The following is a 110,435-nucleotide window of genomic DNA, read 5'->3' as shown; positions in this document are numbered from 1 at the left end:
CAGAGATGGGCAACTAAAATGATGAGGGGTATGAAACAGGAGGAGAGATTAAAGTGACTGGGAATTTTCAGCTTCGAAAAGAGATAACTAATGGGGATATGATAGAGGTCTACAAAATCTTGACTGGTGCGAAGAAAATGAATAAGGAAATTTTATTTAATCCTTCACATAACACAAGAACTAGCAGTCATCCAATGAAATTAATAGGCAACAGATTTAAAAAAAACAAAAGGAAGTATTTCTTCACACAATATAAAGTCAACCCAGGGAACTCTTTGCCAGGGGATGCTGTGAAGACCAAAACTATAACAGGATTTTAAAAAGAACTAGATAAATTCCTGGAGAACAGGTCCATCTGTGGCTATTAGCTAGGATGAGAGGGATGCAACGCCATGCTCTGAGTGTCCCTAGCCTGTTTGCCAGAAGCTGGGAATGGGCAACAGGGGATGGATCACTTGATGATTCCCTGTTCTATTCATTCCCTCTGAAGCACCTGGCCTTGACCACTGTTGTAAGACAGGGTACTGGGCTATATGGACCATGGGTCTGACCCAGTATGACCATTCTTATGTAAAAATTAATTATAATAAAAATGTTTAGTACAGAAACTCCCCAACATAATGACCTCCCAAGATAGCAACAATGTGAGATAACAACCTTGGCAAATACTGCATTTTAAAAAACTTGGCCTACTGGGAAACATATTTATATAAGTTTCCATTCCCAGTCACAAATCTAGCATTCTGGAGCAAAGTGACTAAAATATAGTCCAACAAACAAATGTTTATTTAACATGCCCCTCACTTTTCCCTCCACTGCACTCCGCTCACTGGTGTTGTCCTTAGTCAGTGGAGAGTAGACTCAGAGTTCAGAGGTGCTTTCACGTGAGTACACCTTCCAGGTGGGGGACAAAAAGGCACAGTTTGCTCTGGCCACGGCTGTTCGTTGTGCCACCGTTCACTCCACCACTCTGTTGCCAATGACCCTGCACAGTCACCTTCTGCTGTCACCTACCACTGTGACCTCTGCGAGTTGGTCTCTTGAGATTCCACCAGCTCTCAGTGATTTCAGCTGAGCTCTCAGTGCAGGAACCTCGCTGCTAGTGCAGTCTGGGCTGTCTCTTACACAAAAACACTGTACCCACAGGAACACTGTCCCCACAACAGGACTAAGCACTTAGACCTGATTGTCAGTGATTTCGGCTGCAGTGGTCACTTAACAGAACAAAAGACTATCTATGGAGCCTAATCAGCTCTGTCTTTAAATAGTGGAGAGGGACAGGTCCCCACCCTCTCTCTTGATGCCTTCAAATCATCACAGACTAAGTACAGTTCTACTGCCCTTTACTCACACAATAAGAACAACATTTCATCACCCCTTCCCCCACATTCAAGTGGTTTGTAACCCAACCCCAGCCAAAATCTATCACTTGGACAACACAGCTCTGTTTGCTGGATACCTGGGTAGATTAGGTGTGAATGTAAATATAATCTGGCCCTGAAGCCTTAGCCCCCAGCTCATCACTAGCTGTCAGGGAGAACTCATTTAGACTTTGCTTACAAATTATCATTTGAAATTATTAGGTTGGCCAACATCACCGAAATGAATGCACTGACATCATAAAAAACAGCTGCATAAGGAAGCTAGTCTATGTTCATACTTTTCAAATCTATTATACTTTTTCAGATACACATATTTTATCATACACTGTATAAGCTTTTAAAGTGTGTATTAATGTTTCAGTTTAAATTCAGATTTCCAAACAGTCACTAAATTGGTATGTAACTAGCTCACAAAACTGGGCAGGAGGGTGTTGGGAAAAATCAAGGGGGGGTGTAGGGAAATCACTGTGACTGATGGTGATTCTACCACTTGTCAGAGGTCCTCAGCCAGGGGCGCTGTTGGCTCTCCAGCTAGAGTGAAACAATCAGAGGGCAGCAGGGCCCCAAAGAGGCTGTCGCCCATCTCCCTCTGGCTAGGGGGCTGGAGCCACTTCTTGTAGGTGTGGCCCTGGTTCCTCTGACCTGCATCACAGTCACGCCATTAGTTTGGCACAACGCGCTCTGAAGGGGCTGCTCTTCACGAGCACTTAGCGCGGGGAAGCTGAGGCTGACATCACAATGCACAGGGGCACCACTACCAGGTCGGGAGAGTCCCAGCTGCTCCCTTCGGCCCGCCCAAGGCAGCCTCCTTTCGCTCCGTTCCATAGACCAATCCCACCTACCGTACACACATCAATCACTTCCGCCTCGCTGCGGCGTGCTGACGTCAGAGGGTGCGCGTGACATGCTGTTCTCTCCGTCTCCTCCTTTTCCGCTAGTCTCCGCCCAGCGCGACGCCCCTACAGTTTCGTCGCTCTCTGCAGTCCTCCCGCGTACACTCTGCTCCCTCGGGCTCCCAGCAGCCCCCGCGCGGTGCCGCTCCTCCCGCCCCCGCCCCTCGTGAAAGCCGATCGGGGGCGGCCGGGCGGCCATTTTGTTCCCTGGACCCTGGGTTGCTGGAATCGGCGGCGGCGGCGGCGGCCGTGTGGCTGGCGGGACCCGGGGAGCCGCCGCAGCGCTGGCCGCTTTTTAAAGAGTTTTAATCTGTCTCAGGGGGCCGCTGCTCGGCCCTGTTTTAACCCGCCATGTCCGCAGAGGGAGCCGCTGGCGACCAGGTGAGCGGGAGCTCCGAGGCCGGTCCCCTAGGGGCAGCGGCCTGGGGTGGGCAGCGCGGTACGGGGGCGGCGGCGGCGAAGCGAGTTCCCGGGCCCGCGTAGGCCTTGGATGAGCGGCTTGGCTGAGCCTCCTCTGTGGCGGGGGGTGGTCGAGCCGCAGGGCTCCGCTGGGCGTGTGCACGGGAGCAGCGGGGAGGTGGGTGGGAGGCGCGGAGCACAGGCCTTTTTTTTTTCCCCTTTAGACTTAGGGCTCCCTCGACCAACTGCAGAGCCTTACCGTAGGACGGTGGCACAATCAAAAAATGGGCCCGTTCTCGCCTCCCCCCAACACACATTGTACGAAACCTCAGACTTCCATATTTAACCAGATACAGTTAGTTGGGAAACGCCTTGCATGCCCCACGGTGGGTGCTGGCCTTTTAGACTAGTTAAACCGAAGGCATTTTTAAAAATTCGCTTTCCCTGTCCATGTTGGCAAGCACGTTTTCTTTCGAGTCAACTTGGACAATAGGAAGTGTAATCGGTTTCAGTTTCTGGATACCATTCACTACTAGTACTATCTCGGTTTCAGACTCCAGAGGATAGTTGAAACCCAATTAAGCTGTTTATATACAAATATTTTATTCGCCTTTGTAAAATAAATTTAAGCTTTGAGCTTATACTAAGAGATTGTGTCCCTTTAAACAAACTCTTCTGAAATTTAGAAAAATTACTAGAGTAATGTACTTTAAAATGTTTTAATCAACACATTTAACAATTAAAATATTAAAACGTACTTGTTCAACAGAGGTGGTTGTTTTTCCCCTGAACAGATTTGTAATGGAGGGAATCTCTTCCCTGTTACTTTTTGTGCGGCAAATACCTCATTTTAATTACTTTTACATCAACTTCATTGGGTGTTTAATATGCTGTTGTGGGAAAATAACCTTTCATTAACTTGTTTTTGTTTATTTTATAGGCAGATACAATCTGGTGTTGTACATCATCCCCCTTAGAACTGGTGTTACTATGAAATGCTTCCTCTATTTACCAGCTTTCTTTCTTTCTTTCTTTCTTTCTTTCTTTCTTTCTTTCTTTCTACTTTTGGGTATTGAAGAGCCTGCTCTGCCACTCAGAGCTATATTTTAAGTCCATTCTCACTTTGTGGGAAAACCCAAAGCTTCTGAAGCAGGGAGGAGTGATGGAAACAAGCTCAGAGGAGATGGAGACCACATATATACAGTGCTTATACAAGTTGATGGTTCTGCTCTTCCCTTCTTAGTGAACTTATTTTTTAATGGAGGTGTGAGTTAAGAGAAGTTTCCCTGTAAGCACTATCACCCCCACTTCTCGCCCCAGGCTTTAGTAGTGGGGGAAGTGAGTGTCTAGGTTCTAGGGAAACACTTCAAAGGAACACCGGTTCTTGGGGGGGAAATGGGAATCTCATTATTTATTTTAACATAAAGCTTTCAAATCTTGTCTGCCTGTAAAGTAAAAGAAATTAAAACAAGCTAAATGAAAATAGACTTCACAAAAATATATAGCAAAATTGAGCTAATAAATATTCAAAATTCAGTGCTTTTCCCATTCAAACCAATATGGAATGTTTCTTAATCACAGTTACTCTGTTTACTTCTTGGCAGCCATCTTCCTTGTAAAGTTCACAGCAACAGGAATTCTGATGCTCCCATACTTATCTAATTTGATGTAAAATTGTGGTAATCAAAAAAGCTAACAATGTTGGGAATCATTAAGAAAGGAGCAAAGAGTTCTTTGGCACCATATAGACTAACAAACGAATTGGAGCATGAGTTTTCGTGGGTGAATACCCACTTCGTCGGATGCATGCCACTACATGCGTCTGACGAAGTGGGTATTCACCCACGAAAGCTCATGTTCCAATACATTTGTTAGTCTGTAAGGTGCCACAGAACTCTTTGCCGCCTTTACAGATCCAGACTAACATGGCTACCCCTCTGATATTAAGAAAAGAGTAGATAATAAGACAGAAAATATCATATTGCCTCTATCTAAATCCATGATAGCCCACATCTTGAATACTGCGTGAAGATGTGATCACCCCATCTCAAAAAAGATATATTAGAATTGGAAAAGGGGAAAAATGGTTTGAGGTATGGAACATTGTATGAGGCAAGATTAAGAAGATTTGAACTTTTCAGCTTGGAAAAGAGACAACTAAGGGGGGATATAATAGAGGTCTATAAAATCATGACTGGTGTGGAGTAAGTAAATATGAGGAGTAAATAATGCGTCCTTAACACACTAACTAGGGATCACCAAATGAAATTAATACGCAGCAGGTTTAAAACAAACAAAAGGAAGTATTTCTTCACACAACGCATACCCAACCTGTGGAACTTTTTGCCAGAGGATGTTGTAAAGGCCAAGACTATAACAGCGTTTTTATTTTAAAAAAAGAAAGAAAAAACAAAAAAAGGAACTAGATAAGTTTATGGAGACTAGGTCCATCAGTTGCTATTAGCCAGAATGGGCTAGGATGGTGTCCCTAGCCTCTGTTTGCCAGAAGCTCGGAATGGGCAACGGGGGATGGATCACTTGATGATTACCTGTTCTGTTTATTCCCTCTGAATAACCTGGGATTGGCCACTGTAGGAAGACAGGTTACTGGGCTAGATGGATTTTTGGTCTGACCCAATATGGCCGTTCTTATGCTCTAAATATTTTAAAATATGCAACATTACATAGGAAAATCTTAGTGTTCCTCTTTAAAAATTGAATGGAATTGTACTGATAATCCTTTGGCCAATTTAAAGTTGTTTAATGAAGTGTTACCTCTTGGAAATAACTTTTAGTATAGTTTCTTGGAAATTTCAACAAGACAGAATTACTGTATTCCTCTTACATCACTGCAAAAACTATTAGAAAGTCATTTATGAAAAATTAAAAATAAATTATGTTCTGTCCACAGTAAGCGTAAAACCATTCGAAAAGTTTGCTTCCTGGTATTATAATTCTTGTGTAGCCATGCGTTTGAGGATTTCCATAGTCAAAGGACTTTCAGGACTCCTTGTTCATGGATGTGCAGCATGAGAGTGGAAGGTGGTGGTGAGGTTATCAATTTTAATAATGTTTACATGTGAGTAAATTTTGTATAAAGGGAAAAATATTTCAGTTTAGCACCTTAGGGCCAAGTCCCGAAAGGCATCCTGAACTCCAATACTGTCTGCAGTACGGAAATGTAGGGAAAAATGTCCATAAGCTACTTTCCATTGGTACAGCTGCTGTTAGTAAGATTAATCTGTGTGATGGTAAAAGTGCTAGATCCCACTGTACTGTTGTCAGTAGTAGATCTCCCACCAGTTATCACTGGTATTACCATTTAATTACTACTTTAATTACCTAGTGTATACAAGGCTATGCTGTTTTCCAATGAGAGTTGAGGGTGTTGAGAACCTCAGAGATCAGGCCCTTAAGCATATGCAGTTTGAGAGTTCTTTATAGTCTGTCTAAAGCATGTAATTTCACATAACGTTTTGAAGCTTGTGTGGTTTATATTGAAGGTTGCTAATATTTTCCTCCCTGCACTAACTCAGTTTCTTACTGATCCCATGATCCTTTAACTGTATCCATGCTGGTGAACTCCCACCCAGTTTACTTCAGTGGGGCTCAGTGCAGACACAGGGTTTTGACCATGTGGGTCTAATCTGAGGATCAGGACACAGCTGCTTCAACGTACTGGGTAAAATTTCCAGTAATCTAAGTGACTGAGACGTCCAGATCTCTTTAGTGCTTTTGAACATTTTAACTACACCTAAAGTATCTGTAACAGAATGAAATTTAGAAATGCCTGTTAAGGATCGTATACTATCTGGGTACTAGTATTTTGAGTTTCTAAAAAATATGTCACTGGGCAGTTGGTAAAGAATTTTACCAGGATGCAAGTGTAATTGGATTCAGTTTTGTTCCCTAGATCAATGTAAAATGTCTGAGATTCCCATTTCAATGATAACAGAATACACTTTAATATTAAAAGGTTTTCAAGGTAAAAATGAAACCACAGAGAATAACATGATTAAATAAATCCTCCAACTCACTCCCCTCCTCCATTACACTGAAACTACTTTTACCAAGATATTTCACAACCTCTTTCTGGCCAGATCTCAAGGTCTCTTTATTTCATTCACATTCTCCTTGACCTCTTTGGTTCTGCTGATACAGTTACACGTCCTTTTTGAACTCGCTTGGCTTCAGCGATACTGTCCTTGCCTTGTTTTCCCGTGTCTTTTATTTCTACCGTGGCTGTTTTCAGGATGCTCCCTCCTTTCTTTGTCCTGGATGTCTCACTGATAACTTAAACTTAGTGGACTCAATATCCTCTGCTGCACCCAGTCACCACTGAGCGCAACAAAGGTGGTGTGACAACTCTCTGATTACGGGGCTATCTAGGTGCCAGCTTGCCTCCCTCCAGGATGCCACTTCAAGATAGTTTAGAGCAGTTTAAGTACTGCTTTAAGCTATGCCCTAGCTTTAGATGCCTCTGAAGGCCAACTACCAGCTAGGGATTTCTGGAGTGCATGCAGGTCTGCCTCTACTTGTTCCCCTATACAGATGGCTGCGCAGGAGATGGTACAGCTGGCTACACAACTGGAATCCCCATCTATCCACCCAAGTCCATATACAGCTGGGAGGGTCTGTAATGGGTTCAAGGACTGAATACAGCATTGTCTACCAGAGAGCTCCTTACTTTTTCCCCACAAAGCTCATCCTAATCTGTCCATTCTTTTGTTAACCTCTGGGTCACTCAGGCTACTCAGCTTGAGGTCATCTCTGAATTCTTCCTACACTTTGCCCCACACATCCAGCCTCTGTCTAAATCCTGTTGCTTTTTTCTCCACATCCCTCAGATCTGAACCTTCCTCTTTATCCAGACATCAGAAACTCTCATCCAGGTACTCAATGTCTCCTGTTTTGATTACTGCAACTCTAATCTGCGTGACATATTATTTTCCTCCATTTCATACGAAATACAGTGTATCCAAGGTCATATTTGCCTGAAAACCTGATCATTTACCTGCATTGTTCTCTCCTTAATCTTTGCATTAACTCCCCATTTTTCCCCCTCACTTTTTGTGACCTTCAAACCACAGCATATCTGCCTTTCTGTGCTTGTCATCTTTTGCTTCTATCCCTGCCTCTTATCTGCTTTATCGATAGTGCTAGCCTCGGAACATCCATTTGTCCATTTTTCCCACAAATATCTCTTCCTTCCACACTGCCTTTACATAAGCAATGCTAATCTAATTGCTAATCTAATCTGTAAAGCCACTACCCAAGGGTGGATTATTTTGATAATGATTTAAATCACCAAGCTGGAAACATTGATTTAAATACTTGATTTTAGTCTTGTTTTGTATTTGTACTTTTCAGTTCTTTTCCTAAAGAGAGGTTGATTCTCATTGGTTGGTAACCATCAAAACATGTTTTGCAACAAACTATGGCCTTTACATATACTTGGTGCTTTATCCCTCGGGTTAGCATATACTGTGTCTGTACACATTTAAGCAGTTATGTAGCATAAATATATTTATTCTGTTGCTTAATTTTTCTTTTTTTGTTTTTAGAAAATGGTGACTAACACATTGATTTTTATTTTTTTATTTTGCCTGTGGTGTTTCAGACTGTTTGGTTGGAAATTGGAATTCAATTTAAAAATGCACAAAAAAAGCATTTTAAAATTTTTTAGTTAAATAAAACATCCTTAAAAGTGCTATAGATGCATAAGAAGAAAATGTATCAAAATGTGTTGCATTTAAAACTAACTGATTACTTAAACAGAAAGTATCATTCGTAGTTAGTGAAATGAATTGATTGTTTCTGGTTTCCAAGATTTCAGAAGTAGTAGATCACGTCCTCTTTAGTCATAGATCTGAAGAGGAAAACAAGTTTTTCTGTTTTTAACTCCCAATCTGTTTCTTTATTTTTAACTGAACTAGATGAATAAACTGAAATGAAGAAAATATGCCCCCTTCATCATCATAAGAGGCAACTGCTGTCAAAAACTGATTTAGCACTTCAACAAAATCTGGTTCCAGGTGCTTAGCCACGCACTTCCTCTGGTTCAGTGGTCTGACTTGACTTAAAACTTTGGCAGCAAATATGTATGGGTTGAATATTTATTCAATTTCAATGATTTTAGTAGGTTATTGTAAGTTTAGGCCTTGGGATAGAACATAAGAACAGCCATACTGTGTCAGACCAAAGGTCCTTCTAGCTCAGTATCCTGTCTTCTGACAGTGGCCAATGCCCCAGAGGGAATGAACAGAAGAGGTAATCAACAAGTGATCCATCCCTTGTCGCCCATTCCCAGCTTCTGGCAAACAGAGGCTAGAGACATTATCCCTGCCCATCCCGGCTAATAGCCATTGATGGACCTAGCCTCCATAAACTTATCTAGTTCTTTTTTTTTTAACGCAGTTATAGTGTTGGCGTTCACAACATCCTCTGGCAAGGAGTTCCGCAGGTTAACTCTGTGTTGTGTGGAAAAAATACTTCCTTTAGTTTGTTTTAAATGTGCTGCCTGTTCATTTCATTTGGTGACTGCTAGTTTGTGTTATGAAAAGGAGTAAATACTTCCTCATTTACTTTCTCCACACCAGTCATGATTTTATAGACCTCTATCAGATCCCTCCTTAGTTGCCTCTTTCCAAAGATGAAAAGTCCCAATCTTATTAATCTCTCCTCATATGGAAGGTGTTCTATACCCCTAATAATTTCCAATTCTAGTATATCTTTTTTGAGATGCGTTGACCACATCTGCACGCAGTATTCAAGATATGGGCATACAAGGGGTTTATATAGACAATATATATTTTGTCTTATTATGTATCCCTTTCTTAATGATTCACAACATTCTGTTCACTTTTTTGACTGCTGCTGCACATTGAGTAGATGTTTTCAGAAAACATCCACAATTACTCCAAAACCTCTTGAATGGTAATAGCTAATTTAGACACCATCATTTTATATGTATAGTTGAGTTTATGGTTTTCAATGTGTATCACTTTACGTTTATCAACATTGAATTTCATCTGCCATTTTGTTGCCCAGTCCAGTTTTGTGAGATCCTTTTATAGTTCTTCGCAGTCTGCTTGGGACTTAACTATTTTGAGAAGTTTTGTATCATCTGCAAATTTTGCCACCTCGCTGTTTTACTCCTTTTTCCAGTTATGAATATATTGAATAGGACTGGTCCCGGTACAACTCCTGGGGGACACCACTATTTACCTCTCTCCATTCTGAAAACTGACCATTTATTCCTACCTATTGTTTCCTATCTTTTAACCAGTTATCAGTCCATGAGAGGACCTTCCCTCTTATCCCATGACAGCTTACTTTGCTTAAGAGCCTTTGGTGAGGGACCTTGTCAAAGGGTTTCTGAAAATCTAAATACATTATATCCACTGCATCCCCCTTGTCCACATGCTTGCTGATCTCCCCCCCGCCCCCCAAGAATTCTAGTAGATTGGTGAGGCATGAGTTCCCTTTACAAAAAACATGTTGACTTTTCCCCAACAAATTATGTTCTTCTATGTGTCTGACAATTTTGTTCTTTATTATAGTTTCAACCAGTTTGCCTGGTACAGTACAGACCCTTTTTACGTGCGACCTGTTTACACATGAATCCGCTTAACACACGGTAGCACCATGCCTCTCAGTGCTACCTATTTAACATGCGAGACTCGTTAACATGCGGTACAGGAACTTGCTATGTAGTGCTACAGATCTGCTCACTAACTCACTGACAGAAATCGACAGGAAGTGCGGAGCAGAAATGTGTTGTACGTCTTTACTGATATTGATAAAGATGTATCACGCACACTTAGTCATTGTCACGCTAGAGATATATAATATATACAGTAGTACTGTAGTTATATAGTAATATATATACTACTTTAGAAAATTTTAACTGTAGGCCTAATATAATGGCAGAGGGCAAGCATCAGCGTTCCTACACTGTAGAAGAAAAGCTAGCTGCAATAGATCGAGTAAATAGTGGAGAAACCCAGGCCAAATTTTCAAAAGATATTGGGAGTGCCAAATCTACTTTACGAGGATGGTTAAAAAACGAATCTAAACTGAATGTCTTTGCACAAAATATCGATTCTGCTGTGGGGCTTAAGTGAAAATGTGTGCGCTATTCAGCAAAACACACAATAGACAAAGCCATGTGCACGTGGTTTGCTCAGGAAAGACTGAAAGGAATGCTGCTAAGTGGGCCAATTCTTCAAGCCCAAGCGACGAAATTTAGAAATTAAACGGGGGATGAATCATTCCAAGCCAGCTAGGGTTTTATAAGTCGTTTAAAAAAGGGTCATGGCATAGCGCAGGTATCAATTTCTGGAGAAAGCTGATGGATGAATCGGCTGTGAATGCGTTTCTCTCTGAGTTAAAATCTATTTTACAAAATGAAGACTACCACGAAGAACAACTTTATAATTATGATGAAACTGCTATCTGATCAGTTTTTAGCCTTTTTAATTACAAGACACAGAAAACAGCTGGATTTAAAAAGAGAAAAGATTGTGTGACTCTTCTTGTTTGAAGTAATAAGACAGGCAGCCATACGCTTACCCCTCTTCTCGTTGGCCGCTTGCTTTAATTACCTCAGTAGAGCCAAACTGCCAGTAATATACGCTAACAGCAAAAATGCTTGGATGACAAGACACATTTTCGATGACTGGTTCCACAACAGCTTTGTTCCATCTGTTCGTAAGCATCTGCGATCGAAGAAACTCAAAGCCAAAGCACTTTTACTACTTGACAATTGTCCAGCCCATCCTCCAGCTGAATCACTGGTATCGAGCAATGGAAAAATTCGAGTGCTGTACCTACCATTCAACACAACATCAAAAATTCAACCTTTTAGACCAGGGCATTATTCAGAATTTTAAAAACAGTTATTGACAGGAGCTGACTTCAGTGATCATGTCATGCACATCTTCAGGCATTTCCGAATTCCTGAGACAGTTAAACACGAAGGAAATTATTTATTTAGTTAAAAAAGCTTGGGATGGAGTAAAACAAAAGTCCATTGAAAACTGCTGGATGAAGTCTCTTGGTGATGCCTGTTCTGTCAAAGATGGCTCAGACTCGGAAAACTCAGCAATGGCACTGATTCAGAGCCAGACTTTGAAGGATTTTTGGAAAAAGACGTCCTACAAACAAGCACGGAGACAAGAGGATAAAGGTAAACTTCTCTTTCAAATGATAAAAGATTTTAGTTTGGATACGTTGCTGGAAATCCTTACCAAGTGGCTTGAGATGAATGAAGACTGCCCGACTTCAGAATTTCTGTCTGAGGAAGAAATATTAACGGGCTGCGAGGCTACGTCAGACCAGCAAAGTGATGGTGAGAATTCTAATAACGCAGGCCTAAATGACAATGATGAGGACGATGAGAATGTCGTTGAAAAAGTCAAAATTTCACTCGCAGAAGCCCCTAGTGCTGTAGAAACTGTTGTAAGTTTTATGGAGGAGCAAAAATGCAGAAAATATCAAAATCATTAATCTGCAGTGAATGACAGACTTCATAAAAAAGGGTGGAAAAATGCGAGTATGAAAGAGCAGAAAATAACAGCGTTTTTTTCTAAGTGAATCATAGACACTTTTTTCAGCATGGCCCTCTTAACCCGTGGTCTGTTAACACGTGGTCATGATGGCTTGACTCCCGACATCTGTGTGTAAATGGGTATGTACTGTACTTAAGTCAGGCTTACCGGCCTGTAATTGTCGGAATCACTTCTAGAGCCCCTTTTTAAAATTGGTGTCACATTAGCTATTCTCCAGTCATTTGGTACAGAAGCTGATTGAAATGATAGGTTACAGACTACAGTTAGTAGTTCTGCAGTTTCACATCTGAGTTCCTTCAGAACTCTTGGGTGAATACCATCTGGTCCTGGTGACTTATTTCTGTTTAGTTTATCAGTGTGTTCCAAAATCTCCTCTATCGACACCTCAATCTGGGACAGTTCCTCAGATTTGTCACCTAAAAACAGTGGTTCAGTTTTGGGAATCTCTCTCAGATCCTCAGCCATGAAGTCCGATGCAAATAATTCATTTAGTTTCTCCTTGATGGCCTTATCATCCTTGAGTGCTCCTTTAACATCTCGATCATCCAGTGGCCCCACTAGTTGTTTAGCAGGCTTCCTGCTTCTGATGTACTTAACATTTTTTTTGCTATTACTTTGAGTCTTTGGCTAGTTTGTTCTTCAAATTCTTTTTTGGTCTTCCTAATTATATTTTTACGCTTCACTTGCCAGAGTTTATGCTCCGTTCTGTTTTCCTCTTTAGGATTTAATTTCAACTTTTTAAAGGATGCCTTTTTGAGTCTCAATGCTTCTTTTACTTTGTTTAGCCACGGTGGCACTTTTTTTTGTTCTCTTACTATGTTTTTTAATTTGGAGTCAACATTTAAGTTGAGCCACTATTATGGTTTCTTTAAAATGTTTCCATGCATCTTGCAGATATTTTCACTTTTTGGCACTGTACCTTTTAATTTCTGTTAACTAACTTCCTCATTTTTGTTGTCATAATTTCAAATACATTTATCTTTTTTAAAAAATAAACCTATTTAACTTAAATAAATGATTTTTATCCACCCTGTTCTGCTTTCACTTCATTCATTTGCCTCCTTGAGACCTTCTTCTGCTAAATAAATAGGATAACTCCATTAATTTATTTTTATCTCCTAGAACTGGAAGGGACCTTGAAAGGTCATTGAGTCCAGCCCCCTGCCTCCACTAGCAAGACCAAGTACAGATCCCTAGGTGGTCCCCTCAAGGATTGAACTCACAATCCTGGGTTTAGTAGGCCAATGCTCAAACCACTGAGCTATCCCTCCCCCCTGTGACACCTATGAGCAGTTGGCTTACTAATGATGGCTAACTTCATGGGCAGTTGGGTATATCTGATATTATGGAAAGGTTTTTTTAAATTTAAACATTACCAAGTTGTACAGTAGTTAGCCTACATAACTGATTCCTATTGTGTGATTCTTACTACTGTTACACTCCTACTGCTACCCCCTTCATCCTTTTGTTTCACACTTTTAATTGCTTTTGTGAACTCTTTGGAGAGGGACTTTCTTGCTGTGTATTGTACAGCCTACCCCATTGGAGCCCAAAGAGGAAGAATCGCCTTAGAGTTAAGACACTGATTGACTTGAGGATCTGGGTTCTGTTCCCAGCTCAGCCGCAAACTAACTATGTGAGCCTGGGCAAGTAATTTGTTCGCTTCATGGTTACTTCCCCATTTTGAGGGTGAATGTGAGATGCTCAGATACAATGGCATTGAGAACCGTAGAAAAGCTTATTAAGAAATCATGACTGACCTTTCAGCTCCACTGAAATGCAGAGATATTTTTCTGCCATTTTTTGTTAAAGAATTAGATCCCTTTCAAATATACAGTCAGGTTTATACATTAGCTGATTTATTTTGGATACAAAAGTCAGTGGACAGAGCCCTAGTAAATGTACTACAGCAGGGATTAATCTGCTTCTTTATATTGTCTCTTCCATTTCCAGATTCTATATGCAGTGTTAAATAAAATCTTATTTTGCATAAGTGCAATTTAAAAAATGTGTGGTAACAGTTAAATTACAGAAAGCTGTCTAGTCTTGAGTGATGTAGCATGGGAAGTGAAATTTAACTTTGTAGTGTTAAAAGTGATCAGAAGGCAGAGCAGGTAGAAGTGTAGAGGTATTTGGAAGGTAAACACCAAAGGGGAAAATATTTAGGATGGCACAAAGGGCTTGTTAACACTTTATATATAAAGTGGGGATCTTGGTTACAGTATGGCTAAAACCGTGGATTATTGAAGTTTTTGGCCTGGTTATACAGACAGTTATTTCCAGTCCCCATGTAACCGTTTGTAAACAATTCCCTGGTTTGGTTGCATTTATCAATAAGCCCTTGGCGTACTGGGAAGAAATTAAGGAGAAAAAGTGGTCCAAACGCTGAGATTTGTGGAATAGCCTCAAAAGCTGTGGAGGGTGGGAGTGGGGATGAGGTGTAAGCCTTATTTGCTTCTTTACAATTAAGTTTCTTCAAGCTTTCAAAAAAAGTGGACTCCAAACATACTTGTACAGTTAGAGGTTGGAGTAGATGGTCAGCTTAACTGCATTGCTCATGTGTGCGGATTTTTCACATCCCTGAGCGACATAGCTGGGCTGACAACTTTTGAGTGTAGACTTCATAGACTTTACGGTCAGAAGGGACCATTATGATCATCTAGTCTGACCTCCTGCACAACGCAGGCCACAGAATCTCACCTACCCAGTCCTGTAACAAACCCCTAACCTATGTCTGAGTTATTGAAGTCGTCAAATCATGGTTTGAAGACCTCAAGGTGCAGAGAATCCTCTAGCAAGTGACCCATGCCCCACACTGCAGAGGAAGGCGAAAAACCTCCAGGGCCTCTGCCAATCTTCCCTGGAGGAAAATTCCTTCCTGACCCCAAATATGACAATTAGTTAAACCCTGAGCATGTGGGCAAGACTCACCAGCCAGCACCCAGGAAAGAATTCTCTGTAGTAACTCAGATCCCACCTCATCTAACATCCCATCACAGACCATTGGGCATATTTACCTGCTAATAATTAAAGATCAATTAATTGCCAAAATTAGGCTATCCCATCATACCATCCCTCCATAAACTTATCAAGCTTAGTCTTAAAGCCAGACCTAACCTTATTCACAGTAGTTACTTAAGTGGTTTTTAAAAAAGCTCAAATCAGCTGTTGTGAATGACTGTTTAAACTGATGTCCTGTCCATGTGAACCAGTTTAACCATATTTAAACCACATGAACAGGAGGAGGTTTTAAACTGCCTGCCAAACAGCTTTGAGTAAATGCAAATTGAGCTCAAATGTTGAATGAGTTGTTTGAGTTTTGATTTTGTTACGCACTTTGATGTTTGCTATGTCATTGGATCAGGGAATTGAGAGTCAAACTGTTGAGTGTGCTCTTGATGGCAATGGAGAAATGCATATAAATGAATTTTTCCTTGAAATGACTTGCCAAAGTAAAGTTTAGCCCTGAAATATGTCTTGTTTTGCCCCACGTGAACCAGACTCAGAGGAGCATTTGACCCCTGTTTTGGGGTGAACTCAATTTTGAATTAACATGTTAGATCATCTTTTGAAAGGGTCCTCATGAACTTCAAATTGAGTCATCTGAAAACTAAAATTAGTTTTAGGTACAACTGTTTCTATCAGTGTGTTTGGCTTTGCAGGATTTCCCCCCCCCCCTCCCTTTTTTTTTTTTTTTAATTCACCTTCACACAAATAAAAGGAGAAACTGATTAATTTAAGCTCTTACTGCAAGCAGTTATGTTTATGGTTAACTTTTCACACTGCAGTAATTCCATTGTTTATGTGGAATTACTTGTGTGTAAAGTGTGTAAAATGTGTAACTGATTGTGACGTAGGGGCTTCATTGACTATACAGGAGAAAATGACTGTACACAAGTGCTGCCAAACACACGAAGTTAAACTAAAAATACTTTTCAGGCATCTAGTGATCTTTAAATTGAAGTTTCTTTAATCACCTTTACCTAATGATATAAAAATACAATAGATCTGTGACCATTTGGACCTCTACTTGCACCGGAGCTGGTATAATAAAGAGGAACAAATCAATTAATGGACTTCAGTTTTGCAGGATTAGTGTATGGGCTTTAATTTGCCTCTAACCTTACTCACTGAAATGGGCAGCTCTTACCCAAGAATGCCTTTCCTGGGAACTGCTTACTCAGCTTGCCTCTCAGGGTAGATGGTGGTGTCTTACTTCCAATTTTTAGATCAAACAGCATCAAACTGAGCTCTGGCAGAATCCATGCACTGGTAATGGGGAAGTCTTCTCTGCTTGAGGGAAGGATTTATTTTTTTTGCACCACTAGTGCTTCCAGTTTCCATTCTGCCACAGTATCAGATAGGAAATAGATTTCAATTTAAGAGCACTCCTTCAGTAAAAATATATTTAGAAATGTTACAAAGCTGAGAATTAGTTTCAGTTCTGAATAGGGAATAGAAGAATTTTTACCTTTAAAATATAACTTAATTTAAAAATTGTAAAATGGGCAGGGTCTTACATATTTGCAGTTAGTAGAGACCAATTTGCCTCCTTTGTTGCCTTTTATAGCTAAATAGGGAGCTAGTGTAGCAGCTGCTACTCTGAGTGAATGTTTGCCATTTTGAGAGGTCAAATTGACATAATTTTTTTTATAGGGTTAAAATATCAGGAGAACAATGAAGCGTGTCTTTTTTCTTCTTGCCCCCAAATTTCACAGTGATCCTGCACCATCCTATTTGAGTTGCATAAGTCTATTGGGTCATTGTTAGGATGTACAACTGTGATACAGCCCATCCTCTAACCTAAAAAGCGCCCTGTTTCTCTACAGACAGGTTTAAAGAGACTTCCTCATAAAATAGCACGTTGTTTTTGTGCTTGTATAGTATAGTCAGACTAACAAGTTTTACTTGTTTTAAGTTAACAGTACTGTCATCTAAGCAAACAATACTTGCCAGGAGCAAAATTGTATTCCCATCATGTTGTTTCATAACTTCACTAAGGCAAAAAACAGGTGTCTGTGAACTAAGCTTTGAAGTTTGTGACTTCATTGTAAATTCCAAATAAACAAACTTTGTCTATTTTCCCAAAAGGAGTCCATTTGGAAGTGCTGTAAAATTGAACTTTTAAATTTAAAGCAAAAAGCAAGCTAATTACGTGGTGACCTTTCATAGAAACTTTGTGATTCCCAGTAAATACGCAGCACTGTAAGTCAGAACTTTGAAAGGGTAGGGATGTGACAAATTAGATTTATAAAACACCTGCTGTTTTCCATCACCTGTAGTCAAATAATTTTTAAAAATTATCTACTAAAATGGGTATTGTTTCATGACATTAACTGTTTTAGGTATGTTTTGATTCTGTTTTGGGCTCTCATGGTGTTTGTGTCCCAGAATGAATTGCTGTGAATTTTGGGGGGGGGGGGGGAGGGGGCTTAATGTTGGGGAAGACTCACATTAAAGATATGTATGTAAAGCTGGTAGTGCTACCTACCACGGACTTCTCTCTCCTCTACTGTCCATTCTTCTCTCCTCCCCCTCCTCCCTCCCCGCCCCTTCCTGGTGTCAGTATGTCTTCCTTGACATTTTCTTTGTTTATTTTTGGTACTCCATAAGTATGTCATAGAGTTTAATGAAAATCAAATTTTGCTCATATAGTTAAAGAATTTCAGACATTATATATTGTTAGTATGTAAGTTGCATTTTGAAACTTGGTACCACTGAATGAATAGAAACATTTTAAAATACATCTTTTTGAAGCGATCAGGTGGTCCTGGGAACCTTAGTATATGTATGAAATGCACAGTAAAAAAAAAAAAATAATAAAAATAATAATGAAAATGAAAATGAAAAAGCTAAGGTTCCTGCACTGGCATTAACTCAGCCTTGTTGCATATATAAATTATGTTTTGTTTTTGGATTTCTAATTAAAACACATTTTTGGTGGATTTTGTATTTCATTGAGGTTTTTAAGATCTCATGCAAATTATCATAACAGTAGTTCTTGTTCCTTTCCAGGCCTGAGAATGTAGTCTTCTAAGGGGGTCCATTATTTCACTGGATTTATATTCTTGGAATAATGAGACTTCGGTGGGGTAATGCATTCTTAAGGGGGTATGATTTCTAAAGCACACTAACATGTTGTCAAGTATCAGAGAGGTAGCCGTGTTAGTCTGGATCTGTAAAAAGCGACAGAGTCCTGCGGCACCTTGTAGCCTAACAGAGGCATTGGAGCATAAGCTTGTGCATGACTCTGACGAAGTGGGTATTCACCCACGAAAGTTTATGTTCCAATACTTTTGTTAGGTTGCCTAACCCTGTTATAGACTATGATATGGGTGCCGAAGGTGGCACACGAGCTGATTTTCAGTGGCACTCAGACTGCTTGGGTCCTGGCTACCGGTCTGTGGGGCTCTGCATTTTAATTTAATTTTAAATGAAGCTTCTTAAACATTTTAAAAACCTTATTTACCTTACATACAACAGTAGTTTAGTTATATATTGTAGACTTATAGAAAGAGACCTTCTAAAAATGTTAAAATGTATTACCGGCACGCGAAACCTTAAATTAGAGTGAATAAATGAAGATTCGGCACACCACTTCTGAAAGGTTGCCGATCCCTGGTCTATAAGGTGCCACAGGACTCTTTGTCACTAACATGTTGTGCATTAATTGGTTCATGCAGACCCTGCTGGTGTGCTGTTTGAAATGATTCTAACGTTAAAATGCACTAAAAAACCTTTGGTGCACACCAGCGAGGTCTATGCAGACCAATCAGTGTGGTAGAGTGTAGTGTGCTTTAGAAATCACACTCCCATAGAAAACATTTCCCATGATGTAGACAAGCTCTGTGACGGGGATGGATATTGGCTGGCTTACACTAAAACAACATTTAGTGTTCAATGTATTGTCAGTATTTGTTGTGGTTCTTAGCTGCTTTGTCATCTTCTGCTTTAGTAAGTGTGAATGATGGTATGAAGTGCTGATAGCTGCTGTTCTTCCAGAACCAAGTGTTATGTCTGCTGCCTGTCTTCCTTTCACTGTAATCCTAGGTTGTGCAGGTCTGGTTTGTTTTTTTTAAACCATCTAATGCCAAGTAAACTTCAGAATGGAAATCCCCATTTGTTCTTTAAAGTTTTTCTAGCGCTAGTGTCCCTAGTATGGTGTACTTGAGGCTGTAAAATATGTAGTTAGACTTAAATTTTGAAAAGAAATAGCACAACAGAATACCAAGTTTTAATAATAGTTATGATTGAAAAACAGTTTATCATAACCCCTTTTTTTCAGACATAACTTACTGAAACATCCACTGCTTAGGCTGAAAGTTTCCATATTTTGTTTCTGACTGAAATTGAACTGTTTTTGGAAAATGTGAGCAAATCACTTCATCTAATTTGAGTTACTGAAGAGTGGTGCTGGTGAGAACCTTACCTACTGTTAAAAGAAATAACTTCTGAACACACTTGTTTGAACAAAGTAGTCTCAAAATCAGCTGAATTTGTAGTTTAACATAACAATGGTCCTCACAGAAGTTGGTTTGTTTACTGGCTTTGACTTAAAATAGGTATGACAATTTGAAAGTTTGTTACTGAACTTGCTAAGAGGGAAAATTGCAGGATGTGCAGTATGACCATGTATTTTTTGCAAGGTTAACGTGATTAACTGTATTTTTTGGTACTTAAGTTGTATTGTAAAAATTATAAATCTTCAAATTCATGTTCTTTTGCATTTTAAGAACCATAATAAATCAGTTAAATAGAATTACAAATACAGAACACTTGTTAGCAAGCTTACATGTAAGATGTTTCTTATGGACTTAGGCTATGTCTACATTGCCACTTTTGTCACTCAGGAGTGTGAAAAAACAGCCCTCTGAATGACAAAAGTTTTAACAACGAAAAGCAGAGCTGTGCTCCCAGCAGCAAAGCTACCGCCCCTCTTTGGAGGTGGTACCTCTTAGTGATAGAGTGGCTACACAGCACACCTTACAATGGCACGGCTGCGGCAGCACAGCTGTGCTGTTGTAAGGTGCGCAGTGTAGACATAGCCTTACACTATCATATTATTTGTTTAACTTATTTCTTCTAGTTTGGGCAATGAGCCACCACATTTTGAATGTTTTCTGTTGGGAAATACATTTTAATGTTTCTGTAGGAAAACTTGCTTTACATTAAAATCATTGTACTTCAGTTGTTTCGGTGTAATAGCTAAGATCAGAAATTCCAAGATGTGAAATGCTATATTTTCAAAAGACATTAAACTTATACTATAGGTAGTATTGGACTCCTCTGACTCTGCTTATAGGCACTTACGCTTCTACTTGGCTTTTTTCTAGGCTCCTGAATATGTTCCAGAAAAAGTGAAGAAGGCTGAAAAGAAATTAGAAGAGAATCCATATGACCTTGACGCTTGGAGCATTCTCATTCGAGAGGCACAGGTTTAGTGACATAGGATTACATTTCCTTATCTATGGGTCCACTCACACTATTTGGTTCTGGAAGTCAATATAAACATTTACATAAATCATAATATTGTAAATGCTGTTTGTTGGTTTTCAATTTTTTAGAATCAACCTATAGACAAAGCACGGAAGACCTATGAACGCCTTGTTGCCCAGTTCCCCAGTTCTGGCAGATTCTGGAAACTGTACATTGAAGCAGAGGTTAATATTTTAACATTCTTTCTTATATAACAATAGGAATTTACGTTTACATTCTATGATAAACAAAACTGAAGTTAGGCACATAAACAAATCCAGGTAAAGGAGGATTTTAAACATATCTTGCCTTTATTTTGTAAAATAGGTGCAAAAGAGTAATTAAAATGAATTCTCAAGCGTTTGGGTCTTTTTATGAGCTGATGATTGTTGCATTATGGAATTGCAACAACATTAAAACAGTTTCAATGGTATTGGAGTGCTTTAGCCTTTATTTACTTGTCGTGTCAATTTATTGCCTCCTGTGTCATTTATTTAGAGCTCATTTTTTGCTCATATTTACAAACTAATTTGATTTACTTTATACGAATGTTTGAATCTTTAATATTTTTGCTTCCTAGGATATTTTGAGTGTCTCTGAAAGTCTTTTCCAGGGAGGGTGTGGGAAGAAGATTTTCTGATGTGAAGTGTCTTGAAAATGCATAGTTTACGCATAAATATTGACTAAACCATCAAAAGTCCAACTAACTTACATAACTATTTTTATATGTATAAATAGTAGCTGTTTTTTGTTCCAGTTGGCTATGCCCAAAGACCAATCTAAACAGTCTTTATTTCATGCCATGCCATGAAATTATTTGTATGGGTATTTTGATTATATATTTTTTTTAACTTTTTGTATGTAATTGATAGGTTATCCTGGTACACATGCTTTTCACTGGCATTATTAGGCTATAAATTTTGATAAATATAGACCAGTCTTTTATTAGTTAAACTCCTCAAATGCAGGGGATTTCTGTTCCTCAGATGATAAATGACCTAGTTTAACCTCAAAATAAATAAATATCTGCAGATTGGTGAGTAGGAATCTGAGTGGCAAACCACGTTGCTTAATCCTTACTATATCATATAAGTTGTGTCCAAATTAGTTCTGACACTAGATAAGTTTTAAAGGTAATGCAAAGAACTAGGGAGTCCGTTGTAACTGAAAATCTTCCATACTGTACTTGAATTACTGCTTATACTTAAGTGTAAAATATGCAACATAAATTCAAATATTCACTCTGCTTACATATCCTATAATTGGCACTGTTTCGTTTCCCATCATATGTAGAAGTTAGTGCGGTATCAGCTGATAGGACGTGTGGGTGTGTGTACTCTAATACATTCATGTGTGGGTCTCTGCTATCCAATCTTAAGGTTAGATCTTGCAACTAAGTCTATCCTCTGCCTCCTGCACACATACAGATCTAAGTTGCAGGATCAAGACCCTAGCCTCAGGACTTCATCATCAAAACTCTCTCTGGGATCATTAGTGCTTATTTAGAACTGTTATCATTCACTGGAGATGCCCTTAACTTAAGAGGTGAATGAGAGCTGACCTGCGCTGTATTTTGGGTCACCAGGAGTCATTCTTGTATTAAAGCAAGAATTCTCAAGCCACTTCTGTATTGGATCTTTTGAAGAAGGCCTGACAGAAGTACTCTTTTTTGTCATTTATTTAATGCCATACCTTCTAACTAATGAACAAGTTAGTAGTGTATATATAAGCACAAATAGTATTGAAGCGTAAACAGTTTAGGATACAGCTACCCCTCAGGTGATATTTCAGTAACATAATAACTTGGGAGGGAATGAGTCTGCATTGAGTTAACTATAGGCACGAATATAGTGGGTTTAATTACTCTTGACCTGTAGGGATAAATGGAGGATAGAATTAAATATTTAAAAAAGATTAAGAAAAACAAATGTGGTTCAGTATTTTGACAGAGGTGTCTTGAGCATGTTACATTTTAAGCTTCATTTCTCTTAAATCAAAGTTAATTTTTTTAAACCAAAATTTTGATTTTAAATTTGAACTTAATCCCTTCTAGTAACTTTCTCTGTAGTAACCTATACAGTTAGTGGTATAAATGGAAAACCTGCATTGTTCATTTCTACCTTAACAATTCTATCTGGTAACATGTAGACTTCAGTGTAAGAAGTTAATTTGCTGCTGCTTTTTTTCCCTTCTGACTTCACTGACAAGAATGAACACACAAATTGGATTACTTGACAATACTGCCTAAATGTTGCTTTCAAATGCATCATGTATGCTTTGAACAGACAGCTTCAAAGTAACTGCAGAATTATACATGTTTATAACAATGTAGTTGAACCTAAATTAATACTGATACAAACTCATTTTAAAGGTGACCTGAGATAGGGGCTAGACGAATTGGTTTGTGGATTCTTTTATTGTTGCTTTATATTGTACAAAGAAAACCCTTTCTGCTTGTTTATTACTTTAGACATATCAGAAATATCAAATTTAGTCTTCTTACCTTGGTCGAGGCTTTTCTTTGATGGTCCAGAAATGTGAATAAGGAATTTCACAATGCTGAACAGGAGTGGGTGGGCATGTTGAAACTTCATCAAGAGGCGTTCTTAGTGAGCTTCATTCCCGCGGTATTTTAAACCTACACCTACTAGTTGTTCAGTCATCCATAGTCTACACTTTTTTTGGAAGACCAGACCTCAATTTCTAATGTGAAAACAGATTTTTTTCCTCTCAAAGAAAAACACAGTTTTCATAGTTATCTTTTATACATCACAGAGAAGCAAAGAGGGTAACAAATCATTGTTTCTCTTGCTTTCTCACATTTAGCGGTAGTGAAAGTCTTTCTCTTAAGAGTTTGACAGAATGACATAGGAAAAAACTTAGGAACCAAATATTTAAGTGTTGTGTATTGCATAGGGAAATAAGTTAGGGTGAAGATAATACCCTCTGGGATCTGTTAGCGTTAATGTGGAATAGCTGCATTCAGCTATTTTCTTTATGAAAATTCAAGTGTTTTAAATATTAAGAATTTTTAAATCTCCCTTTAGCGGATTTCAGGAATTGACCTTTTTTGAGTCACTTTTTATACCTTTTAGTAGAAAGCAATTCAAATTAGTCTTCAGCATTGATATTTTAGCCTGTGATATAGACAAATCCTTTTCTCACGTACTTTATTTTTCTCTCATAATTTTTGGAGAAAGTTATAAACCCTACTAAAATATTTACCTTTATTAACTTCAGAATTACATATTTTTGCAGCGCTGTCTCGTCTTTTTGCTGTTCGAGTGTGTTCCTGGTGGACTATAGTAGCATATTATATAAAGCAGTTTTCATCACTTACCTGTGATAACATTTATTGCCAGCAAATTTGAAAATAAGTATGTGCTGCAGTAAATTGGATACTTTACAATGCCATTTTTTGGTATGCTGAATGATGCTGTGGGTACACTCAAGGTTTTTTATGAAAACTACTGACTTTGTAGTGTGTGAATGAATCTGAACATAGATTTGCACTTCATCTGACTTGAGAACACTTCCTCTCTGACTCCCTTCACTGATGGGAGACAAAACTACTACACAAAAATATAAACCTGTAGCAGTGAAGACAGCCTGCTTTCCACCTTGGTTTCTATTTCTACAATGACTTCAAGAAACAGTTGGGGGAGGGACTGAAGGGGAGGGGCAGTTATTAGCAATAGAAGAAATAACTCCATCTGCAAAAACACTTTATCATGCTGCGGTGTTGAACCACTTACAATCTGTGACCATACGCTTTTGTTTAGTGGTTTTATGTAGGCTATCCTCTACAACCTGTTTTGTAGCAAGTTGAGAAACAAGTCACTTGCTAATATATACTGCATCTTTTTTGAAAATTATTTATATGGCACAGTAATAGTCACTGTAGTGTTGTGTAATTTTATCTTTTTCCCGTTGCTTAACATTAAAATAGTTGGTTATTCCCTTGATGCCTTTTTTCAGCAAAGGCCACTCCCACCAACCTGCTTGCATAAATCCACAAAAATGCCTCTGTTTACAGTTTTAATGGAACACGTTACAAGTCTCAAACATCCACATATGCTATACATGCTAAATTAATAGTTCAATGATCTGGATTCCATTTCTGCCCAGCTGACTTGGTGTGCCATCTTGGGTAAGTTATTTAAACTCTTTCCTGCCAGTAAGATGGGGATAGTACTTACCTACCTCACAGGGTTGTTGTGAGGCTTGTTTATAGAACAACGAGGTGCTATGGAAGTACAAAATATGTATATTCTGATGAAGTACACCATGTGGGCCCATGAAACCAGATGCATAATGTATATCCATGATCTGATTTTGATCGAGACTGCTAGATGACCCACTTATTTTTAGATATTTATTTTTAGAATTGGTTTAATTATCTTTTTGATGCACTTGAAGAATTTACATGGTTGGCAGTATCATAAATGATTGAACAGTTCAGCCGTGAACACTTGTATGAAACTTGTAGTTAACTTTTTAATTTCAGGAATTTCCCTGCATTCCTAGTTTCCCGTGGAAAAATGGATCCGCAGAAAATCCTTTTAATCAATTTGTTACAAATAATCTATACTTACAGTATTCTTGAGCAGTAGTATTACTCTCATTCCAATCTTGACATTTGAAATGGTATCTTTGAAAACTTTTAGGATCCCATGCTATAGTCCTTGGATGCGCTGGGCAAGCTTATACCATGCTAACTTCATTCTTTCATGGGCTTATTTCAGTATCTCCTGGTTCATTCTTTCTGCTGTTGGGAGAGTTCAAAAAGTTTGCTATAACAAGGATATTTAAAAATCACAACCACAATACAGTTCTGACAAACACATAAAAAAACCAGAAACTAATAAATGCAAAGCTAGTCCATGTGCCTGTAAGGTATTTGAGCTGTTCATATGTATTTTCACTTTTATACATTTCTCAAGTTTTGAATTGTGTGTAATTGCTTGCACTACAGAAAAAAAAGCTTTATAAATAGAATAGAAATATTTGTAATTTTAATATGAACATAGTTTATTTTAAATGTAGTTTAATAGCAAGAGATGTGGTACAAGAATTCTTTTTATGGGACTATGGGAGAAGGAAGAGGGCTTGAACTATATAACCAAAGGCTAGGATTGATGGCTTTTGCATTTCAACATAAACATATACATGAGTATCTTTAACTCATGTAATTCAAATTGGTGTGAACACTAGCCAGAATGTATCATTTCAATATATTTGTACATTAAAAAATGTAACTTTAATAAAATCATTTAGAAAAATGATTGGTTTTGTTTAAAATGTTTTTTCTGCTTGACAGTATTTTCTTACTTCTTATACTGTGATTTGGGGCTGGAGAGGGAAATTGTGAATACATACTTTCAAAATTAGTGTTCTCTTTGGAAAATTGAACTCATTTCTGTCAGGATGAAGCTGATGTGACCTAAAGTCAAAGTAGACTTCTCCATTGCTGATATTCCTTTATTGGCAACACCTTAACTGAATTAGAAATAACTACTGTTTGCTAAATTTATGTAAACATTCTTATAGTAATTGAAAAATATACCCATATAAAAGTTGCTGCTCCAGTTACATAAGCATTTTTCTTGGTCAACTTTTGTTGCTGAGAGAGTATGTTGTACAGAGTTTCTGCACATCCTAAACATTGGAAACTTCTGTCCAAACTTTTAATCTTTACAACTGTACTACTTATAATCTTTTCTTATTCTTATGGACTTGTTCCTTTCTTGTTAATAAATGTTGTTCTATGTCTGTGTGATTATTGTAGACTTGTACTAGAATCAAATGCAATTTGTCCGTCTCCTGTCCCTTCTGCCCAATATGTAACTATAAGGGTGTGCAAAGTGAACAGAACATGTTTTTAGTTGTGTAGTATTAGAAATACTTTTCTACACAACCACAACTGATAATGTTTGACTTAAAATAGATCCACAATATTGAAGTGGAAGACTGTATATTTATCTGCCTTCCATATATATCAATTAATACATAACTGTTCATTAATTTTAATCATGAAAAAGGGGATAGACAATATTTCTAATATTAATGGTGAAAGGACAAGATATGATCAAAGAATCACTGTGATTTCTTTTGTAGTATGTTGTCATTTTTCGCATGAAGAAATGGGTTGTTCGCTATTCTGCCTTAACAGTATTCTTTCTACTTGGTGTGGCAATGGAAACATTCACTTCATGAGGGTTGGCTAGCTGAACATTGTTCCTAAAGATATCTACGTTCTAGATCAGTTAGAGAGCACCAAACATACTACAGTAGAAACCTTTGGCCTCCATTAGCTTCATCTTTTTATTCTGATTTTAATAGGAAAAACACAAGCATTTAGCTTTCCTAACTGGGTACAATTTTCAAAAGCTTCTAAGACCCACTTACAGAATTTGTGTAGACAGTGAAAACTTTAGCCGCTATACTATATCTCTTTTTTTTTTTTTTTTTTTTTTTTGGTACATCAATGTGCTAATACTACTTCTGACTTTTCTTTCCTATAGTTAGGTATAAGTTAAGCCTCTTTCTGCTCCCATTGGCAACAGACTTTCAGTATAGAGTAGAGCTTTCTCTGGCCTGCAGTGTTTATGGGTGGGTCACTTGAACCTGGACCAAAGGGGCCACTATAGCCAATTTCTTCTTACCTTGTCTTTGCCCTCATTTTTGTACCTCACTCCAGTTATCAGCTGGTCAAATATCTATTCATACTCCTTGGACTACTTCAAAGACTTACTGTATATCGTTACTATTTCTTTGCACACCTGTTGTGCTAAAAGTATGTCGGTAATAGCCCCATTGCATACTAGAATAGTGAATGTTTTCTTACATCTCAAATCCTTTTGCAGACTGTGAATTACCTGTTGAAGGGAACACAGTGGCTTCTCTGTGACAGTAACTTATGACCAGTCATGTGATTTACTGTATTCCGTTGTGGCATTCATTGTAGGATATGAATACATGTTTGTTTAAAATTGGACATTAGCATCTTTTCCCTAGCTACAGTAGGCTTTGCCAATTTTTGTGCCACATGATGTCCCATGTCCAGTGACAGCCAGCTTGTAAAAAGTTTGCAGTGAAGTATCAGGTAGATGATAATAAAAATTTTGTTATACTATTATGAGATAAAAATGTAATGTTTGTCAGACTTTTTTTATATACATGTATATTGTAGGCAACTCCTACATGAGAAGAAGTAGCAATGTATGCGTGCAGTGAACGTGTGCATGTTTATATACAGAAGGCAAGCAAATGTCTTTATATGTATCAACATAGTTTGTGTTTATGTAAGAGCTGATTATATTTTATAAATTTCTTGCGAAATACAGTGATCTCAATCTATTCATAAATATTTACATTATGGTAATTGGATTGGGGCTTTATAGTACTTTTGTTTGTGTCTGGTCAAACTAGCTAACTTTTGTAAGTATGGACACACTTTGAGTGTAGTACGGCTGCTTGTGACATCAGAAATTTGTTTGGTCAAGTGTATTGTCAACAAACTTATACTGGAGCATGTGCAAGCCATCTGCATTAGGCTGACAGTTTTATTGTGAATAATCCAAAACTGATCCTCTGAATAAATTACACATCTTCTTAAGTGTCGTGACTTGAAGAGCTGCATTTTTTTGTTTCCCATTTGACGTAGATTCCAAGTAGCTTAAATAAGCAGTATCTGTTCGCACAATTAACTTCCTAATTCGGTGCAATTCAGTCTCTCATCAGTTCCCTCATATCTCCTATTAGTTCATGAGATGGAAAACGGAAATTTTAATGTGGAAATCTAGTTTATTACAGGAACACATTTAGCTTCACTTAAAGAAAATTCCATTCATTGGGGTGGGGAGTAACTTCAGTTACAAAATGCTGTTAAATAAGGTTCTCACTTAAACCCTTTATTGAACAAAATACATACTAAAAGACAGTCTGAGACTTTGGCAGCAGTTCATCTGTTGTAATATATAGATATATATGAAAAGTAATTTAAGATACATTAGTGTGAAGGGTTAATTTGTTAGGTTTATGTGAAAGGCTTCATGTTGCTAACTGGTTTTGTAGTTCCTCTGTTGCTTGGTTACCCACACTTTTATGTTTTGGACAACTTTACTCATATCTCTTCTCGAAGTACAGGATTTCAAACTCGTAAAGTTCTGTCACATTCTTCTCTTGTTACTGTAGAAAATCAACAGTTCGGTAAAATGAGACTGGCTCATTAATGGTTCCTAAAAATAGTTGGAAGATGTGTATAAGGATGTAATCTTGCCAGTACATAAATGTGTGCTTACCTTTATGCAGATAAATAATCTCATTGAGCTCAATAGGACTACTTACATGCATAAAGTTAAGCATGTGCTTAAGTATTTGTAGGATTGGGCCCTTACTTGCTTGAAAGGGACACTTTCAGTGACTCTCAAAATAAAACTTAGATTTTTCTTTAATACTCTTTGGTTTGGAGGAAACTAACCTTTCCCTGTTTTACCAAAGGCAAGGCACAAACACAGCTTCCTTTCTGTTTCTCCCATCTCCTTGCACATCTTCCCCTTACCTTCCTCCCAAACCAACGGACTTGTTGTGTATAAGCATTACATGGGTAGTAATCTGCCACAGTCAGTGGGGTGCAGGGAATGAATTATCCTCAGTTGTGAGAGTTAAGCTTCTCCTATACAGTTGACTGAATCTAGAGCAGCAGTGAAAACCATGTGATTTACTTTCTTCTACACTAGGAACATGATGGTAGAAGTTTTTGAGAGAACTAAATTTAAAGATGATTTGGAAAAAGTAGGGTTATGCCTTAATTTGATTTTATTTTTCAAAAACAAAATTTTGTTTAATTTTTTAATAGAAAAATTAGATCTTACCTACACTGTCCATTTTGGAATGCACAATGGGTGCCCGGAGAGCATATGTTGGTCAGAGAAATTGTGCAAGTGCAATCTGCAAGAGGACGTGACTTTTATTCAGGCATCTAAACTTTTATTTTGTAAACATCTATTTAACTCGAACTGCTTTTAGAATAGTTCTTTGTTGTTAAAGATTCAGCATCCCTGTCCTTTCAGTTAAGGGCTGAGATCACTGTGTTTCTGCTCAACTGTCTTAAATAGTTAAGAATTGACATTTCTAATACTCCTAAGGTAAACACAGTCCTCCCCATATTTCCTGAGTAGAGGTGGGGATGGGGATTAAGGTTGTCCTTATACATAAAGAAGCCAATAGGAGTTGAACTATTTTTTCCACTTTTTGTACTTACCCAAAATGTAGTTCAGTTTCTGGTTATTAAATTTTGTGTGTGAGTGTGCATTTGCTGTGGGTATGTATGTTTAAAAAAAATAAAAAGCTTCCATTGGCCCCTATCCTGCAAAAAGAAGAGCTACCTCTGTGGAGTCTTAAGGAATCTTTTTGGATTTCTGTGTCGGTAAATCCATTTACTGGTTATGGAGACATAGTGTGGTTCATATATGGATTTAAATGGACAAAATAAAAGTTTAATCCTGATTATTCTGATAACTCATCTAGATTTTTTTTGTTACTCTTACTTGGATCTTACAAATGATTTGAAACAAAAGTGTGAAAACATACCATGATTTCAGTCCTCAACCTTTTATATAGGTTTTTATGAGAACTTTCAGCCAGACCTGTAACCTTAAATAGTTCAACAGATTAGTTCCAATTGTGTGTGTTTTTGGAGTGGTGGCTAAACCAAATATATCTAATCATGGTCTCTCTGGGGTAAAGTTTGTATATGCACTATGCCATCTAGGTGGTTTTACACGTAATAAGCTTATAAAAAAGTTCAGTGATACTTTTTACATTCCATTTTCTTTTATATACCCCAGTGGTTAAAATTAATAATCTATTAACATTATATACAACTCAAGCGCATGTAGGGAAACAGCTGAATACAAAGCAAGAAACGACTGAACTAGATTGTCCTACTTTGTCATCCAGTCTTGACTGCATTCTTGTAAAATGTGAATTTTCATATTTTACATGGTCACGGGCAGAGTTTGAAAAATGTTACAAGCAACCTATGAACAACTTTTGGTCATTTGAAGGGATAGGCCCTAGTGTACCTGAAGAACAACACCCTCACGTTGCCTATCCCCTACCATTAGCTGCTGAGAAAGGGGAAGGTGCTAGGATTCCTAGCCAGGGTATGGTCCTTGGACTGTACCGCAGGATTGTGAGTTGAGAGCCAGTGATGGCACCTGAGATGCATGCCATATATTAGGATTAATTTCATTTTCATTTAAAAAATAGTTCCTTGCCATTTCCTTTAGGAAGAGATCTTCAAATCTAACGTATAGCCGGCACTGGAAAATTTATTTGATTTTTTTTTTCCTGTTTTCCACCCCTGTAAAGATCATGGGCTATTCAGTGTTTCCCTTTCACCATCTTACAGTTGCTCTAGCCTGGCCTTCAGTCACGGGTTTGTCAGACCTACAGGTCAATTCATGGTTTTTGTAGGGAGTAGAAGGGGTATTGTCTTGTGGCTACTACTGTTGCTACAGCTATTGCAAGTTACCTCCTTGCTGGGTGCCTCTATTGGATCTGCATCCTATGCTGACCAGACAATGTCATCTTTGACCGCAAGAAGGTGTAAGTAAATAGCATGAAGCAACCTGGTATAGAAGACCAAATATGGAACTAAGACCACAGAACTCCTGTGTTGTGATCCTGGCTCTGAGTTGTGATCCTGAATCCTTTGTGGCTTCTATCAAGTTACTTAACCTTTCCATCTTAGCTGCTGTCTGTAAAATGGGGCTACATTATAGAGATGTAACAGAATAGTTAATGCTAGTAAATTTGTATAAAATACTAAAATTAACTCGAATGGGCACACAGCATTTAGTGAGGGAGTGACTTGTCCAGTTCCTTGTAAGTCTTGTAAACATTTGCAGCTGTGCATAGGCACCTGGGATTCACTTCTGCAGAGATGATTATTTTGGTGGCCCACACTAAAATACAGATGGCTGTTTGATTTAGGCAAGCATACAAAAACTTCCTCCTACTAATTTTTTAACTAAAATAGCATAGAAGCTAGCCAGATTGTAGAAGGAAGATGTTAGTAATTTTAAAATTAGAGGTTTAAAGTTGCATTTTTGTATGGACATAGTATACAACTTTCCATGTGTTCTAGTCACTATACAGCATAAATGTGCTTCTTAGAATTGAGTAGATAAGGAAAAACTGTTCCCATTTCTGTAACTGTGCATTTGTAAAAAGGTGATGCCTGCAGGTTTAAAATCTTGTGCAAACACCTATTACAAGATCACTCGCTGTTGGCGGCAGATATTTTGTGAAAAAGCAGAATTGGAGAAATTTGTAAGAAGCGTCTCGGTAAGCATGAATGCAACTGATCTAACTCTGGAGTTCATGTTTCTCCCAGATTGATTTGATAAGTGGAGATTTTGCATTTAAACAGGGTTGGAAGGCAGCATCTGTTACCAGTTCTCCTTTTGGGCAAAGAGTATCCTTGATATTTCATATGTCTGTAACCCTGTGTTCTCTGAGCACCAACGAAAAAGTCATCTAGCAGTAGAGGCTGCATTTCTTAACTCAATTTTTTTTTCCTCTGAATTTTCCTGTATATTTTTTTTAGTTAATAATGCAGTGCCAAGGCTTGAAATTGAAATGCAATAACTCTTTGCCCCAACCCCAAGAATCAAATGTTAAAGTTCTTACACCAGTGTTAACACAGTTCTATTTAACATACTGTTCATTTATATCTATGCAACTTCATAGATGCCGGTGAGATTGTAGTGGTATTAGTGATGGTAGAAGTAGGCCTACTACATATATAGGAAGATACATATTTAGCAGTATAAACAGCAGTCTAATAATGTGCAATGTGGCCCATTAACCGCTCCATAGCACATTTTGAAATTTTAGAGTTTTGGAATTAAATTTGCTTTTACAATCTGAAGTTAGTTCTACTGTACAATCACCAGTACCTTTCATACTTTCTGAAAGAAGCATCTGTAATTCTGAAATGATAAATTGGCAGTTCTCTTTAATATGCCATGGGGATCTTGGGATATAAGAAGTCCAATGGTTTCATTGACTCTTCTGAAGAAACCAGGTAACTAATGTCTTTTTGTTCTGTTTGTACAGTGCCTAGCACAATGGGGTTCTAGTCCATGACTAGAGCTCCTAGGTGCTAGAGTAATTAAAATAAATGGATTTCTATCCAATTGAAAGTGCTGTGCACTCCTAGTAGCTTGTTAATATGCTTTAAAACAGCACTACCATGAATGAATATGTATAGAGACAATTACTGTATTGATGCATTATATAAGTGGGAGTTCCGCATACAACTTTCCTGCTCTTGGATGTATGTTGATTGCTTTTCTTGAATTTTGCATAGGTGGTTCAGCAATATCATTGTTTGAAAATGGGCAAAATACTTTCACAAGTATGTATACTTTGAGAATATTGACAGTGTTACATATTCAAAAAGGAAAACGAGTTCATAGTTTAGATTGAGACATGGTCTTAGGCCAGGAGCGGGAATTTCAGAGTTCTAACATCACTTAATCTCTGTCTTCCCATTTGTAAAATAGGGCTAAAAATATTTATCGGGGTATTATGGCCATTATTGGGAGACTGCTTTAAAGAACATACATTAATATTATAGTCAAAACCAGAAAAGTTCATATAATCTGGCCTTTAACTGATGGGAATCTAGAGTCAAGTGTTCAGTTATTTAGGCATCTATAGGTACAAATAGTGCCTAGTGGGACTTTGAAAAGTGCCTAAGCAGGTTAGATGCTTAACTCCCATGTTAGGCACCTAAGTAGGTTAGGGGCTTTTGAAAAATCTCACTGAGTACCTACCTGGATCTTTCAATGCCTAAATACCTTTGAAAATTAATCCTTAGTCTTGCTGAACATTGGACAATGTCAGAACTATTTTAAGAAGGAAAAAAAGTAATCATATGCTGAAAGGGGCAATCTCATATTTCTTTGAGTCCGCTTCAGAATTCAGCCTGATGATATTAAATCTGGAGTATGTAAGTGGATTGATGGAGAGGGTTGACTGAAAATATTCCTGAATGTCTACAAGAAGAGCAGTTATCAATGGAAAACAATCATTACATTAATATAGGAATACAACTAAACAGAATGTGCTACTTACATTAGAATGTAAAACTTCATTAATGTTTTCTGACATAAAATGTCTTTGAATCTGAACACAGAATTTGACTGTAGAAGGCTATAAATTATAATTGATATGTTATGGCAATATGCCACTTTTTTTTCAAGTCTGATCTAGCTCACTTGCTGATTAAAGATGAAACAGTCTTTACAATTCTAAATGTAGTGCATGCAATTTTTATTCTGCACAAATATTTTTGCTGTGGTGTTGGTAGATCCAGGTAAGTGAATCTTCCATAACAACCCAATCCCTCTGCTCTTTCTTTCCTGTGCTGAGGAAAGCACAGAAGACTACAGTGCATGTAAGAGAGATCTCATTGTTTGAAAATAGCTTTTTGATTAATAACATCTGGTCATGTATTAATACTAATTCAGTGTTTTTTTTACTGATGATCTTTGATTTCTACACTTGAAAACGAAAGCGTTTCATGTGTGTTTGGAGAAATTTTAGACTTTCCTACTTTTCCCACTTAGAAATAAATTTGTCTTCATTTGCTCTTATGTAGATAAGTTGAGTCATCTCTTCCTGTTGATGGGTATTGCTCTGATCAATTAAACAGTGGTCATTAATCTACCAATTGCTCTTCTCTTATACAGTTAATGGTTGAGTAGAAGGTCAGTCTACCTGCTGGTGTTCACTGTTAGGTCTGTGACTGCTGTAGCGCTTTGCTGTAACACTTTCTCATTGCTCTTGGAAAAGCCTGTTTGTATTGATTCACTGGGTAAGAATCTTGTTTGAGCCATAAAAAGAAATCTGATTACTTGGTTTCATAATTATGTCATCTATATGTCCATCTTCTCCTAGATGGTTGGAGATGCTAGAAATAAAAGCTTGTCAAGACACAATTTTCTGTGGTGGTGAAGCCTCTGAGTTAGTGCTATCCACTTCAGTGCAGGTCCTATCAAAGGTGTGTTGAGAACATTTGTGAATGCCTGCGATGGTGCTTAATGCTGCTTAAAGTTTGGAGACGACATTTCTCTCAAAGGGCAGGCTAAGTTCTGAGTGAGGGGAGATTAATTTGCTCTATCCTTTCAGCTAGTCTGCCTTTGCTGTTGACTTGGATTTTATGAGTTTGAATACTTTGGGCACTGATAGACCAGACTCATGTTCTAGCTGCAGTTCGATCCTTTTTGTTTGATCAAAATGTTTGTCGTGCCCTGATAGATGTACCACATCTTCTGGCAAAGTGAGCTATTGAGCTAATTGAAGAACCTCTTTGGAGATTAAAGGGCTTGGATGTCCTGTGATCAGTTCATTGATATAACACCTGCTGTGATAAACCTACCATCTGTCTTACCTTAGGAACCGGAACCTACTAAATGGGACACTAGGGATGACTACACCACAGTGTTACCTAGAGGAGCCTGAGCCTCTGACACACCCTACATCTGTAGGCAAATGACACCCTTTACCCTCAGATTGAGGAGCATAAATGCTCATTTTAGATCTTGTGCATTAGATGCCAGCAGAATTTCAGTATTGAGATGATTTAGAACCTTGTGATGTTCCTTTACATGATAGTAGTGTCAGTCCACCTAGTCTTCAACTGTCTGCTAAAAATCTGTATAATACAATTGCAGTCTCCAGAATAGGTGGTGTAAAGTGCTTTGCACATCAGGAGGTGCTGATGACTTCTTCCATCCTACTCACAGTTTGCCTATGGCTTTTGTAACAGTTTGCACAGTTCAGGGGGCCTGGAGCACAATTACAAGCACTGCAGTGTTATAGCTGGGAAGATGTGTGTCTTTGAATCTAGGTGCTCATGAGTGCTACAAATCCCACGTGGGCAAATAATTTAAGCTTCAGAAGGTGGTTCACCAATTTGTGCCTCAAAGAATAAATATGTGGACTTCCAAAACAATCATAGATTTAGTTTTAGAACTGTCCAGCAGTAGGTATTGGTATTATATGATGTGACAGTGGGAAAAATATCCAGTAGACACACATGGCATTAAATTTGTCTTTTCAACCAAGAGGTACAGCAATAGTAGCTGGAGGACCTTGTGTGACACCATTACTCCCTTTGGAGATAATGTGGAGGACTGTCTCAAGAACATGGAGGAAGTCATGGTACAATTTGTTTCCTTCAGTCAATCTTATTTTCCTCTTCTGGAAAAAAAAGAGAGTGGACAGCAAGAGGCTTTAGGCTATAACCAATACAACAAGTATCCCCAAACAGCGTACTGATTTTGGCAGGGACTGAGTCTTTGTATTTGAAAAACATCTACCACCTTTCAGGTGCTACGTGATCTCAGCAATATGCCTTTAACTTCAAAGCAGCAAAATGTTGTTTTTTTTCTCTTAAATTTCTGGATCAAAAATTAACCTGCTTCTGTCTGCCCTGTATGATCTCACTGTCAGAGGAAGATATGGGCTTACTTCCTTCTGACTCCCCTAATTGCATATACATGGGTCCTCAGGATTGTCAAGCAGAGTCACAATACTCATTTTTTGAAAAACAAACAAATCCCCACAAATTGAGTCTACAGCTTCACTCCTGCAGGAATGCATCAGAGGCATTCTAGAAAATATAATTTTAAAATAAAACCCTACATCAAACTCCTATTACCGTATGTCTCTGATAACTGAACTGTACTGCCAATTCAGTTTTGCCTTTTGGATTGGTGGTGTGTTTAGCAGTTAGAGCAGGATACTGACTGAAAATGGGAATTTGTGTTTTCCAATTTCAAGATGATAGGTTAAGAATAGCGTTTCTTGAAGGAATCTGAGGATTTGTCCATGTCACCAATGGGTGCTGGAATCCCTGGAGCTCTTTAATATAATTAACTGACTCAATTTCTCTCCCACTGAGACTATTGGAATATATGAGACCATATGAACATGTCTTTATCTCACTGCCTTCTCTCCATTCCCCACAAGTGAAAGAAATTGTAAACCTCGTAAGAAGAATTTGCCAAATTAAACAAGTTTCAATAAAGAACAAGCTAGAGATATTGGGACTAATAGCCACAGCTGGTCATTGTACCCATAGCTCATCTCCATGAGGCAGTCTCAGTAGACTGAGGTTTACGTGGGTCACAGACCACGCATGTATTCAGTGCCCTCTTCGTGAAACATTTGATAGACCTCTAGGAGCACCTTGCAATATGAAGAATACTTCCAAATTTATGCCATTTAAATTCTTGTAACCATGGATTGATCATCTGTGAGATATGGAAAAGGAGGGATGTTTCACACTCAAGGAACTTAGTTTCTGCAGACCCCCATATCTCCACCTAAGTTACTGGAAATGAAGATGGTCCTGTGTACTCTTCAGACTTTCAGAGACCTAGATTATTTAGGTTCTGTGATATTACAACTTAATAAAAGATGGTTCTGGTTTAAACAAAAATCATACCACCATGTTCCAGGTTAATCATCAGGAAGAGACATGTCCCCTGTATTGGGAAGCTGTTGTAGATATGGAACTGGGCTTTATCCATATAACTCCTAGAGTCCTTTTACCTAGCATGGAAAGGAAACACATTAACCAACTGGCTGAGCTTGTGTGTAATTAAGCCTTTATAGGGAGACCACTGTAGTGGTGCATATCTTTGCTTGGGCAGAATTCCCAAGACTAAACTCTTGCTTTTTGCATCTTTTCTGAACAACTGCCAGTTTTGTGTGTACACAATGTTCACTATCCTCTGTGGTAGGAGTAGTAATCTTTTCTTTCCTGTGATAGAAACTTCATGGATGTCTATTCCTCCACTGTTCTCACAGTAAACATCCTCACTAACCTCTGAAAAACAATGGTTTTGTGATCCTGATTGCCGCCTTAGTAGCCAAGGCAGATCTGATTTCACTGCTATTGCACATAACCATTCCCATAAAAGGATCTTGTCACACGTGATTGCTCATATACAGGACGGACACCTGTCTACAGCTCAACCTGTAATCTCTCCCCTGTCAGTTTTATTTCTGAAAAGAGAGATCTTGACAGAGTCATGGTGTGTCTAAACAGGTTTTTGTCGTCGTCTTGCTGGGAAAGACCTTGTCCAGTGTGAAGAGGGCCAGTGTGAATCTCATTACTTGTTCTGAATAAGCTATTTAATTACATACTTCACTTGGTCCATAGAGCTATTGTGACTAAACTTTGTTTCTCATGAGCTGCTGAAGGTAAAAATTTCTTCTGTCATTAAGTTTGAGGTTTTTGTTGCATTTCAAATGCATTGTTAGATATAGTGACAGATATTTTTTAGAAACACCTCAGATCCTTAAAAAGTTCCCACTGTTACGCAAGATTAGCAGAGTCATTTATTAAGCTCTTCTTTTGAGACACTTGATAATTGTGAGCTAAAGTTTCTATACTTGGAAGATTTTTATTCCCATGGCTTCAGCTCAGAGAGGGAGAGATGTCCAAGTTTGTTACATACTTCGGCTCTTTCAGAAAGAATATCATGGGGCAATTCAGGGCCTACAAGAAGTGAGTATTTAATTGGGCTTTTTATCTGTTGTCCCCATTTCTGGGTTCTCCAATTTTCTGAGTATTTTAGATAGTCCCCTTGTCAGTGAGCATATGCTCATTTATCATTGTGTAAAGATAAAAGTATACATCAAGCACAGAAGTACTAAATAATTGATACACGCTCCTACCAAAGGTGACAGAATTATACCTACACAGTCAAACATCCTGCCAAAATGTTTCCCACAGCCTATGCCCATTCCAGGAATATTTTTTTAATAGCTCAGTGTTTGGGCTTGTCTATGTGAGAAAGTTGTAGCTGGTTAAGGTGTGAATTAAAACCAGTTTAAACCGGTACAAACCCCTGAGAGGACACTTGTCAGTTAAACTGAAATACCTGTTTTAGACTTGAGCTAAACAGATATGAGACATTTAAGCTGACGTAAGTGTCCACTCAGGCATTTGTGCCAATTTAAATTGGTTTAAATTCACACCATAACTTAAACAGGTACAGTTCTCATGTGGATATGACTTGAGGGTGTTTTGGGTCTTACCTTGAGAAGACTAAAACTCAGGGTCTAATTCTTTAGTATTATGTACATGGCCCCACAATTCATGACAGTCATGTGAATTGCAGTGCACACAAGCATGCTGCGCTGTAACTGCCCTGTGTGGAGCCTGCGAGTATGTATTAAAATGTATCTAGTTTGCATTAACTCTGTTGTTTATACCCCCATAGTCTGAACTGTGGAGCTGTGTAGGCCTGTCTGTTGTTTCTGTTGACACTGGTTCAGTAGAATGTATTTGGAGTCTGTGCTTTCTTATCACTGTTTAAACTTATTACTGTTCAGTTATCGTGATTTTTTTTCAAATATCGTAACAAATATGGATTTCCTTCACTGTTGCTATAATAAAACTTTTGTCACCTTGATTGAGTGTAGACATGCTGTGTTTTTGGTCTTCAGTTCTGTATTCTGTAGTTTTAGAATAGAGAGTAACTTTGAAGTCTACTATCCCTTAAAAGATTTCAATGTCAAGGTAGAAAACAGCCTCTGTGGAAATGTCATTCAAGTAGCTTTCTTTAATAAAGCTCTAAGGCATGATTTATAAGAGAACAATAATTTTTTTTCTCATTTGTTACACATAATACCTAAACAAATAAATACCGACATAAATCAGCAACTGAGAAGATTAGATTTGGATGTGAAAACAACTTCAAAAACTCATAAGTTATATGATCATGAAGCGTGGGTTCTTTTTAGTTTAATAGTTTTATAATTCAGAAACAGCAATAAAATATGTAGTACAAAAGATAATTAACCCAGGTACTTCAGCTTATTCTTTTCATTCTTGTTTCCCTTGCCTCTTTATAAAATACATTTTTTGATGGGAGGAAAAAAACTTAAGAAGTAATTTTAGGGAAAATGTTCTCTTTAGTATGTTTTCTCTACAAAAAATTGTAAAAGATCATAACTTCCATAAAGAATGCTTACCAATATGTGCAGTCCTATCTTGAGAAGTGACTTCTTGTCATGTAAGGATGGCTAATTAGAGTTATGATGTATAGTAAAAACAGTGGATAGAAAACTGGTTGCACTAGAGTTGCACTTAACTTATCCCACCACTTTCAATAGAATAGACCAAAATGTAAATGCTAAATAAACCTGGTTGCCATGCATCTTGGAAAACCATTCCAACCCAAACTTGTTGAAAACTTAGGAATTTTCTCTCTCCTTCCTCCTCTTAAACTGGTCAGTTTCAATATATATTAGATAAATGGAACACATCATAGACAAGTAATCCACTGAATATAGACTTTATACCAGTAGGCTTATAGTTTCCCAGGTGTTTCTCCATTAAAACATTAGGTTAATGTTGGTTCTGAAACAAGGGTGTATAACCCGGCAAGGTTGGTAAACTACTATTGTGGGATGCCAATTTCTCCTGCAACTTCTTTCCACCCTTTCTCATTTATATATAACATAGAATGAGAATGGTGCCTTTGGCCTGTGTCCCGGGACAAGTAACCTGCTTGAGAGCGAAACGTCCTACTACAGGACTGATGTTTCATTAAAAAACAAAAGCAGGGACTACTTCCTGGATCCAGATCAGCTTTTATTGTGCTACCAGCTTGTATTCACGTTCACAATTGTAATTGAGTTGATGATTTTGAAGACTTTTTATTGTAAATATTGTAAATACTTTGGGATCAAGATGTCATCATTAATTGAATCTTTAAGTAGTTTAGGCCCAAAATTTAGGCTCTTGGGCACTGAGAATGGATAGTTCTGCAAAAACTGTCTATTAAAATTATGTATTTAAATTAAACATTTCTACTTTTTTTATTTAAAAAACCTCCTTTTTTACAATAGCTCTTTTGGATAATTTGTTTAAAAAATTAATCTAATGTAAATAAAATCTTGGGAAATAGGAAACAACTGTCTTGTGATCTGGTTCTCCAGCCTTTTATGCATGAGTTATTTTACTGACACAAGTAGCCTTATTAAAGCCAATGGGACCCTTTATCTGAGTAAACTTGTACACGTTTCCAGGATTGGAACGTTACAGAAATATTTATATGCCCTTTTTTTAAAGTACAGTAAGGTTTGTCAAAACTTAAGGGGTGTTGACAACTTTTTTAACTACTGATTATGTAATTTTTCCATATATTAAATGGACTGTTTGTGGATGTTTTGTAAAGATAAAAGCTGCATTTCCGTACTTTAATTTTCTGATACTTATACAAATAAGTACATACATAAGTGATTGAATTATTTTTTAATTTTATGAAACATCTGTTAGGTTTTGTGTTCACAAACATAAAAATAATCCCTCAACCTAAATTTTGGACTAAACTACTTTTACAGTGCCCCTTCATTTTCCTTTTTCATGTCTTTATCAAATTGAGCCTAATAAACCGTTACTCCCTCTTCCTAATGGTGTTAAGTATTGTTATGCTCAAGTTATTAGTTTGAAAGTAACTCATGGGTTCTATCCTCCAGGTATAAAATGACATGTAAAATAATGATTAGTGGTATGACAAGTGCTGCTATGTTGTCAAACCATGCAAACACATTTTCTAACTTGAAAAGCAGAGAACAACTTTTATTTTAAAAAATTAGATAACGTTTATCATAATAGCCTTCTTGCTTCTGACCATGTCTTTCTACGTTTTCTTCTGCTTAATTGATTCTAATATGATTTGTTCTAATTCCCAGCCTGGGCTGCCTTTTAAGGTTCAGTTTAACCTCCCTACACATCAGGTGGAGGTAGAAAATAAACAGTTGTAAACATCTTGTTTTCCTTTTTTTTTTTCTTTTCTGCTTTCAGTGGAGGAAGCAGTCCTGGAGTTCAGGATCTGAATATCCTGTAATTGAGTTGTGAAGGTTTTTTCATATTTTAAATCCACTCTGAGTAACTGCACTATTTACAATTGCAGTGTGAATACTATTCCAGTAAATTCCAGGACAGAACTTCCAAAAGTCATGAATTCAGCCTTATGAGGAGCTTACTCCAAAGTCCAGTGAAGTAATGGAAAGACTTCTGTAGTCTTTCATGGCTTTGGATCAAGCCCTGAGTATCCAACCTGCAGTACATGAGGCGACTGATTATTGAGAAGACACTCAGCAGCGAAATTCAGAAATGATGACAATTCATCTGAAACCATTCTCTCCATTGGATGCTAATTTTGTATTCCATAATTAACTGTTTTGCTATGTTTCTGAAAGACTGCAGGTGTAGAAATTAGGTTTTCTTATGTAATTTTCAAATTCTTGAGATTAAACATGACCTTCCAATAACTAATATTGGGGAATCTTTCTGGTTAGTGTGGTGGAAATCACTAGAGAAGTTCCTGGTTTTCTGATTGGCCCTGGATGGGAGTTAGCTTTAGGACTCCAGAGGATATATGTGCAGGAAAAAAAAATCACTTCATATCAGCTGGGGCCTTTTCTGTATTTATATTGCCCCATCACTATAGTATCTGAACATGTCACAATCATCAACTTGTTCTCACAGCACTGTGTGAGGTGGATTACTACCCCTAGTTCATAAATGGCTGACTGAGACAAAGAGATTAAGTGATTGCTCAGGGTTCCACAGGAAACCCATGGCTGAGCTGGGAACCGAAGCCAGATCTGCGTCCCAGTACTTTAACCACAAGGCCATCCTTCCTATAATATAGCTCAGTATTCTTGAGTTCTGCTTTAGTCACTGTCCTTTCCATGGAGTGCAGTACTTCTTTTGTCATACATGAAATTATGAGTGCAACATTATATAGTGTGTAATGAGATAAGTGGAGAGCTCTTTGAATTGGTCTTGGAATTCCAGATTCAGATTCTTCTTTTCCTTTGATCTGACGTCTAGCTTGTTGCTTCGAGTATTAGTGTTGTTTACCAATTTTTGACTGATCTTTTTAGTTGAGTTCCGTCACAGTGTTAGGAGCTGTTATTTGTCTTGTCTTTGGACTATTCCTGCAATAAATTAATGAGGTGGTAGAGTTATTTGCTGTACAATCCCATTCTCCAAATGTCTCCTAAGCATTCCTTTCTTTTTGCACCATTCTTGTTTCACATTGGTTTTATATGCAGTAAATTAATCTTTAAGAAATGAACCCTGGCATATTAGCAAAAGACAACAGTCAGAGTCCAATCAAGCACTTGCAAACTGTGTGAAGCCAAGGAGGAGTCTTTGTTTCCTCAATAGTGAGGGTGAAGAATTGTCTGGCAGAACTACATCTTGGGTTGTGGTGGTTTCCTCAGTCTGATCTGCTTGTGGCCCTTTACCGGTTAAGCCATTGCTCACTGTGGTGGCTTTTCTTTTCGTAGTGAGAAGAGAGCCTTGTTGCAGTATAAATCAGCATGTGAGGGGATGAATGCGCAGTCTTCGGATAAAATTGACACATTGTCTCTTTGAGATATGACAGTACTTCATAGTTCCGTCCTACCATTCATGTGTATGGACCATTCTCCTTTCTGATTAGCTAAAGTCAGCCAGGAGATGTTAAGCCCATTGTTGATGGAAGTAATTAGTGCTTTTCTAGGTTGTTTCCTGCTCTTAAATGTGTTTAGATTCAAATGTCACTTTAAAAGAAGTAAGATCTTAATTTGGTCAGATGCCAGCTGGTCTCTGACCTTGCCTTTTCATATAATCTTCCTGGTGATTCTTTAAATAAACAGAGAACAATCATTCAACTTTATCTTCAAACTTCTGCAACATTTGGTAACCTCATTTAACAGATATTTGTCTAGTACTTGATTAGATTTGTAAAATACTATGCAATCCATATTTCTCAAGGCACATAGTCTGCTTATTTGGGCTTTTCTGTTGATACTATCATTTGAAAGGGATACAATATGGGACTGTATGTAGTCACAGAAGGAAATTAGAGTGGAAAAGGCATAAGACTAAAACTAAACATGAGTATGATTTACTTACATGTAATATAATGGAAATTTACTGGAAAGGACTTGGGTAGGTCATCTTGTCCTGTCCCCTGCTCTGAGGCAAGACAATACCATCTAGACCATTCCTGACAGGTGGTTGCATTACCTATTCTTTAAAACCTCCAGTTATTCTACATCTCCCTAGGTAATTTTGTTCCAGAGCTTAACTACCCTAACAGCAAGTTTTTCCTAATGTCTAACATAAATCTCCCTTTCTGCAGTTTAAGACCATTACTTCTTGTCCTGTCCTTAATGTTTAAGGAGAACGATTTATCACCCTCCTCTCTAACATACATGACAACTGTTATCATTTGCCCCCTCAATCTTCTCTTCTCCAGACCAAATACAGTTTTTTTCAAATATTCCTCCTAGGTCATATTTCCTAGACCTTTAATCAATTTATGGACTTTCTCCAGTTTGTCCACATCTTTCCTGAAGTACGATGCCCAAAACTGGATACAGTACTCCAGTTGAGGCCTTATCAGTGCTGAGTAGAGTGGAAGAATTACTTTTTGTGTCTTCCTTACAACATTCCAGCTTAATACAGCCCAGCATGAGGTGTTCGGTTTTTTTTTCCTCCTACAGTATTACATTGTTGACTCTTACTCATTTTTTGATCCTGTATAACTCCCAAATCCTTTTCTGCAGTACTCCTTCCTAGGCAGGCATTTTCCAATTGATGATTCCTTCCTAAGTGTAATACTTTGCATTTCTCCTCATTGAATTTTATCCTGCTTATTTCTGACTATTTCTCCAATTTGTCAAGAAAACATAAATACTAATTCTGTCTTCCAAAGCACTTGCAATCCTTCACAGCTTGGTATAATTCACAAACTTTGTAAGTGTACTCTATCATCCAAATAACTTAAGATATTGACTAGAACCAGACCAAGGACAGATTCCTGTGGGATCCCACTCCATATGCCTTTCCAGCTTGATTGTAAACCATTGATAACTACTCTAAGTATGCTGTTTCAACCAGTTATATATCCACCTTGTAGTAGGTTTGTATAGGCTATTCTTCTTTAATTTGTGTTCTTGTTATACTGTATGGGTACAAGTAATTGGATCTGAAAAGATGCATTCCAGTAACATTAATTAAAAAACAAAGCGATCAGCTTAATCTTAACTAGATCTGCGAAGAATTGGTATTATAAATAAACCATTATTCCCCTTTGTATTTTTTAATTAAAAAACAAACAAGGATTTTTCAGTGTTCAGTCAGGTCAAGAAATATATATGCAAAACCACCATAAAATACCATGATGTGAAACAAATCTATATAATGACACCGAATTAGATAATTGGGACTTGGTTCTTCACCTTTCTTCCAGATATTGCTGCATAAGGAGTGTACACTTTATAGTAAGTTGCACTAAGTTACCTGGCCCCTGCATTACTTAGGCCCAATGAAATCAGTACAGTGTATCCATCTTATTTTTTAATTTCCTTGCTTTTGTGCCACAACCTTAAAATTAACTTCAAATAACAATTAGTGGTAAAAGATCTTCAATCTTCAATTCATGCCATTGCACCTTGGCATGTTGAGGGAATGATTTTACATTCCATATGTGCTATATTGATATAGATAGATATATTTTCATTTCAGTGGTAGTGTAACGTCAATCACATCCTTCTATTGATAAGTGAGCCACTACAGCAGGGGTAGGCAACCTATGGCATGTGCACCAAAGGCGGAACGCAAGCTGATTTTCAGTGGTGCTCACACTGCCCGGGTCCTGGCCACTGGTCTGGGGGGCTCTGCATTTTAATTTAATTTTAAATTAAACTTCTTAAACATTTTAAAAGCCTTATATACTTTACATACAATGTAGTTTAATTATATATTATAAACTTATAAAAAGAGACCTTCTAAAAACGTTAAAATGTATTACTGGCACGTGAAACCTTAAATTAGAGTGAATAAATGAAGACTCGGCACACCACTTCAGAAAGGTTGCCGACCCCTGCACTACAGTGTTAGTTCTGGTTGTAAAGGGATTGTGAATGTGTGAGAGAGAGATGATATGCCTCCTAACAGCAGCAAAGAATACCAGTAGATCTGTTTGTTAATTGAATTATGCTTAATATTTATGAATACTTTCATAGACTTGTAACAACTCCCATGTGTGTTTAATACTTTTCACTGTCATTGTAATAGATTACAAAGCCTGAGAAATGAGAACTACAGTGAATAGAACTAAGAAAAGTGAGCAGAGAAATGGGGAAAAAATAAAATAACTCTTGCAAAGGCTACAGTGAGTGAGTGTGTAATGTTTATATTCTTTGCTGTTGACCTGGAGGTGGCACATGGGTAAGCAATATAAGCTGTTCAGAAAGCTGAAATAGAAGTTGAGGCTGGATGTGTAACATGATCATCTGGGATGTTGAAGACTTTTCTGCCATTTTATGCACGAGATGCTTGCAGCTGAAATTAAGGAAGATTTCAAACACGAGAGGACTGAATCTGAGTAGAGGGAAGTGGAAGGTAGAAGAAAATATTGTGTGTTCATAAAATGGATTCTTCCATCTGAATACATCCAGAGAGTGTGTATTATCTTGCATTATATTTGACAATGGACAAATAGAGCAAACCAGTGGTCCAAGTTGAAATGTGTGGTAACTGCATTGATCTGAGAAAGTCTTGAAGAAAGTTGTGGATCATTGAGTGAAAGATCACCATGATCAGGGTATTTGTATGGAAAAAAGGGATTGAATAACATAAAATAGGGATAAGGAGAACGAAGCAGTATATTGCTTCAAGAGTTTGGAAGAATGGTTGCAGAGTGTCGCTCACATTAATATTGACGTAAGCAGGACAGTAGTGTCATGCAGAAGTTCAATGACTTGGGGAGCGAAACAGAGATGATTAGGTTAACCATACTGAAGAGTGGGCAAGGCCTAGAGAACTAGAGGCAGACAGATTGTTGGATTAAAGGCTGTTGCTCAGAAAGAAGTTTGGTTTAATGAAATAGAAATTCCTTGTATCGAGAGAAGGAGCTGTTACAAATAGAAGTTCTTCACTGTGTGCATGGGGAATCAGCCTCCTAGACTGGACAGGCTTTCGAAGGCTTCTTTTAAAATGTGGAAAGTGAAGTAGTAGGTACAGCTCACATCATGAGGAATGTAGCAAAAAAAGGGCAGAGAAGACACATTTTCCTAAAAAGACTATATGAACAGACTAAATGTAAAGAAATGGACAAAAGATAACAGAGAAGATAATCTTCAAAGGAAAGAAAAGTAACTGGACTACTGCAAGAAGCATGGTGGACAGATAATCACCTACAAATATTAGTTATAAAAAAAATTTGGTTCTGCTGACAAAGATGGCTGAGAATAAAGACAAATATAGAGTAGATGCAACAAGGAAGTTGATAAGAAAAGAATTCTAATGGGGCTTGTTGCCTCTAAGCATGGTCAATGCAAAGAAGGATGTCAATTAATTAGGGCAAATAGTACTTAAGACTGAACTAATGGGTTTGTTTTTTTCAAGAAAGGGCTAACAACTTCTGGATTTCTAGATACCAGTTTTACCCATGTAGTAAAAAAACAAACTTAATTGCAATAAACTATGAGGAACTATTAAGAGAAGTGAAAGAGGATGACACAGACTCCAACTCCATTTTATATTTGACTATTTTATTTTGGGGTAAGAGGACAACTAGTGTTCTGTTTTTAAAAGAGTAACTTTAAAAGGGTGAGAAAACGGAAAGGTGTTTAACTGTCATTTTTCTAACAAAATATTGTATGTGAGTCTGCATCTGCCATTCTTACTCATGTCAAGCAGTATCTAACACCGCAAGAAATATACAGGGACTATTTTGTATTTAGGTACTGGTGAGGGAAGTAGAGATGTGCACTGGCCTACGAGTGTGGGCTGCCTTTTAAATTGGTATGTGATACTTACCTGAGATCAGAAATACATTTCTCTTCAAAATATGTACTCAGAGGTGGGAGGAGGAAGAAAGGAACTGGCTATGCTGGTGAAACAAAAAGAACAAGCAACAACTCATGTTGATAATTGGAGGGGGAAGTAGATATATAGGATTCTTCAAAAAAGGCGTGACTGAGGAATCCAGTATAGACTAGAGAGGGAGAAAAATGAACTTAAGAAACTGACTTGTCTATTTTCATTATCCAAGTTGAAAGAAAAAAATAAATAAAGCCAACATAAATAGTGGGTAGGAGGAGTGAGTTTTCAAAGAGAAATAACTTTTTAAGGGGGAGTTAATTAGTAATAGCAACCCAGTGCCATTTCCTTTTGGTTATTTTGTTTTCTAAAGTCCAGAATAGAAAATCACTTCATTTTTGTTGTGGTGGTTGTTTTTTAAATTAGTTTTTCTCCATAAAGACTTAGCTTGTATCTTGTAGACTTAGGTCATTAAATGTATGATAGCTTCTAAGACAATCACTATAAAGAGTGGGCCTCTTTCTGTAAAGTGCTGAGCACCCTTAATTTTTGTTCAACTTCCATAGAAATTGAAGGCATTCAGCAGCTTGCAGTTTTAAGCGCCAAACTACAAATATGTTGTCTGAAGTCTATAGTGGAATGCTAAGGTGGTGACCAAGATTACACCATGGTGTGAGTTGTTAAAATTCTTCCAAGAAAGCTAAAAAATGAATCAGTCCTTAAGGCTTTCCTGCACTTTAAAATTAATTTGGATTAAGGTAGGCTGTGAATTTAAAGAGCAGTAACTGTTCCAGAATAACTCCCAAATAATATTCCTGAATAGCAGTTGTGGACATTCTTATTTTGGAATGTTTATTTCTGTTTAAATAATCCACATTCAAAGTGGATTAAGATAAATGGGAACCAATGTACTCTTGCTCCTGAAGAGCTATTCAGGAATAACCCAATGTGCAGAAAAGCCCTTAGTATTCAAAAGCATATTCTTAGCTGCTAGGGGAAGGACATTTCTGTTTCAGTGAAGGTTGTTATGCTCTTTTCTTTTCTTTTTTTTTCTCCTTGAGGGGATGTAATTAGGAAGGTTAGCTAGCAGCCCGCGTTTCACCTAAAGCTTGATGATTTAGGGTATACCCAGATTCTGAGTGTTGGTGTTTCTCTGTCATATTTGAATGCAGACTTGATTTATATACTTCTGGAGTTTGCATTTTAATGTGACCTTGAATTCATTCCTCCCATCTTACACTGGAGATTTAGTTAAAGTCGCATATTGGATCAAATCAGTAGATTCTGTGAGCAGAAAGAGAAACTTGTCATCTGCAAATTGGTTTTTGTTTATTAAAATCTTACATAGGCCTTTCTTAGAAGGATTTAACTTAGCTTCCAGTGGAGCATAATATACTTTCTTCAGAGTTTCAACTAAGGGTTCTGATGATTAGAGTTGGATGGTGGAAACTCCAATATGAAAGCCTTTCTCTCTTTAGTCTGCTGCTTTGGCTTTAAGGAAAAAGATGTGTAAAGTTCATTAATATGGATTGTGGAAACAAAGATCTCTGACAGAAAGGGCTACTACATGCTGCCGTCCAGTTTGATTGCCCCCTTAGGGGGAGGGGAGTGCTGAGGTTGTAGAAGGCTGCAGGTTTCCAAGAATCTATGAGAAAAGCAGAAGACATCCTTGCATGTACCAGGCCATTCCTGGAAAGGCCCTGTCCCTCTATATTGCTATTTTTTCCCCACCTTCCCTGGGCAGGTTGGCTCCCTAAAGAGAAATGCTGCCATTCATGTAAATCTCTCCTTCCTCATAGAGGGGGGCTTTCTGCCATTCTAAGAAGCAGTAACTAATGAGCGAATTTCCACTGAGTTCTTCGTGGTCTCCGAAGACAAATAGATTTCCCTTTGTCACCAGGCAGGCTCAGATTGGGGTACTAAGTGCCATTTTCTCCTTTTCATAACACAAAACAGAAGATAACACAAAGTGCATAGTTTGGAAGTAAAAAGTTCCTAATTTCACTAAATACTCTTCAAATTCTTTATTGCAATATTTATGTGTATAGTCATTGGGTAAATTGACTATACAGAAATATAATCCTTTTATAGTTCATTTGAAACAACGTTCTCCATTCTTTGGAGACTGTTCAAAGAAAATGTGTTCATATTTAATTTCTCATATAAATAGCCTTTACTGTGAACATGTACAAAGTGACTATTCACATTAGATTGAGAAAAATCTTCTAACTGTGGCAAAGCAAGGTCTTCCATTCATTTCAAACACCTCCATCTTACACTTCCTTCAGGAAAATAAACTATAAAACTTAAAGGATAATTATGAGAAGAGTGACTCTATAATGGCAGTTTTTTACTCTCAACAGCTCAGCTTTCTATGTAGATGCAGAGTCACAGCTGCTGCTGTCTTGCATGACAAAAAAACAAATTGTTCTTTTACCACTGCAGAGCCAATACAGCTAACCAGCAAGGGGACTGATTGTGTGGTGTTCTGGTAATAGCTAAAAAGAACACAGCTTGGCTTTCAGGTGCTGATGGGATACTACAGTGATAGATGCTTTATAACTAAGTACATGAAATAGTAGAAATAACCCTAAATTGAACTTCTAGCACTAACAGAAGAAACACCTTTTTACATGTAAGATGAACTAATTTGATCTGGAATCAGAACTGGGACAAGAACTTTAAAACCCAACAAAGCCATTTTAGAGTCACTTTCAGAGCAAGACTTCACTTCAAAACAAAACAATGGAAATAAGGGAAAATTTACACAAACATGATGAGACTTGTAAAGAATTTTTTTTATTGTAATTTAAAGGAAAATGTATTTCTTTGATCCATGTAAAAGGGCCTTTTCTTCCGGTCTATCTTTACTCTTTCCTTTATCTGCCCCCTCCCCCCCATTTCTTAAGTTTTAGCTCTTAATTATCCTTCAGTTTGTCTTATTGTGAAATTTCAGGTAATGGGGGGACAAAACTACAGCTAATATTTTGCAGTGATGTAGGGTTTGATTTGCATGTAGAACTGCTGCAGAATTTGAATCTGTCGTTTGTCTTCCATGAGTATATTACACAAGTCCTAGTAAAGGAGCACTGCATGCCTTTGGCTTCTAAGGCTGTAGTTTTTGTCCTGGTATTATATAGAAATTAAGGAACCTGCATTTAAATCATTTAGTCCCTGAAAAATCTGACACATTTGGAATCTGTAAAACCCCTTATTAATGCAACAAATTGGTTGAGATGGTAAACGTTCAAAAATTGAGAAATAGTTACTACAGCCATCAAATCAGTCCTCTTGTATATAGATATTTTTGATACTGTATGAGACATTTATGAGCCTTTCATCTCTACATCACTTATTTGAACAGTCCCTAACTTGGTAACAACAAAGTTGTTAATGGGTGGTGGCTGTCTGGCTCATGTGAAATGAGTTTGGTCATCTCAGGTGCTTACCCAATGAGATGCCAGAATTAGTACTAAGTGGCATGTTGGCAGTCTGAGCAGACAGGAAAAAGACTGACTGTGCAAAAAGAACAAACTAACCTGTTTTTACAAATCATTCCCCCAGGTCAAGGATGAAGCTTACTGGTGGTCAGTGTAGGAAAGCTTGGCAGTTCAGAAATGCTGGATTGGCTCTAGAGAACTGATGATCTCATAGGAAATGGCTGTACCTGTTTGTGGGTAAAATGAGAACATCAGTTCTCTAGAGCAAACCCAGCATTTTTACAAACATAACATTCAACAAAGCCAAATACTAGTTCATATGCTACTACTACTACTACTATTTGTACTGTAGTAGGACCTAGACATCCCAGTTAGGAAATGGGACCCCATTGTGCTAGGTCAGCGGTTCTCAAACATTAGGAACCCAACAACCCTTATTTTGATTTAAAGTTTTTCATGGATCCCCAAGCCCCTGCTCAGCCCCAGACCCTGCCCCCACTCTGCCCCTTCCCCCAAAGCCCCACACCGCCCCACCTCTTTCCACCCCGGTCCAACTCTGCCCCTCCTCTTTCCTCCCTTGAGCATGTCCCATCCCCACTTCTCCCACTCCCTCCTAGTGCCTCCTGCATGCTGCTGAACAGCTGTTCCCCAGCCTGCAGGAAGCACTGGGTGGGAGGGGGAGGAGTTGAGTTGATCAGCGGGACTGGCAGACACTCTGGAGTACCTTGGCAGATCTCCAGGGGTCCACAGACCCCAGTTTGAGAAATGTGCTAGGCAATATACAGTTAGGCAGTAAAAAGACAATACCTGACCCAAAGAGCTTAGGTGTGGTTTTTTTTCTCCCAATGAAAAATGCACAAGTAGATGAGACAGAAAAATGTGTTGAATGTGTGGATGAATTCAGTGTAGCCAGATTATTTTCTTTTGGGAATGGTAACTTTAAATCTCCTGAGTGGTAGCCGTGTTAGTCTGTATCAGCAAGAACGAGGAGTACTTGTGGCACCTTAGAGACTAACAAATTTATTTGGGCATAAGTTTTTGTGAGCTAACCTCTTTTTTTTTTCTTTTTTTTTAAATCTTCTGATTTTTGTGTATTTAAATTCTTTCCTATAAATTGCATGAATGTTGAGTTTTAACATGGAACTCTAATTGTTTTTGAATAAAGAAAAATTGAGACCTGCAATTACTGTTCATTCAAATAAATACATAGTTTAAATATTCTTGTGTGTACCACCTATAGAATCACATACTGAAATGTGTTGGTATGTGGTATATTTTAAAAAAAAAAGTGGAAGGTATTTTATATGCAGTATGTTTTGCAGTAACTTCATTGTGCAGGAACAACATTTCTTCAGACATGTTAGACATTTGTCACTGTGAACTTAGTCAATAGCAAATTTGACTTCAGGATAGCATTGCTGCTGTAGCACTATACAATATTTAAATTAGCCATTAGGAAACCAGCTAGTCCCTATATCTTTCAAGATTCTCCCCTCACCCCTATGTTAGTTGGGGTTACTCTTTTGGAGTGATGGGATGCTTTGTGGCCACTGGAAGACAAGGTCTGTTTGGGACTACTGCCATCCCCCCTTTTCCATATCCACTCTGCCATTTCATCCCATAAAGCATCATGGAGCAGGATACACCCAAGCAGTGGCACAGGCTGAGGTGTGGGGGAAGGGGGCAAAATTTTTTGGCATGGATGCCAGAATAACCACTTGCAGGGAGATGAACTAGAGAAAGTGGGGTTGGGAGAATTAGACTTTCTGCTTGGGAAATTTGGGGCTAACTTGTACAGCAATCAAGGCAGGAACGGGGGCTAGAGAAATAGGAGAGGTCTCATATTGGAGAGGCAGTGAGGAGGAGGAGGAGTTGTGAGTAGGGTAGAGGTGAAGGGATTGAGGAAGTTTCTTCCTTAGGGGTCAGATGCTGTATTAGGCTTTGTGTACATGACGCACCTTTTAGCGCCACAGCTGTGCTGCTACAGCCATGCCGCTAAAAGGTGCACAGTGTAGCCACTGTTTGTTGACAGGAGAGAGCTCTTCCACTGAGAAAAAACTTCCACCCCCAATGAGCAGCGGTAGCTTTGTTGGCAGGAGAGCACCCCTGCTGACAAAGCGCTGTTCATCGGCAAAACTCTTGACGTTTGGGGGTGTTTTTTTCACACCCCTGAACGACAAAAGTTTTGTCCTTCAGTTTCCAGTGTAGCCAAGCCTTACTGTCCTATTGTGTGAAAATGGAACACTGAAAACCTGTCTTAAAAACAACCAAAATCCTTCATGCTTCTGTTTAGAATTGTTGACTGTTGATAAATCTTGAGATTTAATTCTATAGGTAACATAGTGTAAGAACTTATCCTGTGCATACTATAAATAACCCCTTTAGAAGCCAATTAAAATCCATGCACTACAGCATCATAATATATGGGCTAAATTTTGCCATTGACTTTGTAGTAGGAGTTGCGCAAACACATCTTAGGGCAAATTTTGTCCCTGTCACTGTAAAATGATTACTATGAGCTTCTTGTTCTTATAGTATAATACAGTTGTCCCCAACCTTTTCGTCTGGCGGGCACCAGATGAAGGACCGTGGCGGCGGATGCTCGACCGCCGGCCATGATGCGGGCGCATTCACCGTGTTGGGGACCTCTGGTATAATACATTTATTTTGTAACAATTGAACTGGACAATAAGAATTACTTATGATTGGATGTATGAAATACAGAGCTGAAATGAATCTTCCATTATAATGGATGGTCTGATCACAGAACAAAGAGCCAGGAACTCCTCTTTCTATTATTTATTATTACAGAAGCACTCAGGTGCACCAGTCAGACTGGGGTTCTGTAGTTCTGAGAACTGTAGAAATACAAAGTGACATTCCCTGTCCTGAAGAGCTTATGATCTGGACTAAGACAAGACACAACAATTGAAGGTAACAGAGGTCGGGAGATCAAGGATAAAAATTATGCACACACATGGTAACAAAGCCAGGATTAGCTTAATTTGCAGGGTTTGTCTTCTTTTAAGGATAAAAATAAAGGAACTGTTATATCAGGAATTCCTAAAATTCCAGTCCTGACTCTATCAATGTCTATTCCTGTGTTCATGGTCAAATCACTTAACTTCTTTACCTCTATTTCCCTATCAGTAAAATAGTTCACAAAAGTGATGAGAATTAATTTTGTGAATATTTGTAAAGTGTTAAATATTAATATCCAAATATAATCCTTTTTAATAGTTTCATATAACCCATTTCATCACAGCTGCAGTAGAGGAACAGATCTCAGTTTTTTAAAATTTAATTTCAACCTAACCTGAGTTATCTTGATAAAATAGGATTGCAGGTATCAAAAATGAAATAGTCTACAGTGTTAGCTGCATCCAAGAACACTTATTTTTTTAAATGTTAAGGGTTAAAGTTAGAGATGAGTTTAAATTGCAGTTTATATCTTCTTCCCTGCCTCCCTCCAAACAAGTATATTGCATCAAATTAGTCTCCTATTAGAATCAGACCCCTTCTTATCCATCCCTTTGTATTTTGGTCCACTGAAGAATCTGAGAATTCAAAAAAGTCACTTGTCCTGAGGAGTAAGAAAACAGACAGGTATTAAGGAAAGCATGAAACAGGATATAAGGAGGTGGAAGTGAAAGTAGACCATTCTCCTTACTTCAGTTCTTTAGGCTCTTCAGCATGTAAATTACACACCAACTCAGAGTCCTTTATATGGCAGCTGTGGGTGTAAGTGGATCTCAGAGAATTTGCCTACACATCACCTCCTAAATCTATCTTTGAGAATTATAAATAAATATTAGGTGTCCAGCTCATTGATCCTTGTTCAGCAAGATGGTGGCTAGATGCAACTGTCTCAGAAATAGTTGTCACTAACTTTATTTTTTTATTTTTAAAAGATTTCATATGTTAGTCTGGAGAGAGAAATAGACCCAGAACACACTAATAATTAATACATCCAAAGGGCCTGCTTTTGATCTCTCAGCTTTGTAAATCAGAAGTAACTCTGATGAAATTCAGTGTAGTTACACTGTTGTAAGGTAGATGTGAGGTTAGAATCAGGTACTAAAAGTCTAGTTGATTTTTTATTATTTCATATTCTTACTGAGGAAAAATCATAATTTTTTTGTATACTCTGAAAATACTTTTTCTTCTGAAAGGATTTTATCACACTTTTACTCATGTTTGTCATTCTCAGTAGCACCCATATTTAAAAATAAATAAATCTTGCAATACAAATAAATATTGGAGCCGTTGGATTCTCATGCTGTAAACTTGTAAACCACTGCTGCTTGAAACAAAATGGGCTGCCTCTGTCTTAAAAATATTTATAGAAGTAGAAAGAATTTGAAAGAAATTGTTTGAGATTTGTATTGTCTGGTCCGAAATGTGACAAACTTTCTTACCTTTATGTTGTATGTTTTTAGACGTCATGAGCATGTTAATTTTTTTACACAGTAAATTAGACCTGGATTCTCTCCTGCACCCAGTCTCCTCTAAGTACAGCCTGCGGGAAGCGATCAGAGAGCTGGTTTTGACTCCCTGATCTTGAGATTGGTTTTATGTAGGGTGACCAGATGTCCCGATTTTATAGGGACAGTCTGATTTTTGGATCTTTTTCTTATGTAGGCTCCTATTACCCCCCACTCCACCCCGTCCTGATTTTTCACACGTGCTATCTGGTCACCCAAGTTTTATGCCATCCCTAACCTGACAACGATTAGAGCAGCCTTGGTCCTGCTCTAAACTTTGCCTGCTTGGGATAGCCAGAGTGAGGCTATGTCCTGTCCCTAAATCTTGACCTGGCCCTGAAGCAAAGAACTGTAAGCGGGATGTGGGTGTGGAACAGGCTATGCCATCTCTAGTACCTGTGGTGACTGCACCTCATTAGGGAGGCTCCAGCACAGATGTGGCTATTCCCCCTTTCCAGTGGCACAAAGCAAGCTGACTGAGGCAGAAGGGGGCAGTATCTAGTGCCTGTTAATGCTTTTTATAATCAGTTACAGCAATCTAGTATTAATGGTCTAATAAACTGATGACCGGTGTAATGGGGGCAGGTATTTTTTCCTAAGGAGAGAATTCAGTTGCAGCATCTCAAATACTTATTAAAAACAGTAAAGGTTTTTTTGACAGATACAATATCTAGTAACTTTTCCATATAATCAGCATATGTCTGAAATACACAAGAGTAGCTTTATTTTAAAATTGTCAGCTCTGCTGATGTATTCACGTTGCACTGGACTCTGAATGTTAATCAAAAGAGGCAGCCTTCCTGTGACCAGCTGTAACTTATGCGGAGAGCTCCCTTGGTCCTTCATACAGCAGTAACACATGCATAACAGAATACATTTGCACAATCTAACTTTGTATTGCTTTTATCTTTTCAAAAATATTTCTAAGGGATGTTCAAGTACTTTGGGTCTAAAATTGGGCCTAAAAGTGCTTATAATGTGGTGGCTAGTACTGAGCTTTGGGATTTTATTGGTCAGCTTTTGGCTGTTACCAAGCAACAGGCATAATGCCCGATAACCTGTTGCTGTAGCATTAATAACCTAGCAAAGCAGAGTTGCTGAGATTGGCCCTAGCCCCCTGTGTTCTCCCCCCCCCATACTGAATGTAGGAGTCTAGGGGGCTGCAGGTTGGTGATCATGGCAGGTACATATGCAGACTGCCCCCATTGTTCAACTATGCCTGGTTATTCTGGTTGATGATATAAGTCACAGATGACCTGCAAAACAGTGTTTCCATGGCCCTCCACCGGTGGCAGAATCCAGCTGACCAGCATCTGTCTTGAACTCCCCTTGCTGCCTATATTGTTTTGGGCATGCAGAAAATAGGGCTAGTCCTACACTAGTCTTTATTTCTGATTAGTCAGTGACCAAAGGGTGGACTACGTTAGGAGTTATTTATTTTTTTAAATATCCATTTCAATTTTTAGATCCCTTGTGGGTTTTAGAGAAAAAATGCCTTGTGCCCCCTGTTGTGTGGGGAACAGGGGCAAAAGTTGATTCATATGCTCAGCTCTAAGAATGGTGTCTTATTTCTGCTGATCTTAATGAAGATTCTACATTAATAAGTAGAAGTAAATAGAACCAAGGCCCATGGGCTTCTCCTGCATTAGAAACAAGAGTCAAAAATCACTATTAGCCCAATGGAAGAGGACAAGGAACATGAGCCTGTAAGACCTCCTTGGAGATGCTGAGAGCTCTTGCCTCCAATTGTCTTTAATGGGAGTTGAGGGCACTCTTCACTTCCTAGAGATGTGCAGCACTTTGCAAGATTAGACCCAAATCATAAAGATGTCCTTTTCAGGCTTCCAAGACCTTACAAACAATGGAGGATTTTAAAGCTATTGACAGTTATGCCCCTTCATCCGCAATTTAAAAAATAGAATGGAATCAAACCCTTCATGAAAGTTTGCATCCCATGAGAGACTTTTGTTAAAATAATTGTAAGGTGTCATAAGCATTTTTAAGAGAAGTTATGCAAACATAATGTTCCAATTATATTAAGAAGCAGTGAGAAGTGGAAGTAAATAAGTCCTCCAAAACTGGAGGTATGCAAAGCTGATGCCTCATATCACAGAGGTTATAGGTGTCCCATGGCAGCAGGGACACTCGACTTTTAAATTTTCTTTTGTTAAATATTAAATTGCCTGTCAGAGCAGGAAATGCCTTCTTCTGAGGCCAGCTCCTTTTTTTATTACATAGTTATTGGGTGCATCATAATGCACACTCCTCTATAGAGGTGTAGAAAGGGAGATGTATTGTATATGTTGTGCACTGTGTGTGTAAAAACATACCCTTGTAGAATGATAGGGTCTAATTTTCCACTAATGGGGACTTTGTGGAGTCATTTATGTCTGTGCAAAGTGATTGTAAATACTCCTGTTCTAATGGTTACACTCACTGCGCAGGTGTAAATGACTGCATAGGGTTCAAGGCAGTGCAGAATCAGGTCCACGGTCTTTACTTTCTTAGATTTCCTCTGTAATATTTCTTTCATGATTTGAATTCTCAGAGTTTATATTACTCTTTGTTCCTCAATTTATTTCCAAATATTCAGGAATGAAGGGGCTGGGAATCAGGTTGCTGGAGAATGTGGGAAGCCATCAAAGGAACAGGAATATTACAAGACAGTATCTGTGTTAGGGTCCCTATACCAACATGGAGTAGGAAGTATTTTAGTCTAACTTCTGCCCCTTGTCCCACTTGTAAAAGAAATTATTCTCTGCAAATGAGTGAGTAAAGAAAGAAAAAGTTATCTTCTGGGTAAAGTTTGTCCCTGAAGTGCTACTGGCCACTAAATACGAATAAAAATGTGAACAGAACTTTTCCAAGTCGAGGGAGAATAAATGGAAGATAGGGTTCTGCTCAGAGGAAGATGCAGCAGGAGAGAGTGATTCAGATGAATTGCAAGAGGCTGCAAGGGTAAATGGAACCGCTGATGCAGCTGTTAAAAGTTTAGAACCCAAAATAATACTTCCTTCAATACTTGATCCAAAATCCCTGTTTCCCTGTCTGTGGAAGCTAAATGAATGGGAGCTAGCAGAGTGTATAAATAGGAATGTTTGTTTGAGGCTTTCTGCAAGCTCTTTTAAGACCTATCTTCCTAGTGTTTTAAAATAATAAGGAAAGTACATTAAAACAGACCTTGCTCACTGTGTCCTCATGGATTCCTACCTCCTCATGGAGAATGAGAAAAGGCCACGAGCTTTTATCCTGTGGCTCCATAGCTAAAGGATAAAAATGTTGAAAGCACTGAAAAAACAAGAGCAATAGGATTTACAGTGCAAACTCTTTCTTTTTTTGTTTGTTTTGTTTTTAAATATCCCATCACTTTTCTCTCCAGTTACAAAAGAAAAGAATGCAAAAAGGATCTTTGCAAATTTTCCATTAAAGTATGAACTCCTTCCATAATGTTTAATGTCTATAACTAAACAAGAGCCGTGAAGAATATATTACAAATCAAATGAGAAAGGTCTAAAATATGCACTGCTACATGCGACAGCATTAATTAAATGAGGATATAATGATATATACATTTCATAAACCTAGATGGGCAGTGAAAGAGAACCAAATTGCTGGCTCTGACTAAGCCTGAAATTCAGGAGCAGAGTACTTTACTCTTATAGCTGTTCCAGCTAAATAATTTCCATTCCTTTTGGTTTAAGGACTTTTTTTTTTTTTTTTTACTGCAAGCATATTTTTTTCTAGCACAGATGGAACTTACATTTGCAGACTTTCTCCCTTCTACTTTAAGGAGTGACTGCTAATAGCTTAGCATATTTATGCAAATTTAGTCCATATGTACCTGTGTGGTTAGGTCTTCTAGTCTGTGGACCTGAACATAGCTCAACCTGCCCTGTAAAATGCAGCCTTAAAATCAATTTTAACTACCACATAGTGGCAGGTTTCAGAGTGGTAGCCATGTTAGTCTGTATCAGCAAAAACAAGGAGGAGTCTTTGTGGCATTAGAGACTAATAAAGTCTATGCCCAAATAAATTTGTTAGTCTCCAAGGTGCCACGAGGACTCCTTGTTGTTTTATCTACCACATGCTCATCTGTGTCATGAGAGGCAACAAATTTACTTAAAGCTGTCAGTAAAACTATATTTGCTATCCTTTATTTGTACAACACTGTGAGCCTTCTACTTCGGTTTGTGTTTCACTGTCTGTTAGGCAGTTATTGGATGAAATAAAGTGTTATGAGAGCAGTATTAAGAGTGAAATGTAAGGTCATGAGATCCATAATCAACAGATATCTTGTAGAAAGGACATTCCAGAGCTGTGGGGCAGATACTGAGGAAGGCAGGTCTCCTGCGCTTGCAAATCTCAATTTCAGTAGAGTCAGCTCCAGCATCCCTGCTGCTGGTAGGGTCAGGTCAAGGAAGGAGAGGCAGTCCTATGATAGGTGGGTTTTTGCACACTGAAATTCTGAAAAATCAAGACCTTAAGTTGGATCCAGTATTAAGCAGGGAGCAGGTGCCATGTTGAGACTGCAAAGGCTCCTGTGAAAATCAGGAGTAAGATATAGGGTTTATTGATCTCCTTAATATCTCATGTTTATTTATAGCTTTTAAAAGTTAGGAAAGCAGTTCACACTTTAAGGTAAAATTGGTAAATAAATATTACTGTTGAAATGTGTGTGTTAATATTGAAGCAGCCAATTTGTTTTTTTGTGTCTTTGACAAGGTGTGCATGATTCACAGGAAGTTTGCTGAAGTTGGTAACGCTCAGTTAAAATAGTTTGTTTTGTTCATGGGATATGGGCAAGCTTTTGGAGGTGGCTTTAGTAAAATGTTTACTTGGGTGTCAATAGATCAGCCCCATGTGTTTCTAGTAAATGCTTAAATATGCATGGAACTATATTGGGCCCCACAGGATGAATTCTGGAAGTGGCTAATGTCCCTTCTCCTTTCTTTCATGGGGAAGGTTCCTTCATAGCTTTAATCCTAGAAAGATGACACTATTATTATTTACTGTATGTATTCCCCTCAGTTTAACTACAGAGTTCATCTGCATGTCTAATCAGACTTAGGTCCATGGCTAAGGGCAGGCTTACGTAAGATGATATAATACTGTTTGTCAGTTACTGTTCATTAGCAGTCAGCTTTGTGGAATTGTGATTCTGTCCCTTGGATTTTATGGTATAGCTGCCCTTTTTTACCAGATTCATAAATAAGTCAAAGATGCTTGTTAATGTATTTAGTGCTCCATTTTGCAAGTGGAGATGTTTGTATAAATTAAAGGGAAAGGGCTCTCTCATCCCTCTCCTAGTTCTGTGTTCCTCCTGGGATTTGTGAGCTTTGTCTTTGAATGTCAGAGAAATGGCACAAACTTGGCTGATTGGCTTGGAAAACCATCCGTGATTCAGAAAAAAGCTAGCAGCTGCCTTTTGTATAAATTTTCTGGTAAGCCAGGGGAAAGGGTAGTATAACAATCAGTTCTGGAAGTGGTAAAAATATGGACTAGAGGCCCTCAGTGTCCTGAGAAGACAAAGTACCCATTCCAGCTAGATACTTACGGACATAAACTGAACATTCAGAAATGCATTCAGTGTGTTCCTGCAAATAAAGCTAGAAGGCAGAAATGACAACTAGATTTTTAACCATTTAAACAAAACCAAAATCACAGATTCATACATTATCCCAGTTAGTTTGATAAGACTATAAAGCTAACCAGAGGCTGCAGTTCTTGGGATGGCTTCTGTAATAGGAAGGAATCTTAGCATCAAGCTGAACTTTTATATGAAGATATTGGGGTGACTTACAGGCACAACTTAGTTTGTTCATTAGCCTTATGAACTTCCAACCACAGAACTATGTGGCAACAAACGGGCTAAAAATTAGATGAGACCTTTGTCTTTTGATTTTATATTTGTAGTAATTATGGACTAATTGTGTACAGCATAAATATAGGGCTGTAATAAACTTGAGAGGGTCTGTTTGTCACAGACTGTAATGCTGCAGTTCAGTTAAGCTATAAGCAGGTCTATCAGACTTCAACTGTGTATTCCAGGGCCGTCAGTTATTTTTAATACATACATCAACTTTTTCAAAATCCCACTAGAGGTTAAAGATGGTCTCCATGTTACTAGTGGAAAAGCAACTGGTGTTTCTCTGACTTCTTGGTAGAATTTTTTTCTCTTTTTTTGGGGGGTGGGGGTGGTGGGAGGGTCAGGGAACCTGGTCTTTATATGTTTGGACAGTACCTAGGATACTAGGGCCCTGATCCCGATTGGGGCCTTTGGGAACTGCACTTTACTCTGTTGTGGTTTACTTCATAAACATTGACCAGGAACATTTGTTTCCTGGCCAATGGAATAGATGGTCCAAGGTGACACCAAAGGCTGTTAACCCAGTTGGTCATTAGCAGCCTCACATAGAGATCACTATTACTGCTGTGCTCTGTGAAAATATAAACATTTATGGGTAGAAAGCGGAACTCTACTGGTTTGGGCTTACAGTTTTGGCAGTTTACAGTCATTTCCGCATAGTGTAAGACTGGTTCTGTAACTGACAGGAAAGCAGGATTTTGTTCTGAACTATAGAGTAAATTCCTTATTTCACATAAAACTAGTTGGCAAATTTAGCCATTTTCCTGTTTGTGAACATTCACAAACTGATCCTTAATTTTTCTAATATATTTATTATTTGTAAATATTAGCTGAATAATGTAACCAACCAAACAAGTTTGAGTCTTTTGGTTGTTTGGAAACTATTTACTATGACTAAGCTTCCATGACTTTAGGGGAGTGGGTCCCGGTTCCCACCGGCATGTCCCTGCAGCTCCTAGGCAGACCAGCCAGGGGGCTCTGCGCGCTGTCCGCGCCCGCAGGCGCTGGCCCTACCCCCAGCTCCCATTGACTACAGTTGCCAGCCAATGGGAGCTGCAGAGCCGGCACTTGTGGTGGGAGCAGCACGCGGTGCCCCCTAGGAGCTGCAGGGACATGCTGATTGGAGCTGGGTGGGGAGCCTGCCTGCCCTGCCAATCCTCCCCCAGCAGGGCCATGCTGCACCCCCCCCTCCCAGTGCCATCAGGGGTCCTGGGCCGCATGCTGCCATCAACCTCCCCTTACCAGCACCAGCAGGGGTCCCAGGCCACGCACTGCTATCTGCCTCTCCACCTCAGCACCAGTGGGGGATCTGGGCCATCTCCTCCAGCACCTGTGGGGCCCCCAGACCACCCCCACAGAGAAACGCTGGCCCAAGTTTAGTTAGGGGTATATAGTAAAAGTCATGGACGGGTCACAGGCTGTGAATTTTTGTTTACTGCCCGTGACCTGTCTATGATTTTTACTAAAAATACCCGTGACTAAAAAGTAGCCTTAACTATGACTACTCAGAAATCAGGTTCAGTTAGTGAATGATTGGTCACATAAATCCCTGGATATTTCTGCTTTCTAATTCAATGACTGAAACTTTTAACAGGAAAATAACGCTCTTTTGGTGTTGGAGTTGGAATGAATAATCGCTCTTGCTGAAATTTGTAGAATTTGCAAACATACTTGCAAATGAGAAATAATATGACTCCACAAATGAGAGAGAGCTAAATTTACTGGGTTTACTCAAGAATACTTTGTTATTCAGCCAACTCTTGTTTGAACATTTCAAGAGGTTTATTTTAACACACACTTTTCAGCATAATGTATTAATGTTTGCCAGTAATATGTTACAGAACATCATTCAAATGTTATAGTGGTTTGATAAATGAAATGACCCATTTAGCTCAATATTCAAACTAGGGTGGTTAAGGTGGGGTGCCCAGAACCTGATCTGGATGATTAGATGGACACAGAGGTGACTAGTATCTGTTTTGTGCACATAAGTCCACAATTTAGCACCTTAAAGTAAGTGTCCAACTTAGAAAATTTGACTTCCAATACAGAATATAAGTAAGGATGCTCATTATGGCCAAAATTCTGGTCCTGTTGGAAGTTAATGAAGTAAACCTCCATTTGACTGCAGTAGAACTAAGACTTGGCCCTAAAAACAGATATAGCCAAGAAAAATAGAGGCTTCTTGTACAATGAATAATAATTATGCAGTTATGTTGTGTTGAAGTATTGGGAGGCAATGTGGCCTAGTGGCTAGAGCAGTGGAGTAGGACTCATTATTATTCTAAACAAAGACAAATTAAACCATTTCACCACTGCAAATATAAAATTTACTTTTACCTTTAAAAATAGGATTTTTCCGACTTATTTATTCTTTTCTGCTTCCCTACAGATTAAAGCAAAAAATTACGACAAAGTAGAAAAGGTGAGTCCAATAATGAATTCTATACTTTATGTAATTTTTAAGATTTTGTTTTTTAAACAAAAAATTCTAAGGCCTTACATATGAAATATATATTTATAAGGAGACCAGGTATCGTCTCATTAGGCTGGGGTAGTAGATTAGAAAGAACTGCAGCTTGCATTGAATATTTTATCTAAGTCATTCTTTTTTTTATCTAGTTTATCCAAGGGTACCTTAGAAGTATGATCACAAAAGTGGGTTTTATTGCTGTAAACAGTGGGGTCACTAGAACAATTGTCCTGCATTTTATACCTCTCCAGTTCTTACTACCTAACATGAAGATAATCTTACCAAATCAGTTGGTAATTTAGGTTATTCTTTCTAATAAATTTCAGCTCAGAATAACAGAGAAGGTTTTAATTGAGGCGCTCTAAGAAATAATATAAAAACCTAATTTCTGTTCTTGGATTCCTGATCACATTTTCTCCACATACTAACAGTTGTTTCAGAGATGCCTTATGAAAGTGCTACACATCGATTTATGGAAGTGTTACCTTTCATATGTACGTGAAACCAAGGGAAAGCTACCCAGTTACAAGTAAGTAAAAATGGTTTGTTCCAAGTTCTTTAGTTTTTATGGTGATTCTCTTTTCCTTTACAAGGCATTGAACAGGAGTTTTGTCTTGACAAACCTGGCTCTGAGCCTGGAGAGCTGATCATAATGGATCTATAAGATATTGCCTGTTCTCTGTTTCAAAAACATTTTTCTCCAATATATCCCTTGATTCTTTCTGGTAGGCAGCCGCCATGCTCATGCTCCATGTAAAATAGCAGATAAAGTTGCTTCCTTGAGACAACCAGAGAAGTAAATTGTCCTGTCCATTTGCCGTTAATGAGGGATTGTTCCCTATCATACATTATCTTTTGCCTGGTCTACTCAAATTTTAAACTTCCTGGTCAATGGGGGCAAATAATAAAAGCCTTCTGTAGACCAGGATTGGTGGTCAAGTAAAACAGCTCAAGTGTTAGCTTTAATCAAGATACAATATTTAAGGTGGGAACAATTGAAGAACTCTAGTTTTGACAAGGCCTGGGAAGACTATTCTCTAGCTTAACACATTGTGGTGTTAGGAAGAAATTTTAGATATTCATCTTAAACTTTTCTTTCCTTAATTTCATCCCATTTCTCCTAATACTCCTGCGTACTGCACTAAATAATTCCTCTTCATCCTAAGGCCTGGCCTACATTTACAAGTTAGTTCAACATAGCTGTAGCACTTAGAGATGTGAAAAATTCACACCCCCAAGCACCAAAATTAAGCTGACTTAACCGCTGATGTAGATGTGGCTAGGTTACTGCAGAATACTTTTGTCGGCCTAGCTACTGCTGCTTGGAGAGGTGGATTAGTGATACCAATGGAAAAACTCCTGTTGCTGCAGGAAGCGTCTACACAGTGGCGCTAAAGCAGCATAGCTGCAGTGCCATAGCTGTGCTGCTGTAGCGCTTGTAGTATAGACCTGGCCTTAATGTTTACACTTTAAATAGCTGTAGGTTGTTGTCATGTTCTCTCCACATAGTCATCACTTAACCTAGCTATACATACTCATTACTAGTGCTGTTAAAAATGGAAAAATAAATTTCATGAAGAAAATCAGAATTTTTAATTTAAAAATATCAATAATAAAAGAGAAATCACTTTTTTCTTGGTATTTGTTCATCCCCTTCCTTTGTCTTGTAATTCCCTAACCCTTTTTTCAGTGGCAAAATGTGTGGGAAAGGGGGTGAAAAGGGAGGTGGGAAGATGGAAAAAGGGAGAGTGAAAACAAAATTACAATTTTTGGCGTGGAGGGGAGGCAAGGGGTTGATGGCTGAAAGATTTTTTAAAAATTCCATGGAATCTTTTGATTATTAAAAATAAGCCATTTTTATGGAGGGAGGGGAAGAAGGGCGTTTCACAGTAAAACCAGGTCCACGCAGGTTTTTTAATTGCAAACCATTCCTTTTAGCCCTTAACTGCTTTTTGTTGCTTTTCTCAGGGATTCCTAATCTCTTCCAGGTATTGCCACTAAGTAAATCAGTCAGCAAGGAATATATATAGAGCAACTGGCCATAGCTTCTCTATTCCTGATGCACATGGCATATGTGAGCTCTAGTCATCTAAGAAGAGAGGCCCAGGCACACGAGAGCATTACGTACTGCCATCAGTGCACTGAACCAGCCAGTTCTCCTTATAACTTCCTTGCTTGTGGTAATTGTCTGAATACAGAATGCCAGGAATTTAAGGAAACCAAACACCTATTTTACGGCACTAGCCTTTTTTACTTAAATATATATTTAGAATTTGTTGCTAAAAGATTTTTTAAAATTAATACTATTTATTAAAATTGATAAAACCTAGTCCCAGCTCTGAATGTTTTCAATACTGTGGCATTTTTCAGAGAAAAAATGGCTCAGGCATATGACTTCGCTCTGGATAAAATCGGCATGGAAATCATGTCATACCAGGTATGTTTCGTTATCTGTCTAATTATTTCTGATTACTGTACTAAGTGCTTGTTGATTTGATTTTTTTCTGTTCTTTTTTTTTACATAGATCTGGGTGGATTACATCAATTTTTTGAAAGGCGTGTAAGTACTGAAGTATTTTTTAAAAGTTAATTCATGTAATTTTAATGTTTATATAAGTTAGTGTTTTAATTACTGACATGTTAGTGTCTCACTTCACTATTTAGAGAGGCAGTTGGATCTTATGCAGAAAACCAGAGGATAACAGCTGTTCGTAGGGTTTACCAGCGAGGTTGCGTGAACCCAATGATCAACATTGAACAACTTTGGAGAGATTATAACAAATATGAAGAGGTAACTGAGAAAATAAAATTGTTTGTGATTTCAGGTTTGTTTAGAAAATCCTGTCTTAAAAATTACTAAAAGTTGGTCCCAGAATTGTGTCCACCCCAATACATGTGTGCAAACAGATAAAAAGGTAGTGCAATGTGTGTTTTGCATGTACAAAGGTGAATTCTTTGTGCATGCATGCAAGAATTTTACAGGCACAACGTAGGTACCTGTGTGTGATAATTTGTTTTTTTGGTATTTCTTCACTTACAGACTATTTGTTCTGGATAAACTTAAAGAACTTTTCCCTTTTCATATAGTTTGTTGTGATGTTTTAAGTTACATAGTGTCATGTGTTTCCTGTCTGCTATATTGGAGAATTTTAGTCTCAATTTTTATTTTTATTTTTTTTTAATATTGATATCCATTGTGAAGGGTCAAGAAAAACGTGAGCCTTTTGAACATCTAAGTGTGCTGGTGTTTAGGGTCTTATTTGATCTGTACTCAGTAGATGCCATATCCCCACAGAATTCCCTTATGGCCTGAATTCAGTAGGAGTTTATGGTGTTCAACAAATTGCAGAAGACAGTAAAATTTGCAGGATCTAGTCTAGTTTATGTCCCTAATTAATAATCTGGTGTATAAGGCATTTTAAGTAGCAAATACAGAGGGAGTTTCATTCCATTTAAATGAACAGCATGATGAGTTTAAAGAATATGATTATCTTTCTCAGAAATTTAAAATTAATATATCTATTTAAGGGGCAAGATTATAATTTGTCTTATGTGCCCACCTAGGGGAATAAGTGTGCACAAAGCCTACTCACCTACTTGAGTACCCAGATTGCCAGTCTGTATTAATGGGGCAGAGCAGATTCTGTGGAGCTGTTACTCTTAACCCCTCATAGGTGAGCAGGGAGGGGATGGGAGTAGCCAGGGGCTTGGCTCTGACCTCTGTGATGTGCTGGCCAACAGAGCTGAGCTTCACTTGGTAAAGGACAAGGGGCAAAGAGGGACGGAATTGTGATTGACTGTGGACTGATCATTATTTAGGGCAAGACAAAATTTCAGTCTCATGCCCATAATGTGTATGTAAAGTTTATTCTTACGATTTAGAAGTCTAAATGTGAATCCTTCATGCACAGTCAAACATCGTTTAGGGCATATGTGTGTTAGAAGTAAAAAATCACAAATATTTTGTGATATAAATGACTAAAACTTTTTACTCCCAAAACTGAATTGCCAAACACAGATTGTTTACATCATTGTATTTGTTCCCTAACTTGGCCACTTACCATACATTTATTGAAAGATATTTGTTGTTGTCTGATGTCCATACCTTTTAAAAGACTTCTGTTGAACGTTCTTAAATAGTTTCACATCCCCTTCCAGGGCCCTTCCTCTCTCTGAAATAAAATCCAGTAGTTTGTATTTTTTTGTAAAATAGTGTATTTTCAATTGCTGTTTATTTTTTTTCCCCAGGGAATCAATATTCACTTAGCTAAAAAAATGATTGAAGATCGGAGTAGAGATTATATGAATGCTAGACGTGTGGCCAAGGTACAGACTCCTGTTCATTTAATTTTTACATTGTTTAATTCCATAAAAGCCATAAAGCATTAAGCCTAGTTAAGATTTTCAAGTACAGCTACTTATTTGGTAGGCTGATAGAATTGATATTTTCATAGGACAAAAATGCTAAGCATACCTGTAAGCAGTCACTTTCATTATGTCTGTTTCTCTCTACAACTTAAAATATTATCTACCTCTTCTTCAGGAATATGAGACTGTAATGAAAGGTCTGGATCGCAATGCTCCCTCCGTCCCCCCACAGAATACTCCCCAAGAGGCTCAGCAGGTCGACATGTGGAAGAAATATATCCAGTGGGAAAAAAGTAATCCACTGCGCACAGAAGACCAAACTCTCATAACAAAAAGAGGTAACATGATTAGATATCAGAATCAGTCATAGATAATCTGCAGCATGTTTTGAATTATTGCTGAGAATTGTGAGTGACCTTCAGCTGAAGAAATGAAGTGTTGTTAACATTGACAATGATCCTGCTATGCCCAAAGTTGGTCAAATCATGTTTTTTCTTCATTAATCCCCATTCTGGCTCTACATACAAATAACACTGCAACACTTATGTCAGTACTTCAACCTGATTTAACTCCCTTCAAAGGCCAGGCTGCAAATAACCTACAGCAAGCCTGGAAAATCTGCAAATATAGGCTATTTCAGACTGTGATGAGAGGTGTCAGGCCCATATGCAGAAGACTTTTCCAGTCACCCCCTCTCTGTTATACTGAGGGGATCTTGCATGGGTATCTCCACTGACTACAACTGGGGTAGTGTCCTGAAGAGAGGCAGGCTGGCCGCAAGCCACATTGGGTATTAGTAGAATCTACTGTATTATCTGATACTTCTATGTTTGATACACTGGTTAATTAAGTTACAAATATAAGTTATTAATATACAGTCATACAAATTATTTTGCTAGGCATATTTATCACTTTGACTTTTTTTCCCTAGTTATGTTTGCTTATGAGCAGTGCCTGTTGGTCCTCGGGCATCATCCAGATATCTGGTACGAGGCTGCACAGTATCTTGAGCAATCCAGTAAGCTGCTAGCTGAGAAAGGGGTAAGGGAATGGATACGGCCAAAGGGAAAAAAACATTTTTAGCATTTCGAACTGTGCGTAAATTTTAGAATTCTGAATAGTATTCCATAATATTAAAAATTAATTTTACTTGAGACTTTTGAGTTATGAAATGCAATTATAATGTTGACATTAAATATTTTAAGTAGTTTAAATCTTAGACTTTTATGGTTGGTACATATAGTAGCATTGTAAATGCTGACCGTTCAAATTCTTATGTACATGAGCATGCGAATACTCCATTTGAATTCAGTGAGACTACTCGCATAAATAAAATCATGTACACAAGTGCCTGCCGGATCAGATCTTAATTTTGTCTTTAGTGTCATCAGTATTAAATAATTTTGTTACAATATTTGTTTATCATAGGACATGAACAATGCTAAACTGTTCAGTGATGAGGCTGCTAATATTTATGAAAGAGCGATCAGCACTTTACTAAAGAAGAACATGCTTCTGTACTTTGCATATGCAGACTATGAAGAGGTGAGCATAAAGATTTCAGTACTGACTCTAACTCCAGTGGGACAAGATGTCTTATCTCCAAAATCTCATCTGCTTGAAAAGTACTATATCAGGGGTTGGCAACCTTTCAGAAGTGGTGTGCTGAGTTTTCATTTGTTCACTCTGATTTAAGGTTTCGCGTGCCAGTAATACATTTTAACATTTTTAGAAGGTCTCTTTCTATAAGTCTATAATATATAAATAAACTAGTGTTGTATGTAAAGTAAATAAGGTTTTTTAAATGCTTAAGAAGCTTCATTTAAAATTAAATTAAAATGCAGAGCCCCCCGGAGTGGTGGCCAGGACCCGGGCAGTGGGAATGCCACTGAAAATCAGCTTGCGTGCCACAGGCTGCCTACCCCTGTACTATATAAACAGAATATTAATTCTGCCAAACTTCTCAGCCTACATTGATACTTTCTAGGCTAAAGTAATATAATGGAAAAATGTTTCTATATTATTAATTCCAAAAATATGTTAGAAATATTCAGCTTTCTACTTAATTCTTTAATTTTTTTTCTTTTCTTCTAAACAAGTAGGTAGAGGCAGAAAGCGGCAGAGAGAGACTTCCAGGAACTTCAGTGTGTCTAGTATTATGAAGCATGTTAGTGATTTTTTAAAATTTATTTTATTTCCTCAGAGTCGAATGAAGTATGAGAAGGTGCACAGCATATATAACCGGCTCTTGGCTATTGAAGATATTGATCCCACATTGGTAAGATGATTCTGTACTAATTCAGATTTTCCACATTTCCAGTAATAATGATCTCAGTACACCCAAAGAATGGGTAGCGTTCTCATCAGTTAATAGCTCAGGTGGGTGACTAGTGGACTAAGCATTAGGTTGAGAATATGTAGACTCTTGTAAACCACAGTTTCTAATTCCAGCAGGGTCAGTGACTCTGCCCTTTAGTCTTCCAAGGTAGATAAATTAGGTACCATGCACTTTAATTTCTGTGTCCTTAAAAACCTACAGCAAGCCATATCCATTCGAATGGACGTTGAATATCCCATGACATAAGAGTAGGCATTTGCTTTGTTGACCAAAATTTCACTTCCTCTTCCTCTTCCCACTTGCACCCATTGATTGCCACTCTCTGCCCCAGTGGATGATGCAATGCAGTGGTGCTTTATGTTTAAAGTTTATGAAGCACTTTGGGATGAAGTACACTGCATAAATACCGAAGATTAGTACTACACTGCCACTTTGAGGGGAAAAAAAAGAAAATTGTATTATTACTATTTGTATTACAATAGTGCCTCATAGTAAGATAGAGTTCCTGTCCTGCAGAGCTTATATTATGAATAGCTAAGACAGAGTGGGAAGGGAACAGAGGTGCAGAGAGGTAAAATGACAAGTCCAAGGTCATACAGCAGGGCAGTGGCAGAGCCAGAAATCTGGTCTTCTAACTCCAGTCCAGGTCTTTGTTTACTAGATCACAATGCAGCTGCAAGTACAAGTGCATCTCTGTGAAACTCCCAGAGCCTGATTCTCTCTCTCACCAGTTTTACAGTTGAATCAATGGTTGTTACTCCTAATTTAACCCAGAATAAGTGAAAGGAGACTCAAGTCCATAGAGAATACACATCACAGATCAGCCACTGGATGAATTAATTACCATATGTTTGCTATTTGCATGACCATACATCAAAAATATGAGTCCAACAGGACAGAATGAGTGGTATTTCAGATCCCGTTACCGACTAGTAAATGTTGGAACAGACTTTTAGCATGCATCTTCAGTGATGGGTCTTATGGCCTCCTATATGTGCTGTTATCGCTATAAGATATCTGCCATTTTTAGAAATAGCAGATGACTTATGTATAATTGTAATTCCCTTAAGGCAATAGCCTATGTAAATTCATACCCACCTAACCACCTCTTCTGCCTCATGAATTTTAATATTGATTATCCTTGTAATTTTACACAGGCCTCGTGTCAAAAATAAATAGGTAGGTTAAAGCTGTGGCGCAGTATATATTCCATGATGCTGCGTCATAGTTGCTACCTTGCATGAATGTGTTGTTTCTATTATGAATTATTATATTTTGTGGCTGGAGTGGATTCTAGATATGCCCAAAGGATCTCTTTCATATCTTAATACTTTTATATTTTGGATATCATCTTGTGAGCTGAAGAAATCTTCATGTGTATTTTAGGTATATATACAATATATGAAATTTGCAAGGCGGGCAGAAGGCATCAAATCTGGAAGAATGATATTTAAGAAAGCGAGAGAGGATGCCCGGACCCGCCATCATGTCTATGTTACGGCAGCTTTGATGGAGTATTACTGTAGTAAGGTAAACTCAGACATATTCTTTGGGATCAATGAAGTGTTAATAGTTGTGCTGCTTTTTGAAGTTAATAATGCTATTTTAACATTTGCAGGACAAGTCAGTGGCCTTCAAGATTTTTGAGTTGGGGCTGAAGAAATATGGAGACATTCCAGAATATGTACTGGCATACATTGACTATCTGTCTCACCTTAATGGTAAGCTGTGGGAACTGGGAGGGCTACTAATTAAACATTAACCTTCACTCTCTGAGAGTTTGGCTTCAGGCCAAGTTTGCGTACTGGTTTGAATTCTTTCCTACAGGGCAATAATCTTCACAAAACCTGTGTGATTGATTTGAAAAAAGTGCCATTTTCTGCACAGTGAAGATCCAGAAGTGAATTGACATTGAGATCCCATATTGTCTCATCGCTATACAGAGTGGGCTTTCCAAGTCATTAAGTACTTTCCACTGTGGCAGTTTCACTCCATCTGTAGTTGACAGTGGAAAACGTGTTAGGAAAATCTAACTCCTTGGGCACAAAGATTCATAGGGAGTTAAAAAGTCTGCAGAAGTACTCAACAGCAGAGATGGATTGATCCTTTCCTGTAGTGACTGCAGAATTCTGGGTCCAGTTTTCTGACCTTCACAAATACAAATAAAACTCATTCTCCAACAGTGGATGGGAAAAGCAAAATTCAAAGTAGTATTGTGAATTAACTGATAACTTAGAGTTGGCGTTTCCTGGACAGGGGGCTATGGCTGTCAAAGGCCATTGATAAGAGGGGCATACAAAGGCATACATGTGCAAGGGGAGAGGGAGGTATGCAGTGTCCGTGTACTCGTTGTGTGGCTAGCAGCAGGGCTCTGCCACTGCAGGACTCGTTAGTGTGGGAGTTAATGGAACAGAGAAGAAACTGGAGCTGTCTGAAGCAAAGCTATGGGGTTGCAGTGGAGGCTGTGTGTGTAGCTGCTGTGGTGTTTCACAGATTCAGAGAAGAGGCGGGAGAGTGGCTTGTCCTAAACTCCCTAGTTTCCTTCTCTGCCCAGCCAAGCTCTCTAAAGATTCATCAGATCCCCAAACTGCTGAGCTCACATGGAGGGGCTTCCACAGCTTATCCATCCACGCATACTGGCCCTTTGGGCCTATGCTTGCACACTTTCCTTTCTCTACACTGGCATTTAAATGATACAGTGTAACCCTTAGTTATTATCTAATAGCTCAATTGGCACGCTTCATTTATTTTCTCTGTTTAAGAGAGATTTTGAAGAGGCGGCAGACTTGAATCAAGGAGATGTTTGTACAAAAATCCAGTTCCCCCTAACATCCCTCTGAGAAAATGGATATTTGTGTAAATTCTCATAAGAGCAGATGTAGAAAGGGAAAAAAGCAAAGACTTCGTGACATCACATACTAGTGAACAGTGCACCTGCTCACTTAAGAGATTTTTCTGAACAAAGGTAATATTAGTGCTAAAGAGCTTCACACTAAATATTTTTGAAAATAGCGCCCCCTTGTTGTTGTTGTTGTTGTTGTAACTGTCTGGCTGGCATAGGGGGATTTGGGGGAAATCAGATGAATAGATAGAATTTACTATGTACCATTACGCGCAGTGTCAGCTGGAACTTCACCAGCAGGACAGGATAGCAGGTGTCATGGTTACTGGGCTATCTGCACTCCTGACCCCTCACTGGTGTCTAAGTGCACCCCTTCAGATGTCAGGCCTTGAGTCTTTACCTCTTTTGGGGTGGAATCCCATTCTTGGACCAGGGTCTGGGCTACTGTGCCCTGGAATGAGTCGTGCTTATCCAGCAAGACCAAGTGGGTTTAGTATCTGCAGTTTCTTTCCTTCAGGAGTTTGTGGCCAGTGGTGCAAGCAGTGATTAGACAGCCTTTTTCAAAGTAAAGTATTGTTTAATTTTAACAGTAGAAATAAAGCATAGCATAAGAGAAAAAGGATTTTAAAACAGTAGGTCTATATGCATCTCTTTCTTATCTAGAGCCGTACCATCCCTACAGAGACTCTAGCCAAATCTGAACCTCTTGGTCTGAGTGTCAGTCTGTTTCCCTTTAACTGTGTTTTCCCCGTTTGATGGGGTGTCCTTTTAAAACTAGTTCAGGTTTTTGTTCTCCTGAGTTCAGACTTGGACACTGCTGCCCACAACCAGTTTGGGGAACTCTGCAGGCAGTCAGAGATAGACCATCAAAGCAAAGGGCTCCTGCATTGTACCTTGCTGGCAGATGGATGGTTATCTCAAGTTATTGTCCTGTTTCCTGCTTGTTTTTCCAATAGCCTGGTATTAAACTAAACCAACATACTCATACCGTGAAAAACCCAATAACCAGGACACAATACAGTATGCATATGTTACACAACAACTCCATTTCCACCACAGTGAGCATCTATAAAATATTGAGAGGTCCATGCAGGAGGCTTTTCCATTTCCTGATACCACCACAGTAGGATTGACTTGCATATTGATACAGCTGTAGCTGTGTATTAAGGTTTATTGAAACTAAAATAAAGTCAGAGCATCATATCGTTGGAACAATCTTTTATTTTTCACTTATGACAAATTTCTCTGAATAGAAACAGATTTGGAACTGGACTTAATGTTTATACTTTTTAATTGTTATATATTTTTATTTTTTTAGAGGACAATAATACAAGAGTTTTGTTTGAACGTGTTTTAACCTCAGGAAGCCTCCCACCAGAGAAATCTGGGTAAGTTTGTCAAATTATTTTGTTTTTCTATCCTTGAACACCCGCCTTTAAAGCTTAAACATCACAAATTAACTAGAAGAATTGCTGCAGGTGCACTCTCCCTCGTAATCCCACCTAAAGGAAAGGGCATAGAATTCACCCCTTGGACTACAGAAGCTGCTCAGTACAGCATTGGTGACAACGTAGCACAAAAACCTCCTGCACTGTAAATATACACCACTTTTTTTAGCCGATGGTACTGATGATCACAATATTGTTCCCTGCCATTTTGGGAAAGGAAGGGAAAGGTTGTGGGGAATAATGCAAGCACCTGAGAGAAGGTGAGATGGGAACTAACGGGAGAGGGACTTTACAAGGAGTACAAAAAACAAAGAAATAACCACAATGCAAAAGGATCACAGATGAGCTTGCAGCCCTTTCTCATCTGGTCCCTAACCCTGTCAGCCATGCTTCCACCCTCTCCTCTATTAAACGCAGTTCTTCCCACAAGACTACAAACGCTGGTGCTTCCCAACCCCAGGGAAATATCCACAAGCCTTATATTACAAGACCTATGCATCATAGTCAAATGTTCCACTGCTCCGCTCATTCATGCCCCCAGTTTGCTGCTTCTGATTCTCTGAGAAAGAATAATTTTTATCCACATTTCAAAGAAAGGGGAACTGAGGTATAGAGTTTAGAAGCCAAATTCTCCTCAAAGGTGGGCTGGGCAGCTAAAATGAAAGTTGAATTAAGCCCAGATATATGTGCTCAGATCCCTTCTTACCAAGCTGTGCGAGATTTTCTGCAAAGAAGTTGGGATTTACCATTGTGCAGAACACAGTGCATTGCCTGGTCTCTCTCTCTTGCTGCCCTCCACATCACTGCAGTGGTGCTGGTTGTATATAGTTTGTAAAATGCTATACGGTCTATTGGAAGGAAAGGTGTTCTAAAAATGAGAGAGATTATTAGGAGCATAGTATTAGTGTTACCTATTATGCATGCACATAAAACAGATACTTGAAGAAGTTATTTATTAAATGGTAATGTCCATATTTCCTAATTACCTTAATTGGAGTTTGTCATCTTGTGTATCTTTACAAGTAGGAGGGATTCAGCGTAGCTTTCCCCCAATCAATCATTTATTCCCTTTACCTGTTTTCTTTCGCAGAGAAATCTGGGCCCGATTTTTAGCTTTTGAAAGTAACATTGGTGATCTAGCTAGTATACTTAAAGTGGAAAAACGGAGGTTTACAGCCTTCAAAGAAGAATACGAGGGTAAAGAGACAGCTCTGCTGGTAGATAGGTACAAGTTCATGGATTTGTACCCTTGCTCTGCAAGTGAACTTAAAGCTCTTGGTTACAAGGTAGGTAGCTGAGAAAATTTAATTTTGTGATAGTTCTTTTGAGATCTGGAGCAATCCTGTAACACTGTCTCACTTCATCTTGCACTTGCCTTAAAGTTTTGCTTGACAGACAAGAAAAAATAAAAACTGGTGCATTGATTAGGGTTTTATTCTTTCAGTTTTTGAGCCTGATCCTGCTCCCGGTGGAAGTTTTGCCATTGATTTTTGCCACTGCGTTTCAAATAAAGCAAGATTGGGCTGTTATTACCATAGGCTGCTTTTAATTTTTAGTTGTTTTAGCTGGACCCAGATCTAGTCTAGAATGGAGTTAAAAGCATCTGGTCTAATTCATCCCTGATTTAATTCCCGGTTAAACCAGGAATTAATGTAGTTCTCACAGCCTTTCTGTTCAGTCCTTCACTTGGAATGGTATTGGGTGGTAAAGTGGAAATTTCAAGTGGTCCCAGGCTCCTGGTTCTTTGAGTGCCAGGCATTAACTATTGGGGGAGAGAACATGACTAACATACAACTCTGCCTAAATTAACATTTCAGTTTTTGCCTCCATCAACAAAAGGCTGGTGCAGTAATGCCTTTGCCCTGCAGTCCCAAAATCCCCAGTGCAGGCTTAATTCTGAGCTCCTTACTCAAGCAAAATTCCTGCTGAAGTCAATGGGCATTTAAGATCAGGCATTCCTCTGCTAAAAAAAAAAAAAGTCAAAAAGACAAATATCAGAGCAATGAGCCCAATTGCTGTTCAGTCAATAGCAAAACTCCCATTCACTTTGACAGCAGGATTGGACCGAGACTGAACATGATATTAAACAGGACTGAGAAAATCTGCCTGTCCTGTCCTAGGTGGATTTGACACTGCCTTTATTTAATAACAACCATACTTCTGTTAGTGCTGAGAGTCTCAGGCATGTCAGTCACTATTTAATAGCATCTGCCAAGTGTCTGTATCTGATCTTTGGTACCAGCAGTTCTAGGTCCGTTAAACTCCAAGAATGTTTTGACCATAGTTGTTTTTCCTGAGTGTATTTTTTTCTGATGTTTTAATTTTTTGCGATATGTAAAATTTTGGGGAAATAATAATTGAGGGATAAGACTAGAAGGTTTTTGTGTGCAATGTGAAATAGGTAAACAAGTGTGAGAGGAATAAGAGCTTGTTTGCTGGAAGGATTATTTTGTTTTTCACTTCTGCTAAGAGGAAGGACACTGGAATCACATCTCTCAAAAGGGTGCTTCAGAGTCACTTGTTGTGTTCCAAAATTGTTCATAAAGAACCTGATCATGCGAGCCTGCTTCATGTGAGTACTCCTTATGAGAATTGGCTTATTGGCTTCAATTGAACTGCTCATGTATGGAGGACTGGGCCTAAACATTGTTTACAAACAATCCTTGTTGGAAGCAGGGCTGGTGTTCAGGCTTTGTGTTCGTGGACTCATACTTTAAAAAAACAAAAAACCCACTCTCACACACATTATTAAAACATAAAATGTTTATAAATACACACAATATACAGACACAACCACGTTTCAGATGGTGCAAGTAGCAAAGCCTTTAAGGTTGCCTAACATTTTCCATTTTAAGATACTGTTTTCAGTATATCTTATTATTTCTGCCGAGCTGAAATTTCCAATGCTGGGTGCAGGCCTCATACTGATGTTGTTTTTTGTTTCTTTGGTGACATTTCAGTTAAAATGGTTCAGCTGTTTCCACAAATGAGATGAGAGAAAATGTTTTGCAGATGCATGATGAACCATTATAAATCAGGTTTAAACACACATAGGAATGTCCACACAGTGATTTGCATCACTTTAACTGTTTTAAAACCCATTTAACTTAAGCTGGCACACCTTGTATTTAGACAAGCCCATAATCATTGTACTGTGCCTAGAAAAATGGAGTCTGATCTCAGGTGAGGCCTCAAAGCAGAACTGTCATAGCCTAAATATGGGATCCAGGTACCTCCTAAGGCACCAACATTTGAATAGATTGAACAAATGTCTTCAGAAAGCATTAGAAAAAATGTAGCTGAGATTGTCAATCTATCTTTAATTCCTACTATGATATTGCTTTGTGTAATTTAAAACATAAAATTACTAAATTATCTGGTTCAGTGCTCTCTAATTTGCATTTTCAGGATGTTTCACGTGCCAAGTTAGCAGCCATTATTCCAGACCCTGTGGTGGCTCCTTCTATAGTGCCTGTTCTAAAAGATGAAGTGGACAGAAAACCTGAATACCCGAAACCAGACACACAGCAGATGATTCCATTTCAGCCAAGACATTTAGCACGTAAGTCAAGAGTTTAGTCATGTTAAGGTTAAAAAGATTTCATTCAGGGGTCTGTTACTGCCCCCTAACTCACATCATTGAATTTAATTGAGCTACTCATGAAGGCCCCTGTGCCGAAAAGCACCACCTTCAGGCATCTGCTTAAATCCATTGGGACTTCAAAAGAATTTATGCACATCTAAAGTTAAGTTAGTTCTTAAGTGCTTTGCTCAGTTGGGATAGACTTAGTCTGGCATCTGTTCAGCAAAGACTTAAGGTAAGCATGAGAAAGGGTTGCAGAATCTGGCCCTGAAGGTTCTGCTAGCTGTAATAAGATGCTGTAGGTTGTTTTATACCAGGGGTTCTCAGACTGGAGGTCAGGACCCCTCAGCAGGTTGTGAGCTGTCAGTCTTCACCCCAAGCCCTGCTTTGCTGCTAGCATTTTTAATGTTAAATATATAAAAAAGTGTTTTTCATTTATATGGGGGGGGGGAGAGTCGCACTCAGAGGCATTCTGTGTGAAAGGGGCACCAGTACAAAAGTGTGAGAACGACTGTTTTATACTCTAGGATTCAGATAGCTAAAGACAATGACAAAATGTACTTTTAGATTATGTCTGCCCATTATTCATCTCTGTCATATACAAGAGCTCTAAAGCTTGAATTACTCTGCCATTCACATTTGATTTATACTGTTCTTTTCCTCAATAGCTCCAGGTTTGCATCCTGTGCCAGGCGGTGTATTTCCAGTCCCACCTGCTGCTGTAGTTTTAATGAAGCTCCTCCCACCTCCTGTGTGTTTTCAGGTTTGTTACAATAATTTAATATAGTCCACAGGCTTCACAACTGGTACATACACTTCAGTAGAGTGCTTTAATGAATGAATTATATACATACTGTGCTACTTAACTGACTAGGAAATATTACTAGAAACATTATCTAAATCTTCTCCCATAACAGGGCCCTTTTGTGCAAGTGGATGAACTCATGGAGATTTTTCGAAGATGCAAAATGCCAGAAAGTAAGTGTTCTCCATTTTTATTTTCTGTCATTGAAGTAGCAACATGGCAGCGCAAGGTGAGTGGGGATAGCTATATTGCCTCTTACAGAGGAAGTCTGTACTGAGATTTCCCTATAACAAAGAAATGAGAATTATTGGGTCAGTGTAATTCATTATTGTTTCTGGTAGTGCTGCTATAAACTTTCCATTATAATTTCCTTAGGTGTATGCCCAGGTCCAGCCCTGGGGTTTTTATTCCCCAAATACACATTTCACAAACTTAAAAAGCATTGGCCATTTTAGAGTACGCAATAACAGTTCAGAATGTGGCTGTATACTCAACAAGAGATCGAAAGTGTCTTTCTTTACCTTGTGTGTGGTCCCCTATAAAACCCCTAACTCCGGAGCTGAGAGTAGAACATGATCCAATATAGGCTGAAGATGTTGAGAAAGTGACCAGACCTGAAACAAGTCTCTCTCATTATAGGAGAAAGTCACCTTAGGTAGGGACACTAAAGATGGCATTTTCCTTTTATGGAGTAGAGTACTTTAGACATCAGTTTCCACTTTCTGAAAGTAGCATGCAGCTGACCTGACTCAAAAGTCAAAGCAGTAAATTTCACTTCACTTTTTCCTGAGGATGTTTTCCTATGCAGTAGAGCACAGTTTTCAGCCCACTCATCATTTTTCTTCCAAAATTGACATCCAAGACTTAGATTTTGAGAATTCCCTAAATGGAGAAGGTGCCTTGTTAAGTCTTTTTTTTTTTTTTAAATTATAGCATCCCAAACACACACACTCAAATGTTTGTAAGGAGTAAAATGGCAAAATTCATCATTGTCCAAAATGCAGTGGATCGAATCAGTGGCTTAAATTAACCATCTTTTTTCATGTCCTTGTTAAATTCTAATCAACCATTGTATTACAGAAATGTTAATTTAAGTGAAACTGAGAAATGTGGAAGGAAATGCCTTGTTAGGAAGTTTCTGAAACATAACATTTCACAGGCAAAAAGTCCTGCTTTAGCAAACTAAGCTACAGCACTCAATGTGAATTCTGTTCCCCCCTTGGCAACACATTTTGATTTAACTCTTTTATAGCAGCATAGCCTTTGTCAAAGGTAGTAGTAGGAAATCCTGACTCTTACCTGGTGTCAAAGGGCAACTCATTTCTCTTCTGTTTTCAGCAGTGTATCTCAGTACACCTGCATAGTGTCCAGAGCAGCTTAATAATTTGCTGACTTGTTTTCCTTATGAAGGAAAAACCAGTTTGTTTCTGAAGCTAATTTATCTTTCTTGTTCCACAGCTGTTGATGAAGCTGTAAGAATAATTACCGGAGGCCTGCCTGAATTAACTGTGGAAGGCAATGGACCTGTGGAAAATAATACTATGTTCAATAAAGCTGTCAAGAGACCAAATGAAGATTCTGATGATGAAGAGGAGAAGGGATCAGTGGTTCCTCCTGTACATGACATATACAGAGCACGACAGCAAAAGAGAATCCGATGAAACAGGTTCCAAATCGGACTGTGAAAGACTTGTATTAAGAGATTTTTTTGCCTCTTATGTCAAATGTTTAAAAAGGGACAACCGTTTTCAACAAACATCTCGACAATGAGGTTTTGTTACTGTGGTGCCTCTTTATACTGTATGGTTCTTGATCAGCAGAGTCTTAGAAAGTGCTCTAAACAAAATTAGGTTTTCAAAAACAATAGCACAAAATGTCTGAATTGCATTTTGTTCCTCTTCAAGTGTGTTTACATCTACCACTTGAAGTCTTGGGGGGCTTTCAACAGTTTTATTTTAAAAACTGGATGGCTTATAATTGTGAAGCATTTTTAATTCACAGTTCCTGGAAAACAGTTGTTCTCAGTTTGCTCATGTAGTGTCCTGCCTTATTGTTTGTTTTTATTTATGGCAGAATGTATGGAATCTGTTTTGTAGTTTTAAAATGGAAAAAACATTCCATTAAAAATAAAAAGATATCAAAAACTTCATGTCTCATTCAGATTTTATGTAAGATTGTACACTCTTACATCAACCAAACAAAGCACCCTCAAAAGAGAGAAATTTGTTGGGAGGTAATTCCTCATGCTGGTTTCAGAGTTCTGGCCCCTCCCCCAAAATGTTGGAAGATAATTCATTTCCTCATTCCAAAGCAATTTAAAATGAAAAGAACTGACAACACACCAAGATAAGTTATCAGATGCACACTTTGTATATTGAAATTTCCAGAAGTACTGTTAGTCCTGCATTAATTTTATCCATCGTTACCATCTTTAGTTTACAAGCAAAAACAAGCTCAGTTATAAAACATATTTGAAAATGACTGCACTGGTTTTAAAAAAAATCTTTAAGTTGCAGCTTCTGTGTAATTGTACATCTCTCTTAGATTGCATTTAAACTTGCACCGTAATATTCCACATTGCACTTTAATGATTAGAGCATTTTTTCCCCTCCAGATTATACAGGCTCTTACTAAATAAGACAAACTTAAATTCTGACCACTCATGTGGATAGCTATAGTGTAGTGAGATTTGAAGAGGTGGACATATTCAGTAAGTAAAGTATATGCTTCACATTATGCAAGTTGAATTTGCAATAGGAATTGCTTAGTAACCTGCCAGCCCATACTTTCATTTGACGGGAAACAAGGTGAAGCGTAAAGGGGGATATTTACAGAGGTAGGCCCCTGTCTGTTTGGCACAGAGCCCTAGAGTGGGGAGCAAATGTGGCTGTGTGAGCAGCACACACAAGCTGAATCAGCTTCCAGTTACTGGCCTGAGAGCTTACATTGCCACACTGATCTGAATTTATTTTTAAAGGGACTTCATCAGAAGAATATTTTTCACTTTAGCTTGTCACCCAACAATTAGAACACCTGGGGAAAGTAACTGAAATGTGACATATAGTAACATTTAAAAAGAACACACTTAAAATGTAGTAGTAGGTAACAAATGCCCAAAATAAACATTACAACACAGCAGCAACTTACACTATCTGCAAGACTGACAAAGCCCAAACATGGAGTCATTGGCTGTCTGCTAGTACATCACCCCAACCTCGACCAATGTGCCTGCTGCCCAGATTACATTTTGTTTAAAAAAGTTAATAAAGCTTTAGGAACAAAACTCAGTATTGAGAAAGACAAGACTTACTGTACTGAGCACCATGCACAGGTGTGTGTTGAGAACAGTAAGCAGGAGCTGGCACTCATGGACATCTGGACTTTGCAAGCTTTGTCTAAATGGGGGTGCTGATGGCCTACATTAAGCAAGTACACATTTATCCCACAATTCAGTATTTGACCATTGCTTATCCATACAACAGATCACCCATCCTGAAACTGTACTTATCACAGCATTTACTCAATGGATGCTAAGCACATGCATCTCTGCTCATGAGAAACTGTTTCAGTATGCTCGTTTTAGCATTACACAGGTAGATTGGTTTGTAAGCAATCAGTGATAAATGTAGTAAGAAAACCAAAACAGAACTGATTCGGCGTATTTTTAAACAAAGCTGGTAGGGGAACCACTGGAGGTACTAAAGTCTAAGCCTGGAACTCTACAGGATTTGCCAAACATTGCTATAGCACAACATAAATAAGGAAGCTCACCCACAAAAGCCATATGGGGCTCAGAGCGAGTTGTGTCAGTCATCACTCCTCTGCTACTGGTATGCTTATTTCTCGCTTAGACACCTACTCCAAAGATTTTCAGACCTGAATGGGTAAGTCCATATTTAAACATCTGATTAAGTAGTTTTATTTTCAGGAGGGCTGAGCACACAAGAACCAGGTTTGAAAATTTTAGCCTTAATCCTCAATTTCACATCATATCAGCTCATGACTCCTACTTCTCATTTTGGCATCAGTCTCTGTCTTGTTCCTACCTTGAAATAATCACTCAAAAGGTTTCAGGGTACAGTAGTTTGGGAGCTTTCACTGAACAACTTGAATCTACAAAACTGGGCTAGAAATTACACTAGGAACTGTGCTGATGGCCTGAGGAGAACTAGGTTGTACAGAGTGTGAAAATGAAAAAAAATTCCATAAAAAAAAAACTTAAAAACAGTTCAGCTTTGTCTATGTCCCTCCTCCCTATCCCATACTGCTGCACCTGTATCATAACAAACAAAATTGGATTATAGTGGTACTAGAAAGATGTACTGATTACTTTGCGCATTGTGTTCTTTTCCCCAGCACTGTTTTTTTTTTAAGATTGTAAATCACTGCATTTAATGGAGGATTAGGGCACTGCTGAAATATAAACAAACAGAAGCAATTTAGAACCTGTACACTTAGATCTCATAAACAAGAATATCACAAGCAGAGTAGTTTCTCTCTCTCAGGAATTGTTGAGGTGAATACCAAAACATAGCTTTGGAGCTGCAGCAGCGTTTGGGCTATTGCAATTTAAGAGCACTATCTACTGTAATAGGTTTGAAGCATCCTCTGCGAATACACAAGAGAGTTAAGATCACACTGACGCTACACAAAGGTATGGAGAAATGTAGTACCAATGCTTGAGGACAAGAGCAAGAAATGCATCTCTCTAATAGCCCTCAGTAACTTCTATCTATGGAAAGTATAGTGTTTAAAGACACAAGAGTTCAGACTACATGACTCTGGCATCACAGGCCACCAGTACCACCCAGCACCTACACGCTAAACCCAACAACTGAAATTAGGCTAAAGTATTACAACCCATAGAAGACTAGACTATTATGTGCCACAGGCAGAGAACAAAGGGATTGAGGTGCACCAGTGAGTCCAAGAGTAGAATAGAACATGGACAATACAAAAAAATAGTGCTAGACAAACTTCTGAGCTTAAGCTACTTATTTTCAATTTACTAAAGAATATTCATATATATATTTTCAGGAGTTCAGCCAAAAGAACCATCCAACAAAGAAAATGGTTTCCTAATATTGTCGGTAGTTTTGTAATCATAAATATGAGGTAAGTTTTGTTTTGCATTGTGCAACCGAAGTTTGAGATTGATTTAATATGCTAATGTGGTGATACATCAAACAAGTAAAGCTATTGTTATTTTAATCCATCTTCCCCAAAGAGCAGAAAACTGTTAGAGCCGTACATCGGCTCTCCGTTCAAGCCCTAGGAACTAATGAAATTTCAAAATGTGAAGGGAAGTGTAAGTATTAGAATAAGTATTCTAGGGTACCTCCCTTCTTCCCACTGTTCTGCTGAATGTGACTGACTAGTCAACCAGTCTATTATTTTATTAATCAATAGCGTCAAAAAAAGGCATTCTTGTAAAGTCTTCATTTTAGAATACAGTAAATATTCTATTTTTGTCATAGCGTCTCCCCGCCCCAAAACTCTTAGGACAAGGTACCAGCCTATCATTTATTAACAAGAGCTCATTTCACCTTATATTATCTGAGATGCTTAGAAATAGTTGCCGAAGTTCTTCTCAACCTGATGGGCTTTAGCAGCTGAAAAAAGTTTCAATGTGCCTTTTCACTGTCCTAAACCTTAAATTTACTTCCAAGAAAAGTTTAAATTTCCATATTTTATGAATTACTAAGATCAGAAATCCTTCAGAGTGCATTTAGAGAAATTCTTGCTAGTTATCTTCAAGAATCTAAAATACTTTGAGTTCAAGAACATCTGTAAAACATGAAAAAGCATCTAACACTAAATAATATTCTCTCATGACTTCAAATTAACTTTAAATAGTTCATTTCCTGATATACCTTTTAAAGTTACTGTTTAAAATATTAATACATTCTTGGTATGTTTAAATTTCAGTGATATTTCTGAAACTATGAGCATATACAATTGTCTCATAAGTCTCACGGTTTTAGAAAAAAAGGAAATTTCCTCATGCCTGAAATTCAATGCATCCATCTTCTGAAAATGTTAACTTTTTTAAAATAGTATTTCATATAAAAAGGAGTCAACTACCAGCAAAAGGCAAGAAATGCCACTCTTATCAAAACATTTCTCTCTTGGCCCACCTGAAAGTTTTACAAAGAGATAAATACAGCTGCAATCTTATAGACTGTCACCCTTGTAACACAGTACATAAAAGAAGACAGTTATTTGATAACCAGAAAATTCACTACAAAATATAATTATATCATGTTTTTGGTAACTTATTTGCAGATAGAGAGCAAAAATTGCTATAGAAAAAATGTGATTAGCAGAAAGACTAGTAGCCTTATACTATTAAAATAAAGTGCTATGTTTGGGCCTGCTCTTAACCACCATGATTCAAGTTTCTTACATCTCACATTTTAAATTATTTCTTCAGTTGTTAAAATAAGATTTCAGAAGGCCAAATCACTCAGTATGGAAGAGACCTTTGCTAATCTTCTCTAGATGAACGCATACACTAACTTCATGGTAAATTGGAGAGTTAGAATGCTACAAAAAGCCCCCCCGCCACAAAATCAGCAATTTAAAAATGCAGTCTGGTTGAACAATTGCTTGCTTAGTCTTATCTAACATCTGCTCAGTAGCAAAAACTACAGCCATAAAATTAAGGAACATACCTTCAGCATGAATACTTATGCTAAAAATGCATCTATTTACCATTTAATTCCAAGTGCCTATCCCAACTTATACATAATTTTCCCCTTCAGAATCAGTGCTATTGAGTTACAGTAATAAAACGCCATTTTCCAAAGCCAAGTTAGTTGCAATTTTTTTTTAGCAGACAAAATTAACACTATCTAGATAGCATACAAACTGGTATGATGATTCTTATGACTACCCTAACAATTGGGATTCTTCCTTATTCAGTAGTTTGCTGAGGATCACATCATAGTACGGGCTGAACACCATCTTGTTATAGTTGACAAGGCGAACATACTTCACAGCAATTTCTTCCATCTCTCTTTGAATAGGGCCTAATCCCCCAGGAATAGCAGGAAATGATTTCTGATGACCAGAAGTCAGATAGCTCTCCAAAAATGCCTGGATTCGAGAATCTGGGGGGAGAAAAAAAAAAAAGGGACCAAGGTGTTTTTAAATACAAAACAAGAACAATGCATGTGATCTTCCTCCCTGGCACACTATCAAAAAAATTAAAAAATTGGTGAGCACACCCTGTGCTATGTACTTCAATCCAGAGACTCTTCCGAGCATAGATCCCAACATTATGTTCTACTGCCTGAAAAGATCATCATTTTAAATAACTACAACTTCAGGCAGTAGACTTGGTGATGCAGGTGGCTGGTCAGCTCAGTGAAGATCCAAGTTTAGGAATTCAAAGATCACTTCTACAGTTGAAACTTGGGCAACTACACTTGAAAATTCTGACCTGGTTTTCAGAGTTGCTGAGCTGCCCAAGAGGTCAGGGTAAGGCACTCAACTTTGTCTAGTGGCTCACCATACATCAGAAGCGTTATTAAATAATAAATATTAAAATCATACAAAACAGGTTATTCAGTGGGTTTACTAGTAGCAAAAGAAAAAAGCATGTTTGAGAACACTGCATATACACTCCAAGATTACCTATCAATTTGCATATGGTGTTGTCAGAGTTTCCCAATGTCTGGATCTGTCCTTTAAGCGCAATCTCTTTCTCAGTTGTGAATGGCGTGAATCCATGTTGGGAAAGACAGCTATTAACTTCAGCACAGACCTTCTCACCAAGAGTAGCCAAAGATTCACTCAGGTTAAAGGAGCTAGAGAGAACATGAAGGAGTAAACCATTCCTTAAGGACTGTTGCTTAGTCATTTGTTTTGACTCTTTACAATCAGTCTAATTATATTGATTTGAGCTGCCTATATATTAACAAAACACTTGTTCCTCTCACCACCACTGTCTATGTCAGTCATCCTAAACCAACAGGTGTCTGCACACATGTATAGAACAAACAATTTTGTGAAGGATGGAGGGCGACTGGTCCAAGCTATGAAGCATGGTTAACTGCCAACATAAGGCTGTGGACTTGGTAGAAGACTTCGCATGAAAAATAGTAACAGCGGCAAATGAATTGTTTGGCACAGGCATGTCGGATGGGGAGGAAAGGAATAAGGTGGTTAATTTCCTTAGAAAAAACTGCTAGCCTTGTACGCTTGCGTGAGTGAAAGCCCTCCATTCTAATCACTTGTCCCTTCTATCCTTCCCTAAGTTTCTTGAAGTCAAGAGAGTAAGAGAAGCCCATGCAATCAATACTCACTAGGATCACAACAAAATTAAGCCATCAACCACCACTTCAACAATTGAACATAACATAGCTGAGAGATGCTAGGTAGGAGTCATTCAGATACTCACGGAAGATGCATTCCCATCAACAACACCTTTATAATGGTTTTGATTTTGTCAGCAAACCCTGGCAGATTGGAAAGTGCTGCACCCGCTACATTGAACATGACCAGGAGGATAGCACCAGTCAAGGTGAGCTGTTCCAGCTCCAGCTGCATTTCCTGAAAGCGGGTTTGGTCCATTAACAATGTCTGCAAAGATAGAGTAAATGCTGGGCTAACAAAGTATAGTGAAACTGAAATTGTGAGGCTATGTAACATAATGAAGATTATTCTGAAAACTGAATTCCTTTAGTACACAGACTTCAAAATTGTATCAGTATTCCATTCATTTGAAGGATGGGCCAGTGGTACCAATGCCACTCTGAGGCCATGGCTACACTTGCAAATTTGCAGCGCTGCAGCAGGGTGTGAAAACACACCCTCTCCAGCGCTGCAAATTGTGGCGCTGCAAAGCGCCAGTGTGGTCAAAGCCCCAGCGCTGGGAGCGCGGCTCCCAGCGCTGTACGTTATTCCCCACAGGGAGGTGGAGTATGGACAGCGCTGGGAGAGCGCAAGTGTAGCCATAGCCTGAGTAAAATCCAATAAGAGGTGCTCTGTAAGCAGCATGTTTGGAAGCCCAGAGAGGAAACATTTTATCTCAATTTGCTTCTCCTACAAAATTTCCATATTCACTCCTAAAACCCGATTTCCCAGATAGGAGTAGAATTCAAGGTCACTGTTAGTATATATCAAAAAGATGCAATACTCAGAAAACAGTCCTCTTTAAATTAAAAGCTTTTATTATGGTTAAAAAGTTAGATAATTACTAGAGTTTCCTCTCTCTAGGACCCTTCAAGGGATTGGTGTTACAGTGGGATAGTGCACCAGTCTTATTTCCAACACCTAATTACACAATCAGTCTAGTCAAATATGGTCCATCTAATCTGATGTTTTACAGGGAAAACAGTGGACAGTGCAAGAAATCCACAATGAACAATTATAGAATAACTTTCCTATGGGAGAAATCTTTCTACACAGTTTAGTTAATGGCTGGTTTATGCACTGAAGATGTTTGTATCCATTTTACATTTTTTATCCTAAGGCAGACCCAAGGTTAAGTCTCAGTAAATGTCTCATCTTAGTGCTTAGAGGACATTTGTTTCCATCCAAATACCACCATTTACATTTATTAAAACTCAGCATGATAGGCAGTGTATGCTCCAGAAAGATCCAGGAGTGGAGTATCAGGGATTAGCAGGTGAGAACCAAGATGATTTAACAGAGCTGTGTTGGTAAACTTGCACAATGCCTGGTTTTAATGTTTTCAATCCCTTGCTTTAATGAGCACTAATTCAATTCACAAAATAAAAGAATGTTTTAAAAAAATGCTTATGTTTCATCTTTGAATTACTCAGCTTCTATTACAGATGGATTTGTTTCAAGACAAACGAATAAAAATATTCTCCTTTTGAGATAAAAAGTTAAAACTTATTGGGTTACTACATTCAAAATAAAGCACGAGAGTTATCAATTAATGGATCACATTACACCAATCATAATTTATACTGAACAATGTAAATTTTTGTAGCTCAGTTGTGAATGTTAGTTTTCTGAACTCTCACACGTGCCTTCCTCTCAAAACAGAGTTACAGGGAAATACATGAGATGGTTCATAAGATACAAGTTACAACTACCAAGGGGAAAGATTTTGTGGAGTGTTCATCCTGGGTGAGCAAACAGCTGTTTGATTACTTAACTCAATGTCAGTTCTCGACATACCATATCCCTTATGCTTCTCCTCCATCAAACTGAATACAATGGTCAAAGTCAATGGAATAACTAGGTTTATAGTGGTACAACAGAATCTAGCTGCACTGCTTCTGCAACAAGCTGAAGGTTGTAAATCTAGTTTAAATTCAGAGGTTTGGGTTCAGAATCTTCCCAGCAATGAACTAGCTGTCCAGGTCTTAGAAAGACAGACAATTCTTCTGCAAAATCGTAAACCCTGAGATTTATGCTGTGAGCCTCATACACAAACAACTATTAAACGGAGACATTTTGCATGCATAAAACCAGACATTTGTAATCAAAACATCTGCTCAGCCATGCAGAAAGAACTCTCTGAAGCATCTTTTTTCTTTACAGTAGCTGCAACTCACATAACATAATGCAGTTTATGAACGGCTGTAGTGAGAGACCATGTGACAGTGTTTGAGACTCATATATACATACATAACCCATAGAAAATTACAAAATCATATACAGAAAATTCATAGTGGAACACCCTAAAGGAACACCTGTTAAAAGTAACCTGATAAAAAGAATACATTAGGATTTGTATTACAGTAGCATCTAGGGGTCCCACTGAGATTGGAACACTCCTGTGCTGGGGACTGTGCAAAGTATTAGACTATCCCAGTCCTGAAGAGTTTACAATCTAAACAGACAAGACAGAAAAATGGTGGGAAGGAAAACAGAGGCACAGAAAAGGAAATGACTTGTGCAGTGACACAGAGCCAGGAACAGAACCCAAATCTCCTGATTCTCAGTCCAGTGATCTAGACAGTAGATTACGCTACCTCACCTTCAGTTAAACTTCAGTTTTGGAAAAATAAATAAATAAATTCAGAATGGAGTTATCCTATTAGAAGAACTGCAACCGCTCCAGTTAAATCCTAAATCTTTTAGTATTTTATGTCAAGAACAAGGGGGTCCAAATGATTTCTGCTATATCACCAAAAACAGTGTAGAAAATTAAATAAAAGAAGCTACATCATCTCTTAAATACCTACTTCTGGGAAAGGCCTGTGCACATGATCCCACTTAAGCAGCTTTAGATATGCCCAATTCTGTACAGCAGCAGGACACAATACAGGAACTCCACTAGCAGCAGCACCAACACCAGGGGAAGGTGAATTTTTACACCTCAAATTGGCAAGATCATCTGATGCTTCTTGCAGCCAGTCGGTGACAAAGTCTAGAGAATCTGAAAGAAAGCATTTTGGTAAAAATCTTACTTTCAGGAGTTATCTTTTTCCCCCATGAATAGTTTTCAAATAATACCACTACTAGTCTTTCCTACTACCCATGGTGCTAGTTACTGAGATGCATTTTATTTACTTTATGATTCAGAACTTCTGGAAGATACCAAAACAGATTGAACACAGAAAACCTCATGGATGGAAACCACAAATTAATCTGGCAGTACTACAGACTAGCATGTTGATGCTGATTTATAGTGTCATATATTATACTGATATCCTGGGTCTAGGTTTGTTTTTTGTTTTTAAATGCAGAATTGTATCACAAATTTCTTGAATTGAAGCCTAGGGACCAGAGGTATCTCTATTTGAATTACGGAGCAATGTAACAAAATACTGAATTTGGTGGGTTGTTTTGTGTTTGTGACACCAACATGCAAAGGCACATAATTCAGAAGAGGAAAAAAAAGTCATACTTGGCTGTTTCTCAAAAATCTTCTGAAACTTCTCTCTTTCATATTCAACAGATTGTTGCATTAAACGCGGCCTAATGCTACTGACAGCAAAGTTAGCCATGTCCATTTTCATTAAGTCTAATACAGAGAAAATTGCTCTGAAGAGAAAAGAAAAGAAAAATGTTATTTTTTCAAGCAGGGCTGCACATGTTTAAAATGTACAATTTGCAAGACTTACTTAGCATAGATTGTCCAAGGAAATGAGCTATTAAGAACATTAAAAAAGCATGGTAAGTTTTTACATGGAGCTTGAAGTCTTCGGAAAGAGTGCCAGGGTAATGAGGCTCGTTCCCCTGTAAAGAAACTTCTGAGAACGTACTAGAGTCCTTTCCACAGATCAGTTCTCTTGGGACACGTCATCACATGCTGAATTTAGGAAAAAGTCTTGAATTCCGAGCCTAACATATACTCTGACCTCTCTCAACCTGTGCATCTATTCTCCGCGACGGAGATAAATAAAAATGAAAAGGCCATGGAAGAAATTAACTCCAACATCTACTTACGTGTAAACATTTCCATTCTCAAAAAAAAAAAAAGGTATTTTCCTCTAAGGAAAATCCTCACTCTTGGAGACAACAAAATTAGGAAATGCCTTAGTCGGGTAAGACACAAATAGCTCAATACACTACTGATGACAGTTAACAAAATTCTCTGTAACTGTTGAGAACTTTTGCACAATTTATTTAAATGAGATAGTAACAAAACAGAAAATGGCATAAGACATATCCAGGCTCTATATGCTTTCCACTTTTAAACACCTGTAATATATTATTACATATAAGAGAGGAGGTGGAGGGGAAGAAATGAGGGATGAATTGGTAGAAGACCACCCTAAAGCTGAGTGAACATTATTATTTTCTAAATTATTTAATGTATATCAACAGAAAGGAAAAGTGAACAAGGAATTCATGCTTTTCTTAAGACAGTCTTCCAATATCCAGGGAAAGATTCTCTTACCTAAATATGGCATTTCAGAAAATGATTGTTTCCAATTACACAAAGCTACATACAAATACCTTCAGTTCACCAGAACCAAAAGGGTCTTTGCTAATAGCTGCTGGAATTTTCTTCTTTAGTTTTCCTCCTCTGCTTGCTTTATACTTTTCTAGAAAGAATTTTTTGCTAGCAGACTGTATATGCCACCAGCATGCAAAGGTAAAATTTGGATCTTTCTACAAGCAAATCTGAAATGAATTAAGTGACCCCACAGTCTGATTCCTTAATGTCATTCCAGTACCTGAATAGTGGGACTATTTCATGAATGTCTTTCAGTTTCTTAATTTCTTCATCTCTAACTGGAGCACAAAGGGTCCCCATCATTCCAATGATGAATTCTGCCAGCTTAGAAATATCCAGGGCCCCATTCACTGCCTCCTGCTTTATCAGATCCAGATCCAGAACTTCAGTAATCTGATTTCTTAATCGAGTATGACCAGGCAATAAGAAAGATAGAAGAGCCTGAAAGAAAACAAATTTTCATTTTGCTTGTTTTTCACAACAACCAACATTATTGTTTCACCATCTTACAAAGGAACTGAATAATGGTCTGAATTAACAACCAACTTCATAGATTTCTATGGCAGATGACGTCTTAATAGTTTTTCAAAACATAGGACCACAAAAATTACACAGTATATTTTTTAATTATAGTTTTCCTGCATTCTATACAGTATTGGTGTTATTCAGATTGTAAGCTCTTTGGGACAGGGAGGGGTTTTTCGCTAAACCTAGACTGGTGCCTCTAGGTGCTATTGTGGCACAAATAATTGTCACATTTTGCTACTGCAACCTCAGAATTATTAAAGTAACGTTACCTGCAACCTTCCCTTCATCTAACATGACTCGGCATTTCTTGCTTTCACATTTATTTTTTCCCCCCATGCGTCCATGAAGCCTATAGATAAAGCTATCGTCTAGACTTCTACAGAGCATTCTGCCATCGCTGTATAACTGTGTGTATAGTTTGCATATCTGTGCCATGTAATCTCTGTAAATTACTTCTGATGTCACACCTTCTTACCTCTTTAATCTCCCCAACAAGTTTAATTGAATGATCATATGTTGGTGGATCTTCACTTAATTGGGCTTCCAGACAGTCCCAAAAAGCTTTATGTACAATCTCTTTTACAGTTTTCTCCAGGCTGTTAGTAGACACAACAATATCCAAAGATGACAGTTAGTATCTTACATGTAATGATTTAGAGAAGTTTAGAGGACAAAATTGCCATTTTAATCAGGCACAAGAGTATAAAAACTGGAATGATTTGGAATGGCTGACATCACAGCTGAAAAGATACAGAGCAGGTGAAAAATAAGACCCTTAAAAGCATCCAGAAAATGCTACGTCTAAAAGTAATCTATAAAGGGGGGGGGAGGGATAGCTCAGTGGTTTGAGCATTGGCCTGCTAAACCCAGGGTTGTGAGTTCAATCCTTGAGGGGGCCATTTAGTGATCAAGGCAAAAATCTGTCTGGGGATCAGCCCTGCTTTGAGCAGGGGGTTGGACTAGATGACCTCCTGAGGTCCCTTCCAACTCTGATATTCTATGAAGAGAAGACAAACCACAAAATCATAATTTATTTCATCTTCACATGAACAACATCAGTGTTTCTTAGCAAGACACAACCTAATTAACTTCCTAGAAGCGGTGCAAGTCCTTTGGGTAAAATTTGAAACGTGAAACCAGAATGTCACAGCAGTAAGGTATTTCCTTCATGACTGAGCACAACTCACCGCTTGTCAAAATACATGGGCGTTAAGATATTTTTACTAAGTTGGACGGTCAAATTCAGAGTTAGTGTAAACAAGTTTCAATGTTTTGATTTAATTGTGCAACTCTACTGAAGCTGCAAATGTTCACACCAGATCTGAATGTGGCCTTGATCCTTTTCTGAAGATGCCTGGAGCTACCTTGGAATTCTTACTCCATTAGCCACTGAAGTTCAGGCAAATCCTGAAAGCAGTAACCATTTGTTCCAAGAGCAACTTAAGGGTATGTCTAACGCTACAGCTGCAGCACTTCAGTTTGGACATTACCTATGCCGACAGGAGGGGTTTTCCCATTGGCGTAACAGCAATTCTCCTCCCCGAGAGTCAGTAGCTAGGTTGACAGAAGAATTCTTCCATCAACCTAGCGCTATCTAAATGGGGACTTAGGTTGGCTCAAGGTTGAGGATATTTCACAAACCCAGCTGACGTTAATCCAACCAAATTTTCTAGTGAAGACCAGGCCCAAGAGTCAACTTTAGAAAGTTACTACAAAGGAAGAGGATGTTAAAGAATACAGAAGAGTAAAATAGTGATGCTAGAATGAAGAAGTGGTGAAAAGCTAAGAAACACATTACAATTCTTTTCATGGAATTTTTCCCCAAAAGTACTGCATATTCCACTCTTTACATCCAAAGGACTGATATAAACAGCGATTTCTTTCTTTCTATCAGTAACCATCTTACCTGCCTTCTGGTAATTCAGCTGGTTTAATCTGGAAGCCTCCATTGACTACAATTTCATGTGCTAACGCCATATTGGAAACTCCTTTTGCTGTTTCCATCAGCTCTTCCATCGACACAAGCCGAGGGGGACTAGCTGTAACATTAACAAATACATGACATTTATTTATTCTTTCAGAAGCTGGAGGTAAGATCCTCCTCCACCTTTCTGGGCCTCTTTCCACCAGTCGGCCAGAACAAAGGGGATGTAGAGCCAGTAGACAAGCCCAGCTGAGGATTCCCTCGATGTCATAGATCTGATGAGGCTGCTTCCTCTACCACCCCAAAGGGACATGTCTACAGCACTGTTGTGCTCCAATCAGCCATCAGCTAGGCCCCAAAATGCCTGCAACTTCTGCTGCATCAAGTCCCTCCTTGAAACACACATCTTCCTTTAGGGCTATAGAATCAAATCCTTCCCAGGTGAAGGGGACAAACCATTTCTACAAAATATGCAGACAATATTGTGGGGCCAACAAGCTTCATATGCAACTTCACCATTCCGTCCTGGAGATTTCTGCTGCATTTATTATATGCACATTAACATTTGGATTATACATTTTTCAAGGCAGGGAGGGATCTCGTCTTCCAAAGTATCTGTAAAGCACTTACACCACCACCACGCAAGAAAACAGCTAGTTTTCCCTTCTCTGCTTCCAGTGGAATCAACAACCTACTTGCCCCCCGTTTCCTGAAACCAAGGTCTTGCTATTCTTAACTTGCTAATGATTTCAGGGCCTAGCCTGTGCTCTGATGCCACAGCTCTTCTCCTTCCATTCATCTCTGTATGCTCAATGGGACATGGGTTGCTCCATATCCTAGAGCACAGCAAGAAGCCTGAGATTGGGGTTTGGAGTGGCATGAGAATTAGAAAGTGCACACAGGAATGGGAGGCAGCAGTGCGGCACACACACCAGGCCCAGCTTTCATTAGGTAGTAAAGGAAGGAGGTAACTAGCTATAGAAAACTGGGAGGCGGAAGGTCACTGGGTGGTAAAGCCAAGACTTGAAAACAGTACCAGCTGTTTGAACATAGTGGGAACTAGTGCTCACATTTGTCCTGACTTAGGTTATATAACATCCCAGTGGGCCAGGGCTGATATTGCTGTGACACCAAATGCATTAGCAGCATGTAGAAATAAATGTGGCAAAGGTGGTGATGATATAATAGGTGCTGATTAAGGGAGTAATGCTGCACCCACTGAAATCAACTGGAGCTTTGCTGTTGACCTTCTCAGGAGAAGGTCCCCCCCAAGTTGTGCTTGTAGCAGTGCTGACGTCAGTGCTAAGCAGCATAGAGACAGAGCAGGCCTGCAGCAAGCTATTCTGAGTAATAAAGCATGTGCCTGCCAAAAACTGAGAAGGCACATGCTGGTCCAATCATCTGTGAGAAGAGACCATATCATTAGTGCCATCAGATGAAAAGAGGGCTGGCCAGACTCCTCCCCAGCTGCACAGAAGGAAAAGTGAGAAAGAGGAAGATAAAGAACAGAAAGCAAGGACTGGTTGCTCTGTCACCCTGTGATTGTGATAATTCTGTTGCTTCAATTCCAATTTTGGCAAAAACATTATAAAAACATTCAGTATACCCCACACTGAAATAAAACCCCTTGATCCATACTAATCACATTAGGTTAACTTGGAATAGATTTTTTTAGATCGATTAACAGGTTTATATGATTGGGTTTATGCAGGTAGCAACCTTCCACAGGGAACAGGCCCTTCATTAAGAAGCCTTTCCCCAATTGTCTGCTATACAAAGTGTCATTTATTTAATAAAGAATTACCTGTGCAACTTTGTCATAAACAGCTCTTCAGTTCACCCAGCACTTTATACACTTGCATATTACTGCCTAGGGTTTGATCCTGCACAATGCCTGTGGGGAGTCTGAAGTGATGAGCAGACAGGCAGTGCACTCAGCCTGCATTTAAATCAAAGTGCTCTTGCTTGATTACCAAATTATTCCTGCCTAACAGCAGAAGTAAAGACTAAAAAGGGAAACTATAGCTAAGCACCTAATTTGTATGCTGAAAAATGCACTTAAGCACATCTCTTCAGACACACACATCTCCTGACCGTAGCCCTTTCTTTACCCAGCTTTCATGACTAGCTACCTCTCAGTGCAGAGGATTATGCCTAACACTTGACTTTTGCTTTTGCTCACACATGTAGTGCAGCACACTGGACTCTCTGAAGGGCATCTTGCAATATCAGGGCTTACAGCATAAATCCCATAGGAAATGTCTCCTGTGTTTGACACAGCTCCAAACACCATCATGCTCAACAAATAATTAGCACTGGTTTTAAAAACAAAAACACAGATAAAATGCATTGTATTTGCAGGCTTTTGCAAATAATATCTGGGGTAATTCTGTTTCTTTAGCCAAAAGCAGAAATCATACCCAGGGGAATTCTCATTTGCTTTTTCATTTGTTTTACCTATAGGGACTTGCTAGTCAGACCAGACTTTTCAGAGCCAATAGTAATATCATAACCAGCTCCTACATTAAGCACAAAAACACCAAATCAGAAAGACCATACTCTGGCAATAAACTTTAATGCAACGTAATGATCTGGCAAGAATGTTTGTCACTGCCCTGTAGTATGAGGACTCAAAATGTTTCCAGCCCCATTAAAGCTCATTAATTTTCAGACTTAAGGTACACTACACTGCCTGGCAGAACCAAAAGCTGACATACCGTTCGATTTGACCTTTTTTGGGGGGTAAGGTCCCTTTGAAGGTTAAGGAAACAACTATTAAACTATAAACCAAAGGCTACAACCCTCCAGAAAGCTAAGCGGATGGACTGGATGATGTACAAGCAAATGAGCATACTATATTGGGCCAGATCCTGTAAATACTTAGACACTCAAATATTCCCACTGAAGTCAGATGACTCACAGGGGTTCTCAAATTGGGGGTCGTGATCTCTTATTACAGGGGGGTCACAAGCTGTCAGCCACCATCCTCAAGCCCCGCTTCGCCTCCAGCTTTTATTACAGTGTTAAATACTTTTTAAAATGTGGTTTTAATTCATAAAGGGGGTCGCACTCAGAGGCTTGCGGTGTGAAAGGGGTCACCAATACAAAAGTTTGAGAAGCACTGAGTTACTCAGATTCATAAGTATTTGCAGGTGCAGGCCCTTGGTTAGGATCACAGACACAGGCATGCACATGATACATGTGTAGAACACACCACTCTACTGATTCTGGCTCACAGTAATGTTAGGTGCAAAGGGCTGAAATTTATTAATATCCTGTGCTTTCCTTCCCCCTCCCTTACGGGTATCTCTAGGCACAAGTGGCCTTTGTGACCACAGGACCTCTATTATTTGCCTGTGGGCTTTCAGCAACAGTAAAATTTAAAGTAGATGTAGATTTCACATAGTAGTGGAGGGTGTAAAAGACACCATTTCAAATGTTCATAGGAGCCTCCATATGACCAGAGGTTGTTCTACAATAGCACTCGTATTCTCCCCCAACAAAACACAGCACCCGGGGAATGACTGCAAGAAACCTGAATGCTGCTCCTTGTGGGCAACAGGAACTGCTAGAGGAGGACACGCAGAGCTCTTTCCCCCACCACACAGGGGCTGGCTAGGATATATAGTGTGCCTCTGAGACCCTGCTAGTTTGGGACCTAAATTTGGATCCCTGTACTTTTCAAAATCGACCAGATACAAAAGCACAGAAAACAATTACTTAGAAAATGACAAATGGCCAAATTCTGAAGCCCTTATTCATGGAAAATTTCCCATTTATTTAAATAAGAGTTTTGATAACATAAGGATTTGGCCCAGTAATTGCAAAAAGTGAACTGAAGGAATAACTCTTCCCTAGAGGGATGTGGGTGGTGATTTTATGATGGAAGGACAGCCAGACATGGTGGCAAGCCCACAATGTTGCTGAGAGCCTTCCACCCACATTAACTTTAATAAGGATAGAGGGCATTGTGCACCTTTTAGGACCAGGCCCTAAATAACCAAGGATAGTAATATTATAAGTTGATGACAATGGAATTCCAGGACTTCTTCCAGTGACAGCTTTCACTTCCTTCCTATAAGTAACTGCAATGAATTCCAAGCTTACTCTGGGGGAAGAAACACATTTGCTGGTTTTTATTCTGGTACTGTGGCCTGATCAGGAGTGCTTGAGGGGTGCATTAACTTATGGCAGTCTTACCCAGCCTCCCTATGGGCTGCTTCACAGGACAGAAAAGCCAATGACATTAAAGGAAAAAGGAGAAGAAAACTTTTTTTTAATTGTTAATGATCGATACAATATTTAATTAATTACACAATAGTTAATTGTGCAGCACCCAGTGAGCCTTTTAAAGGAATCTAAATATTTATCTTCACAACAAGAAAAATATATTTTTGTACTTTATTTTAACAGATTTGCTTACATTGAGCTCTGTTGCATCTGTGTGGACTTGAGGTACTTCGTCGTATCCTTTCTCTCATAGATTGATCTGGGTTGTTCAAGCTGTCCTCTTGGATATCTTCTGAATCACTTGATTTTTCCTCACTTGTATGTGGAATATCAGGATCCTGAGACATTTTCAATGTTTCTTTTTTTAGGGAAGAGGGGGAAAAAAACAGAATGGAACTGAATTGATATACACTCTTCCTGCCCTTGCAAAAAACAAACAACCAAAAGCCAGCAAAATTCCCTGTATAGTTTTAGATAAATCAGAGATCCTCCCTCTTGATTCTCTTGATTTTTTTTAAAAGGTTCAAAATAAGGAGATCCTTTCAATGCAGTTATCATCATTTACTCAATATTTTTGTTCACAAGCCCTCATAAATTTGAAACTGTTTCCTTCCCATAATGTACAAGATACAGATATACCTCTACCTCGATATAACCATGTCCTCGGGAGCCAAAATCTTACCGCATTATAGGGGAACCGCGTTATATCGAACTTGATTTGATCCTCCGGAGCACGCAGCCCCCCTCTCCCCCCCAGAGCACTGCTTTACCGTGTTATATCCAAATTCGTGTTATATCGGGGTAGAGGTGTATTTTAAGATTGCTAACAAGTGATTGACTTTTTAAATATATATTAAAAGAAGAGACCCTTGAAGCAATTTTATGCACATACATTACTTGGATTTTGAAATTAGATAAAAGAAGAAAAGCAGATTACATTTTTAACCTACCATTTTAGACATTATCCCTACTAAGGAGTGTAATAAAGTGTTTTGCTCATATGTTCCAGAACTGTAGCCAAATTCTGCTCTGACTTATTATCAGAACTCAGTGTAATCCATCTGAAAACAATGGGATCCACCTGAAGATAGTGAGGTAAATCAATGCAGAATCTGGTTCCTAAATTTTAATTCCATACAAGAGGCATGATTTATCCACACAGGGAAGTTAGGAGGATTTATTAAAAAAACATAAAAAACCCTGATTTAATAAACAACCAGTAGTTGTGGACATTACAATGTTGGATTTTATAGCATAATATCACATCACATGCACTTTAGAATAATCCTTCGGTATACTGCAAAAGTGGCATTTGTAAAATATTTTGCTCAATTCAGTAACTTTACATCCTTCATAGGAAAAAGTGAATGTGAAATAGTTGAAGTAATTTGCAAAGACTATCTACTATACATTAAGTTACCGTTCACTGGTTGTGGCTTCAGGTAATAATAAAATAAATAAATAAATACCACCTAGCTCTTAAATGGAAAGCTAAAAACATTTTAAAATATATCATTGCTCTGAAATCAAATATCCAGCATCTCCCCAACCTCCCATTTCATAGAATATCCTCTGCATGAAAATAAAGGGAAACAAAACAAACAAACAAAACATACTTTTTCACTTAATATCATCCGTGGACCACAGGCTGCAAAAGATGAGAAAGTCAGGCTGTCAGCAAGAGAAACCGTGGAGCACCTCAAGGCTATTAAAGGCAAACTGGAGCATAGGCCTATATGGATGAGAATGTAGCAGGAAGTAATACAGAGGAAATACAAGAAGCTGCTCTGTGTTTTTAATACAATAATTAAAAGACTGAACCTGGTGCATCCTAACTCCCTCATCTTAGAGGAGATAACAGGAAAACTCATCATGAATTATTTTGTATTACAGTAGTGCCTACAGGGCCTGACTGTGGGAGGTGCTATATACATTCATGCAGTAAGAGACAGTACTCTGCCCCAAAGAACTTACAATCTAAATTGCCAAGACAAATAAAGGGTACGAGGCAGGAAGTATTATTCCCATTTTACAAATGGGAAAGTGAGGCACAGAGAGGTTAACTTGTGTAAGGTCACACAGGAAACCTATGGCAGAACCAGTAACTGAACCCAGATCATTTGTGTTCCAGTCCAGCGTTTTAGCCACAAGACCAGCCATGCCCCAATCTGTAAGTTACGCCCTAGAAAGGAAAAGCTACGCCACCCATTTCTCTGTACATCTCTGAACCAGCATCAGAATCGCTGACCAGCTCTATATCACATTTCTAATCACTTGAGCCATCTAACCTCTACGTACAGGACTCCATCCAGTGCACACACACCAATGACCAGAGCACCAATCCTGATGTCCTGGAGTCAATCTAATACTCAGCCAAGACAAGAAATAGATCTCATCCATGGAACATGGTCTGTAACCCACATGGATCAGCCAGCCAAGCTCCTTGCCCCATGGCATGCCAGGGATAACCTGAGCTCTTTCCAATAGTACAGCATCAGCCCCAACCAAGTTCCAGAGCCACCACGTCCCCAGCATATGAGAAAGGTAAGGATGGCAACACCAGGATGTTGAATGAGCAGAAAGGATAGAGCAAAGGATCTCAGGCCTGGAGAATGAAGGGTCACAGCTACAGTGAACAATGCAGCAATTAGGAGGAGGAGGTCTGATGACAAAAAAGCATCTAGAAGATGAGTACAGTGATGGATGCTGTAGAAAAACCTAAGATGGATAAGGTAGGTCTTGTTAAACAAATGAAAGGGGAAAAATTGAAAACAATTTCTATTCACTTTTTCTTGGAAACAGTGCCAACACAAAATCTCCCCAAATATAGAAAACAGATTGGATTGTTACTATCTATCCATCCACATAATGTGGTTTCCCCTACAGTCCCAACCTGCTGCTTCCTTTGAAAAAATGGTTCCAGAAATTCTGAATCTGAAGTGCAAGCATGGCTGTATTAAAAGCTCTCTCTCCCCTTATACACCACTACCACATCTGAGTGCGTCACCATCATTAATGGATTTAAACCTCACAACAACCCTGAGAAGTAGGGAAGTATTATCCTTATGTTACAGATGGAGAAATTGAGGAATGGAGTGGATTAAGTGATTTAATCAAGTTTATATAGCAGATCACTGGCAGAGCCAGGAACACAGACTAGAATTTGGCAGACATGGGCTATCTCCCAATCTACTAGAACATTCTTCTTATGCTACAGGCTGCACTCTAATTAGTCAGTCTCCACAAAATAAAAGACCAACAGCTATACTCTCCAGGCTACACAATTTCACATATAGAATAAAAATTGTTCTCCACATTTCATCTGTGCAGTGTCACTTTGAAATCAAATGCCACCTGATTAAAGACCTTTTATGCATTTGAGGCAGTACTTGTTAGGTTAGTGTCTAATTCACAATGGTCTATTTTCACTAGATTGTTACTATTGTCTATTAGAATGTACCTAGAACAACTCCCCTTTGCACTGGTCAAATAAGCTTAACAATGCCTCTTCTGAATCAGCTAGCTGCATCTTTTGTAAAGAGTTTGGAGTCCATTCAATTAAATGAAAAGAGTGTTTCACTGGACTTTTCTTCACCTTCTTTTGAATAGAGAGAGAAATGTAACAACATTTAAAATATTAATTTTTTTAACTTAAGAATAATAATTTTCATGGGCATGGCTCATTTCATCCAAGAGCCTCAAACTGTCCTGCAAATATTGATGTTAAATAAATGTCGCAAAGCCCCTGTGAGATATTATTCCCAGTTTTTACAGATGGGGATACAAAACCGCAAAAATGTTTAGGTCCCAATGCTGCAATGAGCTCTGAGACTTGTTCGTGTCTAGCTCATTGCGACATCAGTATCAAAATCACAAATCAAGTCATCGCCCATGCTGAGCATCTTGACAGATACTCCTCACCCTCAGGGGCGGCAGGTTATATGAGCTCAAGGTGCTCGAGCACCAGGAATATTCAAGGCTGAGGGCTGTGCTCCACCAATGTTTGGAGCTGGGTTTCTCCCCTGGCCCTGCCTGGAGCGGGCCCTGCCTCCCCTCCTGCCTCGGAGCTTCCCTGCCTGAATTAAAACAAACAGCCTGTGCCTCTCTCCCTTCCTTGTGCTGCAGGCTGCTTCTGCCTAAGGCTATAGAGATCAGCGGCCAACAGCCTGTTGGAGCACCTCAGAAGGGGGAGGGGGAGAGAGGAGAGGGAGGAGGCACGCATGTGCTTGGGAGCTCTCTCTCCCGCCTCCCCCCCCCCCCGGCACCCACCTGGAAGAGACGCCAAGGGGGGTTCCGGCCAGGAGATGGACCTCACTCACCTGAGCAGCTGCTGGGGCTTTGGTGAGGTTTGACCCTGTGATCCACCCCCTCCCCCCGCAGCCCCCGCTCCTGCCCCATGCTGGACAAGGGGCAGCCCCATCCCCAGTGAGACAAGGGTGAGGGGCAGCAGGCTGCAGCAGGGGAGGAAGGAAGCCACATGTGCTGGCAGTTCCCCCCTCCCCCCAGCACCCATCCACCCACCACAGGGGAGATGGGGGAGGGGAGCTTCCTAGACCTGAGCAGCTGGGGCTTGGGTGAATTTTGTGACACCCTACCCCCCACCCCCGCCACCACCCTGTAGTCCTCACTCCTGCCCCATGCTGGGCAAGGGACAGTCCCCCCATCCCCAGTGAGGCTATGGTGAGGGGCAGCAGCAGGGGAGACCACACGTGATGGCAAACCCTGCCCCCCCCCGGTACCCACCATAGGGGAGGCGAGTGGGCTTTCTGGACCTGAGAGAGTCCCTAGGAGCATGTGCAGTGACCGTGGTGCAGAGTGAGTGTGCTGCCGGCGGGGGGGGGGGAGGGAGAGGAGGGGTCCCTCCCCTGGAGCTTGCTGCTACCAGTAAGTGGGGGGAGGGAGTCCTCTCTGGCCCTAGCCCTGGGGCAGCCTGTCTGCATCCCAAGTTCCTTATCCCAAGCCCTGCTGCACCCCCAGCACCCCAACCCTGAGCACCCTCCTGCACTGTGAACCCCTCATCCCCAGCCCCACCCCAGAGTCCTCATTTGAGGGGGAAAACGTGCAACTTAAATTTGGTAGTCAGTTTGGAGTATCATTGTGTTTAGCACAATACTTGATTATTTTACACCCTTTAAAGTATATAGTCGTTTACAGGTGTTACAAAATGGGAATGTTCTTAATGTTTTCTCTGAATACTGTGTGGGTGCCTCAGTTTCCCCTATGCATTTCTCAAGGATCCAGATGGTGGGATAAGGAGGTGTGATTGTTGTAGAGCCCTAGAGTGCCAGTGTGATGCTGTCTGCACAGAGAATGGCCGAAACTCCGTCTCCGGGCAACTGATGGCCTGAGCCGCTCTCCTGCAAGGTGCCAACTGAAGGTGTTGGAGACCAAAGAGATCAGGTGGCCTCCTAATGTCTGGAAAAGAGACAAAGGCCAGAGGAGAGAGTGTCAGTGCCTGTGCGGACTTCCAGGAAGCGCATGGTGTGGAAGGGGATGCCAGGATGCTTTGGAACTACTCCATACAAAGCGAGTCAGGACTCTGGGGCAGCCTCCTCTCTCTGAACATACTGTCTCCAGGGCAAGAAGCTTACACCTTCCTGGGTCTGACCTCGGAGCATTCAGCATGCCCTTCCACACCATGCACTTTCCACAGCGAGTCTGCCCAGGCGGGTCCTGGGGCAACCAGAGGTCCCTGCACCCCAACTCCGCAGTCAGACGTGACTCTCAGCCAGACAGTAAAACAGAAGGTTTATTAGACGACAGGATCACAGTCTAAAACAGAGCTTGTGGGTACAGAAAACAGGACCCCTCAAGTCAGGTCCATCTTGGAGGATGGGGAGCCTAGACCCAAGTTCTGGGCCTCTCCCCATTTCCTCAGCCAGCTCCAAACTGACACCCCCTCCTCTGGCCTTTGTGTCTCTTCTGGACAAGGAGGCCACCTGATCTTTGTCCCCAACAACTTCAGTTGGCACCTTGCAGGGGAAACTGAGGCACCCACACAGTATTCAGAGAAAACATTAAGAACATTCCCACTTTGTCACAACAGGTGCAACAAAATATAATACCATATATTAAAGCAGGCAAGTGCTGCTTCTGACTTTCCACTTTTAATTGACCCTTGTAATCTTGTGGTGCCGATGTGCTATAGCTTCATTTTATATTGGCTTACAGGGCGGGAGACACCACCATTTTGGGCACCACCAAAAATTATACAAACCTGCCGCCTATGCTCACCCTTTAATAAGTCTCTCGTCCAAAACCCACTGATTTCAATGGGAGTCTATTGATTTCCATGGCCTTTGCATCAGGCCCTATCCACCTAGTGAGAACCCCATTTACAACTTCACAACATCACAGTAGTAATGAGCACTATTGCTGCACTCTTTAGTAAACAAGCCAGGGAATCATGGGCTCTAGACTGCCAAGGCAAAATAAGCATGCAGAAATGGTTAACATTTACCTTGCTTTATTAATCCTTCCACCCAGTCCCATAATATGATGCCCTGGATCACTACTCTGCTGGAGCTGACCTACTGAATTAAGGCAAGTACTGGTGTTATTTGTTGTGTCTACAGTACTGCATGATTTTGCTAATGGTTCCCTATCACCCCTTTTGGGGTGCAGAATATTAAGAATGAGGGAGTCAAGCCAGACACGCACAGTGGGATGGCAGGAATAATAGGCTTTACCCAAACCCTGCTGCGTACCTCAGTTATCAACCCCCCCCCCCCCGTGTAGGGCCAGAACATCAACCCCAAGCAAAACAACTGGCACCAGCCAGAAAGCGGGGCCTGACTCAGCACTGCAGCAGGGACACGGGGGCCTTTCCGCAGACAGGGAGCCGAGCCTGCCAGCTACAAGCCGACGCACGGGCTGCTCCCCCAGCGGGACGGAGCCGGCCCCGGCAGCAGCGAGCGGGCGGGCGGCCCCAGCCCCTAACCGGGAGGGGAGGGGGACGAGGTGTCTCTCCAGCCCCGTGGGGGACAGGGAGCGGCTCGGGGCGGACACAGGGACGCGGGTGCTGGCGCAGCTACCAGACCATCGGCCAGGCTCCGCGCCCCTCGCTTACCTGGGGGCCCCAGTGACTCCGGGCGCCGGCAGCGAGGCAGAGGGCGTGGGCGAGCGGCCGCGGCTCCCCCGCAAGCCGGGCCCGGGCTACGGGGCGCGGGCGCTTCGCAAAGGGCCGGGAGCGGCCAGCCCCGCGCAGGGCGGCGTCATGGCTCTGGGCCGGGCAGCCGGAGTCACGGCGGCAGCATCCGCAGCGCGGGGGAGTCTCTCGGGGAGCAGCGGGCGGATGCTGCGGAGCTGCGCCCAGCCAAGGCCCGGGGGCGGCGCCGGCTGCACCAGCCGCTGGAGGGGGCTGCGGGCAGGAGCGAGCCGGCTGCGGAGGGGAGCGCGGGGCCGTGGCTAGCCCGGCCCGTAGCCCCACCTGCTGGCGCGTGGGGGCGGCCCCGCCGCTGTAGCAGGCGGCTTCGGCCAGTCTGCTGGGGTGGGAGGGGGCCGCTGCGCCACGGACAGGCCCCAGCGCCCCTGTGCTTCGGCCTCAGCCTTTAGTCCCTGCTCCCAGGGAGATGCGGCTGCTGCTGGGCTGAAACAGTCGGAGCGTAGCAGGGGGAGCGCTCCACGCAGCGTCCGCAGATGCTACAGCGCGTGCGGACCTTCTGGTTGGAAGTAGGGAAAACTTCCCTGTGTTCCCCCTCCAAGTAGCCGGGCCTAGCCAGCTTTACCGCACAGTCTGGGGCAGCTCCAGTTCTCCTCTTACGCTTGTGTCTGGTGTAAGCATTAAAAACCTCTCTCATTTTAAAAGGATGAAACTAATTCACAGCATCAAATTGGCAAGAACCCTTTCCAAGACCCCCTTCTCCTCCACTTTCTAACCAGACACACAGAAGGGGGGGGGGGGAGTTTTCTTTACAAAAGAAAAGAAAAAAAACAACAAAAAAGATGTCTGACATGCTATGAATAAAGACTTTGTATAGAAAAGGAAATGTATTTCCTGTTAAAAAAATATTAATCCCTTAATTCTTTAAAGTGCATAATTTTCCTTCCAACCAAGCTATGGTTATTTGGTTCAGTAAAGGTCTTATAATGGAACACTAAAAGCCCTTAGGGTAGATAGCTTGTAAAACTGATTGTTATGTGGTAGGTTCTCTTTGTTTACTTACACCAGGAGGCTGGTGACACGAAAGCTTATGCCCAAATAAATGTTAGTCTTTAAGGTGCCACTGGACTCCTTGTTTTTGTGGATACAAACTAACACAGCTATCCCCTGATACTTGACCCCAACCACAGGATTAGGATAGAAAAGAATTTTAACAGTGACAAAGTTAGACTGATTACAGCATTCAAATTATAAAGCTGTTGTAGGGTGAATACAGAGTACTTACCACTGTCTATCTCCTTGTGGCTGTGTGGCATAGCAGGCTTTCCTCATCTAGCACTACCACCAGCTCCGGCCCTGCAGTGGTCTGCCTCTTCTCCTGAAAAGGCTCTGCAGTCAGGTCATCATAGCATGTCCTCCCCCACCCCAATCTGGGGTAACAGAGTCCAAACAAGAATCAGAGATCTTTAAATCAGGTCTTCATCCTTTGACTCTGGGATCCGTGGTCCTTACAGCCCCCTCTTGCAGCTTTCAAGAGTCCCTATCCCCTCAGGGGGCTTCAAGCACATTCCCTTATGGCTGTTGGGGGAAGCCAGGCAGCCCTCCTCCTCTGAGTTCTAGCCCAGGGACCCTGTAGTGAGCAGACAAGGGCTGTCACTTCAGACTTACCCCCAGCTACCTCCCTGGACTTTTTGCTATGTCAGGCTGGTAGCAGGGTTCCTACAGTGCCTTCCTAGGCCCACTGTGTACTTTTTTTCTTCTTAGGTACCATAGCCTCTCAAGACTCTCCCTTCTTTTGTGGCAGGACCTAGGCTGCCTAGCATCCTCCAACAAATCCAAACTGAAAAATATAACCTGACACTAACTTCTGTCCTCTTAGGGCTTGACTTTTCATCCCTCGTAAGTTTTCTCCTACTCCAATGAGAATGCTTCCCAGAAGTCTAGGCCCTGCCCTTTTAAATCAGAGCTCATCACCAGAGCTTGCTCTATGTCTCTCTTGACCCTTCGCCAGAGTGTCACTGCAGGAGAGGAACCAGGCCTCCTCTGCCCCTAGAAGCCTCCTCCTTTTGTTCTGTAGCCCCATCATAGTAGCCAGCCAGCTCCAGCTGGGTTTCATCCCACATTTGTCCTGGCCCAGCCTACACCTGCAGCCAGTGCACTAACTGAGCTCCCTCCAGCCTCCTTTAACTGTTTCAGTGCCAGTAGAGGGGTTTACACTCCATCACAATGCAGTTTTGGGGGGAGGGGGGAGAAAAAAAAGGTAAATTATTTTTTCTAATGAAATCCTGGACCATTGTTATAGATTTCCCCTCTTCATTTACTACTATTTCTGCCTTTTCCAATAATCAGATTTTTGAATAATGGCTCTAAATCAGAGGTCCCCAAACTATGGGGTGGGGCATACAGGAATGTTTGGGGGTGGGAGCCTAGGCCAGCCTCCATAGGGGGCAGGGAGGGAGCACTACCCAGCCCTGCCCCCAGCTGCTAGCCTCTAACTCCTGTCTGTATCTCCCCCTCCTAGAGCTGCAGCCCCACTCCAGACTCTGGGAGGGGATGTAGGGAAGGGTAGGTGTGATGTAAAAAGTTTGGGGAGCATTGCTCTAGATCAAGTTCCTGAATTTAAAAAAAAAAGGGGGGGGGGGGAAGTATCAGTGCAGTATATAATTACATATTCTCCATAAATCTATAGCCAAATAAAGAAAAGGAATGTACTTGGTCAAGCCTGGATAGTCTTTGAAGGTCATTATATTCTAGACAATATCTTCCCTCTCAAGAACCAAGTATTATTTTTTTCCTTACACTCAACCCCGGATTACTCAGTATCAGCTGTTCCTTATATGAAAATATTCTTAAGAGTGTGTTGCTGGCTGTAAAATTAGTTGAGACACTCAGACTGACAGTTGTCTACACCATAAGAGGCACCACACATGGTATTTCTTGCCCTATTACATCATCAACTATTAAAGCAGTTTGAAGAGAGGAAGCTCTTAGAACACATTTGGTACAAACAGGCACAGACAGTCCCTACAGAGCTAGGGTAGTAATAGCAGGTTAAAACTGGCACATTAAAAGTGTAGCAATATTAATATTGACAAAAATAAGCCTTGTCACTTGCTACCAAAGCTTTTTCAAAATGGATAACACTTGCTATTTATGTCACCCTTCTAGAAAGGAGGGGAAACAATTATTCTTTGCTTCAAATAGGTGTGAGGAAGAGAGACTAGGAAGGGGGAGGGAAGGATAGGGAGTCTTGAATCCTACTACCTCACACCTAGTTTGTTTTTCCCAGCATGCAATAAGGTGGTTTCAGTACTCAATCATCAGAGGGGTAGCCGTGTTAGTCTGGTTCTGTAGAAGCAGCAAAGAATCCTGTGGCACCTTATAGACTAACAGACGTTTTGCAGCATGAGCTTTCGTGGGTGAATACCCACTTCTTCGGATGCAACATCCGAAGAATGTTGCATCCGAAGAAGTGGGTATTCACCCACGAAAGCTCATGCTGCAAAACGTCTGTTAATCTATAAGGTGCCACAGGATTCTTTGCTGCTTCTACAGTACTCAATCAATTCACTTTAAAAAAAATCCACCAAAATTGAAGCAAAACTACAGATAAGCATAGACTGAACAGCCATTTCTTGCACAGAAAAGTATATATTGAATTAATGGGGATCACTGCCTATGCACAATACTTATCTTGACTTCTGTGGTATATGAAATTCTATGGCTTCATGGAGGGGAGAGAGGAACTGTCATGTTATAGAAAAATTATGTAATATTTGCATAGAGGTGTTGTATGTGCTCATTACCTAGTACTCCGGTAAGAACAGCAATGTGCATTTTGTAATAAGTGTATATATACTCCTCCCTTCAGGATGAGGCACTTTATGGACATCATCAGAAACAGGCTTGGATTTAGGCAGCTGAATGATCCATTTCACAATACTCACTCTGATCTTGAGCTAGTACCAGGGCCGGCTCCAGACCGCAGCACGCCAAGCGCACGCTTGGGGCGGCCTTTTGCCGGCAGGCGGGTCCAGCGGACCTTCCGCAGTCATGCCTGCGGGAGGTCCAACGGAGCCACGGGACGACCAGACCTCCCGCAGGCATGACTGTGGCAGGTGCGCTGGTCCCGCGGCTCGTGTGGACCTCCCGCAGGCATGCCTGCGGAAGGTCCACCGTAGGCGCGGGACCAGCGGCACGTCTGTGGGAGGTCCTGCGGAGGCGCGGGACCGGCGCCCAGACGCGCGAGCGGCGCAGCGCGCCGCTCTGCTTGGGGCGGCGGAATTCATAGAGCCGCCCCTGGCTAGTACTAAGACCATTTCAATGATCTGCCATATTTTAAACATAGTATGTCATGAATTCTCAGATTCACAGCTGTTAGACACAGTTCAATGTCTCAGTCTTGAATGTAGTTAAAAGTAACCTAATAAGAAAAATATAGCAATAGCCTATCTTGTTTTAG

At 39.4% G+C, this 110,435-nt stretch overlaps 2 protein-coding genes across 9 annotated transcripts; one reads left to right on the top strand and one right to left on the bottom strand.

Annotated features, from left to right (window-relative positions):
• The first annotated feature begins 2,317 nt into the window (after positions 1 to 2,317).
• CSTF3 (cleavage stimulation factor subunit 3) lies at positions 2,318 to 81,447 on the top strand. Of its 2 annotated transcripts, XM_045012881.1 has the most exons (22): positions 2,318 to 2,656; positions 20,580 to 20,681; positions 20,811 to 20,906; positions 63,836 to 63,868; positions 64,348 to 64,445; positions 66,287 to 66,353; positions 66,442 to 66,476; positions 66,581 to 66,707; positions 68,165 to 68,242; positions 68,460 to 68,622; positions 69,216 to 69,325; positions 69,713 to 69,829; positions 70,488 to 70,562; positions 72,009 to 72,152; positions 72,241 to 72,343; positions 74,783 to 74,852; positions 76,003 to 76,198; positions 77,383 to 77,484; positions 78,321 to 78,474; positions 79,164 to 79,258; positions 79,413 to 79,473; positions 80,759 to 81,447. In XM_045012881.1, the coding sequence occupies exons 1-22, from the start codon at positions 2,627 to 2,629 to the stop codon at positions 80,959 to 80,961; spliced, it is 2,259 nt and encodes a 752-aa protein (XP_044868816.1). In that variant the 5' UTR covers positions 2,318 to 2,626; the 3' UTR covers positions 80,962 to 81,447. The 2 variants fall into 2 exon arrangements, with proteins under 2 accessions (XP_044868816.1, XP_044868817.1); XM_045012882.1 differs by lacking the exon at positions 77,383 to 77,484 and having other exon boundaries at positions 2,325 to 2,656.
• Positions 81,448 to 81,654: 207 nt separating this feature from the next.
• Positions 81,655 to 107,980, bottom strand: TCP11L1 (t-complex 11 like 1). Of its 7 annotated transcripts, none has more exons than XM_045012885.1 (11): positions 107,259 to 107,980; positions 100,488 to 100,603; positions 99,065 to 99,229; positions 94,624 to 94,756; positions 93,193 to 93,313; positions 92,410 to 92,630; positions 91,134 to 91,270; positions 90,469 to 90,662; positions 87,705 to 87,886; positions 86,939 to 87,111; positions 81,655 to 86,412 (listed from the first exon to the last, which is right to left on the bottom strand). In XM_045012885.1, exons 3-11 carry the CDS (start codon positions 99,216 to 99,218, stop codon positions 86,192 to 86,194), a joined length of 1,536 nt encoding a protein of 511 aa, XP_044868820.1. In that variant the 5' UTR covers positions 99,219 to 99,229; positions 100,488 to 100,603; positions 107,259 to 107,980; the 3' UTR covers positions 81,655 to 86,191. The 7 variants fall into 7 exon arrangements, with proteins under 7 accessions (XP_044868820.1, XP_044868823.1, XP_044868819.1 ...); XM_045012888.1 differs by lacking the exon at positions 107,259 to 107,980 and adding an exon at positions 106,301 to 106,424 and having other exon boundaries at positions 100,488 to 100,519; XM_045012884.1 differs by lacking the exon at positions 107,259 to 107,980 and adding an exon at positions 105,941 to 106,222.
• Positions 107,981 to 110,435: the final 2,455 nt, after the last annotated feature.

The sequence above is a fragment of the Mauremys mutica genome, chromosome 4 (assembly GCF_020497125.1).
Source record: "Mauremys mutica isolate MM-2020 ecotype Southern chromosome 4, ASM2049712v1, whole genome shotgun sequence".
In the NCBI taxonomy this organism is placed as follows: domain Eukaryota; kingdom Metazoa; phylum Chordata; order Testudines; family Geoemydidae; genus Mauremys; species Mauremys mutica.
This window is presented reverse-complemented; position numbering and strand designations above follow the sequence as displayed.

Bases quoted from the DNA above. Each gene is read 5' to 3' on its own strand.
- CSTF3 (XM_045012881.1), top strand. From the start codon at position 2,627: ATGTCCGCAGAGGGAGCCGCTGGCGACCAG. The intron at 68,623-69,215 runs GTAACATGATTA...TTTTTTCCCTAG, and splicing joins AACTCTCATAACAAAAAGAG to TTATGTTTGCTTATGAGCAG. The intron at 78,475-79,163 runs GTAAGTCAAGAG...TTTCCTCAATAG, and splicing joins TCAGCCAAGACATTTAGCAC to CTCCAGGTTTGCATCCTGTG.
- TCP11L1 (XM_045012883.1), bottom strand. From the start codon at position 107,289: ATGCCACACAGCCACAAGGAGATAGACAGTG. The intron at 91,271-92,409 runs GTACTGGAATGA...TTTTCTCTTCAG, and splicing joins GAAATAGTCCCACTATTCAG to AGCAATTTTCTCTGTATTAG. The intron at 90,663-91,133 runs GTATGACTTTTT...GCTTTCTTTCAG, and splicing joins GATTTTTGAGAAACAGCCAA to ATTCTCTAGACTTTGTCACC.